A 105,878-nucleotide genomic window follows, 5' to 3' on the forward strand; every position below is an offset into this window, starting at 1 on the left:
GACATTGTCTGTGAATAAGTATATTTACAAGTAAAAATATGTATTTGTCTGCTGTTCGCCTGTTATTGGCAACATATAACTATATAAAGACTCAGACGCCACACCTTTATAGAGCAAAACGTGACTCAATCTGGAATTTTGTAGCATAAGAGATGACAGAAAAACTTATGAAAACTTTTTTATTTGGACTGTCCCTATAATAATAAGAGCCGCACCATGAGAAAACCAACATAGTGCATTTGCGACCAGCATGGATACAGACCAGCCTGCGCATCCGCGCAGTCTGGTCAGGATCCATGCTGTTCGCTAATGGTTTCTCTAATTGCAATAGGCTTTGAAAGCGAACAGCATGGATCCTGACCAGACTGCGTGGATGTGCAGGCTGGTCTGAATCCATGCTGATCGCAAATGCACTATGTTGGTTTTCTCATGGCGCGGCTCAATTAATATAATGGCCCTTATTGTGGATCTAGTTTTTGCTCGCTTCAAAATTCTACAATGTATTGGGTGTAGTTTTGGTTCTTGTTTAGAAATGACGTTACTTATGGAAATGTATTGTAATATTCGACCGATACGTGGGAGAGTACTGAATACAGAACAAAAGTAACCATTCTATTTTTTTTCGAATCTTACATGGCATTTTTGACTTTCAGTTATCAGAGTTGACCTTAATATTACTCGCTTTGTCTGACATAAATGCATTAAATAAATGATGAAACTTATGATAACAAACTGTTTTTGAATAATAAAAATAAATTTTAAAAATTAAATATTTTTACACAGATATGACTTTTGTCACTAAATTTCAGGATTAACTGCTTTTTTGATGAAATAATATTTTTAGAGGAGAATGTAACAACCCCAAAGACAAACAGATTTGAGCAATTTATAGATAGGCACAGCTTTCACACTTAAGAAATGAGTTTTCATGCAGGATGTGATATATTATTTCCAAAAAAAAAACTGTTTTTTGACCTAAGTTCGTCCAGTAAAAGTCCTCGCGCTGTCTGACGAAATATCTTGACAAATTTATTAAAATCATTTTAGTTCTGCATAGAAAATTGTTTCATTTATATCACAGGGTTGCATATCATGAGGTCGGTCAAATATACTACGTCAAAAGTCAAGTAACTGCAAGATGTGGTTTTGCCAAAATAAAAGAGCTAAAATTAGCATATGCTAATGAATTCATTTTTACTCTTCATTTTGCAAAAGCTACACTTAAAGAAGACAGTCTCTTCGTCCGTATGCTTATTTCAAGTTAAAAAGGTCAAATGTCAACTGAAATCATTCATGAAATATACAGCTTGAAATATCCATCAAAAACGTCCTATGAAAATACATTTCTGTATGTATTAATTCAATGATTAAAAACTGGTATAACAATATAAAAATTAGTATAACAATGTAATTAATTTAGTTTATGACTTTGAATGAGCTACGATTTGCTTCTTTAAAAATGTAAATTAGAAATGAACATCACTCCTTATACAAATTACCGGTCGGTCTATAATTTTTGCTATTGCTTTGTTACTCACTTTTTGTCTTTCAAGTAAATCAAAATATTCACTAACTGTATATTCCTAACTATAAAAACAACAAACAAAAAATATAGGATACAGGTCTTAGTATTTGACAGCATTTCAATGTACAAAATATCACTTAGCCTGAAAACATACAATCAGATGTTCATAAAAAAATCTAAACAGTAAAATCGGGTTTTCTATTATGTCCCGAATGAAACAGAAATCTTGATGTAATAATTTGAATTTATCTAATAGAATAGTTAAATAGTATATTAGATAACCACGCTGTTCACTCTCAGCTTCTTTGGACAACCACAAAATAAAAAAAAATTGTATAGCTTGTAAAATAGAACACTCTTTCGAGTTAGAATCAAAATATAATGAAAACTAGCTCTAAAAAGGATAACGGCAATTTCCATTTGATAAGGAAAGAATAACATTGTATGGGGAAAAACAGCATAAAATATATGGATACAAAATATATGGTACTTGTGAACGTTACTTTTCTAAATGTAGATACCGAGTCTGGCATAAAGAATCCAAATATTCTGATATTTAATTCAGCAAAGCCAAATGTTAAATGTCTGTCTGCCAGTAATTTTCTTACAATGCTCGACTACTTACTCAATAGTAATAATTACGTGTTTATAGTTGATAATATTTTTACTGGACTATGATTCATAAAGGTTGTCTTTCTGTTTGATGCCGTCTTCACCAAATTCTTATAATTATATTAGTGTTTTATCTGTGTTTTTCGTATCTATGTCATGTTTGAAAATAAATAATAAAGAATAATTCAGCGTTCGTTTTTTATTTATCATTGTATCATACACACATTTAGGTACAATATGACAATATATTACGATGTAAGGTTTATAACACATCATGGCTCGAATTCCCAAATTCAAAATGGCCGCCATTTGGATGACTCGAACAATGGAAAACTCATTTCCATGGCACCCTCGAGTTCGAGCCATCGAAGTTCGACTTATATTCTTTGTCCGGTTAACGGACGTGTAGCCTTAACGATCTCGATACAGTTCGTGTGTTTCCATGTTTTAGTACAAAGGGGTTATCTCCACCTGAACAAGAATGCGAGAATGTATTTTCAAACGAAATAAATTTATGGTGTCAAAAAATACAAACATCACGTAAACGTCAAAGGTCCTTGCAATGATACATTTAAATGTCATATTCACCATGATTACCGTATATAACTGACATTTAGCTGAAAATGGTGTCGTGGCAGAACAGAATTAAAATGAAAAACAGGAATTAAGTTAAGCCGCTGAAACAATTGTGATATATACTGTATGACATCCCGTAAGGACCATCGAACTAAGTTAGACTTCACCTAGTTCCCTTCTTTCGATTTTTCACCATTGAAGATTCGAGTTTTCATCATTGTGTTATCGATCATTTGTTATCGTGCTGTCGTTTCCTTTGACCTTTTAGCATTGTAATATCACGTTCATTCGTGCGCATATTACAAATATAATAAATAAAATAACATACTTTGTTACAAACGCATTTTGATTAAATGCCGGATACATTTGTACTTTTAAAAGCATAGATTTTGTTGTATCTAAAATAGTTGTAAACAAATGACAGTTTTAGGATATTTGCCAGTTAACCTTCAGCCTGCCGTCGGCAAGTTATTCTGCCTTTGCGACCAGTGCAGACCAAGATCAGGTTGATCATGGTCTGCACTGTTCGCTATTCAGTCCGTAAATTTTCAGTGAAAACCCTTTTTAATAATAAATGGTACTGCTCAAATCACTCACAGGTCATGATCAAATACACCCAGAGCTTACATTAATGTGTGTCATGCATCTTCAATACAGGAATGTGCATGTTACATGAATGCTGAAGACTGATAATTTTCAATGGAATGCAGTTTATCAAAATGTGATACTTGCTATCAGGGCCACATCCAGGAGTTTGATTGATGAGGTTGCAAAGTTTCTTGAGGATTCCAAGCATATGGCCCCCTGGAACATTGTGCAAGCATACCTGCAGTGGTGCAACCTGACTTATATTTGACACAGTTTGAGCATGATATTTTTACAAAATGTCACAAGTAAATTTTCTATATAAGCAATTTGGCTAATGGGATGGCTTTTTACTTTGACAGTCAGCAATATTAAAGAGTAATGTAAATAAAGTTCTGTGAGTGATTCAGTGAAGCCAGCTGAACTTTTGTTTAAAATGACTGATGTATTAATTTTAGGCTGTCAAAAATCAATGCTTGTTGGGTTTTGGCCCCTTTCAGATCAGCCCATGCTTCACCCAGAAAACATCAGGTGAGATGTGCACTTACTGCACAGCTATAACTCCTGGACAAATTTTGCAGTCTTGCATATCACTTCAAAGAGTATTTTTCTTTTATTATCTTTTTATTCATTTAATAATTGTGACTAGGCCATATCTAAAAGATTTAATAAAACTGTCTCTAGACAGAATGTAAATCAATTTGTCAAAGTAAAAAAAATGTTTTTGTATATTTACAGTTATTTTCATTTCAGTATGTTAGCTTTAATACATCTAGGTACTTTTAAACTATCCATCAGTATTTGGTAATTGAACATTTTTAAGATATAAAAAAGCAACAATAATTTTACTAAGGTACATAATGCAATGAGGACAGTCATATTTCATGGTGTGGGATCCCTATGTACGTATTTAGTGCCACTTTCACCCTTAATCAAAGCACATGCACTTTAAAATGGTGTTATTCAAGATGCTAGCATGTCTGTTGTTACGGTCACTTGCAACAATATCAGAGCTAATGCACTTTGAAATGGTGTTCTTCAAGATGCCACCATGTACGTATTTATTGCCGCACAGCCCTGTCGCACTTTGAAATGGTGTTCTTCATGATGCCAGCATGCCTGTCGTTAGTGCTGTTTGAAACATCTGTCAAAGCCTTGATAGTTTAAATAGGTAATAGGTGTTCTTCAAACTGTCGGCATATACATAATTAGTGCCGCTTGCAATATCCATCAGAACGCACGCACTTTAAAATGGAGTTCTTCAAGATGCCAGCATGTCTGTCGTTAGTGTCATTTGCAAAAGGTATCAAAGCACACGCAATTTGAAATTATGTTCTTCAAAATGCAAGCATGTCTGTCGTTAGTGCCAGTTGCAACATCTATAAGAGCCTACGCACTTTAACCGCAAAAACTACTGGGTATCAGAGCCCTGTCGCACTTTGAAATGGTGTTCTTCATGATGCCTGCATGCATGTCGTTAGTGCCACTTGAAAAATCTGTCAGCGCCCAGGCACTTTAAGGAGGTAGGTTACCTTTATATTTGTATGTGCGCATGTCCAACCGGAAGCTAACGTGACGATTTACGACGACGTTTACGACAAACTAAATGTGTTTGTATATTCATTCTTCTGAAAACAAATCATAGACCTGTCTTCGATCTGACGCTTACGGTTTAATAATGCAGAAATAATGAATAAATTGCCGCAGAAACGCTTCAAAACAATGTTGCCTTAAAATGACGTCATTGACATCATGACGTTACGTGTCAGTTACCGCGCAAAATGAATAGCTTTTATCTTGAAAGTACGTAATTCTGTGCATTTTCTTTATTCAAACTATTTTCAAATAACCATTATTTGCTGAAATATTTTTATTAGTCTTTTGCTCTAAATAATAATCAATATTTTGCTTCTTTTGTGTAGTTATATTGAAATGTTATGCGGAATGTAAGAAAATGGATGATGGTAACCAATGTTATTTGGAATATAGTTGGGTGAGAGGTTACTTGTTACGGTCATTTTCAAATAAAAAATCTAGCAGGCCGATTTGTAATACCTATTTTTCAGTTTCCGTTGATAATTTGTTACTTATATACTAAAACTAAGATCTAAAATTGTTCAAATTTCAGTAGAAAATTGTGGTTTCTTGAATTGAATTGATGTTACCATGGAAACGAAGCCCGTGACCTATGTATCTAAATGTAAATTTCAAAAGCGTTGACACTAGTCTATTTAAGAAACACAGCATCGGCTTTTTATTTTCATTTCACCGACAAACGAATCTGAGATTTTAGCAGTTAAAACTTCATATTACACGAAATACAAAACGATTCTGCGGTTCAACTAATTTGATTTTACCCTTATAACAAGGTAACCTACCTCCTTAAAATGGTGTTCTTTAAAAAGCCAGTATGTACAATACGTAAATACAGAATGACACCTGCAACGTCAATCGCTCTAAGACTTGCTCTTTCCTGGAATGACATTATCACCATTTTATGATATCAAGGGACTTGCCTAATAATTGTTTCAAATGTCCACGAATTTAGCCGTTTGTATTTTTATTCTGAGATAATAGAATTTTTGTATTACTTACCAGTCAGCACAAGTTTCACGTGCACCGAGCCTCATCTAAAATGTTTTCTCAGAAAAATAAACCAATACTAACAATAGAAATTAAACAGTTATTTATCGGAAGAAAGCATATACACTTAAATTTAGATTTAATTATGACAACGATTATGAATAAAAATCCGCAATGGAATTCATTTCAAAACCTGCAGGACTGGTATTCATAAAGCTCCTAAGGGAAAATTTTCCCTAAAGGAGTACATGTAACTAAGTGAAAAGTTCCAAAGCATATTGTGGATAATCGTCGAGATAGTCGGACAATATTGTAACATAAGTCTGCCATAGTATTGAAGATTACCAGTAAATCTTTTAAAGTCAACACTTTTCTTTGTTTGCTATATTGTTCAGGAAATTTCACAAAGTTAACGATTTTTCTAAGTTTTCTCCGTAGGAGCTTTATGAATATGGAACATGATGGAATATAAGAAACGATATTAAATTGAAAGGCAGCGTGATACAAAAGGTGTGACTGTCGCAAATTAAAATCAGACTTGTCTGATTACTTCATCGTAAAGTGGACTTAATTGCTAATGTATATTCTTTCTTTTTGAACAAATTAAATTTCTAAGAAATAGTCTGTTATTATCTGGAAGCACACGGTTATAAGGAATAATTGTTCTACATTTTAAGGCCTTTATAAACATTATTATTATTCATAAAAAAGAAAGCTACACGCAGCTGTCATATCTAATTAATCACTGAAAGCCATCTTTGTTCTGTTAATAGGCGCTATTGATTCATATACGATTAAAATGTTTGGTAAAAGGCGTAAAAGCCGGCAGCTGAACGCGAACCTATAAAAGTTTTCACGCATCAGTAGTGACCTCATAGTACGTTGCTGCTAGTCGAACTATATGAGAATAGAAGGAATGTCAGATCTGAGTCGATTTGACGGGAGACTTATCTCCTTCCAACTCTACATCTACCTTTGCTGAAGATGACGTTTCAACGTCTGCTTCAAGAGCTTTGAAGGAAGTCAATTTATCATTGTCAGTGGTTGGGTTTTTGATTAATTTGATTGGGCTAAAATGAAACCAAGCACAAAACTTTTCACAAGACTTGCTTTCTCAGATATGTTCATTGCGTTATTTCACATAATACTGAGGTTTGTAGATTTCACTTCTCAGTGGTCTGTCTGGTTGTATAGACCACAAGCTGATTTTGTTGTTGACGTCTGCTTCAAGAACTTTGAAGGAAGTCAATTTATCATTGTCAGTGGTTGGGTTTTTCATTAATTTGATTGGGCTAAAATGAAACCAAGCACAAAACTTTTCACAAGACTTGCTTTCTCAGATATGTTCATTGCGTTATTTCACATAATACTGAGGTTTGTAGATTTCACTTCTCAGTGGTCTGTCTGGTTGTATAGACCACAAGCTGATTTTGTTGTTGACGTCTGCTTCAAGAACTTTGAAGGAAGTCAATTTATCATTGTCAGTGGTTGGGTTTTTCATTAATTTGATTGGGCTAAAATGAAACCAAGCACAAAACTTTTCACAAGACTTGCTTTCTCAGATATGTTCATTGCGTTATTTCACATAATACTGAGGTTTGTAGATTTCACTTCTCAGTGGTCTGTCTGGTTGTATAGACCACAAGCTGATTTTGTTGTTGACGTCTGCTTCAAGAACTTTGAAGGAAGTCTATTTATCATTGTCAGTGGTTGGGTTTTTCATTAATTTGATTGGGCTAAAATGAAACCAAGCACAAAACTTTTCACAAGACTTGCTTTCTCAGATATGTTCATTGCGTTATTTCACATAATACTGAGGTTTGTAGATTTCACTTCTCAGTGGTCTGTCTGGTTGTATAGACCACAAGCTGATTTTGTTGTTGACGTGTCTGTGACAAGTAATGGTGACATTTGGAAACCTAATCCGGACATGGATGGAATGCAAAACAAGCCTGCCAAAGGTCAACAGGATTTCAATGTTGATAAATCAGATTTTCCTCGAAGTGATGAAAATTTACTGTTCACCAACAATAAGAATTTCAGTGATGTAAGCATATGGAATGTTACATTTATGCCAGGTGGATTTGAGAACATGGAAGTGGATCGGTCAGTTTTTACCAATGTTCTCAGCAGCTTATCAATTGTCCCAAACATTACCTGTCTATTGAACATGTTCTTAATTACAGTATCGTTATTGATTATTGTTTCTAAACCACTTAAGCAACATATTATATTATCAGGAGGTAGGATAACCGCATTGATTGTTTCAATTTGGACTTTCGCAGGAGCGATTTATCTAGTTGTGTATACGTTAACACTCAATAAAACAGAACTAGATGTAAAACGAACTATTGCTAGTGTATATTTAGTAATTTGGTATGTAACTTTTATCCTTTGTTTCATATTACCAATTATGTATGGAATCATCCTGGTTATTTTTTTAGACAAAAGAACCTATCTTCTTCAAGGAATAGCAATCACTTGAAAGCTACAGTAACCTCTTTCATCATAGTGATCACTTTCATTATTTGTTATTTACCGTTCATTTGGGAAAGTATCTTCAATGACATTATAGGAAATAACAGCAAGGTGTATTCATTCGAGGTATTTCCATGTATTTACGTTCTAAACACAATTCTAGACGCATTTATACATTCCATGAGAATAGAGGAAGTGAAGACCGGATATAAAATATTGTTTACCAAAATAAGAGGCGGCTGCTGGAACTAAAGTTTTTTAACATTGAATCTATTTTCAACATCTGAAGAATGGTTTAGGCCAAAACGAAATAGACATGCAAGTGGATGGACAACGTTATAACGTAATATACGTTAAACCTCATTCACACAATTTTTTCCCCATAACGTTCGATTTAAATTTTCTTTATGAGAGTTTAAGGCTTGTTCTTTGTCCTTAATCAAATGTAATATTACTAGAGTGCTATCCACCCAAATCATTTTTAGCATATGCGTTTTCTTGTAATTGATACAGTACAGTTTACATCGAGAAAATAATTCCTTAGCCTTTTGTTACTTCATATGTATGGGTAAATTATGGGGTAACATTTTCATAAAAAATAAATAATAAATGTCTATATGTATATATAATGTCAAATATAATATTCGTGAATGACATAATAAACACAAAAGGTGAAATTTATCAAATTATTATCCTGAATAAATTGATAGGCAAAAGAAAGTATTTAACTGAACTGACTCAGAGTTTTCTAGGCTATACCAAGGTCATGGAAGCAAAAACTGAAATCTGAAGAATCGTTTAAAACTAAAGTAAAAACTGAAAGAACTATAAAAAAAATTGAAGGAAATTCTTTAGATATGTTAGATACTAAAGTGATTCATTAAGTTTTAGTCAAAACAATAGCAAGGTATGAAACTAATTACTCGTAAATATTAGTCAACTAAAATAAATGAAGAAATAGAATGTAACAGCGTCAATCAGTTTATAAAAGAACTCCCGATAATCGACATAAATAATTTAAATTCAGAGTTATAAACATAATATCTACGAGTGGAGTAATACGATACTGCTGGAAAATTCCTGAAACTCCAATGTGTGTTAAATGTATAGTCCTAGAGGATTAGGAACATCTTTTCATACATTTTATAACAGTATATATATTCTGGATGAGAATACAAAATCTGCTTTATAAGTGTGCAATTCAAAGTTTAAGTTTTGGATACAAACTTTCTGAACCAAATTATTTCTATATTAACATCTTTTTAACAATACTAGGGTTTCGCATTTACAGGTCGTATTTTGCAAATGAAGATTAGACAATAGAATATGATAAATAAAAAGTTTTTAGATCAGAATTCGAAAGCATACACCATTAATATAAGTTCAAAAATGTTAAAATAACCCTTTTTTATCAATATTCAAGACAAAATTTAATGGATATTTAAAAATGTTTACTAGAAAATACATTTTTTTGTACATGTGATTTATACCAATGAAACTGTATTTGACTTGTGTATCATTGCTGTATATATGTACACATGTATATCTTATTTTATATGAATAAAATCTCTGCCCCTTTTGCTACTTTTTTATTTTTGTTGTTTTATGCATTATAGTGAGAACATTGATCTTCTGAATGCTGTCTCTGTGTAACGAAGGCATTAACCTGACACAAGCATTAACAAAATAATATTATTGGATGTATTCTTTTTTTCGGATGTAAGTGTCGTGTCAAAACAATGTTACAAAAATGAGTACGCTGAAGGATTTACAGAATTACTTGCTCCAATCAAACAACGATACAATTTGTTACATGTAAGAGACTACAGATTAAACGCCATGTTCAATGTGCGAAGTTTTACAATGTTCAGTAATTAGTAATTTGCTGCTTTAAGTAGAGATATCCAAGTCATAGGACTCTTTTTTATGTTGACTCAAAGACATCTACTGAGTGGAACTTCGACAAAAAGACCAGTAAAGTGCAATTATAGTTCCAGCTTAAAGGAAACAGAACTGCAATTTAGTAAAGGACATTCAACATAGTTTATTAGCTAGTCTAAGAAATGGTTACATCAAAGATTTCATTGTTCAAAATAGAGAAGGCTAAGGAATATGATTGGGTCATATATTCAGTTAGTCCAAGAACACATTTATTACAATGTTAAAATATATACATCGAGAAAAACATGCCAAGTTTCGCTTTTTACACTGAAGTTAAGTATGACATTAAATATAAGAGTTTCCATTCTTTTTATGATCTCTCCATTATCGACGTTGTAGAAAGTAACTTATGATCAGTTTCTAAGTGATTGGCAAATTAAAGTCTTTAAGTGATAAAGAACTGATGCTATCAGTACTGGTGGAAGGTGATTAATGCTACTATGTGTTTGAAAAAGAATCCATTCCAAAAACGACACAAGCGCTAAATAGTTAGAAACTCAATACATATAGGATTTGATTCGGCTAACCATATCATCAATATGATACTGCGATACAGTTATGCAACTCCCTGTAAAGCCCGAAAGTTACTGCGCCATTGGTATATATTCAAAGTAAGTTGATTTTTTACTGGACTTACATACTTGTAAGAGTGTGATCAAGTCCACGACTGTCTCAAAGGTTACTGACGAAGGGCTTAGTTTTGGCCAAGGGCTAGCTCATACCCTTACATCAATATATTTGTTTGGTAGATTATGAGTTCGCTTCGGGAATGGCTTAACTGCAACTCGCTGAAACAATAGATGTAATTATGAAAGATGTAATATGCATGAGGTTAGCGTTTGTTAGCGAAGAGGGTAGTATAACAGATAACGGGGACTATTGGATGTGTGACGTATAGGATCATTGTTCAACATTATTTATCTTAAAGCTGTAACTCTTCTATAAAGCATAGTTTTGAAACAAAAATTCAATAAGCAATTTTAATTCGCGTTATTTTTCTGTTGTTTTTTTTTTACTTTTTATTCCAAGACAATTCCAGTAGAGCATTTTTCAACAGATACATTTTGAATAAAAATATCAGCTATATTATTAAAAGAAATGGTATGTGTTTATCACATTTACGTTTATCTTCTCATAGGCATTTTAATGAAACTAGTCACTGGACCACGCCTGTTAATGAAGGAAAATGTTACTTATAAAAAAATGGAGTTTAACTATTAGAATGTGTTCTGTACACAGTTTCAGAGAGTCTGTAGTTAAATAAGAAAATATAGAATAATTCTAAAAAACAAAAAAAAACAATAAAAAATAAATAGATAAAATAAATAAACAAAATTAATAAACGTGTCATAAGAAACTTAAGTGCCTAAGAAAAACAACATTTAGAAATCTACAGCTACAATTAAACTTAACATAGAATACACATTTGGACATCAACATATTACATTTTGTATGATTATGCTAAGTAACTAAGCAATGTTTAGATGTAAGCAAAATTACCGTGTTTGATTAATACACATATATTCGCAGTAGTGTACTTAGTGCATTATATCTATTTAATATTATGTATTTATGATTGACATTGTCTTTGAATAAATATATTAGATATTTACAAATAAAAAATATCTTATTTGTCTGCTTCTCGCATATTGGCAACATATAAATATATAAAGATTAAGACGTCACACCTTGTTAGTTCCACTTTTCGAGCATTGGACTTTGGTACCATAGATATGACAGAAGTAATTATAAAAAACTTTTTTATTCGGACTGCCCTATTTTGGATCTGACTCTAGCTGGCTTCACACGTTCCACAACATAATGGGAGTATTTTTAGTTTTTGTATAGAAACAACGTTGGTAGATATATTTGTAAAATAGAATTATTATGATAATTCTCATATGTCATTAGAATATATGCAGCTTTTACACGTTGACATCTGGATGAAACTTAATAAACTTGAAACTTAATACTAGGTTTGCGTTTGACTTTTGTAGGGTATGAACGGCTGGCTGACTTTGCCTGACATATAAACATTGAAATTAACTAACACATCAGTGACTAAACAGGATAGTGTAGTTTCTAAATACAGATCAAATGTAGGCCCAATCTGACTAAAGTACTTGATCTTTTAAACGTTTAAACGAAGATCTGAGAATGACCCATTCACATTCGTCTTCTGTATATTTTGGAATTCCAATATTGCTATTTATATTTTCACAAAATCTATTTTATTTGAATCAGTTAGACGACTTGTTTCAACAAGCATTTGGCTGAACCATCGAAATAGAGTAGAATGTCAAAGAGTACGAAAAATGTGCAGTCAGTCCGGGGCTCGAACCCAGGACCCCTCGGTTACAGGGCGAGTGCGCTATCGACTGAGCTAATCGGCTGTCTGATACTTTACGTGACCAAGTCCAAGTCCGTACCATGACATATGATTTCTCTCAAAACACGAGGGCGTAGTCGCGATGTGGTCGTCATATGAATTGTAAAGATGAAAAACCAGGGCTAAATACAACATATTGTAATTAAGGCTTTGATTGGCTTGTGGAAGGGTCGTCAGAACGAGGCTATCAATTGCAATAGCACGTCTTCAGATCCTAAGCGTAGCGTAATAGGAAATGTACTTTAGTCAGACTGAATGTAGGCCTAACCATGCTTTTTTCGAATTTTACATGGCAGTTTTGACATTCAGTTATTAGAGTTGACCTTAACATTTCTCGCTTTGACTGACATAAATTATTTAAATTAAGAATTCTAACACGGCTCGCTTTGATTTCCAGTTAAACAAAGAATGAAATCAAGCTCTGTATATTCTGCAATAAACAACGGTTGACGCGCGGACCGGTAAGAGAGCATTATGACGTCAATTATGACGTCAAATTGCCGCATGACGTCCGATACATTACTCCTCGGGTAAATGAAGTCCAGCATAATATTTATTAAAATATTTCAATGAGCATGTCAGAATGAAAACAATCAAGGCCTTCTTGTGATTTATCGTCTAATTTACCACGGTTCATCGTTCAGATGCTTCAGTATTTAACCACCCGGGCTAACGCCCTCGTGGTTCAATTCCTACGCATCTGAACTCTGAACCGTGGTAAAACAGACGAAAAACCACTCGACGGCCTTGATTATTTGTTAAATGAAATTGCTTTTTTTTGGTGTTAATGCGAAATGAACGACAGCAAATCCATGAATCGTGCTTATTTTTTGCTGATCCTATTCTGTCGTTCATTTCGCATGAACACCGAAACAAAACTTCATCTCTTATATTTACATTATATTTCTTTTCCATTTGTAAACAAGAATAAATTATATTTAGCACATATTTTGTTGCATTTAACATTAAAATCATCAGCTTCCCGGCCATTCTGTTCACCACACGGAACAACTGAGACGTCATCCAACGAACGTTCTCTCTTACTATACGCGAGCGTCGACAAAGGTAAAAAGACTGTTTGCAAACTTGGAATGTTTGTCCGGAAGTGACAGATGTCTTTAAGAACCTAGGTGTATATCGGCCAGTGATATCTAATAAGGACAAGGGGGTTCGTGAAAAGCTTGTCATCTTTATGTATGACAGGTCAAGTTCTATACATATTTATGGCGTCAGACTAGACATGTTTGCCCAAAAACAGAGGTCATACGATGCTCTTCCCCCAACTCAAGCAACCCTTGCCGAACACACAAAGCGTGCTGCATACCAAGCTGGTTGCATATGGGGACAGGCACTGTTTTACCAAATGGAAGTGGAGAATCCGGCTGAATGGGGATGGGAGAAACATAGTGACCTTTGGCAGATACACTTGACAACGATTTCACCAGTTGCAGATAGCTGTAAAGAACTGACCAAATGTGCATGTAAAACAGAATGTTGTGGTAGGTGTAAATGCTATCGTTTTGGACTCCTGTGTACAGATCCATGCAGCTGCAAATGTGACAACTAATTGGCCAAAATATAAAGTCTTGAGACATGCCTTCCAGAGGAAACAAGTACAGTAGATCTGCATTGCTTCACCTATGACACAATGCAGGTCTTTTGTTTATCAAAATTGGTGCGTCTACGTAGACTGCTATATACACTTTAATTTTAAAAATGTCCGCGTTATATAAAGTTGGACCGCAAGTTCTAATCAAGCAGTGACGGCTATAAAGGGACATAATTAAATAATATTTCATGTAGAGACACAAAAACTTAACGTTAAAATTTCTAATTTTAAAAGGGGGATAATTTTGTTAAAATTATTGTCAGAGTTATGGAACTTAGTTTGTTATAGAGGCTAAAGACCATAAAGGCATGTGTAAAGTTTCAACCCAATAAACCTAGTAGTTTCTGAGAAAAATACTTAATACGAAGACTAAACGTTGAAAATTCTAAGTTAAAAAGAGAGATAATTTTGTTAAAATCTATGTCAGAGTTATGGAACTTGGTCTGGTACAGCGCCTAATGACCACAAAGATATGTGTAAAGTTTCAACCCAATAAACAGAGTAGTTTCTGAGAAAAAGACTTGGCATATAAACTTAACGTTGACGCAACTGCCGCCGTCGTCATCGCCGTCGCCGCCGGAAAGCTACGCCTTAGTCGGCCTTCAGTTCCTAAAGTCGCAGGCGAGAGAAAAACTGCCCTTCAACACTCTAAATTTCTTATTCGTTGACATTAAAATTAATTTAACTAGGAACGTCAGTATTAATGGCAAATTAGTTCTTTTACATAAAACGGCGGCCATTTTGGAAAAAGACGCCATATTGAATTTTGAAACCAGTCTTTTGTGTCTCAAAAATAGGTTTTTGCAAACTCAAAACATCTTAAAAGATATCTTTTTCTCAAAATTGACAAAAAAGAACTCGGTTTATGTCTGTTCAAGTAAAAAATCAACTTCCCGTGGCGGCCATCTTGAAAAATGGCCGCCATTTTGAATTTTCTTATAGGTTATATAGCAGTAATTCGGTCAAAAATGTGCTTCTGTGGTGTAGTCGAAAGAAGTCCATAATAAATAGATCCTAATTTTTCGCGCATTTGCGCGTAAATCGAGGGCCAGATGGGCTTTATTTCACTCGTGGAATGAATTTTACATAAAATAAGACACTTTTCATGCTAATATTCGCATGTTTTCGAGTTGTTTACTTGAAAACGAAAGTAGGGTGTTTATTCTGCGGACCGCTTTCTGAAATGCGGCAATATGAGGGTACCTGACTACAGTTGACTCACTGCATACTATTCAACACCCCTTTTTCTTTCGTTTTCTTGAAGCAAATGTATGGATATCTTGTGGAAAATAGGTCTACGACGGAGTGAAAATCTAGAAACTATCAAAATTGTTCTGAAGTAGATGAATTTTATATGAAACCAAGGAACAATATCTTTTATTGGTATATAGCTTTCAAGCAGCTAACGGGCTTTTTGAAAAAAGTAGGTTCAGACGAGTACACATGCCAAATTTCATGCTTGCACCACCAAATGCAGTATTTTCCCAAAGAGATAACTTAATCTGCCCAGCTATTAAGCACACCCGGGGCCGTTACATTTTGCACTAAGAGGGCGTTTATTTATGCAACAAAATACAAAAACAACAACAACAACAAAAAAAACCCACTAAAATTTTGAAAAAGAATGATGTTGTTTCCATGTCCGCTATTTCCACGGTATTTACGCTAGCATAAGTTGTTAAATCCAACAACAAAGTAAATCCAGTACCACTTTCAGTTGAGCAAATATGGCAATTAAGAAAACACTAGCTTACTCCATGCCCACGTGTTACTGGAGAAACTGTACACGCGTATAGACTTTGAGCATTACTAGCTTATAGAGATGATAGCAGACTATGACAGTAGCGGACATTAAACTGAATACAAGTAGTGGATAATATAGGAAGTAAAATGGATATTTTACGGAAGTGTTTAATTTTAATCAGTTACTTTTTGCCTGACTTCCAGGAAGTAAAATTTGCACCCATTTGAAACTGGTAAGTCGTTTTTTGTGATAGGTATATGGGAACGTTTGAACGGAGGGATGCGATATACATATTTTTTTTCTGTTTAACATCCGTGCTAACAGTCTACCCTATGACCGTCCCCACCCAACACACAACAAACTAAGTGGTCATTGATTAAGTAATTCATGACTGCGATTAAGTAGTATCTGTCCTAAATCTCGAAAATGTACCATACGGGAAATTGGATGCGTAATTTGTTGCACACAATAAGAGGGTCACAATGGGGTTTGTTTTCACCTATTGACCATGGATTCGAAGATAACGACTATGTTTTAACCTTTGTGACAACTAAAATGTTTGGCATGTTTCAACAACGCCACTTTTCCATCTTCGGGTTTGGTAATGAGTAGTCTGCGGGGTGCGTTCAGCTAGAGAATCGTCTCAAAGGAAAGAATAATTTTGCGTCAGAGGCACGGAGTTTGATCGGCTGTAAACTATTGTAACAATGTAAAATGTGTGTACTTTTAGTTTATAACTTTGAATGATCTAAAATTAGTTTCTCAGAAAAAAAACAAACATGTATACTAGGAATGAACATGACTCCTTATATGAACTGCTGTCTAATTTTTGTGCTATTGATCGGTCTGTAGTTTAACATTAAACGTTGCTGGGCTGGCATCAAAACCTTTAAAAACGGATAATTTAGTAATGAAATACTCAGAGGATGACCTGCTGGTCAATAGACAAAACTCCGAACGAGCTCGGGCTAGTGACCGATAGGCTATTCAAGAAGTGCATGATATAACGCATATCAATCCCATAATACTATTTATTGGCCTACATTTTATCAATGCATCTTCGCTATTAGGATCATACGAATATACAGATAAAGACGACTATCAACTGCGCGCAACTCATTTGAGCACGGACATGTTGATAGCATAATACGACTGTACATACATGACACTTATGCGAGAGGGTTATTTAGAGGACAAATTCTAGCCAAGGAAAGGTATTATGTACCTTTTTGACATTATTTCATTTTTTTTTATATTTAAAGTACGGTTTTATAAAGGACAGGTATATTGAATAACTTTTGACCTGTCCAAAAGTATATCCAGTCTGTTGTACGGCACTTTTTAATCACATGGAACAGCTGTTACTATTCTCATTTTGGTGTTTACAATGTATATTTTGTAAAATCTTTTGACAGATTATTTTACACAATTGAGACGTCTTAAAGCACATAGCAGTTTGACTCTATAGAAATGTAAGAAGATGTCTTAAACAATGCAGATATTTACGTGTCTTATGATATTTAAGTTAAGAATGTATATGCGGGTTAATACAAATATTTCACTTTTACAATGGTATTCAAGTATAATGTTCCTAGATTCCAAACCGATATAAATAATATTTTGCAAGTAGCAAATGAATATTGGTGAATGACTTGTGATTTCTGGTAGTCGTCTTAGTTAATGGAGTTTTGCACAAAATGTCGCTTATTTGGATAATGTGGAATAAAGCCAGGATTCGGCGTATGGAAATGAAAATCATTTTATGAATGGCAACAAGTTAGTAAATTTATTACAACAGTAACAAAACTTCCTTTCTGAAGTTAAATTCCAAATATTATCTGAAATTCAGCTTGATATTGTGGATCTTTTTAATGGGAAATTTCTTCAAACACATGCACTCGGCACATTCTGTTTCACCATATCAAAGGTCATAATCAAAGACTGAGAGAAGTTTTGTTAAAATTACACTGTTCGTGAAATGCTATTAGAATTTTGATTTCGCCATAGAATGAAAACATGTGTGAGGACAAATCAGTTCAGTAGAAATTAAACACTCGGCACTATCTTTTTTATATGCTGAATTTTGAGAGTTTTGAAAAAATAGAGTTTAATGAAATTGAACGTTGTAAAAAAATGATTTGAACGTGCAGAACTACATTAATTCATACTTGTGTATATTGCCGATGAAGGGGCGCTGTGGTTTAGTGGATAAGATATCGGCCGCTCAATCCAGGAGTCGTGGGTCGAGCTCCACCCGAGTCACGACTTCTCATATGACACCAGTACTGGCTTTTCCAAGAAGCAGTCTCGAGAGTGGTTACAATAAGCTTGAAGCTTTTTTTCACAATCGAGCTAAAACAAATTAAGATAAACTAAACTATATTGTCAGCGAGCAACTGGCGTTAAGTTGGATTGCAGTTGAGGAGCACACCGCAATAAGACTACAATTTTGAACTTAAGATTATCATACAATATTTGCTTTTCTTGTGATTCATACTACAGTTGACAGTTCGTGATTTAAATTGCAAACTATGGACTCTTTTCATAGTGTTTGGTTCAAATTGCAACATGTCTACTGTTTTTATTTCACGATTTAAAAAGAAATGAGCCGCGCCACGAGAAAACCAATATAATGCGCTTGCGACCAGTCCTCGCAGTCTGGTCAGGATCCATGCTGTTCGCTTTCAAAGCCTATTGCAATTAGAAAAACCGTTAGCGAACATTCCTAGGCAGTGTCTCTCTGTCTGTTTATGTTTGTTTCGTGCTTTTTTGTCTATATGTTTATCATTGTCTATGTATATTGTATTTATGTTAATTGTGTACAAATTAATACAAACACTACTTGAGAAGGCTGCATGATTGAAACATGACTTTTTTATTGGATCAGTTTACAATCAGCCTGTACAAGCCCTTTGCACAGTAAAGCACAAGTTAAACAATGGATTTTCAATGCCCTAGAACGCTTGTCTTCGTGCCCCGCTTTTTGCTGACCTACAGTTATCGCATATTTTAAACATGTTCAAGATGTCTTAAGTTTAGATATGCAAGGACTTTGAATATCTGAAAGATAAAATTTAAAGTTATTCGTCCATAGATTCAATAATTTAATATTATACATTGAAAGAAAGTTAAATATAAATTGTGTATCTTACAAAAAACTGCAAACCTGTTTAACATACTTTCAAATCAGTAAATGCGTACCGTATTTTATTTTATTGTTTTTGAAAACTCTCATTTGTCCGTAGCTTTGAAATAATGTCATTGCTACAAAAAAAGTGTGAAATGGGAGATAACAAAATTTAGTATTGTCTGCATGTATTTGGGGGTGTTTAGTAGTAGTTCCTAAACAAAAATGCTTAGATGAGAAGACTTTACATTAAAAAATCTAATCCTATTTTCGAATTAAACGGGAAGCAGGCTTTATTATCATTGTGTTTGTTTTATTTTGTGCATTCTATGTATTTTTAGTAGAAAACTTTCGCAAATAAATGTTATTATCACAGCACCCTATCTGGGCGTACACGCCACACATACTAAACCACATTTAAAAAAAACGCGAATTGTTTCTGTAGGTCAAGATCAAATATTGATCCTGCAAACGGGTAATCAAATATGTAAGAATATCCTTAGTAAGTATTGATCGGAACAAAATAAAAGTGACTCTGCTTAACTGAGTTAAGTCAAATATGGATCCTGCAAACGGGTAATCAAATATGTAAGAATATCCTTAATAATTATTTATCGGAACAAAACAATAGTGACTCTGCTTAACTGACTTAACTTGAGTAATGAAGGCTCTCGGAGAAGATGTAATTTGTCAAAAGTGCTGAAATGCTCTGCACTGCCTTATACCCCAGTCACACATACAGCGCGGATAGCTACGTCTAACCACGGATAGAAACGTAGTAATCCGTATCGATCCGTACCTGAGCCGTACCTTAAAGTAGTAACCCGTATCAATTCGTACCAGTCCGTACGACTCAGGTACGGATCGATACGGATTACTACGTTTCTATCCGTAGCTAAACGTAGCTACTTGCGCCGTATGTGTGACTGTGGTATTATGCAAGTTAACTAAAGTTGTCTACGTGCTTGTGTGTACTGACACGAGTATCTGACATGTACCTTATTTCACATTTCAGCTCACTGTGCTGAGTAATATATTTCACAGAATAGTAACTAAGTGTTGTCAATGAAAATAACATTAACATTTTAGCCTTAGTCTTATTTGTTACATAATTAGCATTACGTAATCGATGATTATGTGATCAATTTATTATGCAGATATTATGACAGGGGGTGCATAATTAGGAACATTGTTTCATTTGATTCTACTAGCCCGTCGCTATAATCTATTCTTGCATTTCTAAATCCCAAACCGAAAGGGGTAGTTGTCGTACTTGGTGTCATAGGAACTACAATTTTATATAGAAACTAAGTTAATTGACCTTCACATTCTCCATATTACCTACCATCTATAAGCAACATAGCCACAAACTTAAATGACGTTGCCATTCTCCACATTGCCATCTATCCATGTATCACGTATCATGAAAAAAACTGTTGTAGTTTTAAGGTATTAGATCACTAATATTAATGTTTACAAAATGGCATTTGCTTGGTATAATCTGAAAGGTGTGTTTTGCACTATTTTGCAATTTTTACCGTGCCGTTTTTTTTTTTTTTTTATAAATTTTGTATAACTAATGGAATCTCCTCGAGTTCAAGAAGAGACAAATTTCAAAGTGATAGCCACTATCCAAAACGTTTGTAGAGAACTCATTTTACCATTAAATTAAAGAAACATCAAACTATTGGTAAACAATTATAAAACACAAAATAAAAATGTCAATAGCATTTTTCCTTTGGTGCCTCAAGTAAACGGATTTAATGAGACAGAATTCATACTTCAACATTGAAAAAATATGGTCGAATCCCGTGTTTCTGTTTTGAATTTTGCTTACTTCATTTAAAAATAACATTAGGGCAGACTTGAAAGCTAACTAAATTTCTTCCACAATATATAATCTAAGAGTGAAAGCAAAATAGAGACCTTTCACCGCATGTAACTGAATATTTTTAAAGATATGTAACTCTACCCCTTCTGTTTAGGTAGTAAATTCACTTTGAACACCAAGAAATCACTTATCAAATTGATCTTTTTCCATTTTTGTACAAGAAATCAATAATAAGTCTTGAAAGAAGTAGAAACTTACTAGAAAAAAAGGAAAATAAGAAAAAAAGTTTGGTCCCAGTAGGGCTTGAACCTACGCCCCTAAGAATTGCAGTAAAAGTAGGTTTATGGTAGGAATTGAATACTCTTCAAAAAGGAGGTTCTCTATTAGTGATCTAATACCTTAAAGTTATTGCAGTATACCTCTTTGCATGGCTGACGTATTGACATGCTTACGGGGGCAACCTATAAGCCCCCTCTGGCTTAACACTGGTGGGGGAATAACAGCAATGTTTTAATATGTTGCCGTAGAGGGAATACAAGTAAAATAATATAAATCACATATTGTAAAACAAAACATCCTTTAAAATATGAAAACAAAACAAAAAGTTTTAGTTATGATAATATTAAACTGAGATTTTAAGGCTAGATTTTAGCCGTTACCATGGAAACAGAAAGAAATTATCATCATTTAAATTGTTACTTTTTGCTTTTGATTGAAATTTAAGATTTATTTTATCTATATATTATCTATACATTTATATTTGGTGCATTTTTGGGATGAATGTAAATATAATGACCTTTCATTAGAATCTTGTAAGGTAAATATTAAGTTTTGGCGGCCATTTTGGAAAATGGCCGCCATATCGGCATATCGGCCATCTTGAAAGATATCAAATGGGTCCCATAAAACAAAGTTTTTTATGCTTTAATAAAAAGCTGTGCCAATTTTTATGCTTTTCCCATTTTCTGAAGTATTTTGCCATTTCCTGTGGTTTTGAAACAATTATCAATAACGCCAGTGTAAGAAAGAAAATACTTAATACTCATGTGATATTCGGAATTATTGATAAACAGCTGAGAACATTTATAAACACTGACTGGTCGACTTCTATAGGTCTAAATACATGTGCTTCAAACGAACTGTTTGATAATTACCCACCGCCAGAAAGATCATTGTTGTATTCAGGGCGTCAATATTATTACGTATAGAATCGGTATTATTTTCCTGAAGATCTTGTTCACCTTTGGCTGGCTTGTTCCACGTGTCACCATCAGTTTGTTGCGATGTAACATTAATTAAAGAAAAACATTGTCCATAATCTTGAAATTGTAGCCACAATGTCCAGTGAGATGTGTAATCCACAGACCTCATTATGATGTGAGATAGAGCTATGAACATATCTTGGTTTCATGGTTACTCCGACAATAGTGCTGTAACACTTGTTATTATGGTCATCATATTCAACAAAAACCCAATCAAAGAATGTGATAAATGACTTTTTATCAACGTTCATGAAATGAATTGTAGGTTACAAAATAAAGTCAAACAGTCATAATTGATGGAATGGAAACATTACACAACTCGTCCGCAGCCTCTTCCGTTTTCACTTAGTTTCAGTAGAAAGAACAAATACAAACGAGTGATCACTCAAACTCTGTGCCTGTTACAAATATGGATCTACTTTTGTAGGCTCATTTCGCGATATTATAATAATTACACTTAACTACATAAACTAATCGTCGGCCCGGTAGATGAAATGATGTAAAACTAGAAAACAAATAATATAAATCACATGAACATTTCGAACGAAGAGTTAGATAATTATACCAGCGGATGATAGTTTTCAAATTAATACTCTTTGTCATATTTTGTAAACAAGGTAGGAATTATAATCAAGATTCACCATTTCAAATAATAGTTGGCGTGAAGTCAAAACAATACCTCTTTGAATAATAACTTTTTCAAAATGAAATCTTTCATGACAAAAAATAATTAGAATATACTGGTGACAAAGAAGTATATAAGTCCTTATGGCTGATATATAGACAAAATATGGAGTATTAATTTGCTACAGTCGTTTAAAATAATTAATTTCAATTTTAATATCATTTCTTGGAACGTCTGATGTATACACTAGTATTGATTTGAGGGTTATGTGGTCGATTTCATCAATGATTTAAGGCTGAAATTAAACTCAAAAATATTGTTAAATTTTTGTGTAGACTTTTGCTGTAGTACATGTCGTTTTCATGTCAACTTTTATAAAAGTCCATGCCCGATTTACAAATATACGACAAAAAGTAATTTGGTCATTTTAAAGTCCGAGTTTCCGCCTTGAAACGTTTATGACTAAGGGCCCTGTAGATGACCACAGAGTTCTTAAAATACTAATACAATGTAGATTGTAATTTGTTTTGTTTCTTTCGTAGCCGATATATTCAGTTTATCATTTTGCTTTTAATAAATGCTTAATCTACATGCGTATGTTCGCATTTTCTAGGAAATGAAATAGGTTATTGTCGTTAAATAAATAAACAATATATTCTGAAGTTCATTTGTGTTGAAACTTCGATGCATCACTCAATAACAACATTATGATTTCGCTTTTGCTTTAACTATAAAAATTCTCTTTCGATAGTATGTAAGTTTCAATCTGGTGTAATCTTTATTATGAGCGTCCTTTTTGAATATTCGAACAAACATGGGATTTATATCTGCTAAAGCGAATCATGTTTTTCATCTGCTGCAATGGATTCTTGTTTTTCAAAAAAATACTGCTTTAATTGTAGGGACCGCCCAATTTTGCCAAAAATGGATATTCGAAAAATGATTTTGCACAGACGTTTTTTTTTCTTATTAAAAATTGATGACATAATATCAGTGGTTCCATCTGAGGGTCTGGAAAAGGTATTTCGTACGAGAAACTAAAACATGCAAGAACAACACAGAAATGCGATAGTTTAACCCTTATCATGCTGGACACGATTGATTCTGCCTTTGCGGCCAGTATAGATTATGATCATCATGATACCACTGCTCCCCATTTAGTTAGTTAGTATCTATCTTTTTGGTAAGCACCTCTTCTAACAGTTAATGGTACTGTCCAAATTGAAGGATGATTTTTTCTGACTGCTACCTTTATTTACCTTATATTTGTTTTGTGGTCATTCATTTAAGAGAGGGGTTAGCATCTAAACCCCATCAGCAACGTCTTCCTAACGGCAACTTTCTTTACGATATCTTGCGTAATGTATTATATATGCTAATCTCTTTTCTGAAGAGGCCAAGACGTCGACTGGACCCCTAGCCCTTTATTTTAGTCTAACAACCTTTAGGCGCAACAGAAATTGAAGAGGATACAATTTTTATGACGAAAAATTCAAAGTGTCTGGCGGGATTCAAACTCGGGTCGCACGGGTGGAAGTCCAATGCTGTATATAACCACTGAGCCAATGAGTCGACTCCCTGACGCAGTTGGCAGAAGTTGGTTTAAAACTTGAGGCTATACGTAAGAAACCGTAACACTTTACCTCTTCAAAGGAGTCATCATGTAAGATGACATGAATGTCATTTTGGCATAGACAGTGCCAGGTTTGGCACTAGATGAAGTCCATATCCCGGACGAGCCCCCGTCTTACGACCTTTGGGCTTAACAGAAATTGAAGAGGATAGAATTTTAATAACGAAAAATCCAAAGTGCCTGTGGCTGAACTCATGTCGCACGGATGGAAGCCAAATGCTCTTAATACTGAACTAAAGAGTCGACTCCCTGACGCAGTTTTCATAGATTGGTTTTAAACGTGAAACTATACGGAAGCGACCGTAACAATAGTAGTGAAATAACCTTTAATTCGTTACCATATGGTGTCATTCTGTTTTAGTACGTACAATTGCTAGCGGACATGTTACTGGTTATAACGGTACATGTATCATTTATATCAAATTTAACATAACAGGGACAATGTACGTATTTATTGAACATCCCTCGTATAGAATGGATTTGATTTTATACATACAAAAACATTCTTACAAATATTTCTTAATTTCAAACGTTTTAACATACAAACAGTTATTACTGTCAAAAGGGATTCTAAAAAATTAACAAGCAGCTAAGAATATGATTTCTAAGTCCTCCAAATTAAATACAAAAATATCTTATAAAAACGAATACTTACTAAGCTGTTGTAGATCTGTAATCGCGAGCAACTATAACTTTTGTCTAGGCGAGATGTTCATAATGTACATGTCTGGTATCAATATGCAATGGACATATAGAGGTAAATGAACATCTATTTTGGTACGAATGTGTTAATTGTCACAAAACAATATTATCCAGATAAGGTATCTTTGGTTTTATCAAAATGACATATTTATAAATAGTATGTCCGTAGATTGATTAGCAAAATGTATGGTTATATTGATCCCAAGTACTATGCCTACTTCCGTATTGATAGTGTTAACACACGGGCGCCAATATGACCATTAGGCAGTGGCATTGATAATCGGTCGATTGATGAACATAAAAGATAACTGATATAAACAGAGATGTTTCCCATATTTTGGAAATACGTTTAGCGAAATGTTGCATGTATTTTATATACTCATGCGGTTGGAAGTCCATAATGATGTTCTTTGGTGTACAACTCCAGTACGACTGGTCATTTTGGGACTGAACTAATTCCAACATAAACTTTAGTGAACGCAGAAAAAAGTCCTCAAAAATATCATGGCACATTTTTGAGACATTGCATCTGTAATTCTTAAGTAGCGCCTAATACGTACTGTGGCAGTTAATGTGGACCAAATGCTATACTGTTGTACTAACCTCCGCGCAGGAATATTGTCAAACAACAGTCCCTGCCTCCAAGCAAATCACGTGATGATGGTTCAACCATGTGATCCTAGAATGGCGGCTTGCCATAATGTACAGGCAAATTGACATCTATGTCACAAACTAAGAACATGATGAAAGTATTTAATGTATCTATATTTTGCAATATGCCATACGTCATATTCTCTCACTGTACTCAAAATACCGTCAAATAATTTCTGTGTTTACATTTTAGCAGGTGCGCGTCATAACACAAGAAAAAGAAGTAACTTTTGTATAAGTGCATTAGTTTTTAGTTCTTAACAAAATTAAAACATTGAAAAAAAAAGTAACTCGGCTAAAATATAGCTACATTTATGCTACGTGGTGGCAGTGTCTACTGTACCGATAAGGGAAGTAGTGTTATATTGGTGTTTGGTGATGTATTATGGGTATACTATAGCATAAATGTTCTCTTTGAATATATGAAAAAAGTATTTTGAGATTTGTAGCAAATGCTGATAGACTATGTTTAGTATTTTATCATCTTTGTCAAAAAAGCTTAGGAATATCAAACCTCATATCATAGGTGTCAAAATTCAGAACATAGAATTTTTAACTAAATATATATACTTACAGGCTTCTAAAACAAATTTGTCGGCATTGTGTAACACCAAACAAGAGTTCTCAAAGTCAATAAGAGAAACATTCATAGGGGATTCTTAAAACAAAAATGTATTCACAATTTCATTGCAGATGGGAGGGGTACTTGATTACATCAATAATTGATCGAAATTCATAAACAGATACGGCCATTTTTTATAAAATGCTTCTTGAACTGAAGGGTCCGTGCAAATAGGTACCTATCTCCATTTTTGGTCAAAGAGCATTCCGCACCTGATTAACTCCCCCAGCAGCGTATTCTTCTGTTTAAGAGTGAAAAAATGGTATTTAACGTATGCAACATTTGGTCCAACTTCACAATGAGTAAATGTTATAGAGTTCAGGGCTTTGACGGCTGTTTCGAATAATAGAAAGGACACAAGCCTAATGTAAATAGACTATATCAGTAATTTCAAAAGTCATCAGGTATGTGAAATTAATACATTTCGTAGATATATTTTAGGCAAAAATGATTCGCAAACCATGGTTTACATGCAACAATGGTCTTAACTCCATGGACCTAGAACCTTTGTTGCATAACTCCATTGACTTAGAACCCTTGTTGCATAAACATAATCGACAAAAACAAGATTATTTGTTATAAAAATGATCTAGATAGTTCAAAATACACGAAACTTTGTAATACTGTATGACTGTTTTAATATTATACAATCTACTGCTGCAATTACTTTGGGAAATATCACATTTCACCGAAATTTTACAGAAATGCGTTTTCCCAACATTTATACTAAATGGAGATAGGTACCTTTTTGCACGGACCCCTTCAACTGTTTTAACATGCAATGTTTGCATGTGAATAAATAAATAATACTAATATTTTGTTTTGTTGATCTGGTTTTAGAAAAAAATGCAATAATTTATTCATTATAAAAATCTACAGAAAGCTGCCCTTAAGAATCACCTAATTTTCAGAGTTTAATTGACTTAGATATCTTTAGACCTTTTATCCTGTATTGCATAAATAACTAAAGATTATAAATCAGCAATAGAATTTCATATTGAAATTTGTTTTAGGTTCTGACATTATTTATAGTAATTTTAACCAGCCTAAGTACATCGCTGTGGATATTAGCTAATTGTTCAATAGCTTTCTGTTACTTTTAATCACTTTCTGTTCTTACATCGGCATCTTTGCTCTTTGCGTCATAACATTCTTAAAGTTGTACTTTTGTAACATGTGAATAGGTATATGTTTTTTTTGTATCTTTTATGAATGCAATGTTGTTGAAATATAACTATCATTTGAAAAGTTTAACATATTACATTGTTTAAATGTAGGCAAAATATCAGACATATTCCTACTGTAACGATGAAAATTTTGTCAAAGTGTTGCGATTTGTTAAGTGTGTATTAATTTATATATTGCCCAGATACTGGTAACTAAATGTTGCGCTAAAAGACTTGTTAAGTGTATACTATTTATTGCCCAGATAACTTAGTATTGTAAGGTCTCCCGTGGTCGAGTGGTTAAAATCGCTGATTTTGATTCATTTGCACCTCATCAATGTAGGTTTGAAACTCTGCGTTGGGAGTGAAAGTTTATTAATCAAATATACACATAAATACTTTTGCAATAAAATCTATAGCCAACGAGGACCAAAAAAAAACTAACTGTATTAAAATTTTAAGTAATTAACTTGGAAAATGTTGGACACAGCCTAGGGACGGCCATTCATGATCCTGTGTACGGGTAAAATAAAGAAAAGTGGAAACTTCACAGGTCGCTCAACACGACAAAAACGAAAATGTTGCAGGCTCGGTTTGATTGAGCCTGTTCATGGACGGTAGTGGAAATGCATGCTACCGTCCACGCCTTCTAGCCCCGGGTTGAGCAGAACTCAACATTTACGCATGCTAATGGTACAAAAAGCAATTTAGAGACATCCGCAGATGTATTCAAACGGCGGTGAACATGGAACCTTCAATGATACACGTGTTGAAGCGTGTAATTCCATGAAGAGCGGGGTTTGGTCCCCAGATAAAATAATGGGTTTGCCCCAAACGAGAAAACAATGGGCAGAACTAAACAAACTGGAATTTAGGAAGGGGAACCTAGGTTATGGAGCCTGCGTATCAAAGGAACTGTCAAAAGACAAAATTAAAAAGCAGGCACTATATCCAAGGGGTGATTATACAATACCCAAGGCTATGAAGCGGGAGTATTGGAACCACCCAGGCCGAAATGGTTATGTTGAGAAACTAAACAGTACCAATAACACAACATAAATGTCGTGCTGAACGATCATAGAAGATCGAAATATAAAAATCTCACTTTAATCATGTTCAAAGGTTTCAGGGCAGTGCAACTAAAAGTCATCCCCACAAAGAATACCTATGTACATAATTACATAATGAAAAATAACCAATCATACGAGCAAGTACTCAATGCATATCAACCAGAGAATCACTTTTAGGGCCTGACGAAACATGCCAAAAGAAAACAAAGCCTTGAACAATAAACATGATATATATTTGGAGATGTAGCATAAACTTTATATAGTAAGACAAAAAGGTATATGATTGAAAATAGCAATAAACACAATTTTCAAAAAAACAGAGGCAGATCGAGACAATCAAAGTATTATCACAGACAAAGTGAAAACAATAATATATTATATACTAAACCATATGGACAAAATAAACATTTTTTATATGTCAAGTATACAGTCTAGTATTAGTATTTCAAGCTGTTTTGTCGTATTTAGGTAATGTATGTTTGACTTCAAACAACCATTTTATAAATAAAATCAAAACTGTTTCTTGTGAACTATGTTTAGTCGTGTTACAAAACTATAAATAAGAAATATAACAAATGACATTGGCATATACTCAATGTGTTTTCGAAAGGACAGGGCACAAAAAAGACCATTAATATACTGACGAAACAAGACAGAATGCAAGCAACTTTTATACAATACACCAAATTTATTTTATATTTATTTTTTCTGCCCAGTCGTAAACGTTCATTTGCAACACGTGACCGTATATATTACCTTATTGGACGGACGAGCATACAAAAATCATGTATTTTTCCGTATTTGGACGGTTAAAAAAGTCCAAAAACATACGATAAGCCCGAAACGTGTGAAAATGTTCCGAAATCGGGTGAAGTTGGCGCTCTCTGAAACGAGGAAGACAGAAATACAATATTCAGTGAATCATTTAAATTTAAACTGAAATAAAATAGATATAGAATAAAAAGGTTATTTGACATTGAACTGTATAATACGAGATATATTTGGACTCGTATACAGCTGGGAAAACCATATTGGACGGGCCGCTAGGTTTTCTCACTCTCGTCCAAATATATCTCCGTATCGTACAGAACAATGTTAAATAACCTAATAATATATTATTAGATACCTTTGTAGCAAAACCATAAAACGTACAAGCGAAAGAAAACATTGGATTAAAAAATGTAAACAAACGAAACCGTAATAAGATAAACAATACATTCTAAATACATACATGGATATAATAAAAGACAATGCAAGCTTCAACAACCTCATACAATTGTCGGAAACGCTTAACACAGCAGCCTGATATAATTTCAAGATGTTCAACAACAGTGAGTGGGCTTATATCATATATATTACAGACACTACTAATAAAACGAGTAACTTATAATGTGAGTCCTTTGTAAAAATATAAATGATGGTTTACAATTTGGTCAAATAAATTTGAATCACACAATTTATATATTTTAATTGAAAAGTGTTTGACTAAGTAAGTGATAAACTGATGTTTATACTAATACTTACTGTCTAACAATGTACTCACATATCTAAATCACTATTATATACTGGTACTAAAATACTGCTAGTTGAGATCTGACATGGTAGAAGTTCAACATATGTTTAAAGATGCCATATTTAAAAATGTAAATACCAAGATTGCTTTTATGGCAAAATAAATTGTTATCTATCTTTTAATAAAACTTGAAAGGATTAAACACTACAATAATTACTTTCTTTCTTGTTATATAAAAGGTTATTTCTATATTTTTAATAGCATAGCAAGTTTGTCTTCGTCGTCCAGTATTTGGTCAGATGTTTCCTCAGAGTGTAAACGTTGAGAGATGAGACAGCATTAGTCTCCAGTTAAAACATACATATGTATAGCTAAACTTATTTAAATGGTGCTGATGGAACTACGCACGGCTGTCTTGCCTCTCAACGTTCACGTTCTGAGGAAACATCTTACAAAATATTGGAAGACGGAGACGAACTTGCTATGCTATTTGAAAATATTGAAATAATGTTTTATATACCGGGTAAGAAAGTAATCATAGTAGTGTTTAATACTTTCACTTTTTTAAAAGATAGATAATATTTAATTTTGCTATAAAATCAATCTTGGTATTTTGATTTTTAAATATGGCATCTTGAAACATATGTTTTAACTTCTACCATGTCAGGTGTAAGGGTTTTTCATAAATTCGAGGAATTCTCTTCTCTCTCAAAATGTTATTTCTCAATTAAATTTCATGAAAATACATATGCAAGTAGCTAATATGACATACGTATATCCTATTTTATTTTAAAATCGGTTTTAATTTTCTTTGAATCATCGAAGAATTAGAGGTATCTATAGCAACCAATATTCAGCCATTTGAAGCTCGTCATTATTTCATACATTTCAAACTTACCCAAAGTGCCGTAGAGTGGTCAAACTTTATGCAATTTTGGCGTGAAAGCAATTTAAGTATACGTTACGACTCGAGGTCATTTCCTGAAAAACTGAAGACGTTGTATTGAACGGTTACTTCCCAATCTGAAGTAATAATGGAATTCCGCGAACATAAGAAACAGCCCTCGTACTTCACCCATATCGACAAAATCAACATTTTAAATGTGCAAAGTGTACAGTCTTGTATTTTTATTGTAAGCTTTATATAACATACTTGTGGGACTTCAAACATTCATCTCAGAAATAAAATAAAAAACAAACTATTTTGCATATTTCGCATAATTTGATCAAAGTTATTTGTTTTGGTCAACAAAAAATTAGAAAAGAGAAATATAACGAACGACATTGGCGTGTACTCGATGCTTTTGCAAAAAAAAAACGAGCAACGAAAACATCAATAACATCCTATGAAAACAGGCCAGAATGCAAATAACCCTTAAACAATAAACGACATATCGTGGGCTGAGCGCGAAACTATTGTAACTGTATATGAATAAAGAACAAGATACAATAGTTTCGCGCTCAGCCCTCGATATATATCATGAGGTGTCTTTTAAGCACAAATTATATAAAACGTACAAACGAAAGAAGATATTGAATTAAAAATATCAACAAACGAAACCATGTTAAGACAAATAATAGAATATTTAAACATCATCAAATGCCATTCTAAACACAAACATGGATAGAATGAAAGACAATAAAATATTTAGACATAAAAACAAATTACACATGGTCAAACGTGTCAAGCGTAAAACAGACTAATATTGCTTTAAGCTCCTGTAACGACAGTGAGATGGATTATAAAATCATTTCACAATTGAAATAAAACACACACTGTTTTTACATATTTTAGTCAAGGTTGTTTGTTTTGCACCATTAATCAACAATTTTTCAGTTTTTGTCCGTAAGTATTGACCTGACACTCATTAATCTTCGCCATTATTTTCGGACGTTTTCGTTTATTTACAAAATATTTGTATTCTGAAAATATCTTTTATTACTAAAGTAACAGGTAACCGAAGAAACGGTGGTGTATTGGTAAGATGTCTGACTTCCAAGCACGTAACCACGGATTCGAAATCACCTTCGATTGTTTTTTGTTATTGTTTTTGGGGGGGGATTTTTTGTTGTTTTTTTTTTGTAATGTTATCGATACTGCTTTTATTATTATTTTATGTACCACATTTCATGAATTTTGATTGTTTCTCTTGTCCAGTTTATTTTCTTGAAACGCTGGTGACAAGCAATTTGTCTTTTTATCACAGATAGGCCTACATTTAAAACAATTTTTATCCGACTTTTTCTACAACGTTTTGAAAACTTTCAATAAATGAACCATATAATCACGATAAGTTTGATCAGGTAAATTGTAAGTCTGCATATAAAACTTGGATAAAAAGATGATTTGGCCTGACGTAGGACTCGAACCCACAACCCTGAGATTGACAGTTAAATGCTTTGTCCACACAGCTACCTGCACTTTTGACATCACATCAATTAAGAAATATATACATGCAATAGTTATATCGCTATTTAGGTTCGGACACCGAAAATTAATTTACGGAAATATACGGAATATTCATGAGTGCCAGGTCAATACTTACGGACAATACTCGTAGGTATTCGTAATTTCCGTAAATATTGACCTAGTGCTCATTAATCTCGCCAACATTTTCGGGCGTTTTCGTTATTTTACTTCATATAAATAAAGACCAGACTATCTTTATTTAGAGTCACTTCATGTTTTGCATAAAAAGAAAACCGCCTTCATTTTGCACATGTGATCTGACGTCATTCGCAAAGAGAACATAAACAAAGTGGTGTTGTTAGAATTAGACGCAAAAAAGTTCAAAACGAACATTACACTATATTTATATCTATTTTTTCACGGTGAAGAAACAAAATTTCTCCTGGATAAGATACTTTAACTGTATTTTTATCGGAAGGCGAATAGCAAATTAACGTGGGTGGATAATTGTGGCTTTCCAATTTGTGTGATGAAAGGATTGATATTTTAACATTAAATTCGATTTTCATGGAAATCATACCACATATTTTTTTTTGTAACAAGCTACTGTGAAACTGTAAATACATGTGTTGGGATTTATTGCTATTTTTGCGCGTTTGTACGGGTGTAAACAAAATTATTTCATGAAACATATTTAGCGTTATAGCAGCATGTTTATCGTGTACTGACGCCACTTATTTGAAATGTCCGTTGAACGAAAACTTGTCCTGTCATTGATTTGCCTAAAACTGTTGTCTTTATAGTGTTTTAAAGATTTTAGCTAACATTGTTTTAGAACGGGTTTCTGTTGAAAAGTAATGGCTTTGTTTCAGTTAAATTACTGAACGATAAATTACCATTTTTTCTGTCTGTTAAGTTTACAGATTTAATAAAGAAAATAGTATTGTCAGACAGAGGACCCGAACCCACAACCCCGAGATTTGCTAGCTGAATGTTTTTTTTTTGTTTTTGTTTTTGCTATATGTGCAAACATGACATGATGTGTCAATTAAGAAATGTATATTCTTATTAGGTTTTCATTAGTTATATCGCTATTTGGGTTAGGACACCGAACATTTATTTACGGAAACATACGGAATAGTCAAGAGTGTCATGTCAATAGTTACAGAAAACAATGGCGGCCAGTTTATTCCCTCCGGTGTTCTTGAACCCTAAACAAATGCTAACGGTTTCTCCGAAAGTAGACGTTAAACCGCTATAAACGTTCAAATGTTTAGCAACAACCCATTATCTTGGAATATAACACTTTATATCCAGTCTTTACCTCTGGCAGTCTAATGGAATAAATGAAGGCGTCTAATATCGTGTTTAGAATGTAAATGCATTTATAGACTTCCAAAGAAGACACATAGCTGTTGGCAATTCCTATAATGTTAGTGAAGATGCTTTGCCAAATGAACGGTAAATAACAGATAATGAAAGTACTTACTATAATCAAAGAGGTGACAGTGGCTTTTAAGTGATTACTATTCCTTGACGATGACAGATTCCCTTGCCTTAAAATGATGACAAGGATGAATCCGTACATAACTGGGAAAATGAAACAAAGAAGAAAGATGACGTACCAGACCACTTGATATACACTGGAAATGGTTTTTTCTACATCCAATTTTACTTTACTATGTATTGAAATGTATACAAAAAGTGATAACACCAAGGCTAACGTCCATACCGCAACAACAATTGCAGTTCCTCTGCTTTGTGATAATATAATGTGTTGTTGAAGTGGCTTTGAAACCATTATCAATAAAGCCAGCGTAATAAAGAACATACTGAATAAGCTTGTGATATTTGGAATTATTGATAAACAGCTAAGTACATTTATGAACACTGACTGGTCAACTTCTATTGGTCTAAAGTCACTTGATACAAATGTGATGTTTGATGATATCCCACCGGTGAAAAGATCATTGTTGGTAATCAGTGCGTCAACATTTTTACGTATAGAGTCCGTATTATTTTTCTGAAGAATTTGTTCACCTTTGGCTGGCTTGTTCCACATGTCGCCATCAGTTTGTTGCGATGGAAAATTAACTGTGGCAGGTTTTCCAAAATCTTGTAGCCAAACTGTCCATTGAGATGTGTAATCCACAAACCTCAATATGATGTGAGATAGAGCTATAAACATATCCGAAAACGCGAGACTTATGGTAAGTTTTGTGCTTGTTTTCATGGTCACTCCGACAGTAGTAACAATTGTTATTATGGTCATCATATTCAACAAAAACCCAATCAAAGCAAGTGATAAATTAACTTCAATCAAAATTCCTGCATGGTAGGTTACAAAATGAAGTGATATCGTTGATGGGAAGGAACCATTAGACAACTCGCCCGCAGCTTCTTCCATTTTCATTTGTTTCAGTAGTAACGAAAAATCGAATACAAACGGGCGGTCACTCAAATACTGAGCCTGTTACAAACGTGCATCGACTTTTGTTGGCTCATTTCACGATTTTATAATAAGCACAGATATCGTTGGCCTGGTAGATGATGTAAAAATTGAAAAGAAATTATATAAATCACAAGAGCATTTCGAATGAACATTTACATAACAGATGATAGTTCTCTAATTAATAATCTTCGTGATATTTTGTAAGCAAAGGTAGGAGAGATAATCACGATTCACCATTTTCAATAATTGTTGGCGTGAACTCTGTACAATACCTCTTTGAATAATAACTTTTTAATAATGAAATCTTTTATGACAAAATTAATTAGAAGAAACTGGTAACAAAGAAGTATGTATAAAGTCCTTCAGGCTGACATATTGAGTATTAATTTGCTATACTCATTTGAAATGATTAATTTCCTTCTAAATATTATTTCTTAGAACATCTGTTGTTTACACTAGTATTGATTTGTGGGCCATGTGGTCGAATTAATAAACTTTCTAAGGCAGAAATTATACAAGACTTCAAACTTCTTAACCGTGATTCAAATTGCCATAACTTCCTTTGTTATAAATTTATATTGCTGAATTTTTGTTTAGACTTTTGTAGTACATGCCGGAGTCCTGTTAAGTTTTATAAAAGTTCATGCACGATTTACAAATATACGACAAAAAATAATTTTGTCATTTTAAAATCTAAGTTTCCGACTTGAAACGTTTATGACTAGGGGCCCTGTAGATGACTACAGCAGTTCTTAAATTACTGTGCAGATTGTAATATTATTTTGTATGCTTAACTTAAATGCGTATGCATACATTTTCTAGAAAATTAAATAGGTTGATGTCGTCAAAACTAAATTAAGTATTACAAAAATATTCTGAGCATCACTGGTGTTAAAACTTTGCTTCAATCAGCAACAACATAATGATTTCGCCTTTGTTTTAACTACAAAAAAAGAACTCTAATTTTTACCATGAACGTCATTTTTGAATATTCAGAAATCATATTTTGCATCTGCTGCAATGGATACGTTTTTCAAAAAAAAACTGCTTTAATGGTAGGACCGACCAGACAGAGATGTATCCAGAAATGCTGCGTTTCAACAGATTCAACAAACTCAATTTTGCCAAAAAATGGATATTTGACAACTGATTTTGCACAGACGATTTTTCTAATTAAAATTTGATAACATAATATGAAATGTTGCATCTGAGAGTCTGAAAAGGGTATTTCATACAAGGAAATAAAACATGCAACAACAACACAGAAATGCGATTGTTTTAAATATTTTTATTACATCAAGAAAGAAAGTGAAAATGTTAAATATGGCACATATGATTGATTTGCTGAAATTTATCACAGATGTATATTATACAAAAACTCTCGAAGTGTTTAAGAATATAAATACAATGAATTTTAGCCCTTCTTTTGCATCGATATACGTTTGTGCAAACAGGAGGATCATAATGATCTTATTTTGCTCACCCAGACAGATCCACAAGTACGCTTCTGAAGATGTAAATATACTTGTGACAAAATACATACATTTTCTTGTAAGTTCCTTTAGATTTTTTCCGGAAATGAAGTCATTAATGTATAAACTGTGTAAAATATGGCTGGTCTTTTACTGACTTATTTTTGATGTCATTTGTCTTTTATAAAACTTGTCTCAGTATTTCTGACAATTATGATTTTTCTTTGTAATATATGTGTAAACTATTCTAAACAGGTGACATAATATGTGTTAACAGTATACGCTTATTGAATCACTTGCAGGTCAATAGTATAAACTATTGCCCGAGGTCAGAATGACTGTCAATACTTTTGACTATGATCGACAAGCCTTTAAATACTTTTTCAAATAGTTATCTTTTTATGTTTCGAATTTAGCCAAACAAAATATGGCGTTGAACTTTGTACTGGTCATACACTATAAACAATGGACTGGCATTTCAGAGGAGTCCTGTAACAATGCTAAATATGATAATTTTTCCTATATGGGGCTATAGCTTAAATGTTTTTGGCGAAGCCAATGCGAGTTAATTTTGAATGACTCAAGGCAGTTGATTTTGAATAATTCTAGGGAGCTAGGTTTTAATACTACACGAGTATTTTTCAGCAATATTGTTCATTCTTTGACTTACTTGAGAATTGATCTTTACAAAATATTTTTTTGAACAGATCGTTTTGTGCAAGTTTAATTAAGCTTGTGGGTTACTGTGGTATCTAAGTAATTTAGCAGAGTTTAAAAGTGCATTTATAGTGACTTGCTTTACAGCTTTACAGCTAGCTTTTTTAGCAACCTGGAAGTGTCCGATATAGGTCGAAGATGTCCTAGGTTTGAGTCCCGGTCAGTGCTCAAATATTTTACGTCAGTGTGAGATAGGAAAATCCTATCCAACTTCATCATCATAACTTTGTTATTACTGCCATTTTGTACGAAATCGAATTAAACCGCGATTTCCATGTAAGATGTAAGTTTTGTGAAGATTGCTAAAGGCATAATGTCTCGCACATGTGTATATGCGAAATCAGGTAACTTTTAAAAACTCCAGGGACCGTATTCATAAAGCTCCTAAGTTTCCCTAAGGGACAAACTTAGGACTAAATTAAGTTCCAAAGCATTTTGTGGACAATCGTCCAGATATTTGGAATGTCTAACAATATTGTCTCATACAGTCTGGCATAGTAATGAAGATTATCAATAAATCTTATATAGTCTACACTTTTCTTTTGTGCTATATTGTTGAGGAAATTTTACAAAGTTAAGGATTTCTCTAAGTTTTCTCCTTAGGAGCTTTATGAATACGGGCCCAGGGCGGTAATTACCGTCGTACAAAAGTAATCTTATAACATTATGACTATACACATTATATGATCTTGTTACAGATTAAACTGTAGAAAATTAATGCAACGTAAAATGTGTTAACAAGAACATTTTTACCTTTACCCTGCTTAATTTCTAAAATGGACTAGCCCATCATTCAATTTGGACAGTGTCACTTATTATTAAAAGGGTTGTTGACTGAAAATTTACTGACTGAATAGTGAACAGTATAGGCAAAGATCAGCCCGCATGTTTTATTCAATTACTTAATTATTATTTCTTTACCCAGGCTTGCAGCTTGGCACTGTGATCCTCTATGATAAATCAATTTTATACTATATTCCTTCCTTGCCTGAGGTCAGGCTGTCACAGAATTTTGATACCTGTCTTCAAACTAATTTCAGATCCTTTTAAGGATTAACATCCTTTTAATCATAAGAAAGCGGTCACAAAAATGAAATAAACAGACGACGGTAGATGGACAGACTGACGGCGGGCGAAAAAGCCCTCTCAATTGATCACCTATTTGCATTAAGCTGAAAATATAAACTAAGCAAACAGTGTATTACAAATTCTAACAGAACTGAAAGAGTTACACAAAGACTCTAAACTTAAACTCTTCTGTCTACTTTTGCATTAATACGCACACTTATAGTGAGTAACATAAAACTGGGAAAAGAATATATAAGGAACATAGCACTACCATTGACAAAGTGACTTAAATACAGGCAGATGTGCTAAACCTACTATAACACCGCGGTCGCCTCAGTGAGGTAATAGACTATAGAAAGCGATAAACATAAGACATTGTTAGTTCGTTACAAAAGAACTCTAAAATACATATAGACCTAACTAAACTATATTCCTTAACTTTAAAGTCAGATTTTTTTGTCATGTACACAGAACTGCTTCTTGTAAAAAAATCACAATGTAAACAATATATAAAACATCACATTCTGGCCCTGTAGACAATAAGCCTCATGGCTGTTTATGAATCCGTATCACTGCCATTCCTGTGATGTTCTTAATTTCTTCGCATTCGAACGTAAAGTACACAGCTGCATATCTCTTTGGTTTCAGTGCTTTCATTTCAAACGTTTCTTCATAAATCCCTTTAGCGTCAATATTTCTGTAAAAGTGAAAGAAAAGAATATAGAAAAATTTCAAATTGTACTCATTGATATACAACTAGTTACTTAAAATGTATAAGATATTATTATTATTAACTGTACTTTTTTTAAATAAACATCTTTTTATAAGTGGTCTTCAATTATCTAAATAAATCTGTAGGGGTGCTGCTCTACATCACTAACCACCGCGGCTACCTAGAAGTATGATTCAAGTGAGGTTGGTCATGAGTTCTCTCCCTTGCAGCGTTAAACCAAAGTCATAAAAATGGTAAAAGTAACTCCCTTGCTTTGTACTCGACAGTAGAAGGGAATCTGGGTCTGTCATCTTCTCTCTTACCTTCTCTGCGAGGGATGACACCAAGAATGAGGTGTTGAGAGTGATTTAAATTAGTGATAGAACTAATTTCACAATCGGCATTAGATAAATTAACACATACTAAACATTCACTTACTTTTCGCATGGTTTGTTATCAAAATCCTTAAAACCAATACTTTCCATTGAGATGTTACACCCTGTCAGTGGTTGGTCCAGTGGATTGGTGAAACTGACATTGAAAGTGACCATTTCTCCATCAGTCGCTTCTTTCGGGCCCTTTGAAAGAGACACGATACAAACAACTTACTCATCGGTATAGTAAACAGATTATATATTATTCATATCATTCAAGTCAGTTGATTTATGTGACTCTATCCATTCGTTGCTGCATTATGACGCTTTGAAAAAAGAAAAGGACACTTATGCGAATAAATGTTTTTTTTTATACTATTCAATGCAGTGAATAAATATACGTTTTGGATTTGTCGCTTTCTGACAATTTTCATGGAACATTTTGAAAAAAAATGAGAAAACTATCAAACAAAAGACACCACTATCATTCTTGTTACTTGGTAGGTTAGATAAAGCGATGTGTATAAACTAACCATGTGTTGCTTTCCTCAGGCTCATTGTCAGGGGAAAATGATATGAGTAAATTATTAGTGGAGAATACAGTTGCATTCGTACTATGGTTTACAGACACTAAAAACAGAAATGGCACGAAATAAAATGGCAGTCGACCAGTCGTTCAGTTCTCCGAATTTTCTCTGCAGATCATTTCCCCTCAAAATTTATTATTTACCTATATAAATACTGTTAAAATATGGCTTGAATTTCTCAAGGAAATAAGGACAGCCAGAAAGAATTCCGTACATTTAATATGTATGTCCGGACATATTTCTATAATTTAAAATAGCGTACACAAACGCTACACTTAGTTCTATTTTCACATCGATAACCGTCGAAAACTTTATTCGATAACACAACAAAAAACAAAACGGGATAATAAAAGGGTCCTTATAACAGTAGCTGGATCTGGAAAATTGTTTTCAGCTCTCATGGAGTCTGCCAGATCAGATCACACTCGGCGTTTACGACCTTCAGGCATAGGGACAAAGCCCAATTTTAAAGCCCCTGGCGCAAAACATTGGCAGTTGGATTATAGTTTACCAATCCAAGATGTACTTTGACTTCAATGAAGTAAACCATGAATGTACGAAACAGTTTAATTAACCAGACGTCAGGCTACAGGTCACGTGGTACCACAAAATACTAAACCTCCGACATTTAGATCGATAATGGCTGCTGCTGCTACTTTACGCGATATTTCTGAAGAGATTGGCAGGAATTTTCTGTCTTATTATGTGTCTTTAAAACATTTAGATGAATTTCGAGAAAGTACTGTTAGGAGTCTTACATTGATAGTTTTGGGATTTTCCGACATTCGGGGAGTTGAGAAAGCATGTATATTCAGAAGACGGAAGAAGGCTACACAACGACAATTACTGATGATATTTATTGTTGAAAATTTTGTGTTTCTTCTTTAATAAATCACTGACAAGTTTATGCGTCTTTTTATTATTATAAAAATATTTGTTTATCATTCAGTTTGATATTTTCTTAGTATTTTCTCGACTTGTACACTATCAGTACTTATGCCTCGTGTGCAAAACTGGAAAAAGTGCATTGAAGGATAATGATACATTTACATTTTAGGTATAAATAACCCTTCTCCCTCAACCTAAAAAAAAATCACATTACCGATGTCTTTCCACGTACATGTTGATCGAGGCAACTGAAAAGTTTGGGCACGAATAATGTAGCACTTTTAGTTCATATTTTTGTTACTTGCACATTTTGGCACTTTCTCTTCACAGTTTCTTGTTATGTAAATGCCCAATAAGAAGTGCTATGGCTGAGAAATAAACCAACAATGCCTAGTTTATCTTTGGCCTACGATGTATCTACAGAACCCGTAGACTGCCCGTATCCTCTTTTCTGTGTGACTGCGGAGGAAGTGGGGGTTGGGGAGGGGGTTGGGGGTATGGATGTGCGATTTTCGTACGGGCTCCGGAGCCTCTACGACTTTGTTTAGCGAAAAGTTATACATATTTGAATTAATTGAAAGCCCGTAGACCGTAGACATGCCGTAGGTGGCATTGCACAATCTCCGCACAGGCATCGTTAGGAGGTCATGCGCTGATCGTGCAGCCAACGCACGATATTCCGTGGACAAAGTGCCTAAAAGAAATCGTACGGAGATAGTAGACACCTAAGACATTCGCACGGCACTCGCAGATCTGTCACAAGGTTCCTGCTTGCTGCAGTACCGAATGAAATCGCATGAATATTGAGCAATCATCGTGCGGCCACCCTACAGCGGCCGCATCATTTCCGTGCGACGGCCTTTATATGGCATAACATTTTTCAGATGGTTATATATATTGGTCATCTCCAGCACGTAAGAGTTCCGTTGGAAGCCTGCGGTGACTGCAAGAAAACTGCACTGAAATTGCAAAAAAAAAGATATGACACGATGCCCGTATTTAATGTGAACACATACACCGTAGCTCGTAGCCACCTACGATGCCAAATTTAGACTAATTTATCGCACGGCGCCCGGGTCAAATGTGAATTAAGTGAAAGCTAGATATATTAATATCATTGTATATACAAATATGTGATAGTTTCCGTCGATTTTATCCACTTTCAATTGTCTGTAAGGACGTCCACAAGTCTTAATCCAGCGAAGATACTTCTCAAAACTTTACTTAGGTTTTGGAAAAGGAATAATCTAGGCGTTCTGGGAAGCAACTATCGGACTTGCAAAGTCCCCACTTACACCTTTTTACCATTTCTAATAAGTTTTACTTGTATATATAATCATTTTCAAAACGAATTTATCAGTTATTTTTATCGGTGTCGAGATCGCAATGTCGGAGGGTAATATTTACGTTAACACCGTCTGGAGGTGTGCGTCGAATCAAGCGCATTGATTGGTTGATCGCTTATCGATTTATTGGTTTGATTGACAGCCGGCGTCTGGTCAATTAAAGTTGAACAGTTTGAGAATGTACATTGACTTCAAGAAAGTAAACCATGAATGTAAGAAACAGCCTAATTAAAGTTGAACAATTTGAGAATGTACATTGACTTCAAGAAAGTAAACCATGAATGTACGAAACAGTTTAATTAAAGTTGAACAATTTGTGAATGTACAATGACTTCCAGAAAGTAAACCATGAATGTACGAAAAAAATTAATTAAAGTTGAACAATTTGAGAATGTACAACGACTTCCAGAAAGTAAACCATGAATGTACGAAACAGTTTAATTAAAGATGAACAATTTGAGAATGTACATTGACTTCAAGAAAGTAAACCATGAATGTAAGAAACAGTCTAATTAAAGTTGAACAATTTGAGAATGTACATTGACTTCAAGAAAGTAAACCATGAATGTAAGAAACAGTCTAATTAAAGTTGAACAATTTGAGAATGTACATTGACTTCAAGAAAGTAAACCATGAATGTAAGAAACAGTCTAATTAAAGTTGAACAATTTGAGAATGTACATTGACTTCAAGAAAGTAAACCATGAATGTAAGAAACAGTCTAATTAAAGATAAACAATTTGAGAATGTACATTGACTTCAAGAAAGTAAACCATGAATGTAAGAAACAGTCTAATTAAAGTTGAACAATTTGAGAATGTACATTGACTTCAAGAAAGTAAACCATGAATGTGAGAAACTGTCTAAGTAAAGTTGAACAATGCGAGAATATACCTTGACTTCAAGATCTGGACGTCTAAATCTGACAATATGCTCTTTTCTATACACGTAGTCCTCGTCACCGACACGTTCAACAGAAGCTGTGGCCACAACACTCACATTGCTCTGTTCGTCGAGGTGACCCATATATTCTTTTGGTTCTAGAACTGTTTTAAAGACTTTCTCTGAAAAAAAAACAAGAGAAATTTATAAGATAATAATTTGCCCACTATACGACGGCTAGTCGAAGGTAGTTGGGTGTGATATTTCTGTTAAACAAACGCTATGACCTTGACCTTTCCCAAAAAAAGCCTAGTAAGAGTTACCTACTGGCAACATCATGTTGTCTGCTGTGAGCTCAAGTATAAGTGATAGTTATCGATTAACTGTGGTCTAAAGCAGCTGAACGCCTACAAACCAGCTCAAGAGGAAAAGGCTTTCTACTCCATCCTCGAGGAAACGAGTACCAATGCTCCGACTCGTGGTTTGGAATCACTCGAGGTGAAATCCAATCAGCGGAATACACAAATATATTGATTTATTGTGTTGCCTAGGCACTTGACGGATTATTTTCAAGAGACAAATATATCATTACCCTAAGCGATTGTATAGGGGTTTCGAATAACTTCTAGGACATATCTTACATCACTCGGAACAAAAAAAAAAAAAGACAACAACAATTAAGGTAATGTTAATGTTAAAAAATACAAAGTTTATGATAAATGATATTACAATACTTTTTATTTTACATTAAAGATGAATGGAAAGAAGACCTAAGCTTTTTATTCGCTCAAAATGTTTTATGAATTTGTGAATGTTTGTGCCATCATTTTTTCTCTTTTTTATAATTCTTACCATATACATTGTCTATAAAACTTAAAGTATCACCAGCAATCTCTTCATATACATAATATGTTTCCGAAGGCTTTGTTACAATTAAAGTTATTGCAATTTCTTGCTAGGTAAAGACAAAGATATTTTCACTAACAAATTAAAATGCATAAATAGATTACATGTAGACAAAAAATATTAAAATCCGTTACGCTACATAAATTGAAATGCTACGTGTTCGCGTTTTGTGCAATCATCTTGCGGCATTTGAAATGACAGTATTACCTGTATAATTTCGACTCGAGTTCCATCAAGGAATAACTCGACGTGATTTGGCGAAATTTCGCTGAAGTAATAAAACTACAATTGTCGGTATCAGTACTTCGAGTAAAATTATGCAGTACTGGCTTTGCAATATTTTTCCTTCGATGAAAAACGGAAAGTGGGTTTTCTGCATGAACTGAACTGAATGTTTTTTATCCTTGACAATGAAACAGTTACTACATAAAGGATACTGGGACACGGACATTTGATATGCTGACGCACAAAACAATTAGGATCATCTACTGTCCACACAATTTCAAGAGCAAGTCTGTAGAAAACATAATGTCAACGCTTTCTAATATTGAAATTGTTCATTTTGACAGGCTCTCAATATTCTGATAGTCTTGCTAAATATCTGCCATGGGCAAATTACTCGTTTGAAAGTAAAAGAACAGCTCTTTATCTAAATACCTTCATCAGACTTATAAAAAGATAAGAACCAAAATATGATAAACTAGTCAGCTACAGATAATATGTATATCCCTGTAACTTATGACTGTTGATTTGGTGAACAAATTAATTCATAAATATCCTATTAAAGATATATTGGTGCATGAGTAAAAGACATGTCAATGTCGATTATTGTCATAAAATCGTGCTGTTTAAATCGCTGATAATTAAAGCGTTAACACAGTAGTGATCTTACATTCTTATTCAACTTCCATTGTAATTTCAAAAGACTGCTATTTAACTGAATAAAGCGGTGTTTAATTAGTACAATATAGCTACTTCTCATGCTAGAGTCTGAATAAAACATGCTTACATTTATTTTTGTGTCTTCTTTTCACAACAGAGAAATGCTTTAAAAGGCAAATTACCTTCTCCCTTTTTCAAAATGGCTCCGTCAAATTTTTTACGATGTAATATTTTCCCGTGATGTCCTGTGTACGATTCTGGGTATACCGCTATGACGGCCACAATTATCTTTCTCACATCTGTTCCAGTGTTCTTTGCTGTCACCTTTATATCCATTTTACCTCCTATCATAGCATAACTGTCCTGTTCTAGTTTGAATTTTACAAGCTGAAAAAAGAAATCAGTAATGTTGATATTTCTAGCTGTAAATTAACAACCTGAAAGAAATCATGAACAGAAATATCGAGATTTCTAGCTCGAAATTGAAAGCTTGAAGGAAATGTTGTGATTTCTGGACTGAAAAACGGTTGATAGCAGGAATTAGACTCATTGGTAATATATTCGTGCAGACTGACCTTGCTCTTAAAAACGTTCTTCTCCAAGCATCTAGTTAAGATAAAATATGCTTTTTAATTAGCATTAAATGTTGTTTGTAATTCCATATCCGGCGTCAAATTAAATACCCTCATTTTTTCTTCCGTGACTCACCCATAATATATTAACGATTTAAGGGAGTGAAATGAAACTTTTAACAAATGTTAAGCACGGCATGTATATCGAGAGCCTACCTTTAAGGTCAAGATTCAATTGCGCATCCTAAAAATTTTGCAAATGTGTTAAACATAACAATATATGTCACAATAGGGTCCGGTCTATATCTCCAAGATCAAAGTAGGTCATTTCATGTTGGTGTAGGTTTATTTTTCAAAGCCGTTTGACAATATAAATGCTCAGGCAAGTGTCATTTACAAGTGACATTTCATGATCAGTAAAGGGGCAGACTTACAGATCTTGCTTTAAGAGTGTGAAAATTTTTCGGGGAATTTAATTCCGACTCTTAGCAAAGTACAGTTGCTTGTGACCTTGAAAATGAAGCGCATGTCTAACCACCTATGCTTATCACAGATTTTCTCACCATGCTTAAACATTTGTGAAAGCCACGGAATCTCTTAAGTGTCTCCCTACGCTTTGTGAGTTTTTATTTTCTGAAATCATCATCGATATTGCACAAAAACGTTGTTTTTTTTAAGTTCTTTTAAAATAAAAAAAAAAGATGATTGAAGTTATGACTACAAAAAGAAAGTCATTAAAGGAAATAAAATGTGTTACCCTTCATCATTTTTTTTGAACCAGACTCACAGCTAAACCTACAGGTTTTACTACACTCTATACAGCTTGCATTCCATACTTCAGAGAGCTTGCCACAGAATGCTTATGCATGACTTTACATTAATTTTATACCCTTGACATGTGCAACGGGAGATGGTTATATTCCAAGTCATACACAATAGGAAATGAATGTACTGAAATAAAGTATCTCATCAAATATCCGCGACACAGTTCCCCCAAGGCGGGTATAGAGAATGCAGTTCAACATTTAGATGTATGAGGTAAAATAAATGGAAAAGTAAACTATTTCATTTCTAGAGACCATTTCCTTTTTGTTGAGTCTACGCAGAGGCGCCACAATCAGTTTCGTTTTATCTACATAGAAATTTAGAATACTTTTTCAAAATTATACAGCTTAAAGATACTTTCTAGATCTAATAGAAAAGATTATACAAAGCGTAATAATCTATCTTAATTGCAGAACTGAGACACGAAGTGTAAACCGTAACATATGTGCCCATGTTTGTGGTTTTTACCTGCCTGCTTATCAAGTGTAACCAAATCGAGCTTAACATTGTTGTTTCACTGGAATAACTTGAAGCGCATTAAAGTAATACTTGTAGAACACAGCGTTTTGAACAGAATAACTAAAATCTAATTAAGTTTAGACGAACAAAGCAATAAAATTAAGTTTGTCTTCGCGTGGGGCATTGAAATTGACACATATGGTAGTAAGTCTGGAGAAGGCGTGTTTATAAAAACCTGTATATAGCTAATCTTTTGCCGAGGCTCTAAACATGGCATCAAGGCCCAGGCTGGAACACACTTGATAGGGGACCACTTACTAATGATAATCTTGATATTTCTGGATCAGATGTTATTTAATAGAAGCTACCTAATTAGATTATTGCGAAATAGAAATTGTACTGTTTATGTCACTTTATAAAGTGCGTTTGGTGAAATTAATGGACACTTTTTGAACGACTTGCCTCTGAACCTAGGACAGTTCTGACTTTGCAAGACAAAGCACACAATTAGGTTATACCACGCAATGCAAAGTAAAGCAGTTGAGATAGAAAGGCTTTGCTATTGCTAAAGTTATTAAAAAGCTGTAATTGCACCTTGGCCTTTTCCCTTTCGACGTAATTTGCAGGTAAAGGCTTGAAGGCCGTTCGGAGTGCGTTCAAAACCGACTCTCGTTCTTCTTCCGTACCTTGAAATGGAATGAACACAAATTTTAATTCCATATATGATACTTTGGTAAGTTTCTGACGTTTTGTCTCTCAAGTTTATGTTTTATATTGTAGCCATTTTAAGGTTTTGGAACATTCATGGCAATTAGAATTTTTCGAGGAATTATGTTTTCTTGTGTATTATTTCGGAATGGTATGTTTTTCCATAACAACAGGAGAAAGCCAATCACATAAAGAGAATATATAATTGAAGGCAATTTATTTGCTGTCATTTATGATCCATACTTATATTTTAACTTGGAGTGATGACATGCATATAAGTTCTTATGTATAGATGTTATTACCTTCTTGTGGTTTATACTCCAGAGTAAGATCTAGACGATTTTCATTTCCATATCTTTCCTTTTGATAAAAATCAGCTTCATGAGGGTATTCAAATGGTTCTCCAGTCGGTGTTTTAGTACTGATTTTCTTACCTATTCTGTAAAAAATAAAACTCACAATGAGAATCAGTACCGTACAATATTTTGAAGAAAAAAAATCTTTTTGAAAATCAATTAAAAGGATTTATTATTCTTAGCCATATTTCATTTTATTTGTGTACTATTTTGTTACGGAGAAATGTAACATATTTAATTAGTATTTTAATATTTCAACTTTCATTATCATAGCATGTATTGATATTATAATAATTTGCATTAGAAATAAATTGTTTCGAATTAAAGATTTCGTTGTATCTATATATGTATTTAATGCACCTGGCCAGTAAAAGAAATCTAAAAACAATATAGCTATCGTAAACTTACTCATCTTTGAGTACTTTCATTAGTTCATAACGTCCGTTAGGAAGCATGCGCCAATGCACTTCATCAGCATTAACTTCTGAGAAGACAAAGGCTGAATCAAACTCTGTTCTGCAAAGGCCTTTTCTTACTGCGGCGACTGGACAAGGACCACATGTATAAACGCCTGTGTAGGTAAAAGAAAGAAAAGAAATATTTATCTTCCTTCCTAACGGTCAAAAGGACAATGATCACAAAGAAACAGCTGCGCTAAAAGCACAGCGCTTTCATTCCGAAACCATATAACAGTGTATGTTTGCTTGTGATCATTGAAACAAAAATAAAACCAACGGAGAGAAATACACAGAACACCAATACTAAACTTACAAGTAAAGAAACATAGTGGGGTACCGTCTTAGCAAATAAAAACATGGAAGGTTGAACCGGTTAGTGGTGCACTAAACCTCACTCTTTGAGTTTCAGAGTGTCGTGTCAGTGTTAAGTAATTGCCGATAAGTGAATCTCTTACACGCGTTACGCAGTTGGAGGGCACAGAATGTAAAACACAAAGGTGCTCTTGTAAATGTTTATACAAAGCAAGTTTACCGAACTGAAACGAATGCTCACAAAATGCAGAAAACATATCATATATCAAGAGAAGACGACAAAACAAAAACGAAGAAAAATATTAACGTACCTTCGCTTCTTTCCTGTGGCGTTGCATCAATAACTTGCCAGCCGTACGGAAATTCATCTTGTAGGTTAGGTCGGGCCATCCAAGCCTCATTCCACACATGGAAATTCCTTAAAGATAATCACTTAACAATTAAATATAATTAGGACTGATTGTTTCTTCAAAATCACTAAACGGCGTTGTTTTGTAAAACAAATACAGTGAACTTCTGAATTCGGGCCTTCCGAAAACCGAAAACCTCTGAAAAATAAACGGACGATTTTCTTGGTCGCGATTTTTCTCCTTGTATTTTCTATATATAAACGTACTTCTAGATGTCGGATATTACAAATTCTTAACAAAGGACGGTATTTTCGAACAAACTGATTTATTTCAGTAAAATTTTGCTTCCCAATACCGAACGACATGAACAAGTTACACAAACTGCTGCAACTTCAAATCTTGATGCATGTAAAGAAACCAATGACTAAGCTTATAGGAGGGTGAATAAACTCTTTAAAATAACTACGTTTACGAAATTTCCATCATTTTCATGATTGAACGGAATAAGGCACGTCGAAACGTCGTAAAATTTAACTAACTTTTCCTAGGGAACAAAAATTAAATAGTTCGTAAGTGTTAACTTGCTCCAAAACTCAAAAGGTGCATGCATATCCTATGGTGATTTTAATTAAGATCACACCATTCCTCCTAGTATTGTTAACATTCAAAATCCGGATCATTCTTCCGGTCCCAAAGTCATTTTATCTTCGGAAGTTACATTGCACTCATATTGATATAAAGTGCACATATTACATAATCATGAAACATTTGACTAATGAACTTCAATCAAAGCTGTAAAATGTCCTTAAAAGGCATAGTGCGGAAGTGTCACTTCAAACATGGACAATGGCATATTTTCGCGACAACATGTACTGTGTGCATCTTTCGTTAAATATTTCATTATTGGAAATGGCTTTTAATTTAATAAATCGTAATCAATTATATTTAAATTGTCTATTAACATAAACTATCTCCGCATATTGTTAGTCAGCAGTTTCGTACAAAAAAACTTGTATCCAGTCTTTTAACATATTCATACTTTGTTCATTTAAAATTTTACTAAGTGTTGACTATTTTAACCAAGCACGCAGTACTGTTTGCATACACAAAAAGTTTATTTCGTGTTTACGTAGATACTATTGAGTTATTCTTCAGTTTTCAAATGTGAGACTACTGCGCTGTAAGAACAGATCACACAAATGTATTTTGTTATCCCAGGGTGTTGGGCTTTCTGTTACCTTGTGGCCAACGTTTTCCTCCCACATCAGTCTGACAATACTGGTATAATACAGCTATATTGAATAATGACGGGGGGACAATTTAGGCCTCCCTGAATTAATGTGTTTTCACAACTTCATATGCAAATTTGTTCAGTCAATTTGTTTTCAATACAGCTTATAAGACATTGATAAATAATTATCTTACTCTGTAGAAATAAGGTGTGTTCTAACCCCAGCCTAATTTACCAAAATAAAGCTATATTTATTCAATTAAATATTTGGACATTAAACACATTGTCTTGGCCTGATATATGTCACTGTCAATTTGTTAGTAGGTACATGTATTTGTCTTCTTTCTTTTTTTTTCATGCAAAATATGTATAATTACCATTTTGGAAATACAACAGAACTAAGTTATTCTGTGGCGCATTTTTGTTTGTTTGTATTTCCATGATTTTAATTATTCACGATTTGCATGAGAAATTTGAGAAAAACAAGTATTTGGTAACAAACTGACAGTGACATATATAATGCCAAGACTATATGTTTAATGTCTATCTATATTATTTAATGTTGCACTATGTGCAGCACTTGGTGTATCAAGGCGAGTTTAGACAACACTCTGTTTCAATAATATAAGACAGTTTTCAGTCTATGTTGAAAAGAGATTGACAGAAATAAGTTTGCAGGTGAAGTAGTAAAAATATATTATTACAGGAAGGGCCTCAATAATCAACCTGGCATCATGTGGAATATCTGTATTATACCAGATTTATCAGAATGACTTGCATGAAGTTTATATGAGAGGAAAATGTAGGTCACTAGGTTGTGATGGGTCTTTAAGACTCTAGACCTCATCTGTGTTTTTATTTGTTACAAGAAGACAACTTCTTCTCAGACAGAATGATAAAATGTATATGAGCCACGCCATGAGAAAGCGCGGATGCGCAGACTGGTCTGAATCCATGCTGGTCGCAAATGCACTTTGTTGGTTTTCTCATGGTTCGGCTCAATTATACGAATTTAATCGCGCTGCACCAGACCTGTTCATTGCAGAATGTCCTAGACTTCACTTTATAAAAAGTGCTACCTATAAATATATGTTTTATAGCATTAGTGTTAAACATTTAGATATTTCAATAAATAATTCTAGGTTATACAAACCATATAGAGTCAGATCCACTATCGTTAATGTCATCACCTGGTTGGAAATATTTCTCGATGCAGTTGGTCTGGTTAGTGTCGTGCGCTGAGGAGAAGTTTGTTACTGATCTACATGGAATCCCAAGGGCCCTGCAAACTGTAATAAGAATGAGTTGTCATATAATTCAATATGACATTCGACCCACAAATAAACAGTGTTACAAAACACTACGTGGCATACGTTTAACGACGCCCTGGGAACACTACGTTTTAAACGCCCTGTGCTTGAAAACTTCACCACGTGCTACCTAGAATTCGAACAACCCTGAATACTACATGACATGCAGTTCACACTGAAATTCCTTAAAACTGTAGGAACCAGTGTAAGCTGTTATAGAACTCGATGACTTACATGTACGTTCTACATGTATAAGAATTGCTAAGGAGCCTCTCAACATCCCAACTGTAGGGAAAACATAAAACTATAAGAGGATACTGTTCGTATATAACCTACGTTTTAGATGGAACGCTTAAAGACCTGCAATTTGTAAGAAAAAAAAACCAAACAACTGTTTGGGATATTATGTGATATACGTTTTACATTTTCGCCAGCGTAAATTCAAAATAATTGAACATGTTCAATGTATTGTATTTCGTGTAATATACTACTTAGCTGCTACAATCTCAATTTTGTTTACTTCTGGCGCTTCAAGTACAATTTCTTATCAAGGTTTGCAGTACATAGCCCTCCAAAGGTATTTCATATTGAAAGAAGGAGGAAAATACATTTTTCAGTGTATTTCGGTTTCACTGTTACATGTATCTGCAGTAGTCTGCGTTGTTGATAATTTTATAAGTATGCGCTCTCTTATACATGTTTAAAATGATTTGTCGCGGGTTGGTGTTTCCATGGTAACGCATTTTCTCTCATTTAAAAAAACTATCATTATGTATGAAAATAGGGTTTTCGATGGCTTCAGTGCCATTCTCCTTATTATGTCTATAGTAAGTGTAATGTCCGTTTAACATTTATCTAAACAAATATCAAAGGTTAAAATATTTACAGCAGACAAATATCTTGAACAAGAGGGCCATAAAGGCCCTGTATCGCTCACCTGACCTACTGACCTAAAGATCATCAAGATTAACATTCTGACCAAGTTTCGTTAAGATATGGTCATAAATGTGGCCTCTAAAGTGTTAATAGCTTTTCCTTTGATTTGACCCAGTGACCTAGTTTTTGACCCTACATAACCCAGATTCGAACTTGACCTAAAGATCATCAAGATCAACATTCTGACTATGTTTCATGAAGATACAGTCATAAATGTGGCTTCTAAAGTGTTAACAAGCTTTTCCTTTGATTTGACATAGTGACCTAGTTTTTGACCCCACCTGACCCAGATTTGAAGTTGACCTATAGATAATCAAGACCTAGTTTTTGACCCCGGTTGACCGAATATCAAACTCATTCAAGATTTTATTAAGGGTAACATTCTGACCAAGTTTCATTAAGATTGGGCCTCTAAGTGTGGCCTCTACAGTGTAAACTAGCTTTTCCTTTGATTTGACCTGGTGACCTAGTTTTTGATCCTACATGACCCAGATTCAAAATGGACCTTGAAATCATTAATATTAATATTCTGACCAAGTGTCATGAAGATACAGTCATAAATGTGGCCTATAGAGTGTTAACAAGCTTTTCCTTTGATTTGACCTTGTGACCTAGTTTTTGACTCCACCTGACCCAGATTTGAATTTGACCTTGAAATCATCAAGATTAACATTTTGACCAAGTGTCACGAAGATACAGTCATAAACCTGGCCTCTACAGTGTTAACAAGCTTTTCCTTTGATTTGACCTGGTGACCTAGTTTTTGACCCCGGTTGACCGAATATCAAACTCATTCAAGATTTTATTAAGGGTAACATTCTGACCAAGTTTCATTAAGATTGGGCCCAAATTGTGACCTCTAGAGTGTTAAATAGCTTTTCCTTAGATTTGACCTGGTGACCTAGTTTTTGATCCAAGATGACCCAATATCAAACTCTTCCAAGATTTTATTGAAGGTAACATGACCAAGTTTCATTAAGATTGGGCCCAAATTGTGACCTCTAGAATGTTAACAAGCTTTTCCTTTTATTTGACCTGGTGACCTAGTTTCGACCCCAGATGACCCAACATCGAATTCGTCCAAGATTTTATTGAGGGTAACATACTAACCAAGTTTCATTAAGTGTGGGCCAAAAATGTGACCTCTACATTGTTAACAGTCAAATTGTTGACGACGGACGACTGACGGACGACAAACACAGAGCGAGCACAAAAGCTCACCTTTGAGCACTTCGTGCTCAGGTGAGCTAAAAACACGTGTGGAAAATTCAATAAAAATCAGCTGATGCTATGCTATCATATTTTAGAAAACTCACAAACATATACTTAAATTACTACACTTTGCGAACGGGCCAACTTACTTTTAAGGTGAAAAAAGTTTAACAAAGACAAAATAACTTTTTTATTCTGTAATACCGTAGTTGTATTGATGTCGGCCATTTATCAGTGAAAAGTCAATATCTACACCTCGGTTTTCTAATAAATGCTAGTTTTACACAAAAAAAACTAGTTTTTGTATATTTCTGTGACTTTTTAAAACTGGATGAGATATCTGATTTCTTCGCACAATTTGATTTTGCTGAAATGTTTATAATTTATTAATCAGTTATTTGTGTGAAAGTGTAAAAAATGAATGATGTACTATTCCAATTATGAAATTTATCACCAGACTGAATATCAAGGGGGGTGTGGGGGGAGGGGTGCGTTAGAAATTTCGATTAGTAGGCCTATACCATATGTTCTTTAGGGGCATCCATAGGCATTACAATATGTAAGACAGAATATATCATGTTAGATATGAAAATCCTTTACAGAAGGCTCGTCTCAGTAAGATGAAGTATAAGCAGCCGTGTGTAGCGTAATATTGTACAAAGTTTAAGAATTGTTTATATGAGCCGCGCCATGAGAAAACCAGCATAGCGGGTTTGCGACCAGCATGGATCCAGACCAGCCTGCGCATCCGCGCAGTCTGGTCAGGATCCATGCTGTTCGCTTTTAAAGCCTACTGCAATAAGAGAAACCGTTAGCGAACAGCATGGATCCTGACCAGACTGCGCGGATGCGCAGGCTGGTCTGGATCCATGCTGGTCGCAAACCCACTATGTTGGTTTTCCCATGGCACGGCTCATATTATCATTATAAATTTTCCGTCAAAAATGCTGTTGTAACATTTGTAATATTATGAAAAGGCGAGTTATGTATCTTTCCACACTCATTTGATAATCCTTGGCACAGAACTTTAACATACCTGTTGTAGTTACACCGGAAAACACCCAACACTGCCCGTACCTGACGGGGCCGCTCTCAAACCATTGCTTTAAGATTTTTACACTTCCTGTCCAGTGCCCAGGTGGTGTGCCGTCACCGTATTCGTCGTCCCATCTTCCTGATAAAACTCCATTGTCGTCCGACGAATTAACCTTTTAAGAAAGTGTAAAGAAAATTGGACTTTAAATTAACAAGAAGTTTCACAATAAAAAAGAAAGTGCGGTATGACTAACCTTTTCTCAGTTATTGACAGACATATATTTTAGGCTGGCAAATATTCGCGTAGTGTTATTTCGCGATTAGAAGTGGTACATACTTATTTATACTGGCAATAAAGCGTATCGTTATTTATAAAATCTGAATTTGCGTGTCGCTCTAATAGCGGCAATTAACGAAAATGAATTATTCGTGAATTTCATTAGTCTGCAACAATAGTCAAATCCAAATGACAGCGTAATGAATACGTCAAAAGTTTTCATTTTCTAACTACACTGGTATATTATGTTACAGGACATGTGTTCTCTGTTATTGTTCCAGTCATTATATAAAGGCATTTTGCATGATAGATGACTGTTATGTTTCTTAATGTTATGCTAACCTTTTTAAGATGCATCAAAGGCTTAAACACGGGGTGTTGCTACTAGTTACTTTTACAATGCTCTAACTTATATATACCATTTTTGCGATTATTCTGCTGACTCTGACAGGATCTGACATTGGTTTCAACATGTCGGGTCTAAATCCACTTCTGACAACGTGCAGCGCAATTTCGAGGATACCATCTTGAAACTGTAAGGCAAACAAACCGTTATCTTTTAAAACTTTATATTACTAATGTGGCAAATAAATAGAGAATATTACATGAGTGTCTTTTCATACTGAATTTATAAAACAAGCTCAACAAAACGCGAGGCTCTGTTGAGCATTTTATCTATTTCATTTAACGAGTTTAATAAATTCAATTTGAAAAGTCATAAATGAAATATTCTTTTCACTGCATGTTAGCTTTTTCTGTCGCAACATTAAACATCACTTTCTTAAACTAAAATTATAAACACGTCAATTCGCCCAACGTCTCCTATGCGTAAAACGATGTCAACGTCAAAGCTTTACTACAATAGTGTTATATCAAATGTATGAAATGGCTTTATTTCACTCCAGCAACGTCAGTCATGTGATAAAGCTGTTTCTCTTAGTGCCTTGAAACCAGAAATCGAAAAGAAAGTCTGTAAGTACTTTTTTGACAATATTCGGACAGTGAACTTACATTTTATGCTCTGGTCTCTAACAGATGATTTTGAAAGAGGACAATTCCATAACTAAAATGGTCACCGTCATTAAGTTATGGTATTCTGAACAAGGTTTGATTGAGCCTGTTCAAAAGTTACAGGACAGTGCTTTTAATCACTATTTCATCAAATTATCAAAGCTCTGGTATGGTTAGCTGTCTGATTTATATGGTTTAGAATTTTGATGTGAATGAATGGATCCATGAGGGTGTTAGCTCGGTTGACTCAATATCTTGGCATTCGAATAATGAACCAGAACAAACAACGATAAAACTCTAAGACGATGGTTAGTAAGTTAAATTGCTACTTGAGCACTGAAATAATAATATATGATAAAACGTTCGCTGTCTTATCCATTAAATAGAAAGGAACCGGGTGCCATGCCACAATCTGACGTGGTACTCTTTAACGTCAGAATGTTTTCTCACCAGTCCGCGCGTTAACCACTGTGTATTGCCAAATATACAACGCTTGAATTTCTTCTTTGTTTAGGAACCTAGCACATCCAGATATGTTAAAACGGTCATTAAAACATGGTTTATCACTATAGCTTATCTAAAGGTACTCATAAAGCAACAGCAACAGTCAGTTATTCAATAGCCGTCTCATTAAAGACAACTAATTGAATAAATGTTAAGTCAAAAAGGGCATAATTTTGTAGCAAAGCAAAACAGAGTCATAGAACCTACTGAATTCACGTCAGCTTGTTATAGTGGACAAGTGTGTGAACCAATCGAGACGCCGACGCAAACGAATGAGCAAGTGCATTTGTTCTACCCATTCTACCAATATTCGAGCTAAAAGGTTTCTTTATTTATGCCTATCAATGTTAACATTGACTTATTCGCTTAAGTAGCAGGTAGTCGAATAGTGTCTAAAAGTTTGTTCTGAGCTTTAAATCCAAATCTGAATTATAATTATAAAATGTAATGAAATATTAGCGCTCCTATGCTATAGGTAATCCTGATGAGAAAGTTTAAAAGCAATATATTCATATTTACATTAATACAGACAGAATTGGTAAAGGAATGAAGCTGCTATAGTGTTATAACGGAAAAACACACCCTTCTGCGACAATTATAATAAGAAAGAGAATTGTAAAAAGGTAAATATCTGCCACAAATTACAGAACCTGTCCAAAATTCCATGGTTTTGCCCATGGTTGATGATGATTCCCGGTCCAAACTGCACTACTTTCATTCAAGACATATTCATCGAGCAGATTTTCTGTAGCCATATATACACCGTCCTCTGAAATATAACATTTATATACTGTTAAAGGGAAATATCCCCGATTCAATTATATCAGATTTTACTGAAGTTGTATTTAGTTTCGATGCTTCAAAAGTTAGTGACTTTGTCATCAAATCAGCCTCCCGTGGTTCCTGTCTACGTTTTCTGGATATTTCATGACAAACCATTCGCATTATGGTATAGCATCAAGAAATACGCGCCTTTTGCGAATTAATGGAATCTTAGAATTACGGATAAAAGAAGAGATTTGAGAATGATGTCCAGATACCATACGTTTCTTTCGTATCTTAATAATTTAACCATTTGAGCCGCGCCATGAGAAAACCAACATAGTGGGTTTGCGACCAGCATGGATCCAGACCAGCCTGCGCATCCGCGCAGTCTGGTCAGGATCCATGCTGTTCGCTTTCAAAGCCTATTGCAATTAGAGAAACCGTAAGCAAACAGCATGGATCCTGACCAGACTGCGCGGATGCGCAGGCTGGTCTGGATCCATGCTGGTCGCAAACCCACTATGTTGGTTTTCCCATGGCGCGGCTCATTTCTTCTTCTATCGGTCCACCAACTAGAATGGCCAGCATGCGCAATATGCGTTTGCATAAATGGGTTTTGTCTCTTTATATTGTGACGAGTACTCACATTGCCAAGAGCTTACCTATCAGAACATGATTCGCTTTTCATGGAAATGAAAGTAGATAAACAGAAAAAAATCTAGAACTAAACCAAAGCAATGATAAGGTTAATTAGCTTGCCTTTGCACCATGGGTTAAAGATAATGGTGATGTCATAATCAAGCTCAAAATTTCGACTTTCCAGTTTTTTCTTCTCCCCATCCTTGTCCTTTCCTTCAGAAATTGTCTTCACATAAAAATTCCACTCCCCTATGATACAGTTTGCAGGTACATGTACCTATAAAAGCAACGCATATTTTTTTTTATCATTTTGTCCTCCTTTCGAAACTTGTTAAAGCTTGTTTTCGTCAAAACCTCTCTTCAATGTAAATCTATTTCCATGTCATATTATTTGTATTTTACACAGCATGTCTTTGCAAATCCTTTTATTCAGTTAACACATCTATTCATTTTCTACAACTGTGATATAGCCTCTTTATAGGAAAATATCCACAACTTACGTTTTTGTATTTATTTTAAACATGATAAAATATTTATGCTTGGTCTTATCTTCCAATAGCATTATTTTCTTTGAAGTACTCTACCAGAAGGAAACGAAGAATGTATGCAAAAAGTTACTTTGAAAACGTGTCTTAAAGGGGAATAAAAACGTGATTGAAAATATCTAACTGCTTTATTACTAAATCACTGAAGTTTTCAGAAATTAAATTTTGAAATTAGTTAAATTTTGAAACATGCAGATTCGATAGTAAAGAAATTGCCTTTTCCGTTTAAGTAATTAATAATGTAGAAAATATGGTTATTCATTTGTATATGGTCTGCTTATCTTTTCTACATACCTATCATTTCAAAAGGCAAATATTTCAATTTTCAAAGGCAATGCTGAACAAAACATAAAAATGGTTTTGTAGTCTGTGATATATATACGGAGAAATTAGTTGTAACACCAACTGGTATTTGTATTAACATAAACTTAACAATATATCAACCTAAAATCAAAAGAAAACTCTGAATACATAATTAACAATGTCTATGGCTAACCATAGCTGTGATGTTGTTTTCAGAACTGCCTTGCCAGGTTGCACCCCATTCATCCGGTTTAAACTTTTCCTTTCCAGATTCGTCAATTGTAAACTGAACTTTAGTTCCTCCTGATCCTGTAGGGTGTTCCCCTGTTAAACAAAATCATTGTTATAACCTATATTTCCTGTTTGAACCTACTATTTCGTAACGTTATTATTATTATTTCAAAAGATCTGTATACAAACTATATAAAAGTAACCATTCGTAAGACCTTCAAGGATGTTGGTAGGATCTTTCCAAATTTGGAAATATATTTAATAATGTCAACTCTATGACCAAAATTAATTTTTTTCTCATTGTAAACATTGGGTAAAGACACATATTCGAAATAAAAATAAATTTCAATTTTTTTCAAAATACTGCTCTTATTCCACCAAGATATCTGTAAGGTTTTATATTAATCAATTTACAAATAAAAATTATTAACTTTTAAAAAGTAGTGTCAAATGGCTGAAATCCAACAATGGAAAATACAACCATCAAAATCGATATTATATAAATATTGCATTCCTGAGAGGGTGATATGAAAAATGTTCACCGCGAGATATATGAATATTGACCGAGGCGCCAGCCGAGGTCTATATTCATATTTCGAGGGGTAAACATTTTTCATATCACCCTCTCAGGAATGCAATATTTATTTTATTATACCGAAAGATTATAAGGGTCAAAACATTCACTGGAAAATCAACATAATTTATTTAACATTAAAAAGTAATTAGGCCCTACTAACCAGATAATGAAGACAGAATTAGGCCTAAAGAGTATTTACTTGTTATGGCAACTTTGCTGTTTAATAAGACTTTTTTGATAGATTTAGACGGGACGTTTACATATCGCTGACCCCTACAGTATATTTATTCTAATATTGCGTCAATCAGTAGGCCTAACATTCGAAAAACGGTGATAACTTTCTTTTTTCTAAACGAAACATATAAGTGTGAGTACTCATTTTCTTAGTTAGATCATTTCCAATCTCAAGATGGTAGTTTCGATTCAATATTAGATGAAAAGTTGTTTTCGAAATATTTTGCACGTAGCATAAAAAGGAAAATTCGGCCGGATTCGCACATGCAAGAGCACCAGAAAAGGGTAATTTAATCCTAAAGTATAATTATATAAGCGCCTCGTCTGAAAATTTATCGACTCAGTCTTTTAATCAATGTGTAAGTATCAATCTCTCAACGGGTGATATGAAAAAATAATATCACATGCGCAGAAAAACAAAACAACGCTGTTGCGCATGTGATATGAAATCATGGATCATATCACCTGCGCAGAAATTGAAAATAACGGTTTTGTGCATGAGTTATAAAATCATTGGGGAATATTATATAAATATTGCATTCCTGAGAGGGTGATATGAAAAATGTCCACCGCGAGATATATGAATATTGACCGAGGCGCCATGGTTTGATGATAGCTGTAAGCAAGCTAAAAAGGCTTTTTGGAGGGACAAAAGGGCATTCAAAACTAATCCGTCTGATACAAATAGACTTAATTTTTTGTCAAGTAGGAGAAGATTTACTCAGATTAAAAGCAAATTTAAAAAGGAATATTATAACACTGAAAAGTCCAAATTATCTGATTTAAGTAAACGGAATCCACGAAAATTTTGGAAATATATTAAAAAGTTCAAAAATAAAAGCATGCCGAAATCTGATGGTATTAGTGTAAATAATTTTGCTGAGTATTTCAGTACATTATCTAGTTCAAATCAAACTGATTTTGTATCAGAAGATGAGGAGAGTAGTCGTACAGAGACTTTACGTATAGATGAACTAGATTGTCCATTTACTTCGGATGAAGTATCTAAAGTAATTTCTTCTTTAAATAGACATAAAAGCTGCGACTATGAAAATAATGTGGCCGATTTTTTCATTGATTCTAATCATTTTATAACTCCTTATCTTGTTTCTATATTCAACAAAATTTATGACTCGGGGAGATACCCCGAGTCATGGTGTAAAGGTGTTATAATACCTATTTTTAAAAAGGGGGATGAATCAAACCCTTGTAATTACAGAGGAATTACTCTTGTCAATATAACTGCAAAAATATTTTCTTTAACTCTTAGAAATAGAATCAATAAGTGGTGTGAATCTAATGATGTCTTTAATGATGCTCAATTTGGTTTCAGAGATAATCATTGCACTAGTGACTGTATATTTTTATTACACACAATTATTCAGAATACCTTGTATAATAAATCTAAATTATTTTGTGCTTTTATAGATTATGAAAAGGCATTTGACACAGTAATACGTGATGCCTTGTGGATCAAACTCTGTAATTCAGGCATTAGTTGTAAAGTGTTAACCATGCTAAAGTCTATATACTCAAATGTTAAGTCATGTGTAAAATTAACTCCAAATATGAAAATGTCAGACTTCTTTGATGTCACTATCGGATTAAAACAAGGGGAACCACTCTCGCCCCTATTGTTTATATTATTCCTAAATGATATTAAAAATTGTATCGATTTTAATAACCTTACTGAAAATGATTTAACTCAATTGTCAATGTATATGCTGATTTTTGCGGACGACATTGTTTTATTCACAACAAATGCTGAGAGCTTACAAACACAACTTGATTGTATTTATCAATATTCTGTTAAATGGGGTCTTAAGATAAATGTCAGAAAGACCAAAGTTTGTATTTTTGAAAAAAAGAAAACAAAACCGTACATTTGAATGGTATGTTAATGGTGAGAAGTTGGATATTGTTGATCATTTTTGTTACCTGGGTGTTAATTTCACTTATACCGGAAATATGAAAATTGCTGTAAAGACTCTCTCTGACCAAGCCTTAAGGGCGTATAATAATTTGCTATCTGTTTTCAGTAGGATAAATATGGATATTAGAACAAAATTATCACTTTTTGATTCAATGGTTGCGCCTATTCTTTTGTATGCTGCTGATATTTGGGGAATATACGAATTTAAAGAAATCGACAAACTACATTTAAGATTTTGTAAACATGTCTTAGGGGTACGAAATCAAACTCCTAACTTAGCTGTCTTTGGCGAACTTGGTCGCTTTCCATTATCAGTAATTATGAAAGAGAGAGCCTTAAAATATTGGATAAAAATTATGAAAAATCAGGATATGCCTATGTATAGAATTTTTAATGAGCAATGCAATAGCCTGAATAGTGAATCATGGTCACATAAAATTAAATCTTTATTAGATAGTTTAGGATTTAGTGATATCTGGTTGAATTTCGATTCGAACTGCAACTATTATGCTATGTTTAAGCAACGGCTACGTGATCAGTATATACAAAGTTGGAAAGCGTCTATTCAAAATGTATCGAAACTTGAATATTATAGTAAATATAAACTTGAATTTTGTTATGAGAAATATTTAGATATTTTACCAAGCAATTTACTGAGAAAACAATATACAAGTTTTAGAACTGCATCACATAGCTTAGAAATCGAAGTAGGCCGGTATACTGGTATTGATAGACAAGATCGTATCTGTAAAGTATGCTCTAGTCATTTTGTTGAATCTGAATACCATTTTATGCTTTGTTGCAATAAGTATTCACATATTAGACAGAAATATTGTATCAATGCAGCTTGGCCGTCTGTTAATAAATTCATATATATCATGTCCTCTACTAGCAAGAAAAGATTGATAAGAAATGCGAAATATATAAGCGAAGCTATTAAACTACGTGAACAAACTCTTGAAGATTTAACTGCTCTTTAAATTTTCATATAATGTTTAGCTGAATTTATGTTTGCACAGTATAAATGTTTTATTTAAGTGATATTTTTTTGTGTATTTGTGTATATTATATAATTATGTATTTGTATGTCTTGACCATATTGAATAAACATATTGTAAATGGTCAAAGGCATTTGTAATGCCGATTTGCCAAAAAATGAAATGAAATGAATATATTCATATTTCGAGGGGTGGACATTTTTCATATCACCCTCTCAGGAATGCAATATTTATTTTATTATACCGAAAGATTATAAGGGTCAAAGCATTTACTGGAAAATCAACATAATGATTTATCTAACATTAAAAAGTAATTACTAACCAAATAATGAAAACAGAATTAAAGACTCTTTACTTGTCAGCACTCATCATTTTAGGCGACTTTGCTGTGTAATAAGACTTTTTTTATAGATTTAGTCGGGACGTTTACATATCGCTGACCTCTACATTTATTCTAATATCTCAATATTGTGTCAATCAGTAGCATTCGTATTTCAACATTGTGTCAATCAGTAGCATTCGAAAAACAGCGATAACTTTCTTTTTTCTAAACGAAACATATACGTGTGAGCACTTATTTTCTTAGTCAGATCATTTCCAAACTTATTGTGGTAGTTTCGATTCGATATTTGATGAAAATTTGTTTTCGAAATATTTTGTACGTAGCATAAAAAAGAAAATTCGGCCGTGTTCTCACATGCCAAAAAAGGGTATTAATCCTAAAGTATAATTATGTAAGCGCCTTGTCTGAAAATTTATCGACTCAGTCTTTTAATCAATGCGAAGTATCAATCTCTCAACGGGTGATATGAAAAAATAATATCACATGCGCAGAAAAAACAAAATAACGCTGTTGCGCATGTGATATGAAATTATGGATCATATCACCTGCGCAGAAATTGAAAATAACGATTTTGCGCATGTGATATAAAATCACTGGAGAATATGATATATTATTCAAGTTAAACTAATGGGAAATTTGCATTAGACATTTATGTGAGGTATAATGAGATATAATATTCAAGTTAAACTAATGGGAAATTTGCATTGGACATTTATGTGAGGTATAATAATTACCGATATATCTGAAATAAATAATGATATCATGAAAATTTAAAAAGTTCTTATTACAGATTTTGGAGTTCTTTAGAATGATTTATATTTGGTATTTTGTTATATTTAAAGTGAAATCAAAGAAAAACATTACAAGGTGGATCAAAGGACAAGTAACCCTTGCTTCCATTGTATATTTAAAAATATCTAAAAATATCTATTTAAGATGATTCTATATCTGTTATTTGAGGAATAGATGCTAGTCGTTTCTCTTTTTTGTTTTCATTTTGATGAATAATTGTATGCAACCGTTTAATAAATGTTTATTGATACAACACGTGTTAAGTAGTAGGAGAAATAGGTTACACGTGATATAAAAACTTTGGCCTCAATTAGTAATTACACATCAATTTTTGACGCCAAACAAGCGTTCACGTACGATTCTGTCTGAATACTACGGTGATCCGTTAGGGCCAGCGCCTGCTCCCTGTGAACGCGAAGCGCGAAGGTACGACGGTACGATGGCGAAGCGTGACAGCACGATGGCGAAGCGTGACAGTACGATGGCGAAGCGCGACAATACGATGGTGACAACACGACAGTGCGATGGCGAAGCGCGACAGTACGATGGTGAAGCGCGACACTACGATGGTGACAGTCTGTCGTACTGTCGCGCTTCGCCATCGTACTGTCACGCTTCGCCATCGCAGGGAGCAGGCGTAGTGTCACCATCGCACTGTCGCGCTTCACCGTCGGAGTGTCACCATCGTACTGTCGCACTTCACCATCGTACTGTCGCGCTTCGCCATAGCACTGTCGCGCTTCACCATCGTACTGTCGCGCTATACCATCGTAGTGTCGCGCTTCGCCATCGCACTGTCGCGCTTCACCATCGTACTGTCGCGCTTCGCCATCGCACTGTCGCACTTCGCCATCGTAGTGTCACCATCGCACTATCACGCTTCGCCATCGCACGGTCGTGCTTCACCATCGTAGTGTCACCATCGTACTGTCGCGCTTCGCCGTCGTACTGTCGCGCTTCACCAACTTTTCTCTGTTTACTTAAGGGCCGACTATAATGTACAGAATTGTACGGTCAGACGGAGGGACGTGCTTTGGATATACTTACTAATAATCCTGTTTAACATAAATCTACATTTTTATCCAATACGTTTCTTCAATTAAAACTTTAGGGTCAGTGGTAAAAAGTCAGGGCCGGTCGGGTAAGCGGAAACAAACAACTGTATTCTAGACCTAATTAACACTTTTGCATAAAATATAGACAAAAGCTTTATATGCAAAATTTATACAACTGTATTTTTATTATTTTTAGCTGACAATATATACTTTTAACGTTTCATGGCTTAAAATATATGAGCTGATTAAACAACATTTTCTCACAAAACAATTAATTACATGTAAATACATTATCTTTTATTTTTCCATTGAATACAATGATATTTTGTTCATAAATAACACTCGGTTGGGTGATATTCGTTTTTATTATCCCTCAAGTAAACGAAGTAAAATTGCCATAGATCAACGGAACCTATTTTGGAATAATACATTTCAAACAATCTTAAGGTATGATATTTTTTGATATCATTATACCAGATAATATTCATTTGAGTGACACTCTACCGGGGAATTTTCATTTGAATAACTTTAGGTCTGGTGATATTCGTTTCAATAATACCCGTCCAACTATTTGATCATATTGACAGAGTTGACAATACTATACAATACAGAGTTTAAGAAAACAAAGAAAAGATAGTGAAACGCGACAGTACGATGGCGAAGCGCGACAGTACGATGGTGACACTACGATGGTGAAGCGCGACAGTGCGATGGCGAAGCGCGACAGTACGATGGTTTATATAAGCAATAACAGAACAAAAACTGTGATTATATTTTTGTGTAAACTCTTTGGAATTCAGATGCAAAGGAATTATATCACGAGTGCAAAACCTCTTCGAGTTATAACCTTTACTCTGCTAATTTTCAAAAATGGACTGGTCTTGTATTCAATTTGGGCAATACCATTTATCATCCGAACAATGCTGACCATGATCAGCCTTCACGAACGTGCAGGCTGATCTTGGTCTGCATTTGTCGCAAAGGCAGAGTCACTTGCAGCTAGCAGGCTTTGTATTGCAACATTTAGAATATCTTCACTATACAAACATACCTAATGAGAAGCAAAGTTGTAAGTCGTTTTTTGGTTTGCTGTACGGCCTATCAAATGTCACAGTCATTTTGAAACTTTGTCCCCGTCGTAAAACCAGTTCCGCCGGCTTTATCTTCCCCTTTGTACATTCGTACTCGTCCGTTCTTCAATGAAATGATACATTTGCTCTATTTTAAGGTAATGGACCCGTAGTGACATTCGGCTTTTTCCGTGCAATTACGTACTTTTCCGTAAGCGACTTCGACATACGCCGGCTGGTTATTTGTGCGAACTACATGAGCAGCCGAAGAATGCCGGAAAACCATTAGAAGAATACGGAATCGAACGAAGATTGCCAAATATCATTACGGGTCCATTATATAGTAACTGCAGAAAAATTGATTTTATTTTGTAATTGTATTTTTTCTTTCAAACTAAACTTGTATTTCGAAAAAGGTGCAATATGTTGTTGACATCAAGATGTAACAGGAACTAAATGAACATGGAAAATTTTAATGAAAATTATATATCTGGAACTGGCGGTGTTTTGAATAATCTTGCAATTGTATAGTTCTAATAGTCATTTGTCCGTATCATTTACATTTTACATATTAGTTTCATGCAAGGCAGCTAAATATTTACATTATTAATGCATAATTTTGTAAAGGACTGCCACCCTTGTGACAGTAGTATAAGGAACAGAACAGGGGACTCACATAGTGGTTAATTTCTGGGTGCAATAAGGCAAGGTTTCGCTGTAAGCACAAGAAACAGCCGATAACACCAGCCTGGATAAATTCATAGTGTTTGACGTTATAACCTCAGCCGGTACAAGTAAAGTATATTTTGAGACCATGAAATATTGCCAGAAAATCTAGGGATTTTTTTCTATCTCGCAAACGGATCAATTAATTAATTTTAAAAGACTTTCTTTGTTAACTTTTGGTCCGTTCTAATATCACATTAAATAATTTTCATACTTATTTTGTCTTCAGTTTACAAAACAAAGATCATATCCACAGTCATGCTTTCATTTATTCTACTATATTCAGACAGGCTTACCTATGTTTCTCTGTGTTTTCTGTAATGTGAAGGTCAATTCCTTTCACATGTAGTTCCTTCACCAGTTCCTCTTTCGGGACTTCCGGTTTGGGTGGCGGAGGCGGTGGATCTAGACATAAAAATAGTGAAAACTCTCAATAACTTGAACTTGAATGATGGGCTGGGTAATGACGTAAAACTTATAGATTATAAACTTTGCTAGAAAAAAAAAGCCAACTTCAGCGCACAAAGTACAGTCAACCGCGTAGTTTTAGGACAATGTGCTCTGTGTTTACTTGTTTTAGTTTCTGTTCAACAATACAGGCGTATAATTTAGGTTCAAATGTAAGTTACCATTCTGCATGGGTAGTCGGACCAGAAGTATGCAATTTAAAACACATAAAACATATTCATGTATTATTTATTATGTCATAACTGATAAAGATAGATTTTTTATCATATACATAATTATGTATGTGAAAATAGAAAAAGTCTTTTACTGAAAGCGATACCAGGAATGGCGTTGTATATATCACGCTTCCGGCCATAAATGTTTATGATCCGGATGACGTCGACGTCATATTTCAGAATGCAAATAGAGCTACTACCACTTGTTAGGGCCTCAGTAGCCGAGAGGTTAAGGTCGCTTACTTCAAATCACTTGTCACTCACCGATTTGGGTTCGGCGTAGCACTCTTCATGTGACAAAGCCATCCAGCTGCCTTACGGAAGGTAAGTGGTTCTACCCAGGTGCCCGCCTGTAATCAAATGCCATGAGGGGCACTCAGGGTCTTCAAAGTCAACATATGACCTAGCTATAACTGTGTGGGTGTGACATAAAACCAAACAACTCAAGACTTTCACTAATCAGCACATCAGGCACTGCCATCACGAATAATCTGTGCTGAATTTCAGCCGACTTATAGTTTTTTCATTTTTGAATTTTGTTGTACTGAGTTTTATCTCAGTAGTAAATATTATATTATACTTTGCGAGGACGAGTTAAAAAAGATAATAAAAAAATAATACAGAAATTATGGTGTCTGATTTCTGCCATTTAGTTCTCGCGTGCTTGCGCGTTTGAAGAGGGCAAACACACAAGAACGACAAACAAACTTGCAATTACGAAAAAATCCTTATTTTTTGTAGCAAACGTGCCAGTGCGCTAACACGCCAAAACACAAATAAGCCCGCCGATACGAAAAATACGGTATTTGTCATGTTGGTGCGTTAGTTTGTTATGTTGTCGTGTTGGCGCTCTTCAAATGCACCGACACGCCAAACAAAATGGCAAAAATCAGCCGCCATACAGTAATACTAACTTTCTTCTTTTTTCTGGTGCTGTGTTACCCACTTTAAAGTATTTTAGGTGTATTAAAATATTTTGACTAATCGTTTACATCAAAGCATAAACAGTTTGAATACTTTCATTATGTTCTTAGATGTTGTGGCATAAATGTCAGTTTGCTTGTAGACCATGGCAAGTACTATATTTAACAGCCGTACTGTTAGATTGTAAGCTTATTTATAGTCGCCACCGGTAACAACTTTGGGCGACTTCTCTAGATGACTGTTAGTAATGTTAGTGTAGGGTAAGTGTAAGATACAGAAGGCGGTCCAATCAGAAGCTCCCATGGTTCTTTAGTCTGCCAGATGTAAAGAATCCATACATGGGACACTTATCCCAATGTTAATAATTTTAGTTGGAAGAGCGGGGGCTCGAACACACGAGCCCTGGTTTCATAGTAGATCAGTGTTACCAATGGACCAAAGCGTCCGCTCTTGCCACTCGTTGCCAAGCGTGTCGCCATTTAATGATCACCAAGTTTTACTATCGCCACGCGGTGTGCTTGGAGGCAGGAATGATTGTTTGCCATTATTCCAGCTCGGAGGCTGCACTTCACTTCAGTGAGGATGACTTGACAACCGAGTAACCGAATGTTGGAGTGATATTCCGGTTTCGATGGTTGACATTATTAATGTCACCCTCGTTGACATGACATATTTACTTTATCATACCAAAAAAATCCTTGAAGTTTAAGGCTGAATTTAAACTTTTGTTACAAACTTGAAAATGATCGATCAGTCAAATACCACACGACGTTTGGCTTACCATAGTCGCGGGTATGATATTTCTTGCAGACCCTTGAGTCAGGGTTTCAAAAACATGTGTCAACAAATGAAATTGAAATATTTTGTCATTCACACACATGGTGTTGCTGTCGTTTATGAGCTGAGTTATCTTCCTTTGACCATAACTGTTATGTGTTCATTCAGGTGTATTGACCGTAGGTCAATTTGTTCCCGCAGAAAAACTTTAATATGATTGGTTTAGGCATCTTAGTAACCTCAAACCTATTTATATTTTGGTTTAAATGGATTGATTTATTAGTCAAAGGTTAGTTGATTTCATTTGTAATGTACCTTTAAATGTTTGCGTGGAAGGCCAGTGGGCCATTCTAATTGCCAAATGCTAAATGACAAATCTTTATACCTAAATGTCAATGATTTAATGCTAAATGCCAGTTAATAAAATTCTAAATGCTTTCTACTTATGCTATATGCCAAATACTTAATGAATGCCAAATTCCAAAGTTCTGAAGGTATATGGTTAAAGAAAGAAGGCAACTCAAGTTTGCAACGCGTTTCCTATTAAGATACTTCTTCAGGCAAACATACAATGAAGGTCAAATGGGGTTAAGAAATAATATATCTCATTTAGTGATTTGTCGCTGAATAAATCATTGTTTGGAGTTCAGATGCGAAGAAATTATACCACGAGGGCGCAGCCCGAGTGATATAATAATAAGCATCTAAACGACTAATTTGCCACTACACACAAATGTAAGTTTTAACGAATAAAAAAACTGATGTGTTTTAAATGATATGTATGGTATTCTAATGTATGTATCTATTATTTACGGAGGCATGGAGGGGACATCGGACATTTTTATTTTAATTTATCTTGTGGCCACCAGTTATAACTAAGAAAAAACGAAAAACAAAAAATGTTATCTCGTGGCCACGAAATATAACTAATAAAAAACCAAAAAAAAAAAAAAAAAAAAGCAATATCTTAATTAAAAAAAAAAAACAAAAGACGATTTTTGCAAATTCGTGGCCACGAAATGTAAGTAAGAAAAAAAAACCGATTTTTGCTAATTCCGTGGCCACGAAATATAATATTTCTTACTTATATTTCGTGGCCACGAATCAGCAAAAATCGGGTTTTTTTTTTTGTTTTTTTTTCTTAGTTATATTTCGTGGCCACAAGATAACATTTTTTTTTTGTTTTTCGTTTACTTCCTTAGATCAATAACAACTGTTCCAAATCTAAACATGTACATCTAACTGATGTTGCCCCTTTCAGTATTTTATACGGTATATATACATTACATAAAATATGTGTGTTACGGTTATGAATGCACTTTTTATCCGATCAACTTTTTAGGAAAGTATGTCACTGTTGGATTGTTACGGTTATGACTACATATGTTCGTATTTATATTTTTAGGCCTACTTTGATCACATACTATTTTACTAAATTAAACTGTTGCATCGAAGTGACATGACTTTTTTTTCTTTTTTTTTGTTGTTGATTTTTTTTGTGTGTTGGGTTTAACATCGACTTGACAAAAACAAGAGGGCCAAGATGGCACCAGGTCGCTCACCTGAGAAACACATAATAACAGTGTAAACATGTTTCCCAGATGACCCATATATGAACTTGGCATAGATTTCATCAAGGTAATCATTCTGACTAAATTTTATAAATATCCAGGGTAAAATGCAGCCCCTAGTACGTTCACAAGGTTTTTCTTTAGTTTGACTGGGTGACCTAGTTTTTGCCCCTAGATGACCCATATTCAAACTCGACCTTGATTTCATCCAAACAAACATTTTGATCCAATTTCATGAAGATCCAGTGTAAAATGCAGCCCCTATTGCATACACAAGGTTTTTCTTTGATTTGACCTAGTGTCCTAGTTTTTGACCCAAGATACCCATATTCATATTCAAACTTGACCTAGATTTCATCAAGGCAATCATTCTGACCAAAATTCATGAAGATCAATTGAAAAATACAGCCTCTATCGCATACACAAGGTTTTTCTTTGATTTGACCTAGTGACCTAGTTTTTGACTCCAGATGACCCATTTTCAAACCTGACTTAGATTTCTTCAAGGTAATCATTCTGATTAAAATTCATGAAGATCAATTGAAAAATACAGCCTCTATCTCATACACAAGGTTTTTCTTTGATTTGACCTAGTGACCTAGTTTTTGACCCCAGATAACCCATTTTCGAACTTGGCCTAGATTTTATCAAGGTAATGATTCTGACAAAATTTCATGAAGGTAAGTTGAAAAATACAGCCTCTATCGCATACACAAACTAAATGTTGACAGTCAGACAGACGACAGACGGACGCCGGACATTGAGCAATCACAAAATCAGGTGAGTTAAAAAGATTGTTAATGATAAAACACCGTCCTATCCATGTAATATCATACATTATTTTTTTTGTCTCATACGCTGACGCATGTATATATATCATCCTTTTTTCATCAGTAGCTTTGTCAACATACATATGGAACTCAACATCTCGAACTCGCTTATATAAAATTCCGGCTATCTCGAAGACATTTTGAAGTCCCGTCCTGAAAACGCATGCACGAAATGTCACTGTAAGTCGAATTTTGGTTTTCTTGAAATAAAACTCTCGATACATCGGAATTCGACACCGAGTTTGAATTGTATTTCACGTTGTCAAATTCTGAGAGGTTTAGCTTTTTAAAAGATCGTCTGTTGTGTTGATTTTGTAAATTTCAATACAGATTTTTGTTCTCCAGGCCATGTCATTTGTCTTTCTTTTCAGATCACAGACGTACCATGAGCATTTAAAGGCTTTGCTCAAATGCATATGTAGTAGTTGTGCATACTTTCCCCAGACTTAGATACTAAACGTGCATAGTTTGTAGAACATAAAAAGTACCTTTTTACCTAATCCTAAAATAAAGAATGAGCGTAGATATCTCCATTTTTTCAAATATTTGATCCAGGATTTTTTTTTCGGTCAATCAACTCTTTTTGATATCTTTTTACAAACACTGTGAACTACACATACATTTGAAATAGGTAGTGCCTATTTTAAACTAAGTGTTAGTTCGGTACATTTTACTAATGGGGTACCTATATATTAATTTACCAGTTTTATCAAGCGAGGCATAATTTATATTACCAAAATATTAGGAAATGGTTTTAAAGAAAGCACATCTACTAAAACGAGAAATTGGAGTAAAATAAATAGATGTTAAGTATTCACTTACTTTATATCAATATTAATATAACCAGTAGTAGAATAGTAGTGGTAGAAAATAGTAGTAGTAGAGGTAGTGGTAGCAGTAGCAGTAACAATAGCAGAAGTAGCAGCAATCGTAATTTTATGATGTAAAACTAAAACTCTGAAAAGTGTAGTATGTACTTTACCTGGAGAAGGAGTTCTTGGTCTACGTTCAGGTCTGTTTCTCCTCCAGTTATTGTACATTTCTCTCTCTCTTTCCCAGTAATATGGTCTTCTTCTACCGTAACTGTAGTAGAAGTCGTCATAGTACGGGGATGTATCGTAACTGTATGATGTCCCGTAGCCATATCTTGGATAACTGTATCTGTAATGTGGGGTGTAGTCACTCCTGTATCTGGTATACATCACTCGGCCTGTCTGTAATAATCTGCACCAAAAATAACAAAATATGCTAGTTATCTTTTATCATATACCTACGGTGCCCCTAAAGTGACATGTTACGCACTTTTTTTCCACTTAGGTAATGTGAGACTTTTTTTATTTCGTTCAAACGAAATAACTATTTCGTTTAAACGAAATCATTTCGTTTTAACGAAATAGTTATTTCGTTTAAACGAAATCATTTCGTTTAAACGAATTAGTTATTTCGTTTAAACGAATTAGTTATTTCGTTTAAACGAAATAAAAATATTCTCACATTACCTAAGTGGAAAAAAGTGCGTAACATGTCACTTTAGGGGCTATACCGTTAAATAATTCAATATATAAATCTAAAAGCGTGGTTGTACTTCACTAATGAATACGAACTGACAAAAATCAAAGTCTGTATTAAGCTACATGATAATCAGAGTACGTCTTCGATTATCGAACACATAAAGTAGCATGCATTAAATAAGTCATCGATTATTGGACACACATTTAGAAGTTTGTACCTAATATGTCTTCGATTATTGAATGCATATATACAGTTATGTATTAAATTTGTCTTCGATTATTGGACAAATAGGTAATAGTTATTGTTCGAGGAATAGGTCTGCATTGTGTTTATAGACCTGTGAGGGATTTGTGAACCGAGCGAGCGTAGCGAGCGAGGTTTTCAAATCTCCTCACAGGTCTATAAACACAATGCAGACCTATTCCAAGAAATTCAATGATAACTGACTTACCTACACGCTTCTTTGTTTTACATAGTCCAGATTGGTTTCGGATTTGAAGAACGTTTGTAACGTGTATGTATGATAAAAACAAATAGTTGGAAGAAAGAACAAGTCAATATGTGTCACAATTTATTTGATACTACAATTTAATATAACAAAATGCCCAACTTGCTACGAACCTGTAAGTATATTTGTCAGCAATTAGGACATGACATTTTGTATTGCATGAAAAATCCGTGCACATTTCGGAAGTAGTCTCTCTCTGAAATCATCAATCTATATCTAGTCAATTAGTCAGAAATTAAGGGGACGCATACTTTGAAATTAGAAAAAAGTGGGTGGGGTATGATAAAATTTACCTGCAAAAAAGTACAAGGTTTTGGTACATGAAATGGATACTGTTTCAACTGTTATAAGTACACAAAGGATTGCTCACTAAAATAAAAATGAGAAAACTGAAACAAGAAAGTTATTGTTGAATTACATAAGACTTCTTGTGTACATTCAAAGTCAACAATTAAGACTTTTTGGTGGGAAAATAATAGTGCTTCACCTTGTCCAAACATTTATCAATGTCCTACAGATTCTAATTTAAAGAAAGAATGTGAAATATGGTCACTGTATTGCTTTTCATTTCGCATATGTAAGCTAAAACACATTATTTAGTTTGTTTACAAAGTAGTGCATAAGAAAAGATACGGTGGTCAAGGAATGCCACATTCCAAAACTAAAAGAGTATATTCCCCTTAATACATTAAACATTTATCGTTACAGAAGTCTAGTGGCTTACAATAAGGGCCTAGAAATGTTGCCATTATTAATTTTTAACTTGGTATTCATGAACTACAATGCACTTAAATATCAAAACACATTTAACAAACTTTTGAAAATGTATTGTCTTAAAAATCCCTAAAATAAGGTATGAAATTTGGTTGAGAGGTCCAATCAATGTGTATATGTGCAAAAGTAACATTCTAATCTTGTTCACAAAAGTTACTAATACACAGCAGGCATGTCAATGATCAAAACTGGACGAATATACAGTTATCCTCACTTTAATGTCATTTATAATTTGTCCTTGAATTTTCCACCATACTTTTCATAATTCTGTTTGCACGAGTTGCACGAGAATGCTGTCATTCACGTAAAAAAATGGGGTCAAATAAGTTGTAAATGCAATATCATCTAAACGTAATTAATGGATTATGAAGTTCAAGATAAACTTTATCTCATAACGTAACGAACATGTATAATGTTGTAACAACAACTTTACTTACACTGATTTAAGTAGCAGTCGGTTTATAAGTGACTATTGATTCATTTTATGTTTTGTTATTGTTGTCAAAAAGTATAACGGAAGTGCCTCACAACTGAAGCGGAAACCAGTTTGATGCGCAAAGTAGTCCAATGTAAGAAATATTTTTTGACAAATGTCCACAGAAATTAATAATTTTCTAATATTAAAGACGAATATCTGAATAGGATTCATTATTTGATAAGAAATTATAATCATCGACATGTTTTTTTTAAAAATCGTACACGTGCTGACACCTAAGTTGTCTCCCGTTGTTTATTAGAGTTACCTTTCGTCCGGCGCAGTAATACATTTGCAGTGAATCGCCGAGAAGTCGTGGGAAAATTAAAAACCATGTAAACAAACTAAAATTAACCACCTTTTCAAGATGAATTTCAAGTGATCGCCATTATGCATTTAACCCGCCTGACCTGTGTAGCATCTTAGATATCTGTTCTAAGGTATTCATTGTGTAGAATGTCATGTTATGCCCTTGCAATGCTAATCCCACTCTGATTTTTTTGTTTACATTTTTTATCAATGAGAAATATGGCGTCCATCCCGAGCTGAACTGACGTGGCGTTAAATTTTTACATGTTTAAGCAAACCTGGTGTGTTAGAAAGAAAATGTCATCCCTTCAACATTATTTGGAACACTGTTATTGTAAAAAACCTGTTTTTTCCTTATACAAAAGCTTAATATTTTGTGTTGAATGTACTTTCACAAAGACCTCTGTTTTCCTATTACATTCATAGTACCACATCCTTATCCACAAAATACTGAATATTACAGGTGTCCATCAGTATTATATCAGTTTAGGAATATGTTTTTTATTTTCCCACCATCGATTTCTTGAATATGCACCCCTTCCGCATTGCTGTATGAACTGTGAATGTAGCAATATGCGTCCCCTTAACGCGAATGGTATTTTATGTTTTTTTTTTTTTTTTTGTTTTTTTTTTCATTATTATTAAACAATAAGTTTATTTAGCTCTTTAATTTGAAGCTTAAATATACATTGCTGTATAAAAAAGTATTGATATAGATTTATCATTACATTATCACAAGAAATGCGTATCATAATATACCCTGATTTGACACACGCCAAAGACACAACGAAATGTGCTAAAAACTTCGCGGACACCATAGAGAAGATATAAAAATCTTCAGTTTTCTTGACAATGAAAGTAATGAGTTCAACTTATTTAAATGGTTTGTAGTTAGAGGCCTCTGTTTTGATTGACATGGCAACGATTTGAATAAACATTATACAGTTTAATGTCGTTTTTGGTTCTCCACACCTGATTCACGTGCAGAAGTTGTCAGATACTTGTAGAATCAATGACACCTTGTTAAGTGCAAAATGTCTAATAATATTTAACGGCATAAAAATGTCAACTGTTAGTTCGATGTGAATTAACGACATTCAGCAAAATTAGAACACTTTTCAGAAAACAAGAAATGTACTTTAACCAGTTTCCCACTACCTAAAAACTGCCTTTAAATATGTTTAATATGTTTAAACTGTCAGTCTTATTTCAGACACGCTCGGGATGTATCACGATAAATTAACTGGGTTACTTTCAAAAATACAACTTCGTTACTGATGTTCCATGTTAAGGTAGCTCTGCACTTTTGGATCGAAATTTTTTCTACAATGTAGAATTTGATTAAACTCGGATTTTTCAAAACTTCGGAATATATTAAGAATTTTCAGCAACTAAAAAAATAGGGTCATGTGCTTGATTTTTTTTTGCAAGACCAATTTGAAATATTTGGACCTCACGCAATGTTTCATAATGGGAGTCTCACTGTGAGTCTATGGGAAAATAGCAACTTTTGTAACATTTTCGCAAATAGAAATTTTTCTAAAATGTAGATTTTAATGAAACGTCTCAGAGTGGTAAATAAACATATGGCCTGTGATATGGTGAAATAAAATGTATAGGTCCGTGTGCTTACTTTTGAGATATTTGGCCATGGTTAAAGTGAACTGCCCATTTCAAGCTACATGTATATTTAAGACATAATTTTGAATTATTTAACGTGTCACATGTTTTCATATGATATTTTAACTTTTGAAAGATAGTAACAGTGCCATTTTAATAAATTAACTCACATATTAACATTACTTCATAGACTGATTTTCATTTCCGTACGCCGAATCCAGGTTTTATTTTAAATTTGTGTAGTTTGTACTTTTTGCAATTATATCATTGTCAATATTTTTCTGTGTAAAATAAAACGTCCTGTTTCATGAAGCATTCTCCAGTCTTACGGAAGAGAATGCCCGTATTAACTTTCAGACAAATATCAAGACCTGCTAAGAATTGAATTTTAAAACTTTACAATAAAGTCATGTTTAGATCAATTTTCAAGATATGTAAAACTGGTCGGAATTTTTTTTTTCACTTAAAACGTACTTTTTTGAAACAATTGATACTATATTTACGGAGTCAATCACTTAAAATGTCATGCACGGACTTCTCATGATTTTACTGCATTGTTTCGGTCGCTTACGCGTAACTTTAAATTTAATCTCTGACACGTACGTAAGTGTGACGACAGTTTAGCTTAGTGGTTAGAGCATTGGACTAGCATCGGAGCGTCTCGGGTTCGACTCCCGCTACAAGCACTTCAGATTTTTGTGTAGACAGTAGAAATTGGACAGGTCTTGAAATTCTTATAGACCTCATAGGCGGTCTATAAGGTGTTTATAGACCTCATCGAAACAAAGAAGCCGGTAGGTAAATATAGTTAAAAACAAAGTATGTGTGATAATCGAATACATTTTGTTTTTATCATTGAACAAACGTAGCATGAAATAATTATTCGTGTGCGATAATCGAACAGAAATATAAACAACTAAACGCATATGTGTCCGATTATTGAACTTTATATTTAAAAAATCGGACATAGACACAAATCTACTGCCGTATTTAGATGCATAATTAATTGCAGATGGGAGAGTATTGCATGATGAATTTCAAAACTGAAGTTCAGTAGCTACTACATGTAAGCAGTGTAACTACATGTAAGCAGTGTAACTACAGGTAAGCAGTGTAACAGGTGACAGGACATTGGCTTTATAAGGAGTCATGTATCGCCCAGCACTGTGCCTCAAGACACATTTGGTACAGGATATGTTCCCCATAACAAAAGAACACCTGTATCCCCGACATTTTCCAGTACATCGAGGAGTACCGACGACTGACCAGGGATTCTTATCGGGACTTGTAATTAGTAACCTATTCCCTACAGAGACATCTCACAGTAATAACCAAAGAGCTGAAAAGGGACCACACAAGCCTTGAAGGCAATACTCCAATGGTCTGAACAAACCCACAAATGGAATGGAACAACAGTCATTTTATGGGAAGTTAAACGTCGCATCCACACAATTATAGGTAACGACCTTCTGTAAGTCAGCTGGATGGCTTCCTCACAGGAAGAATTCAACGCCCCGAGTGAGGGTCGAACCCACGTCGATGAGGGGCAAGTGATTTGAAGTCAGCGACTTTAACCACTCGGCCACGACGGCTCCGGAACAGCAGACATAGGCAGATCTTTTTATTTTCAATTCAATTGAATTCAAATTTATTCAGGCATAAGATCATAAAACATTATATATAACATATACAGTAAAAATACATGTATACAATAATATATATATTTAAATTGTTTTGATTAAATATTTTTAGAAATGCTAAATTAAGAAACACTGTATTTCTGATACAGTATCGACCAGCTAAAAATCAATGTATACACTGACGCAACGGTAACCAAAGGCAAATTGCTGTATATGTACCGAACTATTAGCTATCCTTTTTTATGTCAATATTATGTAAAAAACTTGATCTTTGCCAGTTAAGTATGTTATTTTAAGGAGGTAGTAAACCTTGCCGATTCAAATTAATTGAATCGTAGCAATTTATTGTATTTCGCAAGATTTTATGTTTTCGCTACTGCAATCTCAAGTTACATGCTGATTAATACATGAAACATTTAGTCATGTATACTTTATAACGCAAACATTCAAGTGACTCAGGTGAAACACCGGACGCAAAAACTGCCCGTAATGGCGGCTCACCTGAAAACTTCATTGACTCAATTAGAATAGCAAATAATGTGTTAATGGACGATTCGCTAAGTGATTTATGTGGAAATATGTCAACCGCTGATCAAAATAGTATATTTACGGGAGAGGATGATAAATCAATGGATATAAAGGTAAATAAAAACGAAAACAATGGCTGCAGTGCTCCCGCCAATTTATCAAATTCAAATGAAATTCTACAATATCTAAAGAAAATTGACAAAAGATTAGACAATGTTGAACAAAAACTAACAAAGTTGGATTCATTAGAGTCTAAGGTGACTAGTATTGATACAGATGTTAAGAAATTGTGGGTATATGTGCAAGACAATATAGTGACGAACGATGAAAAGGTAAACAAATGTATGGAGGAAATTGACAATTTACAGTTTGCCTTAGGGCAGGCCAATGATTGTATTACCAGGTTAACTGAACAACAGGATAAATACAATAGTGAAATGGACTATATGAGATCGCAGTCTATGCGTAATAACCTTGTATTTGGAAACATTCCCGAGGTTATGAATGAAAAACATTACATGACTGAAAACAAGGTACGTAATTTTCTAGTGAATGACATGGGTTTCCAACAGAATGTTGTTGATCAGATTCACATTGAACGTGCACATCGTTCTACAAATCCACCAGATGGTTGTACTAGTGCAGATTTCACATACGAGGAGAACACGGATAACTCTGATGATGAAGGTCCCCGTCGCTATGGTCCGCCACGAAAGCCTCGAAATATTATTGTTAAGTTCGCATCCTTCAAAGACAGAGAACGTGTGCGTAACTCCAGTAATAAGCTTAAAGGCACTTCCTATTATGTGCATGAGCAATACCCTAAGGCAGTGAATGATCGACGTAAAGCATTAATCCCAAAACTTAAGGAGGCTATAAACAATGGTAGAAAAGCGTGGCTTAGCTACGATACACTGTATATTGATGGAATTCCTCAGAAAAACAGTTCTCATACTTCTGTCTCACATGATACACCAGATACACCAGTTTTCACGAAACTCTACTGCTCACAGTTATGCCAGCTCCAACGCTGGCAGGCGCGGTAGAGGAAACAATGTCCGTAGAGGTCGAGGCGGTGCACGTGGAGGTAGTGATAATCGTGGTGGTAACGGTCGTGGTAAAGGTCACTAGGATTCTGCGAGGGTGGATCTTCGCATCCTTTCGTGGAACGTCCATGGATTGACTAGGGACAAGCTGGAAGATAAAGACTTCATACATTATATTACAAATAGTGATATACTGTTTTTGTACGAGACTTGGGCGAGTAAAGACAGTGCTTTTGATATATCTGGGTTTAAATGCTTGAATTTCTATAGGAAATTTCAGAATAGACGTGCTAAACGTTGCAGTGGAGGTGTTGCAGTGTACATTAGAGACGAATTCGTGAATGGAGTTAAATTAGTAAAATCGGTACATGACTCAGTTATTTGGTTAAGGTTAGAACGTGCATTTTTTCAAAACGATGAAGACATTTACATTGCAGGAGCATATATTTGGGTAGAAGGCTCGCCAGCATATGAGGTAGTAAACTGTGATTTTTTCCAGTTACTACAAACAGACATAACTAATTTCCAAGAGATGGGAAAGGTGATAGTATGTGGCGACCTAAATGCAAGAACTGGTAGTAACAGGCATGACTATATGTGTTGTGACACACTTGTTGATTATCTAGATAGTGATATATATATACCTGATAATCCTTTACCAAGAACTTCTATGGACTCTAGTACAAATTCACATGGTTTAAAGCTTCTAGATCTCTGTAAATCCACGTCTGTAAGAATTGCTAACGGACGGCTTGTTGGTGACCAGGCTGGGACCTTCACCTATGTAAATACAGCAGGGTCTAGTGTAATAGATTATTTATTGCTGCATGAATATACTTTCAATATTGTTAACAATTTTAAAGTCATGCAATTTAATGAATGGTCAGACCATGCGCCAGTTTCTTTCAATATTTGCTGTGGTATCTATTCCATGAGCAATAATATTGAACCACAGTCTGGTTTGAAGCATAACTATTTTAGTTGGAATGACCAGTTTAAAGATGAATTTAGAAGGAGATTAATTTCCAAGTTACCAGAGATGAATAATGTGTTACACAATATCAATATCAGTAATAAAGAATCTGTAAATAATTGTATAAACAATTTCACTAATATTATAAGAGATGTTGCAGACCCATTGTTTTCTAAGGAAATAAAAAGCAGTAGAGCATCTAATTACAATTACCCTAATAAATTGTGTAAGAAAGCAGATTGGTTCGATGAAGAATGCATCGCAATTAAGTCTGTATATAGTTCAGCTTTAAATCAGTTTAATTTGTGTAAATCTGAACAGAATAGAATAAACATGTGTAATGCTAAATCAGCATATAAACTACTCATTAGGAAGAAAAAACGCAAATATGAGTATAATAAGCTCAAGCAAATTGAAAATCTTAGACATTCCAAACCAAGGGATTTTTGGAAGTTATTTTCTAAGAAAAAAACACATCATAGTAATGTTAAACTAGAACAGTTCTTTGAATTTTTTTCAAATTTACATGCTGATTTATCAGGAACAACAGTTCCGGAAGCAGAGGATTTCTGTGCTGCGGGTGACTGTGATCCAGATGGTGCTATTTTTGTAGAGCTAGATAGGGCAATCACTTTCGATGAAATAAAAACTGTTATTAAGGGTCTTAGCCGAAACAAAGCAAGTGGTATCGACTGTTTGTTAAATGAATATTTCATTGAGTCCTATGATATTATTGGTGGGCATCTAGCTGATTTATTCAATGTTGTTTTGAACTCCGGTCATTTTCCGGATAAATGGTCTGAAGGAATTATTGTACCATTATTTAAGAAAAATGATGTCAATGATGTAAACAATTACAGAGGTATAACTCTTATAAGTTGCCTTGCAAAAATATTTACAGGTGTACTCAATGCAAGAATTAACACATGGATAGAAAGTAATGAAATTTTAAGTGATAATCAGTTTGGTTTTAGAACCGGTAGATCTACAGTAGATGCAATTTTTGTATTAAATGCTGTCGTGCAAAAAATCTTAAATGAGAAAGGTCGCCTTTACTGTGCCTTTATTGATCTAAGAAAGGCCTTTGACAGTATCTATTTAAATGGTTTATGGTTCAAATTATCTAAACTAGGTATTAGAGGTAAAATGTTAAATATTATAAGAAGTATGTACAACAAAGTTAAATCATGTGTACAGTGTTGTAAATCATATTCAGAATTTTTTGAATGTGCTGTTGGTCTGAAACAGGGTGAAGTTATGTCACCTGTATTATTTTCCTTATTTGTTGATGATTTAGAGTTATTTTTGCAAAACGAAGATGCATGTGGTTTGTCTATAGATGAAATTACCTTTATATTGATGTTGTTTGCAGATGACATGGTAATCTTTGGCAAAACTCCACAGGACCTGCAAAATAGTTTAAATATGTTGAAAACATACTGTGATAAATGGGGATTAGCTGTAAACACAGAGAAAACTAAAGTCATGGTCTTCAGAAAAAGGGGTAACACTAGGCAAGACGAAAAGTGGAATTATGGGGGGATCGAGTTAGAAATAGTCAATAATTTTAATCATCTCGGCAATGTTTTTAATTACACTGGAAATTTTGCACTAAATCAGGAGTACTTAGCTGGCAAAGGTTTGAAAGCTCTGAATGTACTAATGTCAAAGATTAAACAATTCCAACTGAAACCAAAGACCATGTGCCAACTTTTTGATGCCTTTGTAGGGTCAACTTTGAGTTACTCGTGTGAAGTGTGGGGGCTTATAAAATCTAAAGAGTTAGAAAGAGTTCATTTAAAATTCTGCAAGCAGTTAATGCATGTAAAAAAGTCAACCTGTAATATGGCAGTATATAGGGAGCTAGGCAGATACCCCCTTTACATAAATAGGTATGTAAGAATGATAAAGTTTTGGTGTAAAATAATCAGTTGTAATAATATTATTATTAGTACCTTATACAAAGAATTATATAATATGATTGGTCGGTCAATGTAGAAACTGGGCCAGTGATTAAAAATGCTTCTAGACAATTTTGGTTTTTCTTATGTATGGAACAATCCATATTCCACGAACCTGAAAATGTTTCCAAATATTTTTAAGCAGAGAGTGTATGATGCTTTTGTACAGAATTGGAACAATGATGTTTCTAATAATACTGGTTCTTTGTACCTGTATAGGAACTTTAAGACATCTTTGAATTTGAATGTTATTTAAGTGTATTACCCAGCAAATATTGTGTTGCTTTGGCGCGATTAAGGCTTGCATCTCATAAACTTCGTGTTGAAACTGACAGATATTCTCAGAATAGAAACGACAGACAACAGCGCCATTGCAGAATCTGTAATAAAATAGACATTGAAGATGAATTTCATTTTGTATTAATCTGTGAGGCATATCACCAATTGAGAAGACTCTATATCAAACCATACTTTTACAGACACCCTAGTGTTTATAAATTCAATATGTTAATGGAAACAAAAAACCATAAAACCCTTAGAAATCTTAGTCGGTATGTGTATGAAGCCTTCGCTATGCGAAATGCTAGATTAAACAATTATGGTTAGCTGTATATATTGCATTTTGTTCCATCTTGTACAAATTTAAATTAGTTTATTAAACTACTTTTATATCTGTAAACTACTAAGGTAGATTCTACTACCTATTGGGCTTATGAGCTATTTGTAAAATATTTGTATACATGTATATATGTAAAATACTTTGGTGAATTCACTACCTATAGAGTTACATAGGAAGCTTAAGAGCTAGCCTAGTTGTATTGTAGAATGCTGATCTCAAGTTAAAATTTGTTCACTTATTGTCAATATAAAACATTGATCATGTCTATATCAAGTACAGTATAGTAAAAAGTCAATCACTTTGTATCAGTAAATACGCATACTAGATCATATCTAACTACGACAAAATATGTGTACTGCAGTACCTTATTTTCTCTGCATATCAAGACTTGTTGTTGTTGTTGCTGTTTTTCGATGCTGTACAATATCACATATTCCTACAATCCCCGTGCGTGCCACTGTGTCAGTTATACATCAATGATGCTGCAACAAAGAATCATGTAATTATCATTTCTGGATATAGAATACGCAATTTAAGTACAATTTGATACCTCAATTCATTAAATCTGGCAGAAACATTGTGAAAGCACTGAAACACGTGACGTGGTATGACCAGTTTATAAAACTGCATTTTTTATATGTCAAGCAAATGTCAGCTTATAACACCCTAGTAAACATATACTACATTTATCAGTCAAAAGAATTAAACTCAAATCATTTACCTGTTACAATTATACAGCCGGATATTTGAGGTTAATATATCCAAAACACATGTCCCAGTTTTTCAGCTGTTGCAAGCTTGGTTTACACACTGACTACGCATGCCCGAATATGTATGAACCGTGATATCGGATTTCCTTATGGAAGTGTCTAGGGGTACGGATCCGTACCTCTAGAATCTGATTCTAGAGGTACGGATCCGTACCTCTAGACAAGCCTGTTAGGGGTTTTCTAGGGGTACGGACCTCCCTTTTCTAGAGATTTATAGTTATTTACATATTAAATTTTGTTGAAAATGAAATAACAAATAAGTCTTTACCAGTCTTCACTTAAAACTTGGATCTAATTGGTTTACAGATACCAGCGTTCACCTGATTGTTTACCTTCTCTTTCAAAACCTAAATAACCGGGGAACTCCAAATGAATACACACAGTTCCTATCGATTAGATTGTTGTCAAATAAACTGTTGATAAAAGCTAGATTAATGAATGAATCTATTCATTAAATGAATTCTATTTGAAATTCAGCAAAAATAAATAAATAAATTTGGCATGACAATATGCACCAATTTATGTTGTTATTTAACAAGGTATAATGACAATCGGCACGGAACTGATTGCTTAGTAATCAATTAAGCGAAAAGAAACTGTTTGTGAAAATGTCCCATGTATCTCGTCATGGCTACCAAATGTGTGGAAAACATAAATACACTAATGGTTAATTATCAATTTAAAATATTTTTCCCAACATAATTTATTTAACATTATTTTGTTTAATCTTTATATTTTTTCTGCCAGTTCGAATCCTCGTGATTTATTTGGTGTTCCTCGGTTATTTACGTTCCGAAAGAAAATGTAACAAATCGGATGAGGTTGTTATCTGTAAACCATTTAGATCCAAGTTTAAGGTGAATTCTGATGAAATGTTATTTGTTCTTCCATTTTAAACAAAATTTGAAATGTAAATGACCCTTAATCTCTAGAAAAACGGAGGTCCGTACCCCTAGGAAACCCCTAACAGGCTTGTCTAGAGGTACGGATCCGTACCTCTAGAATCAGATTCTAGAGGTACGGATCCGTACCCCTAGACACTTCCTTTCCTTATTTGGAGGTGTCACTATGTAACCGTTATCAAATTGAATGACTCGATTTACGATATAGTGTATTGACTGGCGATGTAGACTGTTCCAAATATGGTAAAATTTACTACGGGTTTATTCTGAAAAAAAAAAAAAAAAAAAAAAAAAAAAAAAAAATGTTTTATATGAGCCGCGCCATGAGAAAACCAAACCAGTATATATTGTTTTTTCGAGCAGCCTGTCTACTGTAGACTGGAAATCGAGCATCTACTTTGGTAACATTTTGCTAGATAGATAGTTAGATATAGTCGTTATAAAAGTAAGAGTACCATGATTGACAAAATGTGTTAATATTATTGCTATAATTCGAAGAAAATCACCCTCACAGCTCAGTATATAACTTGTGAACAAACTACTGGTATAATTATAGATCTATAGATCTGTTAATTATTGATTTATTTTACAGTAACTATGACCTTATTGTTAAGCTATGTTTATTGTAAATATGTATATATGTATGACGAGAAACTGTGTACAGTTTAAGTCAATAAAATATTCTTCTTCTTCTTCTTCTTCTTTATAGTTTATGACAGAAAAATAACATGATCTTATAACGCCTGGGTTGAGTGAAATTAATTATTTATTTCCAATGGTTCGCCGGTAAAACCAAACACATGATGAGTGTATATTCTACTTACTGTCAAATGTTACCTTTCTAGTCGTTAAAGTAAATATAAGTGTTTGTATCTATTGTAAAACTTACTTATTCCAATTATGAACTTTATAACAACCAACTATATGCATTCCACACTGATGTTTTATTTGTTATGTTATACTGTTATAGTCTCATGCATGTAATATGCCATGACTAAATAAATAAACTTGAACATGAAACTTGATATTAGTCATGCTACCCGATGATTAAATCTCTTGCAAAGAAATACAGAGAAAATCACAAGAGCAAGGTCATGAAAATTATAGTTTTACTTTATTGCTGGGTGTCTTTGTAAACATTTTGAACGACAGAATATGTAGGTGTCCAGTTCAGTTTATTTTGCATTAAGGCTACCGGCCCATACACATATATACAATACACAAATATATCATTCATCAAAATGTGGTGACAGTAGATTTAGATGAAGTATATTTACTTTTATAAATTACAGTTATAAATAACGTTCTTGATCATGTCTTAGGTAAACAAGATTCATTTGATTATATTGAAAATGTCTGACATTGACAGGCCGGCCAGTGTCTTGTATCGTGTACATTTCGTTTGAGTAGCTTAGAAAATATACTTCTACGGCGAGAACTCATGACAGTTTACACAAAATCAATGATATTGTGGGGGATATTGAGGATGATGGTGGTCACAAAAGTGGAATGCACAAATCAGGAACAGTCGTACCTGAGTCTCTAACCCCTGCTGCTGGATACGTCTGCTTAAAGTCTTACAAGTTACGCAGAGACGGAATGTATATAGACGTTCAAACCCCCCTGATTATTGATGCCATTACCTATTACTTCGAACAAACCGCATGATTTAGATATATTTATTTGTGGTCGCACAGACTTGTACTCATGTTTATGTTTAAGATATGTCTGCTGTTATCTACAGGTGACATTGTGGTTTTTGCAAATTCAGCTAAGGCATTACAACATAGACTATTTATATTAAGTGATTTGAAAGTTTCAGAAAAGGCGGTACTTTACCAAGAGATTTATGTTTTTAGCTCGACTATTCATAGAATAGTAGAGCTATTGGACTCACCCATGCGTCGGCGTCCGCACCCACGTCCGCGTCCCGATTTGGTTAAGTTTTTGTATGTAAGCTGGTATCTCAGCAACCACTTTAGGGAATGGATTGAAACTTCACACACTTATTCACTGTGATAAACTGACTTACATTGCACAGGTTCCATAACTCTATTTTGCTTTTTTACAAAATTATGCCCCTTTTTTGACATAGAAATTTTTTGGTCAAGGTTTTGTATGTAAGCTGGTATCTCAGTAACCACTTGTGGGAATGGATTGGAACTTCACACACTTATTAACTGTGATAAACTGACTTACATTGCACAGGTTCCATAACTCTATCTTGCTTTTTTACAAAATTATTCCCCTTTTTCGACTTAGAATTTTTTGGTTAACGTCTTGTATGTAAGCTGGTATCTCAGTACTCACTAATTGGAATGGATTGAAACTTCACACACTTGTTCACTGTCATGATCTGACATGCACAAAGCAGGTCCCATAACTTTATTTTGCTTTTTTACAAAATTATGCCCCTTTTTCAACATAGAAAATTTTGGTTAAGTTTTTGTATGTAAGCTGGTATCTCAGTACCCACTAATGGGAAAGGATTGAAACTTCACACACTTGTTCCCTATCATGATATGACATGCAGTGCAAAGGGTCAATAACTCAACTTCGCATTTTACAAAATTATGCCCCTTTTTCAACTTAGGAGCTTTGGGTTAAATTCTTATATGTAAGCTGGTATCTCAGTACCCACTAATGGTCATGAGCTGATAAGCACTATGCAGGTTCCATAACCCTATTTTGCTTTGTTACTAAATTATGCCCCTTTTTCGACTTTCTTATTCATTCAATCGACAAGACTGTTGAATAGTCGAGCGTTGCTGTCCTCCGACAGCTCTTGTTATTATGAGAGTGAATCAATTGAATTTGTTTGCTAACTCTAATATCTAGGTGTTGAATTTACGCGAGGTGGTTCTTAAGAACAGCCCAAAATACTTCAACTAGTCAGACACTGAAAGCCATCTTTAAGATGTACAAATCGGCGTATACCGCCTAAACATAAACTCTGATAAATTGGTATTTCCAATCTTAGGCTACTACAGTGATGAATATGGTTTTGCAACTTTTACAATTTTGTAAACAACTTTTAGGGTTGTTAAAAACGACACAAAATGATTTTTTTTTATGGCGATATAGGCAGAACAGCTGTGAAAATTACTAGTTGTAATATAATCATTAAATATTGGCAAAAAATTGTATATTATGTTAAATGCTGATATTGTAAGCGATCAACGAAAGATGAATTGGTGGTCTATGACTAAAATTGAATGTGTAAGCTTGAGTTTATGAAGCGTGGTTGGAACAAAATGTTAATGATGCAAATTTATTTCAATATTTAGTTAAACACAGATCAATTTATAGACCAAATATGATGGAGTTTCTAGAACTAATAAAGTCTGTAAAAATGTTATTATTAGGATGTTCACAATGTATTTACTATCAGAAATCAAATCTGGTGCGGTACCCGGGAGACTAGGAAGGCGCCATACGATTAACTGTGTCGATGCGACGTTAAACCCAACAAAAAATGAATGAATCATTGATAATTGATTTTATGATTTTCATGTTGTCTTTAGGGTTTTTCCCTCCATATGCTTTTATTTTGTCTCAAGAGATTAATTCTTCTTGAAGTACCGTTTATACGTGTTCAAAGCTATTTTATTTTTTCTATCCAACTTTATTGTATTTTTACATGACAGATATCAATGATCTTGATTCTAGCGAGAATTAACATTTCAATGCATGTTCACAAACTAATTAAAGATTCTTGAGAAGCTTACAACACAATCGAAGAAACTAAATGCAGACTGAACTGAACTGAACTGAACTGATTATCTATTTCCTACACTCGGTAGATGTGTTTTTCTGCTCCTAAGAGACTATTAAAATATGCGCCCTTCGTGACCCTAGTAACGACTTAAGCGGGTGAATGTCAAGATCACAGTAACAAATACTTAACCTGAATGTGAACACATTTATAATACACTACATATGTCTTCTTCATTTACGCTTCATTATAGGACAATATAGAATCTACTCAATTTACAAATTATTGTGAAATTGACTATATTAATTAATGAAATTAAATAAAACTACAGAATATTAAAAAAAAAACTCTCACCAAAACATAGATTATAATCCAATCAGTATAAAAACAGGTCTCTATTTGTAAGGAAATCGATTTTTGCAAAAAAATACTTGATCTGGCGATCACACAAAGCTGAAAAGAATACATTAGTGTAAAGTTGAACCATATATCGGGCACGAGGTGGTAATATAATATCTATTTTTATTTTCCCTATGAAAACTTAAACAGTCCAGGTTTTAAATATAATGCAGTAGGGCATAGAAAGAGTAACTTGTTTCCTAATACATCACCAAACACATACAAGGTAGGTAGGTAGGCAAACATTTTGGAAATCTGTATTGTATAAAAGTGAAAGCTATAATAAATGTATGTTAACCTTGCAAAAATTGTTTTAAAAAGTTTATATATAATAGGAAAATTTTGTAACTTGAATTGTTGATTCGCCACAGTCTGTCTAACCTGTTCACCTAGGATCAACTCTAGTCTAAACGTATTGCGTAAATATAATACAAGCATTTTTATAATTACAAATTACTAAGTATACACATTCAAATTCTTGAGAATATGGCAATAGCGTTAGGCAAGTCAGCAAGTTCAATGAGTGTTTTAATTAAACTAAACCATATACCTGGAACATAAAATTATAGAGACGGATTTTGAAAACAACACAATTATTAAATAGCGCGATACTCAAGTATAAAGTTTGTGTAATTTTCATGTTTGTATATATTTAATTTAACTTGTGCTATAAGCATAGCATGTTTAATGCAATAAAATGACTGTATCGCATCGTGTCGTATCGAGTAGTGTGTCGTGTCGTGTCGTGTCGTGTCGTGTCGTATCGTATCGTATCGTATCGTATCCTATCGTATCTAAATCAGAGGAGCTATTTAAATTCATTAACAATTTTCTAAAAATTATAATCGTCTGCCCCAAAGAGTTAACAGACCTAACAAATACACAAATATTTGCCTTATGAATAGCCTTGTCATTTCGATTGTTTGAACAAGTGCATTTTATTACTTCAGTTCATTTCAAGTAAGTGTCACAAATAGCATTCGTATGAAAATGTAGGTTACTCGCTAATGTAGGGATAACGCATGTTGATTTTCGTGTTATAACACCTGCAGAATCCCGAGTGATTGGTTGGTGCCCGAGCCCGGTAGGGCGAGAGAACCAATGTATCCCGTGGAATTCTGAAGATGTTATAACATGAAATGAACATGCGCTAACGCTATTCTAGCATAACACGCGTTAAAACTGATAAATGAATACATTGTCACTCAGCGTCGTTTAATTTCCATGAAATGCGCGGGAATGTCTGAGTTTTTTTTCCGTTGACGTCATTTCCTTTTGAATTATCAGTTTTGGGCCGTAATACGTTTGTGCTTTGCAACGGAATGCGCATATATAAACAATTATTTTATGTTTTCCAGTGAATAATAGAGTTTTCTCAGTGAAATAAAAGTGATAATCCACAGTTTTGAAAGAGCAGATTATCATTTTAATTTTCACTGTTTTTGCCGAACTAGTTCCGGTCCTCCGTCGCAACTGAAGTCAAATTGTATACCGGGCGTTATGAATACCGGGGACCATAATGATTATGACGTCGTTAAAATGATGCCATTTGTGTTATGCTTTCTGTTGATCTTTCCCGCGATTTTCGAAAAAAAATAAATAAATTACGCAACAAAAATAGAGTTTTACACATGAAATAAAAAGAAAATTTGTTTGTTTCAGTGAAATATCAATTTTATTTCACTCGTGAGCACCAAAAAAAAAGTCATTTTCACTCGTGGCTACGCCACTCGTGAAAATATCAGTTTTTGATGCTCACTTGTGAAATAAGATTATTTAACTGAAACAAACAAATATCCTCTATGTGTTTTGACATCGCGTAAGCGCGAGAATCTCTCTGTTAACACACTTTTTTCTCTCGTGTTAAAACACCACCGAAAAGTGACAAGAACAGCAGTATTATGCTAGCTTTAACGTGTTATTCTTTCCAAAACTATACTCACAGTGCATTTGTAGTTAATTAGTTCAGTAATTGATTAAACTTAGGCATATACAAACTAAAAAAGCTTGCCACCCGTTCACATTTCAATGTCGTTTGAAATGATGAATAAAATCCATATAAAATTAAAGAAAAAAATAAATACAAAATTATTTTCAGTCGATAAAACATACTGTAAAATCAGCTAGAAAATGATAATGCAAATTGAAGCAATTGTGTATGGTATAACCCATTGACCTGCCAAATCAGCAACGTACTGCAATAAAATCACAAGAAAACTTGGAAGAAGCAGAACAAAACAAAGCAGAGTGGAAAAATAAGCACTATAGAATCTAATCAAGCAAAGCAAGTTACTCAAGTCATCTCATTTACAGACATGGAATATCATAATTGAAATTTTACTGATCTTCTAATCTATGCATGGATGTGTATTTATAACAAAATGTGTGTTAATGAACCAGATAGGACTAGAGTGCTTTGACAACCTCGCACTGGCTTACACGGAATTCTATTACAGATATATTGAAAGAACTCTAAAAAAAATATGAACAACGAAAAAAAAGCAGAAAATATAACAAACCTGCGTCCACTAGAGACTGAGTAATACTACCTTAACAAAATAGTTAGCATGTAAAAGGGAGGGGGCAATCTATGATCTGTTACGATTCATATAAGTGCCGGATAAACATTTTGTAAAATCAGCAAACATCTTTAAGAATTTCATTGAGAAGTTTAGCAAAAACAAATCGTCATTCTTGCATAAAAACTACTTTTTTTACTTGATCCGCCCATGTATTAACGGGAGAAAAATCGTGTGCAAACAAGGCAATTCACGTTACATGATTTTTATTTTTGAAATGCTTTGTCAGGGATGTGTATATGTATTTCTGCGCAGATTGACATCTGGTATCTGCGTCTTGATTCTTCCATAATATCCTTTTCTTGTAGCATAAAAATGCAATCTGATCCATAGTATTGTTTAGCTGTATTAGTTACCAAAACCAAACGCACTACCCACAAAAATGTAAGTACTCGCTCCACCCTTGTTTACACCCCTGTTAGAAATCGGAGTCGATTCATATTTTGTTGATAAACATGAATGTATTATTATTATTTATTGTTATTATAACTTATTTATATAGCACTCTTTACATGCACATGTACACGTCCAAAAGTGCTTCACAGAGTAAATTGCAAAAAAATACAAACAAATACACCTACAAAAATAATGCATTCCACATTAACAAAAATCATGAATGTTAAACGTATAATTTAAACAAGACAAACATACATACACATTTAAAAGTACTTAAGTGACCCTAGGATAAAATACTGTTCTACGCTGTTTTATGGAGAAGGAAAAAAACATCAATATATCGGTCAGTTAACAAAATATTGTACAAAGAAATGGGGTTTTAGCAGACTTTTGAAAGCAGCTAGCGTGTCAGCTTCCCTGATCTTGACGGGAAGTGAGTTCCAAAGCTTTGGAGCAGTGCACGAAAAGCTGCGATTGCCATACATCATGGTTTTAGTTTTTGACATAACCAGTGACAGCGTGTCTTGTGATCTTAGGTTTTTGACCGGTTTATACACTTCTATCATATCCCTAACATAGGCAGAGGACTGACTGAGTAAAGCCTTAAAGGTGTGGGTCAGAACCTTGTACTGCACCCTGTATTTCACTGGCAACCAATTAGTGTATTCAGAACGGGAATCCCGTGCGATCGGAAAAAAGATTAATGGCGACATACACCAAACTGTTAGAAAATGTCTGAAGGTCACATAAAGACATGTCGCCAGTACGAGTTCCGCGACTGGACCGATCTATGACGTCATCAAAATGGGGGCAAAGTTTGAAAATATAATTTTGCGTATCTTAAAATTTACTTAAGTTACATCGCAATTTGTAACAGTATTATCTTTGAATATTTGTTGTCAATGTAATAACAATATTGAAATATATAGATAATTAAATTATTTTAAATAATCAAACTATATGTTACCCCACCCACTTTATTTGAACAGATTATTTTCTTATCGAATGTATTTTTTTTTTCGTATAAGCTATATCTTCGAAATATACGAATATCAACATATTCCAACAGTGTTTTGGCTCTGTGTGTGCTTTAAACTAACTCAAAGTGATGTAACCATGTCAGTTTCGATATTTATATAGCCTGTAACTGAACAAAGCTCATTCTCTGCTACACATGAACATTATTCTAGATCAATTTGCTGGCCCAGCCTTCGTATCGCGTTCAACTGCACAAAGATTTTAAACATCCGCACTTAATAAAATGTAATGATTAGCATTCATGCAAATAAACACCTACCTTTCTTCTAATGTTTCGTTGCCGTCTTAATTGACAGAAGCCTTTCAAAAGTTAGGATTATTAGTTTCCATAGGATCTCAAAACTTTATTGAACAATAATGGAGTCTTTGAACAATGATGTTTCCATAGTCCGTTGTTTCCATTGTAACTGTCTTTTTAGAATATGTTGGCCATTTTAGCCCAGTCTGTGGCAAGTAATGTGCGAGAATGAAATATTTGCCATTGTCTGGCATTTTGATTTAACTCTTGAGAGTTTTGGGATAATTCTATCCATGGTCAACGGCTGTCAACGGCATTTTATTACATTTTTGGAAAAAAAAATGTGTATTATCCTGATGAAGGCGTTAGCCGAAACGTTGATGAGATAAAAACAACTATACATAATACGTGTTGTTGTTGAAATACCTATCGCATTACATTTTTGGAGAATTTTCATAAGAGTTCTATGACAGAATTGAATTCTTGCTATCACAAATGTCTTCTCCCTGAAATTATTTTGTCAACGGCAAAGAACGTATGTAGACCATTTACAAAATTCCTTAAAATATAGACACCTTAAGTAGAGAACGGTTACTTTATAATTACAAAATGTATTAGCTATTTCATTCTGATGGACTAAAAAGAATCTACTTAAATATATAACCCGTGTAAGAAGTCTTTTAGCTCTGTAAGTTTTAATGTTGAATGTATAATACACTGACTACAACTTGTAAATGCTATTAGCTATTAGCTATGACAACTCAGAGCTGCAGTGGAATTGTGAATGTGTAAGTACATGTAAGGGTCGAGTACATAAGGTTCTGTGACAAGTTGAGAACACGACTGTCCATGAAATGTTCAAATTGTCACTCTTGTTTTCCGCGGAAGGACCCTGAATCAACCAATGTGCAATGGAATAGATATGGACTTCCCAAAAAGATCATGATTATCAGCAGTAACTGTAACTAATTCTGTCAATACCAAGGTGGAGTATCATTTTTCCCTAAGAATTTAGCTGTAGAGGAAAGCCTTTCCGTCCAAAACAAGTGATTTGTTATGTATTCGTTTCACCGACAATAACTCTATTTCTGAAGATTGTGTAATTATTTTGTATTCGTCAAGTTCTTTAGTTAGTAACATGTTCTCCCCAATAGTTTTTATAATATCAATTTTATCTGCATATTTTGTGTTAATTGCCGAATTTATACGTATTTGAAATATAAAAATTGTGAGACGTTTGGTTTGCCGTTTGTATTTTTTTCTCCCACAGAGTATTGGTCTCTTTGAACAAGTAATATTTGCGGTTGTCTTTCTTCACAGAAAACAAAAAGGCTTTTCTTCCTAAAAGGATCAACATAACTTTTAGTTAGTACCAGGGACTTTTGTTTATTTTCAGTCACATTTGACTCTTTTGCTTTATCAACAATAATCGTGTCGTATCTGATTTTAGCGCAACATATTTGTACTTACTTGCCGCGCCTCTATCATTATCTCTTTACCAGTCTGTGATCAGCATATCAAATGCGTTCTAGAATAGCAGTGATCTCTGGGACACATTTAACCATTGTACGTGTAACATATCAGTTTTAAGTTTTGCTTCTGGGGCTTAGTATTGTTGTGATCAGACATTTTGATACATCTTTACAGGTATAAAACAATAATATTTAAGAAGATATTTACAACATGTTGTAAACATTTTCAATAAAATGTTAGAAGCAAATTTATTGATGTGTCAGAGGCTAAAAAAATTCTGAAACGATTTTATATCCTCCTCCACAGACATCATGTCAGTTTTCAGTAGATGTTATGTATATTTTACGGAACAGCAAAGGGTTTCGCGATTGGTCACTAGCACCGATACGTATATGAATGTCACAACAACAGTAAGGAATGTAGAAAGTGCATATCCAGCCCGGCACATAGAGTTGACTTGTTGTTCAATATTCATATTGTTGTCAGGTACTGCACCAAGATTCCTAATATATTTTGTGGATTTTATCACAGAATCACCGACCTTCACAGAGACGTCATCAATGTACTTGGAGTTAAGCTTTGATGTGAATAGCATTACCTTCGTTTTATCAGCATTGAGCTTCAGCATATTGCAATGCACCCACGAGACAATTTCAGCCAGACGGCTCTTAGTGTGGCGCAAAGCCTCACTTCTAGCCACAGCCTCTATCGGCTTAAAGGATAGGTATAACTGAGAGGCATCGGCGTAGAAATGATGAAGAAATCCATGGCGTCTGTATATGACACCCACGGGTTTAGTGTACATGATATAGTTCTTTGGACCAAGCACTGATCCCTGGGGCACACTGTAATTCATCAACATAGGCGTCGGCAACTCACCGGCAACGCACACAGTTTGTTAGCGGTCACTAAGATATGATGACATCCATGCAAGTGCCTTGTCTGTGACTCCAAAATGATGTTCGAGTCGGTGTAACAGTGTTTGGTGGTCAATCGTGTCGAAAGCTGCAGACAGATCGAGTAGCACGAGGACTGTTACAGAATTTTGCTCGAGAGATGTGAGGATGTCATTCTGTACCTTTATCAAAGCCGACTCAGTTGAATGAAACTTTCTGTTAGCAGACTGCAGTCCCTCATGTAGATTATTTTCACTCAAGTGCCGCTCAAGACGCGCATCTACTACTTTTTCTAAGATTTTTGTAATGAAAGGAAGGTTAGACACAGGCCTGTAGTTTTTGAAAATGTTTGGTTCAAGACCTTGTTTCTTTCCGAGCACTTTTGAACTCTTTTGGTACATAACCTAATTCCATTGATGTATTTATGATGTTTGTTATAAACGGCAAGAGCTCATCGAGACATTTCTTCAAAAGCCATGTTGGTAAAGGGTCAAGTTCACAGGATTTGTTTGGAGATTTTTTTATGATTTGTTTTACCTCTTCTATCGTTGTTGGAGCCAATCAACAAGACAGTTTGCTACTTCCTGGTGTTCTGAACAATGCGAGTCTACTGAATCACAATCAGTTTGACTGTGCGATATAATGTCATTCTTAATGTTTTCAATGTTTTCGATGAAAAAGTCACGAAATTTCTGCGCAAGTTCCTTTGATGATGAGTTAGAGGGACGGGAAGCATCATATCTGTCTCCTAGTAGATTTTTGGTTATCTTGGCCAAACTTTTATGGTCAGTGCCACATGAATTCACCTTCTCAGAGAAGTAGTCGGTTCGAGTCTGAATTAGGAGTTTATTCATGGTAGCACATTGGTCCTTGTAAAGTTGATGGTCGATTGTTAGTCTAGATTTACGAACTGTATAAGAACTGCGTGTCACTTGCGCAACTGTTTGGTTTTAGAAATCATTTTAATGATTTTTGTAAGTATCAGTCGGATTGTTTTTATCTAAATTCGCAAATTATTCGGAAAAAACATTTGAAAGCTTGTCACTACGTTCGTACTCATCCGAGCTCTAAATGTGTTCATACTCAAAATAATTCGAATGTAAAGTTATTACTTTTGAAATTGTATTCCTGTTTACTAAAGTTTTAAGTGATACATAAAAAGATTGGTAATTTTATGTTTGAAATAATGACAGATAAAAAAATTGGTTATAAACCTTCATTACATGCTTTTGCAAGTGTTGTTGATCTCTGGGCCCTGGTTATGGATATTAAAATATGTTACCGTTTCCAAAAAAAACAACAGAATGGTAATTAAAAATGTACTGGAATTGTAGTCATCATATTTGAAAATAATGCATTTAGTCATCGTGTAATGGTTTTTTATGCAAGAATAGCGACAATACACGTTTGTTTTGTGTATTAACGTCTGTAGAAGCCCGCGGGATTGTTTGTGACCGAGACCGAAAAACGTCTATTATCCCTACATTTATTCACATTTTAATATGTTGATACGACTGAAGCGTTACTTTTAAAATCATAATGCTGTCAACTGATCTTTTTAAGTCCTAATCCTTGCCCTTGCACTTATAATGCTCGGATTTTCACCAATATTGGAGTAACATCAGCATATTTATTTACAACACTAAACAGCTATCCGAAATTGTTGTACAAAGCCAACACACACAAGTTACTATACCGTACAAACACAAAATAGTTACAATCACAAATTATACTAATACTAACTTCTACAACGTCTATCACAAAACCACAGCACACAAAACACTAAATCGTCATTCACATAGCCTCCACGCACAAACCATCAAACTGTCAAGCACAAAGCACATCGCATACAAACCAGCACAACGTCGGCCACAAAGCCAGCGATCAAAAACTTCCACACCTTCAGAAACACAGCCATTGAATAAAATGCACAATACCGTCAACCACAAACCCACCGCCAACAAATCACCACATCGTCAGCCATAAAGCCATAGCACTTAATCAAACATACCGTAAGACACAATACCGTCAGCGACAAACCCACACTTCGTCAACAAGAAAGTACAGTGCAAAAATAAGCACAACACCGTCAGCCGCAAAACCAAAACACAGAAACCAGTAGCTCATCTGACACAAAGTACAGCACTCAAAACCACAACACCGTCAACAACAAAACCACAACACACAAACCAATAAACTGTCCGCTCCATAGCAAACTACACTCTAACTACCATAAGCATCGTTAGCCACAAAGTGCGCCGCACAAAAAGAACACCACACCGGCTGTCACAAAACCAACGTACATAATTATAAGAAATAAAATGATTTTTTCGGAGTTCATGCGAAATGAAAGACATAATAGGATCGGCAAATCCATAGCGATTCATGTTTAATTTGCCGATCCTATTCTGTCGTTCATTTCGCAAGAACACCGAAAAAAATAGTTTCATTTCTTATATTTATATTATAATTTCTTTCCATTTGTAAACAAGATAATATTAAGATTGCACATATTTTGTGGCATTTAACATTAAAATCAGCTTCCCGGCCATTCTGTTCAACACACGGAATAACTGCGACGTCATCTAGGGAAAGTTCTGCCTGACTATAAGCTGTTGTGTAACAGTAACTAAGGTTCACTCTACTAACTACAACAACAACACTTGTTCTCTATAATAAATACTATTTAATTTTGGCTATATTCTACGATGACATATAAACATCAATGTCTTTCATCATAATTCTCTAAGACAGTTCTCTAACATTTTCCCAGTTATAAACAGAACTTCTAATCTTTGACATAAATACTCCATGGTTAATTGCCTCGGTCCTAACCTAACTTATTCATTTTGCGTGTACCGGTCATACGTATCTAACCTAACTGAGTACCAGAATGATACTGAAGTTTTGTCTCAAAACTTCTGCTTATGAAAGAAATGATTCGTGACTTTAGTCATGCGGCGTGATCAAAAGACCGGGTGTTTACAATTACCCTGTCATTTATCCAGTTAGTCAGTTGTCAAAACGATTAGTAATTTTGAAACATGCATTGCTGGACAATGCATTAACTGGGCAATATAATGTAACCTGTCATTTAGTGCACATGACTAATTTCTAGACCGTAAAGTTAAGTGTGAAAAGGAATGCGAAATATATTCTTAAAGTACATGACTTATTATTGACCAAAAAGCTATCTGAAAAGAATGCCTAAGAAGTATTTGGTATAATGGATTCTTTAAACCATTATACCACAAAGCGGACGTCGTCAAAACAGCGGTCGGTTATCACTTAGCAGCGATGACGTAAATTTCGCGCATTTCCTTTTGCTGTTCATACGAAATGAACGTTATAAGTTTCAATGGAAAAGAATAGGGCGAATGTAAATATAAACCCATAAACATAGAAAACAAAGCACAGCACTCACAACCACTACCTTTTCAGCCACATAGTAGTAGTAATGTAAAATGATGGTGCGAAAACAGTATGACCTCACTTGACCCCATATCCCTATTTTATAAGTGGCCTTTAACATTACCCTAAACTTAAAATACTAACTTGGTACCGTTGGTACCCTGAAAATCTTTGGTTAAACCAAACGAAAACCTCCAGTTTAACCAAAAAACATTTGATTTGATGAACGTAAGTTTGAAGGGTCAATCTAACCTTATTTAACCTTTAGTCTTTGGTCCGGACTAACCAATGCCGGACAATTTAAAAACATAGATTTTTAACTTTACTTTCGTTTTCTCGTTTTTTCGGAAAACCTGGTTATAAATAGCTGACATATTTTCGGAAAACCTGGTTATAAATAACTGACATATTTTCTACAAATGGCTATGTAGGAAACCACAAATTCAACCAATCAAAAGACTGCCATTTTTCTGCCACGAAGGCAGTAAACTGTCATTTGCTTTTACTTTGACAAAATCTTTGGCAAAACTTTGGCAGAAATTTGGCAGATTATTTTTATTAATAAAATGTAAGGTATTTGATCTTATTTTCAATTAGTAAGTACATTATTAGACATATAAAATCATTTTACCTTTTGAGTATGTCACACGCTTAAGAGGCCAATACACTTATACAAAGTAAACGCATCGGATAACTTTATGAATGAAAGTATTTGCGACACCGGTGTCGTTTTACTTGTAGTATAAAGGAAACATATCGGCTAACTTTATGAATGAATACCACTTTTCTTTAAACCTCCCTGTTTTGTTTGATTTACATTTGATACTTTGCTTTACGTTTTACAGCTGATTTAAGGACGTATGCTAGAATTTGGTGCGAAAATTTTCCCAATAACAGAATTTCTTCAAACTTTGGATATTGAAGGACAATCATCTAAGAAACAAAAAAATGCAATAAAAATCATAGGTCACCGTTATCGAAAAAGAGTTATCTGCCCTTGAAAACCGCATTTCCCCCAAAAATGGCGTTTTCAAGGGCAGATAACTCTTTTTCGATACCGGTGACCTATGATTTTTATTGCATATTTTTGTTTCTTAGATGATTGTCCTTCAATATCCAAAGTTTAAAAAAAATCTGTTATTGGGAAAATTTTCGCCCATCTCATATACAGGGAATTCTAGCGTACGCCTTTAATATAAGTGCTCTGTTATAAAACGTTTTACAGCTGATTTAATATAAGTGTTCTGTTATAAAACATTTTACAACTGATTTCATATAAGTGTTCTATTAAATTTAAATACATATAATATAAATGAGTTTACAGAATAAAATATATTGTTTGAAAGAAAGAAGATTTACTGATAATATAAATCCCCATTATGTTACAACAAAAAACGGGAGAAAAATGATAATGGCTACCTGTTCGTCTTGTGGAAGAATGAAATCAAAGTTTGTTAAAAGTACAGGGGGTAATTTAGATATTCACAAAGCAATGTTACCTTTATTACCTAAGAAAGGTTTAACACTCCCAGGATATAATTATTGTGGGCCGGGAAACCCCATAGATAATGGGCCCCCTGTCAATGAACTAGATGCGACATGTAAGACCCATGACCTTTGCTATGACAACGGCATTGATAAGGCCAAATGTGACAAACAGATGCTTTCCGACTTAAATAACACTAAATCAAAAACATTTGGAGAAAAGATTGCAAAACATTTAGTTGTGAAACCTATAATTAAAACGAAATACAAACTTGGGCTGGGACAAAAACAAAAGTCAAAAAACGGGAAAGGGGGGTAGAGTATACCCCCGAAATAACATGGAGTGACGAATTAGCAGAAGAATTACACAAACCAATTAAAAGAAAATTTAGGAAACGAAGAGTGATTGTTAATGATATTGATGATACTTGGTCAGCTGATTTAGTTGACATGCAAGCTTTTTCAAAATACAATAAAGGAGTAAAGTACTTGTTAACCGTTATTGATATATTCAGTAAATATGCTTGGGTTATTCCATTAAAGAATAAAACTGGAGAATCTGTTACTGAAGCATTTAATAAAATAGTTTCAGAAGGTAGAACACCAACAAATTTATGGGTAGATGAAGGAAAAGAATTTTATAATAAAAAGTTTGAATCATTTTTGAATAAAAATAAAATTAACATGTACCATACATTTAATGAAGGAAAGGCTGTAGTTATTGAAAGATTTAATAGAAGTTTAAAAAGAATAATGTGGAAATATTTTACAGCAAATAATACTTATAGTTATTTAGATAATTTACAGGACATGGTTGATAAATATAACAAAACAAAACATTCTAGTATAAAAATGACACCAACCGAAGCTAGTAAAAACTTAAATAAAGGTACTGTTTACTTTAATTTATATGGTAATTTAAAGATACCAAAGAGTAAAGCAAAATTTAAAATTGGTGATCGTGTTCGCTTAAGCAAACCTAAAAGACATTTTGAAAAAGGATATACACCAAACTGGACAGAGGAGATATTTATAATTTATAAAATTGATAATACAAATCCCAGAACATACACTATAAAAGATTTAAATGATGAAATAATTCAGGGTTCATTTTATGAACAAGAACTTTTACCTACTACACAAGAGGTTTTTAGAATAGAAAAAGTTATTAGACGAGACTATAAGAAAAAACAAGCTTTAGTAAAATGGAAAGGTTACAATGAAAGATTTAATAGTTGGGTTCCGTTTAGTGAATTGGAAGAAATTTAATTTAAAAAATATATTATATAAATGAGTCATAAAAATCAAATTTCTAATAATGGAATAGAAACAATAGATCAATTAATTATTCACTTAACTAAACTAGCTGCTGCTTACAGAAAAAGTTATAAATTTTGTGGGAGAGTAAGTACTGGATTATATATTACAGCAGGTATCTTTGGTTGCTCAGCTGCATTAGCACTTGTTCCAGCTATTCCTATATTTGTAGCAGCTGCTGACGCTGTTCCATCAGTAATTACCATATTTACTAACAGACTAAAACTTGACGACAAGAAATTTATTTTAAAAGCACATCATCACAAAATAAAACAACTAATAACAAAAGCACGGATTGGAAAAGTAAATAAAGAAGAAGAGAAAAAAGTTATTCAGGATATTTTTACAATACTATTAGAAATGCAGGAAGAAAAAAAGTATTCAATGCCTTTTGAAACGTATATGAAGGAATTTAAACTTAACGGATATAAAAGTAAAAAAGAAGAAGAGCTGTATTAAATTTTACGTGTGTTTTTTAAAGATTTTTTTCTATAAGTATATTATATATAGATGGTTAATAGAAAGGTAGATAGAATGATTATACCAAAATTATCTAGCACTTTAGGAGAAATAATGAATCCGGACAAAAATTCATATAAGAAAGTTCTTAAAAGAAGAAATGTTATTAAATCAAAACTTGATCAAATAGTTAGTGATGAATATAAAAATCATGTCATTGATAAATTACAAAATGTTATAGATCCTTATCTTTAAAAAATAATTTATTTGAATGGAACTGTGGTTGTCTATTAACTGAAGAAGAAAATGCTGAAAGATTATGTGATTGTCCCAGAGCAAATAATCATCGAAACAACCCTAAAAAAGTTATTGCAACCGATTGTGACACTAATGAAGAAAAAATATATAGAAGCACTTACGCAGCATTTAAAGACCTTGATATTAATTCTGGATTAATAAAAATGTGCTGCGAATGGAAAAACAGAGTAAAAAGTGGAATATCAAAAACTAATGGAAAAAGATATAAATTTAAATATTTTTAACTTCCTTTCTTGTATTTTTGCTTAACGAATTTTATTTTCTAAATATAATATATAGATGGAAATTGAGAGATCAAAAAGTCAATATTATAAGAAATTTGAAATTAAAGTTGAATATAGACAAGATCCAAAAAATCAATTATATTTAACTATAAACGACTCTTATGAAATACTTAAATCTGAACTTAAAACTTTAAAAGGTATAAAAATAAACGTTGTTTTAAAAATAACTTTTGCAAAAAATGGATAAAACTGATACAATATATAAATCAGCTTATTTTCAATCAAAGGCTTTAGAAATTATGAACACAAACGAAATAAAAAACACTTTACGTCAAGCTTTTGATGAAATAATAAATAGAATTGGTAATTGGATTTCTGAAGGAAGCGGCTGGAGAATAGAGTCAGTTGATGCTCATTATATAAATAGATATAAGTATAGTCCATTGGCTGCTTCAAGTTATTTAGAATTACCAAAACCATTACAAAATTCAATGAAAGGATTAATAAATACAAAGAATGATGATAACGAATGTTTTAGATGGTGTCATTTAGCTTACAAATTTCCTGTTAAAGAAAACCCTCATAGAGTTTCAAAATATAAAAAAAAACATATAAACGATCTTGATTATACTGGAATTAAATTTCCTGTTACATTAAATCAAATACCTAAAATAGAAGTTTTAAATGAAATATCATTTAATATATTTGGTTATGAAGAAAATAGTATTTATCCATTGTACATATCAAAATATCAATACGAAGAACACTGTGACATGTTGCTAATTACTAATGATAAAATAACACATTATGTCTGGATAAAAGACTTTAATAGATTAATGCTTAACAAAACAAACCATGCAAATAAAAAACACTTCTGTAAAAGCTGTCTGCAACATTTTTCTCAAGAAAGAATATTAAATGAACATATTCCAAATTGTTTAGCTATTAATGGTACCCAAGGCGTAAAAATGCCAAAAGAGGGAAGTAAAGTACAATTTAAAAATTATCATAAAGGTTTAGCAGTATCTTTTGTAATTTATGCTGATTTTGAATCAATAACTAAAAAAGTTTTAACTGCTTTACAATCAACTGAATCTTCATTTACTGAACCATGTCAAAATCATATAGATTGTGGTTACGGCTATAAAGTTGTTTGTTGTAATAACGATAAATATACTAAACCAACCCAGATTTATAGAGGCCCTAATGCAGTTAATAAATTTATTGAAAAAATGCTTGAGGAAGAGGAATATTGTAAAGAAATATTTAAAGAGCACTTTAACAAAGAACTAAGAATGTCTAAAAAAGATGAAAGTGAATTTAAAAAACAAAAGTTTTGTCATATTTGTGAAAAAGAATATATAGAAGATTCAATCAAAGTAAGAGACCATTGTCATATAACAGGAAAATTAAGAGGAAGCGCTCACTCAGAATGTAATATTAATTTTAAACTAACACATAAAATTCCTGTTATTTTTCATAATTTAAGAGGTTATGACGGTCATTTTATTATGCAACAAATAGGAAAATTTAAAAAAGAAATTAATGTTATTCCTAACAATATGGAAAGATATATGGCATTTATGATTTCCGACTTGGTTTTTATTGATTCATTTCAATTTATGTCTCAATCATTGGATAACCTAGTTAAAAATATTCCAGAATTTAAATACACATTAACTGAATTTGATAAAAATATAGAATTATTAAAAACAAAAGGTGTTTATCCATATGATTTCATGGATTCATTTAAAAAATTCAAAGAAACAGAATTACCTTCTAAAGAAGAGTTTTATTCAATTTTAAATGAAACACACATATCTGACAACGAATATGAACATGCTAAAAATGTTTGGAATAAATTTTGAAATTAAAACAATGGGAGAATATCATGATCTATATTTAAAAACTGACGTATTACTTTTAGCTGATGTATTTGAAAATTTTAGAAAACTATGTTTGGAGTACTACAAATTTGATCCTTGTCATTATTTTAGTAGCCCTGGTTTAGCTTGGGATGCAATGTTAAAAATGACTGGAATTAAGTTAGATTTGATAACTGATATTGATATGTATCTTTTTATTGAAAAGGGACTGAGAGGAGGAATAAGTTATATTTCAAACAGATACAGTAAAGCAAACAATAAATTTATGAAAGATTATGATCCTAAATTAGAATCTAAATACATTATGTACCTCGACGCCAATAACCTTTACGGTTGGGCTATGTGTCAACCTTTGCCCTCTGGAAACTTTAAATTTGTATCTGAGAAACAATTCAAGAAATTAATTGCAAAAGGTAAAACTAACTTTATAGTTGAATGTGATCTTGAATATCCAAAAGAATTACATAAAACCCACAACGATTATCCTTTAGCTCCTGAAAAAATTAAAATACCAGATCAATGGCTTTCTGACTAAAGTAAAACTATTAAAGAAGAATTTGAAATAGGAAAAAGTAATGTAAAAAAATTAGTTCCAACTTTAATGAAAAAACAAAATTATGTAGTTCATTTTAAAAATCTTGAACTATATACACAATTAGGGTTAAAAGTAACAAAAATACATAAAATATTAACTTTTGATGAAAGTCCTTGGTTAAAAAAGTATATTGGTTTTAATACTCAAAAAAGATCTAAAGCAAAAAATTCATTTGAAAAGGACTTTTTTAAGTTAATGAACAACTCTGTATTTGGTAAGACGATGGAGAATTTAAGCAAGAGGGTTAATATTAAATTAACTCATGATGAAAATATTTTATTAAAATACATAGCCAAACCTTCATTTATTAGTTGAACGAT

The 105,878-nt window shown here is 33.8% G+C and overlaps 1 protein-coding gene and 1 long non-coding RNA gene across 6 annotated transcripts; both read right to left on the reverse strand.

Annotated features, from left to right (window-relative positions):
* Positions 1-36,374: 36,374 nt before the first annotated feature.
* On the reverse strand, positions 36,375-105,338 carry LOC123548647 (annulin-like). Of its 5 annotated transcripts, none has more exons than XM_053546279.1 (18): positions 105,274-105,338; positions 72,475-72,716; positions 67,004-67,112; positions 65,963-66,105; positions 58,942-59,072; positions 58,021-58,177; positions 57,147-57,265; positions 55,401-55,514; positions 54,706-54,877; positions 51,365-51,500; positions 48,942-49,048; positions 48,269-48,431; positions 47,807-47,943; positions 47,391-47,482; positions 45,123-45,327; positions 43,165-43,334; positions 39,514-39,653; positions 36,375-39,060 (listed from the first exon to the last, which is right to left on the reverse strand). In XM_053546279.1, the coding sequence occupies exons 2-18, from the start codon at positions 72,692-72,694 to the stop codon at positions 38,910-38,912; spliced, it is 2,466 nt and encodes an 821-aa protein (XP_053402254.1). In that variant the 5' UTR covers positions 72,695-72,716; positions 105,274-105,338; the 3' UTR covers positions 36,375-38,909. The 5 variants fall into 5 exon arrangements, with proteins under 5 accessions (XP_053402254.1, XP_045192043.2, XP_045192040.2 ...); XM_045336108.2 differs by lacking the exon at positions 105,274-105,338 and adding an exon at positions 99,906-100,013; XM_045336105.2 differs by lacking the exon at positions 105,274-105,338 and adding an exon at positions 97,607-98,189.
* LOC128557832 (uncharacterized) lies at positions 78,996-84,310 on the reverse strand. Its single transcript, XR_008371429.1, has 6 exons — positions 84,179-84,310; positions 83,822-83,939; positions 83,104-83,218; positions 82,227-82,284; positions 80,549-80,684; positions 78,996-80,052 (listed from the first exon to the last, which is right to left on the reverse strand). It is a non-coding gene; the product is annotated as an uncharacterized LOC128557832 (long non-coding RNA).
* Positions 105,339-105,878: the final 540 nt, after the last annotated feature.

The sequence above is a fragment of the Mercenaria mercenaria genome, chromosome 6 (assembly GCF_021730395.1).
Source record: "Mercenaria mercenaria strain notata chromosome 6, MADL_Memer_1, whole genome shotgun sequence".
Classification (NCBI taxonomy): domain Eukaryota; kingdom Metazoa; phylum Mollusca; class Bivalvia; order Venerida; family Veneridae; genus Mercenaria; species Mercenaria mercenaria.

Bases quoted from the DNA above. Each gene is read 5' to 3' on its own strand.
- LOC123548647 (XM_045336103.2), bottom strand. From the start codon at position 86,059: ATGCATATAGTTGGTTGTTATAAAGTTCATAATTGGAATAA. The intron at 43,335-45,122 runs GTAATTTGCCTT...TTTTTTTTTCAG, and splicing joins CATTTTGAAAAAGGGAGAAG to AGAAAGTCTTTAAAACAGTT. The intron at 39,654-43,164 runs GTATATTCTCGC...TCTCTTTCAAAG, and splicing joins GTCCAGATCTTGAAGTCAAG to GGCCCGAAAGAAGCGACTGA.